The sequence below is a fragment of the Ostrinia nubilalis genome, chromosome 9, assembly GCF_963855985.1.
Source record: "Ostrinia nubilalis chromosome 9, ilOstNubi1.1, whole genome shotgun sequence".
NCBI lineage: Eukaryota > Metazoa > Arthropoda > Insecta > Lepidoptera > Crambidae > Ostrinia > Ostrinia nubilalis.
In genome coordinates this window covers 5,079,274-5,223,452 of record NC_087096.1, presented here as the reverse complement: position 1 = coordinate 5,223,452, position 144,179 = coordinate 5,079,274, and the positions used below count along the sequence as shown (strand labels likewise).

At 36.6% G+C, this 144,179-nt stretch overlaps 4 protein-coding genes and 2 non-coding genes across 9 annotated transcripts; 3 read left to right on the top strand and 3 right to left on the bottom strand.

Moving 5' to 3' along the window:
• Window positions 1–21,833: 21,833 nt before the first annotated feature.
• Window positions 21,834–21,905, bottom strand: Trnam-cau (transfer RNA methionine (anticodon CAU)). The gene has a single exon. It is a non-coding gene; the product is annotated as a tRNA-Met (tRNA).
• A 3,106-nt stretch (window positions 21,906–25,011) lies between these two features.
• Window positions 25,012–25,083, top strand: Trnam-cau (transfer RNA methionine (anticodon CAU)). The gene has a single exon. It is a non-coding gene; the product is annotated as a tRNA-Met (tRNA).
• A 677-nt stretch (window positions 25,084–25,760) lies between these two features.
• On the bottom strand, window positions 25,761–33,504 carry LOC135074452 (uncharacterized). The gene is made up of 2 exons (XM_063968747.1): window positions 33,411–33,504; window positions 25,761–26,295 (listed from the first exon to the last, which is right to left on the bottom strand). Exons 1-2 carry the CDS (start codon window positions 33,417–33,419, stop codon window positions 25,846–25,848), a joined length of 459 nt encoding a protein of 152 aa, XP_063824817.1. The 5' UTR covers window positions 33,420–33,504; the 3' UTR covers window positions 25,761–25,845.
• Window positions 27,021–31,346, top strand: LOC135074939 (uncharacterized). 2 transcript variants are annotated; one of them, XM_063969304.1, is made up of 5 exons: window positions 27,024–27,435; window positions 27,518–27,696; window positions 27,788–27,886; window positions 28,831–28,990; window positions 31,088–31,271. In XM_063969304.1, exons 1-5 carry the CDS (start codon window positions 27,367–27,369, stop codon window positions 31,184–31,186), a joined length of 606 nt encoding a protein of 201 aa, XP_063825374.1. In that variant the 5' UTR covers window positions 27,024–27,366; the 3' UTR covers window positions 31,187–31,271. The 2 variants fall into 2 exon arrangements, with proteins under 2 accessions (XP_063825372.1, XP_063825374.1); XM_063969302.1 differs by lacking the exon at window positions 28,831–28,990 and having other exon boundaries at window positions 27,021–27,435; window positions 31,088–31,346.
• A 14,207-nt stretch (window positions 33,505–47,711) lies between the features above and the next one.
• Window positions 47,712–134,638, top strand: LOC135074454 (uncharacterized). The gene is made up of 9 exons (XM_063968749.1): window positions 47,712–47,908; window positions 61,761–61,929; window positions 94,710–94,927; window positions 100,592–100,730; window positions 102,291–102,440; window positions 117,530–117,673; window positions 125,718–125,810; window positions 131,728–131,892; window positions 132,783–134,638. Exons 2-9 carry the CDS (start codon window positions 61,860–61,862, stop codon window positions 133,298–133,300), a joined length of 1,497 nt encoding a protein of 498 aa, XP_063824819.1. The 5' UTR covers window positions 47,712–47,908; window positions 61,761–61,859; the 3' UTR covers window positions 133,301–134,638.
• On the bottom strand, window positions 83,346–88,552 carry LOC135074938 (uncharacterized). 3 transcript variants are annotated; one of them, XR_010257922.1, is made up of 2 exons: window positions 87,619–87,817; window positions 83,346–83,688 (listed from the first exon to the last, which is right to left on the bottom strand). XR_010257922.1 is itself a non-coding variant. In XM_063969301.1 (2 exons), the coding sequence occupies exons 1-2, from the start codon at window positions 88,496–88,498 to the stop codon at window positions 83,600–83,602; spliced, it is 444 nt and encodes a 147-aa protein (XP_063825371.1). In that variant the 5' UTR covers window positions 88,499–88,552; the 3' UTR covers window positions 83,346–83,599. The 3 variants fall into 3 exon arrangements, 1 of the variants encoding a protein (XP_063825371.1); XR_010257923.1 differs by lacking the exon at window positions 87,619–87,817 and adding an exon at window positions 84,372–85,073; XM_063969301.1 differs by lacking the exon at window positions 87,619–87,817 and adding an exon at window positions 88,144–88,552.
• Window positions 134,639–144,179: the final 9,541 nt, after the last annotated feature.

Sequence of the window (144,179 nt, the reverse complement as noted above, 5' to 3'; positions counted from 1 at the left end):
TTAGTATGGAGGCTGAAAACATTGAATTTTCGGATAGATCCAGTTAATTCTGTAACCTATTATTGATACCGTTAGAAAGAGCTCGTGAAGCTCTTTCAGGATCAGTAACAAGTTTTTTGATATCTTGTGTAGTCTAGAAATAATCGAATGAGATCACTTATCGTTTCCACCCTGTATAGTGTAGGTACTAGGTAATATTATTATAATTATTTTCTGTACACATCTAACTACACTAAAATATTTATTTACTGAGAAGAACCTAACCCTGCAAATTCTACAGCATGTTCTAAGCACCATCATCATTATTCACCTTAATGACAGCTATTGCATTAAAATTACAACTAGCAAGTTCCTTCATCAGAGCCTAATCGCGTCGATTAGACAGCCGTCTGCGGCTGTGGCAGGTTCGACTAAATTAACCCATAAATTTAAGCCGCTACGGACAGAAGTAGTGGCGTGGATTGATATACAACAAACGCTGAAATGCACGGGTCGGATTTATTGCCTTTATAAAATGAATAACCTTGCTCATCCCTGAGGACCTTGCTCTGTTTGGGAGTAGGGTACCGTGTCATGAATGTAAAACCATAAGGATATCGGTCACATTGACCGTGGTAAGGTTTTTATAAGACGTCATCATCATCATCCACTGCTGAACATAAGCATCCTCCAATGATTTGATTAGCCGTTTGGTAGCGGTCTGCATCCAGCGCCTTTTTGCTACTTTTACTAGGTCATCCGTCCACCTTGTGATACAGTGTATTGGAGCTTTCATAAATAGTTAATAATAATTGTGTTGAGTGGCTAGATTTAAGCTTTGGGCTGTCATGGGCTGAAATGTAACCATCTGAAAAAAAAAGAATAAATTTAACTAAACGGAACCCGGCGGATTTCAATCGCAGACATCGCAATAAAATTGGCCAACAACAATAATAATTTTAAACGAGTCTCTTGCTATATCAATGTATACTTAAATAATTAATAGCGAGATTACTAACGCGTAGAAAATCATCAAAAAATTTATGACTTATTTTTCTTTTCCGGGTCAAAAAGTATAAAAAAGTCCTCTTAAATTCTCGTGGCGTGATAAAAACCGTTTTGATTATCTTTTAGTTTGAAACCAACAGCGAATTTGGCTAAAGCATTCCATTTAAATGACGCCATAAAACGGAATTACATAAAATCTTTTATAAGCGCTCTCACTTCGGTTTTGGGAAATCGTAAATTCATAATGGATTTTCGTTGTCTAGTCCCATGCAAGGGGATCGTGTCGGGCATGTAAAGGCGGGTGTACATTCTAGTGTTCGCTTGTAACGTTACATTGTTGGGAAAAGTTTGATTCAAACGTTGAGTTGGACGCGACGGTTGTTCGATAAAATGACGATGGAGCTGATTTATAATTAACCGACTTCAACAAAAGGAGGAGGTTCTCCATTCGTTTAATCTTTGTACTCACTCTTGCATGATAGTATGAGACGACATGGTATATTTATCCTGGCATTACTTGAGTTTATTCGACATAACTGTGAACTGTATGTGCTAAGTTAAGATAACATAAGTAGGTAATTATTTTATCTTAAATTTATAACACATTCGAGCTATTGCCCATTGTATGTACCTACCTACCTCATTCTACCAGCCATGGTACCTTATAACATGTCAAAATGCTTACCGAACATAAAAAATATTTTATTTTATTATTTAGGTAGGTACTAAGCTGGCGTTTTCGTTAGAAAACAAACAGTTATTTCATCATGCTTTTGTTTTCACCTAAGCACCTTGGTAGGTACATGATTCTTAGCGTATCGATCACGATCTCGTATTGAAACGTAGTCTACCTACCTACAGGTATAGCATACGAGTGTGTTCACAGCCTAACGTAGCACCACACTGTTCTATCTTAGCAAGAACCTAAATTGTTATAACCAGACGTCTCTAAAAAGGCTTTCTCATATCCTGTGCAATATGCACCCAAGAAAGGGGTTAAAAATTTCATCCCATAAAAGTTAAGTACAGAACTTTCCGCCAAAAGCTCGCGTTTGCGAGCTTTGCGCTATCATTAAAACGCTCTGATTTTCATATCCAATCATTTTTAAATTAGACGCACAAGTTTACGACATCTAAAATCTTTTCTAGAAATCTTTTATCTCTGAAAAATAAAAAGAGCAATTTATTATTTTATTGTCTATGTTAAAATGAAGTCAAATTGAAGTAAAATACGAAACCATGATGAAAATAAAACGGTCCATTGTTATTTATTCATCTGCGTGGGTCTAGGCCACTATTACTTTTAATTTAATTTGAGAACTTGGATTCTTCTTTGAAATGTTTTAAGGATTTAGTCAAAATATTTGTTTAAGTCAATGTCCTATGAATAAAATTTTTTAGATAGTTTAATGTCTCAAGCAGGTTCTACGCCATTCATGAATAGGTACGTTATTATTTATTGTCGTGATTATAAGAAACACAACTTCTTTAACAAAGTGTGTTTATATTACTCGTATATTACCTACCTATCATTATATAAAAGAAATACAAAACCAACACAACCACAACAATATTATTGGAATTTCATTTTAATTGTTTGCCATTGCCTTCTCAGTGTGCCAGTGTGTTCTCACGATTATTGTCTTCACTGACAATGTCAGTTCACTGTCTTACGCCCGTATTCACAAACGATACTTGCTTAAGTGAAGCAGCAAACCGAACGCACAGCGTTGAACAGAGTTCTGTGATTGGTTCGTATGTTACCCTGTACATCCACGCGCACTGTGAGACCTCATAGTAATGTTTATGAATACGGGGGTTAAAAAAGATTCAAACATATTTTATCGTATAGTTATTGTAGTAGCATGTAAGTACTCACTGGTACTCATCATGGATTGGAAAATGCGACGTGTTAATGAAATGCAGTTCATTAGATTAAATCCCACACGAAATGAACATGTTAAATTAACTAACTTGAATTTTTAGCTTAAAATAACCAATTTGCTAACCTTAATTTGTGTTCCGCCTGAATAGTGGATGTGTTGAATCCCTTGTGCTGGACCCTCGTCAGGTTGCGAACATGAAATATAAATTATAAATCTAATACTACATTACAAAAATAACCCCACCTCGTATCATTCATGAGAAAATGGCATTAATTATGTAAACTTTGGTTAGTGGGTGATTTTGTGCCTTATTATTACAAAAAAGTTTAACCCGCGATTAAGACTGGTTTTCAATGAAACTTTTATTTTTATACTAAATGTAATTTTTTTATGCTTATCAAGGCAGGTATTTGACCATAATCGCACCTCATGTCAAGTAGAGTGCAGTCTATTGATGCTTTAAACTATTCATCAAGGCCTTAAACTTTCTGTAATAAGGGGGATATCTTACTAATATCTTACTAATATTATAAATGCGAAAGTTTGGATGTCTGGATGTTTGTTGCTCTTTCACGCAAAAACTACTGAACGGATTTTGATGTAACTTTACAGTATTATTGTTTATAACCCTGAATAACATATAGGCTATAATTTATGACGATCTGTGACAAACTAAATTTCACGCGGGTGAAGCCGCGGGCAAAAGCTAGTAGTTTTATACGTTTTTTTAATAAACTTATCTTTTTGCTACTTTACGGAGCCACCATCAGACCATGGTAGTGATACATAGCAGTGTATTTGCATTCTACTTAGATGTTTTTTACTGAAAGTCTTTCTATATGTTTGCCAAAACTCATTTAAATCGTCACAGTAGTTTAGGCTTAAAATTGTAAGATTTTTATTATATAAACAATGAACATAATTACTTCAGAGATAAACTTGCACATCTAATCGTTAATGTTCCTGCTCCAACATAATATAGGTACAAAGGTAATTCCTCAAATTCCATTTTTATACTCCTTTTCTTATCTCTCCTTTCGGGATCTAAAAAAAGAATATAAATTAGCTCAGTAACATGTACACCCGTTCTCATCATGTTACTAAATTCAACGGATTAAGCTAATGATATATCGTCAGTTGCAGGTTCACTTGGGGTAACTGACAAAATACGGTTTTTGAGTTAAATATACAGTTTTTCTTAGTTTTTTCTGCTCTTTCGAATGGTATACGTAAAAAAATTCTAGCTTTAAAAAAATTACAATTATACGGACATTTTCAGGTGTGAACTTTTCAGATTTCCTTCACAATTTTGGTGTAACTGACATTGTAATAATTTTACCAGGTTGAATTGGTGTATCTGTAATAATGTAAAAATTTTGCTACAAAACTTTGCAATTACACTGATTTGCTAAGGTTTATAACATGAAATAAATAGGAATTTAGAAAGTTTTAAGGCATATTACATTATTATTATACCAGCAGTATCAGTTAAAGAAGTTAAAGTTAGCTCAACAAAAAAAATAACTGAAATTGAGCAACTATCCAGCCAACTAGGCGTCACTGCGCGTTGCTAACATTAACCTGTTGTTACTCTGTTACTTTTACTGTTGTAGTAGTACTCATGACCTTAATTCAACATTGCTATAAAGAGGTGGGAAATTAAATCCATTTTGTTTTCAGTTTAAGTTGCCCCGTAGAGCTAAATACGGTATTGGTAAGTCAAAGCTTAAAAAAATATTGAAATTACTTAGTTTCACAGTAATACTTTAGTTATTTCAATATTTCTGTCTTAAAAAACTTAAATACACATATTTTCTTGATTCCCATGGCTTTTTTAACATTTTTTAATGAATAAAATAAAAGTTACTTCTAATAAAATAAAAAAAAAACAAAGAAAACTACAAAATGTTATGTTTTTCATGAATTCTCTTATTTTTTAATAATTTTACATAAATTATACAGCAACTAAGTAAACAAAACCCAGCAAAAACATCAAATTATTTTAATTTGGGCAGTACTTACACCAATTTGACCTATGTTTTTTCCAAAAGTATGGTGTAATATTAGTGTAACTGTCAAAAGTACAAAAATACATTGGTGTAACTGCAATTTATTTCCTTAACTAAGACATATTAGATAATTCTTTTTATTTAAACTAAAACCGCGTAGAATTCTAAGCATTTCTGTAAAAACAGATCCAAAAAAGGTTAAATAGGAAAAAAGTTATGTCCGATTTAAGACGAAAAAAAACTTTTAACGGCTCTACTGAAAAACTGTATTTTGTCAGTTACCCCAAGTGAACCTGCAACTGACGATATGTGTTTTCGTAAAAACCCCATATACATATACCCCATGTCCTTGTCCAATGAGGAATAGGTATTTTTGCGGGATTATCCCTCTTTACCTCTTACGTCACGTATAATTTAACGTGCCACCTCTTGTCTACCCTCATCTGTGAAATTTTATGAATTAAGTGTACCAAGCTGTTACTCTTGTTGCGGACTTTTTTGTTTTTCTTAATTACAAAAAGAACAGGTACTTACTTACAGGTATGAGTTTTATTTTTAGAACTAAGCGTATTAATACTGAGCTGTTAGTGTTATTGCGGGTTTTTTTGTTTTCTTATTTGCAAAAATAATTAATCAGGTTTTTTTAAATAAAGTTTTTGCATAAATTGCTTTGTGCAGAAACCGCCAGAGTAAGCACATAAAATATGACATCTTTTAGTAATAAGTAAATACTTTTTTACTTTAGGTAGGTACTTTCAACAGAAGATTCATCTACGATTTCTTTTAACAAAATATTTTATGACTTGTGACTTTAAATCGCTTTGAGTATGTTTATTTACGTATTATTTTGTTGGTCTTTTCAGAAAATTAATAATAATAAATCTCGATAAAGAGAAAGAAAAGCTTCTATTAAAGTAGTAAGTCGAAAGTTTATTTCACATTAGAATATAAAGACTAAGCAGCTTAGGACCTAAGTGGTAATCATATTAAATAAAAACCTATCACTCGAATATCAAAGACTGAAGATTATTTTTACTTAGGGAAAATCTGTTATTTCAAGAAATGTGCGATAGATTGCTTTTATGTATGAAACGAAACCAATAAACTATTGACACATCGATTTGTTAGGTATTAAAACAAGCTCTGAAAACTTGAAAACAATGAGTCTCAAGTACCCATGAATAAACAACGAATTAAGATAAACGCAAAGCTAAATACCTAATGAGATATCGAATAAGATTGTTTAAGCTAAACCAACTCGTAAGCGCTCGAGCTGAGCTAATAAAACAAGATATCTGTGCGGAACTACGCGTTAGGCTTCCCTTCCACTGTAGCGCAGCGAAGGAGAGATGTGGAGCAGAGTTGCGGACTGTGTTTATGCAAAGACGCGGAATAGGTAGCGGAGGTACGCGGACAGTATGCGGAACGGGAGTTTCGGGATGTGTTTTTTTATGCGCAGAGCGCATGATTTTCCCGCTAAGCTTCGCGTCTCCACTTGGAGAAGAGACGATAATATAACATATTTGAATAACCAATCAGAGGTGGAATTGCGTAAAGCAATCGTTATCATTTGACAGTTCATAACGTACGATTATTCTGTCAAACGCTTTGTTTAACTGACTTTATCGTACGTTATGAACTGTCAAATGATTACGATTGCTTTACACAATTCCACTTTTGATTGATTATTCGATTCTCTCCTCTCCGCTTTAGTGGAAGAAGAGCCTAAAGCGAGATATTTGCACGTAATTGATACAAATGTGCGAGGTTAATGAGCGCTGCAGGTGCAACCGAGAGCGTTCTCATTTCGATTAAATACAGCGGGAAGATTTAATAATAATAATAAATGCTTTCCACTATATGTGGACCCATAACTTAGCTCCAACCAAGCAGTTTGTGTTAATGCGGCTGGATGGGAATAACTATACATAAAACATACACATTATGGGTAATGTGAGGAATATAAGAACACAAAGAGTGTCTACTCACGGACATTGCCCGCGGGCGGCGTGACCGGAGGGAGCGGCGAGCGTTCGGCGAACGAACGAGCAATGTTCGGTTCGCGAGCGAACATCGAAGAAGACGATTCTGACGCACTCTCTTCAACGACTTTGCACTAAACGGTCTCAATATCATTGTTAATTTATACCGAATAGACAATTAATTGTATACAGTCCACTCTTTCATTTAATTAACTTCCACTACACTCACTATCGAAGTAACATATTGGTCCTTCGAGCCGGATCAAGAGTCGTCTTCTTCGATGTTCGCTCGCGAACCGAACATTGCTCGTTCGTTCGCCGAACGCTCGCCGCTCCCTCCGGTCACGCCGCCCGCGGGCAATGTCCGTGAGTAGACAAAGAGATTAAATTAATGCTCTCGGCATATTAACATTCGGATTCAACCCTGCAACTAGTATTTTACCTTATGATCTGGTTCGCGTACCACGAAGCCACAAGAAAACAAACCTGGCTGCCTATGCAGAAGCTTTTATGGAAAAACTCAGAAATAGGCCAAAACAGTGTATTGCCTATAATATTGGTCAAGACAGTTTAGAGAGACAGTACAAGAATAAACTTCAATGTACACCAAAAACAATATCAATAAAAAAGTAAAAAACCATAAAGAATTATCGAAAAAAAAATTGCTTGCAAAACTGCCAGCAACAACACTAAAGCTGGTCAAAGTCTGACCCATCTGTGACCCCAGTTATCAAACCCGCAACACCGCGGAGGACTAACCACGTTGACTTATTATCTGACCCGGCGCTGCCAGGATTGATGGCTGGATGGGCTGATAAGATTAATTATTACGGAGCCATTACTCTACTTTCATTAGGGAACCTATAATTAAGGGGAACATAGATCAATGGGGTTGGCTGACCTTGACATTCTTTCCGAAACTAATTACACACTTGACCCCATATGTGGCAGCTATAGCAGGGATTTGTATTTAGTTTTCTATAGCTAGAAAAGATTGTTTAAAAACTTACTCAAAACTTGTTTAATGATGGACTTCATCACGAATTTCAACTAGCCATTTCATTCATTACCTCTGTAAGGTCAAATTACGATTCATTTTTCAGTATTCTTCTTTGGTGTTTAATTTCAGTAATTTAATTTGATTTATCTATAAAACAGTGTATTTATAAGGTAACTGCGACACAATACGTTGTACAGATGATATGAATTTTCTAAATTTGTTTGTGTGTATGTATCCTAAAAAGCTTTAAGTACCCAAAGTTTGATTTTATTTTTCGAACCTAAAAAAAGCGCAAAAATGATTGAACATAAATGAGTTATCATTCAATACAAAAGAAAGAAAGAAGTAAAGAACTATTATTATTAAGCTTTATTGACAGAGTAACCTTACCATAAATAAATTTTCGCTTTATCAAAGCTACTCGTGAAACCTCCAAGGAAATGTAATGTTGTGATGAATGAACCGGCAAAGAAGACTGCAAATCGTCTGCAAAATTGAAATCACATGCAATAACATAAATCGTATGTATATTTTACGTGCATTCTTGTAAAAGATTTGTATGGAAAGTTCAATTTAACACAGCGAAGAGCGGTCAGTTCGACCCCGGAATACAAAGTGTATGTAAATAAAATGGCCACTTTTTGGGATTCCTTAATACGGTGGTCTAAATTGATACTGGTACGTTGAAGTCTTAATGAATTGAATTGATAAGATAAGATTTGTGAGTTTGTTGAGAACTTCGATGAGTGTTGAGAGATAGGTACAACTACTTTTTTGCTTTCTTCATTCTTCATCAACATCACCCGTCTTTGTGAGTACACTGCTGTGACCGATTTTTTGGTAACCAAGCATTTTATAAAAAACGGCGGTGGTCGGAGTAAGTAGCTGTCTGCAATCTTCAGTATTATCTTAAGACTAAAGATTCGACTAAACAACGCGTGCAGAAATAAATATTTTGCATGTAAATAGATTTTCAACATTATTTTGATTTACTAGGATGCGCGCCACGATTCAATCTTTCATCAAAAATCGATAAAAAGTCTCGAAAAAAAAAAGTATCGTGGTTTAGGCTACCTGATCGCTTGGCTGTGTCTCTAAATAAAGTAAAAACAGTAAAGTATATTAAGGAAACTTTATTAAAGAGTATTCGGAAACAAATAGTTAATTGTCTACAGACCCATGGTATTAAGACTTATTGTTTAATTTACCCTTCTTACTATGGTAAAACTGCCTGACCTATTACTAAGGCGGCCCTACAGGGACACCCCGAAACAAAACTACAAAGGAAGTTACATTTAGGTATATTTAGGGAACAATTTACACCCTTTAATTACGTGGGATGTTGTCTTAGTAATTTATTTAATGGATAGAATACCCGTAGATAGTTGTAGTACGTACAGCAAAATTCAGACTTATTTTGCGAAGAAAATTGTTGTTGTATTTTAGATAATTAACTTAATTCTTTAACATGCGATACGAAGTTTTATTTATTATTTACTAAATGACTAGTGCGTTTACTGACGATTATTTCAATATTTTTTTTAAATCAAGTTTTTTAAAACATTTACTTTTAAAATCAAGTTTTACATGTAGGTACGGCATAGTACTTAGTTACATAAATATATTACATAAACATGATAAGATAAAATATGAAAGTCACAAGGCACATGATAAGACATAAACATCTTTAAAATACCTAAAAGTCGATAAAATACTTGAGCAAAAATCCTCACACAGAAATTAATATTCTTTTGTTGACGTCAACTTAAATAGTGATGAATAGAATGTTTTCTCAACAATCACCCTTGACATTTAAAAATTGTTAATGTCGAAGTACCTAAATCATATTGTCTGCAACTTCAAATATCTCAATCGAATCAGTTCTGGAACCGTTGGAAGTCGGAGACATTTTTATTCGATATTCCGATGCAATGGAGACAAGACTTTGAGATCGCAAATGCAGTTCCATTTTCAACTTTGATTTTTGAGTCTAAAAATCTGGTTGATATTAACAAATGTTTTATTTGATTTGTTAAGGTATTCTATAGTCGGTGGCCTTTGAAGAGTAATAAAGTTTTAGTAAAGGTTTAATAAAACTTGTGCCATTAAATTGGCATTGTATTAGCATTATATTTCTAAAAAAATGCTAAATTTCAGAGAATGTGTAAGCTTGTCCTTGCATTGCCCTCATATTTAGTTAAAACCAGCATTCATCGCGCGTTTCAAATTTTGGTAGGAAAGGGGACAACTCATCCGCGGATGAGATGTCAAGTTTAAGAAAAAAAAGAAATCATATGGCCCAATCGGAACGACGGCTCCTTAAAAAAAAAGCCAAAGCAGTAAAGCTACAAATCAAAAAATCCACTTAAATAAATAGTACATATTAGTACAACGAGTAAGTTTTCACAAGGAAAATCAGTCGGTAAGTAGGTAAATTTATGTATGATCACCGCACGTCCTTCTCCCCGTTATTACCTTGATTCACTGTATATCCCGTAAATGTATTTGTAATAGATCCGTGCAGCATTGTACCCGCGTCAATGTCAATGATAACTGATACGAGAACAACCCTTTTGTTCCATAAAACACAAGAAAAACATGGCGCGGTGTCAGGATTGCATTAGCCTGAGGTTTCTTTAGAAAAGCCTTTAAATAGCGTATGTTGAGTATAAAGTAATGTGATACTTATTAAGATACTATTTTGCCCGCGGCTTCACCCGCGTGAAATTTAATTTGTCATAAATCGTCATAAATTATAGCCTATATGTTATTCTGGGTTAAAAACAATAATACTGTTAAGTTTCATCAAAATCCTTTCTGTAGTTTTTGCGTGAAAGAGTAATAAACATCCAGACATCATGACATCCAGACATCCAAACTTTCGCATTTATAATATTAGTAGGAAGTAGGATAGGTGATAGAACAAGTTGGATGAAAATTTATTAGGAAAAGATGGTAGGTAAACTACTTTTTTGTGTACTCCTAACATTATACTTTGAATATTATTTTATGACTAACTGAATCAAAATCTACTGGCAACATAAAACTCACAGAATTCGAATTATTTCAAATCGTCAGCTTATCTGCCCAACATTATTAATTAATCCACAAGCGATTTGTCTGAATTATTCTCCTCCCCATACTACTTGATACGTAGTTTCCAATTTAGAAATTTTTTAAACTTTAATAACCTATTAATTTAAAGATTTTTAGCATATTATTTTCATTAATTTGTTTGAAATTTTTCTAGTGAACATTAAATTGCTGCCAACAAAATGGTATAAAAACTAAGCGACTAGTTTTACTTAAAATCGCTTTTAGAAAGACTGGGGTGTTACCATCCAGATATAAATTGAAACTGGAGCAGTTCTTGCTAGAGCCGGTAAATTACCGATTTCGATTAGCCGCAGAGATTAGTTGTTTGAAAAACTTCTGGATTCTTGTGGGACTTTGGTATAGAATAAGCCGCATTCTCTTTTAATTGAAAAAAGTCTTTTATGTAAGGTCTCCTTGTTTGACAATCACCTTATATGGACGATGAGAGAAGACTTTGACAATTGCGTCAAAAATCTGTCGTACTTAGGTACTCCATAAAAAAACACCGTCTATTGTTAAAGTTACGGCCAAACTTAGGTGGTGCAACTCAACCTTAGTAGGTATGTGGGCATTAGCTCAGCATCAAATAAAAGGATGACCTCATTAAGATTGGTGTGACGTGGAGGTTATCTTGAAGTCATTATAAGAATCTTGAAGACTTTATTTAAAGACTACTGCGTAAGTGAAATTGTTTATACCTGATTCTATCTTGTTACACTATTCACAAACGATGCTTGCTTAAGTGAAGCAGCAAATCGAACGCACAGCGTTGAATAGAGCTCTGTGATTGGTTAGTGTGTCACCCTGTGCGTCCACGCGCACTGTACGACCTCATAGTAATGTTTGTGAATACGGGCGTTAGTGTAATGAGGGCTATCGTTTTTGCGCTCACCAGTTAGCGCCACTGTAGAGTAAGGTCCTGTCAATCGCCAGGGGTGCCAACTGTTAAGTATAAAAACGATAGCCCTCATTAACGCAGTATAATATGAACTACCCGATAGACGGATGACCTCATCATGATTGGTGTGACGTGGAGGTTATCTTGAAGTCATTACGATTAAAAAAGACTTTATTTAAAGACTACTGCATAGGTAAGTGAAATTGTTTATACCTACCTAAATCTACAATCTACACTTACCGGTGATTGATATAACCAATAATCGTTTTTGTAAGCTGAAGGGTGCGCTTTAATCATGGAAAAGAATCGCTACAAAAAGGCAAACTCTTCTTTGACTTAAAATGACGTCACAGAGTGCTTCACGCTAACAAAAAGCTCCTCTCAGATTCAATTGCAGTTAAAGAGCTCCAAATAGATTACAATCCAGAAGTCTTAAGCCGCAAATTAACGAGCGCGATCAGCCGCGGCTATTAGTTGTTTTAAAGATCTTTCGAGAACTAAGAACTTTGTAGCACTTGTACAGTCCGCTAAAAGAATTTAGCTTTGTTAAGAAAAACCTTGTCAACTTAGTGCTACTTCTTAATACAAACTGATTTTACTCTTTAAAAGAACATGTTAATCAAAAATGTTACAGCTATACATTTCTATCCACCTATCTAAAGCACTGATGTACATTCACCTACTTATGTTTTGCGGTTGGGATTGTTTGTAAATTACTTGCTGTATGACAAGGATATAAAAAAGTATATTAAATCGGGGAACGTCACATAACATTTTTATTTTTTATTTTTGGGAAGTTTTTGAAGAAGTTTTGTTTAATTTTGAATGAGTGCAAATTATTGTGCAGTATAAACACATTACTAATTGAATAAAATATTATTAGAACTTTATATTTATTGTAAAAAAAATCTACAATAACCCTGTGTGTACTTACTCCTTATCTCAGCAACATAACTACATAGTCCAACTTTGTTGTTAAGTGCACTCATATAATTTTTGTAGTTCTACTCTACCGCAAGAAGGGTTTTATACTTCTTTGAACATAAACTGCAATTAAATTCAACTACAAAGACCCGGAACTTAATGTTCCATTAATACCAAATAAGAAGCCGAATCCAGCTCACTCGTAGTTAGAGCTCATAAAAATAGTTTCGTTTTTTGATTAAAAAAATATAAGTGTAAAATATCATTAGTATTTTGAGAAACAATTTGATCAGCCAATTTCTGAACCAGAAAAGTCTCAATAACCAAGCCATCTTTCACCAGGCATTCAAACATCCAGTCCACTAGTATTAGCCTAGGCGCAGACCACCGACTTTTATTTGGCCGATAGTTGAGCCAGATTCCAATTTGTATGAAGAATCGGCCGATTCCAAATTGGTGTAATGTGCGCACTTTCATACATGCCCATACTGATTAACAGCCCGACCCAACTATCGGCCAACTAAAAATCGATGGCCTGCGCCTGGGCTTGGTCAATAAAGTTACCCAGCTGTTATATAATTAGACCTTGTTACAATACCTACTTGGCCTACCCAAAACTTAGTACTAATAGTTTACAGGTAACGCTATCCGAACAGTGGAAGACGAAACCGGCCCTAATTTTACTTCATCCAAGTTTAACTGCCAAAGTTAAATGGCTGGTAATGGAGGCGTTTTGGAAATGAAATTCTCGACGCCCCAGCACTTTGGCGAGAGCACTCACTGTGTTTTTGATTCGGAATATCTGTGGGATTCGTTTCGCTTTTGTATTCGTCTTGTTATTTTGAATAGAAAGATACTTAAATAACTAATTTCTTACGATTCTTGAAAAATAGCTTAGGCATTTATATAAAAACAAATAAGTAAGAATGCAATTAGTGCGTTCAGTGTGTGCTCAAGTGAGTGTTAGTTTTCAAAATAACAACCATCATCTATTTCACTACGTATGGGAACACTTACTATCTTTACGCCCGCGGCTTCGCCTGCCTGGAATTTTGTCTGTCACAGAAAAACTTAATCGCGCGCGTCCCTGTTTCAAAAACCGGGATAAAAAGTATCCTATGCCCTTTCCCGGGACTCAAACTATCTCTTTGTCAAATTTAATAAAATCGGTTCAGTGATTTAGGCGTGAAAGCAAGACAGACAGACAGACAGAGTTACTTTCGCATTTAAAATAATTAGTATAGATTAAAAAAAACGACAACAATAAGTATTTTGCGTCACTACTTCTACACTTAGTTAAATGCAAGCTGTTTCTTAAAAAAATACAGTTCCTTTTTTACGCCACTCGTAATCGTAGCAGGTGTGAGACACAACCCATATTGGGATTCAGTCTCAAGATTCATGTTACATGTAAGATCATAAATCACTCTAAATTCCCCCGAACCGCTGAAAACCTGAAGGATGACTGTAATTCACGCCCACGTCGGAACTGTAAAAAATCTTAACAATCCGAGCCATGTCACAGGTGTTTTAAGTCATTAGTGCAAAGTTAAAAATTCCCGAGTCCACTTTATATATGGCCCTCATACTGAAGCTCGTCACTTCAGTCAGCTGCGAATGGTTTATTACACTCGTTCCACTCCGCTCCGTCTCCCTTCTTAATTATTTCTTTTCATTCTGTCAGAAAAAAGACCACGCCGAGTTTAGCATCAGATTTTGTTATATTTAGACTCCCCTCGAAATCTTTTTTACTCACATTCCCGATTATAATTAAAACTGTCTTTTTTGGTGCAGTTTTTAGTTTCAGGTCGCTCGTGTTGTGGATAAACGTCACTATTCAGGCTAAGCCCCGATTTCAGGCGGAAACAATTTTTTCGTCCCATAATTTAATCTTGCTGAAAATGCGACAATAGAAACTTATTTGCTCGTATGCTGACATTTGGAATTGGAGAGCTTAGGGTCTACTCGTTACTTTATTTAATCTGGGATAAGCCTCACTCTGGATTTGAGCACTATTGTCTCTTAGGTTATGACTAAATTGATTATTTTAAAAGACTGTTTTATTTTAATATTTTACATGGCTGAAATATGTATAGAAATAATAAAAATAAACATATTCACTTTAACGTTTTGAGTGTTTCTAGACTAGATGATATAATAAAAAATATGAAATCAAAATACTTTATCTAACTAAATAAGTAGGTACCAACATTATTAGAAATATGCATTGAGTTCAAACATGGCTACAGAGAGCTTTAATTTACAAAATAAAATACACTATCTCAAAATTTTAGGTTTATCAACCTATTTCAATAAAAATACTTCGATAAATGTAAAAAGAAACCATAATCACCAACATCGCGTAATACGAGTATATACCATTGTAAAATCGGGATAACCTTCCAGCGATCCGTATTAACAACACCTGGGGCGGCCAATAACAGGCGGTAGGTGTCGCTGGGCGGCGCCCAGTTATTGGCGCGTTGAGTTATTGGCGCCGCTAGTGGGTTACACTATGAATAGTTATATAGTAGCTAGTTCTATCTGACTTATTAAAGTTCTTTTGAGATATTGCAAAATGTGTTAGCGAATCTTCCAGTGGACCTTTTACGTAGGGGATTTTTAAAACGTTTCAATCCAAGTGATGTTTTAAAGATGAACAGAAAATGTCAGATTTCGTTATAATAAAACACCTGGGGCCGCCAATAACGTTCATTTAGAGGTTCTGAGTACAAGTACGCTGTGAGGTATGGCACTGGGATGCGAAAGCTTTGCCCCATTTAAATATTTACACATTTCAAACGTGTAGTTAATATTCGGGTTACAGCAATCTAGGGCTTTATAGTATTGTGTGAATGTTTGGGGAGTGGGGCATGAGTACAATCGCTAGTTCTACAGAATAATATTTACCTACTTAGTGGAAAATATCACCTACTAGCTTTTGCCCGCGGTTTCACCCGCGTGAAATTTAGTTTGTCACAGTTCGTCATAAATTATAGCCTATAGGTTATTATGGGTTATAAACAATAATACAGTAAAGTTTTATCAAAATCCGTTCAGTAGTTTTTGCGTGAAAGAGTAACAAACATCCAGACATCTAGACATCCAGGCATCCAAACTTTTGCATTTATAATATTACTAGCGGCCGCCCGCGACTTCGTACGCGTGGATCCCGTTTTACCCCCTTCATTTATCTTACGCGGTTTATATTTTTTCATAAAAATGTTTTTTCCCGCTAACTCCCGTTCCCATGGGAATTTTGCAACATCCTGTTGTAACTAAGCTTTGAGTTTACTAAGGTACCCGCATGCCAAATTTCAAGCGTCTAACTTAAGCGGTTTAGATTTTTCATACAAATGTTTTTTCCCGCTAACTCCCGTTCCCGTGGGAATTTTGCAATATCCTGTTGTAACTAAGCTTTAAGTTTACTAAGGTACCTGCATGCCAAATTTCAAGCGTCTAACTTAAGCAGTTTAGATTTTTCATACAAAAGGATTTTCCCGCTAATTCCCGTGCCCGTGGGAATTCCTAAGTATCCTATAACCTGCCCAGGAGAACGAAGAATAATTGTACCAAGTTTCGTTAAAATCCGTCAAGTAGTTTTTGTTTCTATAAGGAACATACAGACAGACAGACAGACAGACAGACAGACAGACAGACAAAAATTTTACTGATTGCATTTTTGGCATCAGTATCGATCACTAATCACCCCCTGATAGTTATTTTGAAAATATATTTCATGTTCAGAATTGACCTCTCTACAGATTTATTATAAGTATAGATTAAGTAGGAAGTAGGATTTCAATGACATAAAATGTCACAGTCAATGCTTTTTTATGTCATGTTAGGTACCTACAGCTTACCTACATTTTAATTACTTTCTCCAAATTCTTTGAAAATAATGTTAAAGATTTACGTGGAGACACAAATAATGTGTAAATCAAGTAGATTTCTGTGTTAAATAAGATTAACATTCCAGCGGTCCGTATTAACAACACCTGGGGCGGATAATAGCAACCGTTAGGCGTCGCTGGGCGGCGCCCTGTTATTGGCTCTACAACTGCTAACACTAATGAATGAAAACTTTGTACTTTCTCTTACTTTCTAATTGCTTTATGTTTTTCCCGAGATGTAAACCTAGACAAGTGTTAAGGTTAACTTAAAACAAGTTGATAGCGTAGCTTTAAAATGTTTTGAGAAGAAATTAGCTTACTTACATACAGCGTACATATTTTTACATATTTTATTTTTAGGTTTTCTTATTGTCATAACGAGTCATGCTACTGTGATAAATTGATTGAAAATAGTCGTGAAATAAATTAATTTCAAACAATTTTGATAAGTTTAACTCTACATGCAAACTACTTACGGCAAGACCTGCTTGATAAACAAATTCTCCAACCACTCATAAGTTACATGTCCAAAATCATCCTTCAAACTTTCCCTCAAACACAGCACTGTTCCCGTGTAATCATTATTTCAACATAAAGCACAACCTTTGGGGAAAGACTAATCCACATCGAGCTTAATTTACGCAAAACCAAGGGCCCTCGACTTGAAGCGCCAACTGCTTCTACTTCAGTTGATTAAAAATGAAATTGTAGACTAATTCATTCCGATGCGAAGAAAATTCCGGGCACGACTCCCTATTTAGGGGCCACACCTCGCAAAATTCCCCAATATTGCTAAAAGAATGGATGGTCATTACTTTCCCTTTGTTTTATGCCCGTAGATATTATTTCTGGTCATGCCATCGCGCTGAATTATTATTATTTTATCGCACCAATAAAATTAATAGGAAGTAACACCGCATTACCTCCAATTTGATCACCCGCTGCTCCGAATTCGCTATTAGCTAGTAAATTGCGGCGATTTAGATTAAAACGGTAATTTTGGCGAAAATTTTGTAATGGTTTACGAAAAAGGCAGTTAACGCCATTCGCCACGTGGCAGAGTCATTTTGAAATTTTGTATCATTTGAGCTATATCAAATCTGTTGTCAGACTATAAAACGCCATTCCTGGGCGTCTGGAATGACATAACCGCACCTTCACCTTCCTTAAATGCATTGTTGATTTTACAATTAAGTACATGGTTACATGAAACCTGTAATCCTAAAACCTGAAAAATTAATTTGCCATACTTTATGTGCACGTACCGTGCTCATAGGTCCATTACCTGTTTTGTGTAAAATGAGTAAGATTTCCTAAAAGGTACAACAAAAACTCTTGCAACTCTTTAATAAGTACTTACTTTGTCACTCGGGTCAAAAGAATTCCCATCCTGCTCGGACTGCGTTCTTAATCTTAGATAGAGACGTTGTTCAGTAATTACCTATAAATTCTTGTCTTTTACAGTCGAGAAAAGAGCATTCCACTCTTTCACTATGCACTTGTTAGACGTTAAAGTTACACTATTCGAAATTTATCCTGTACTAGCTTTTGCCTATGGCTTTGCTTGCAAGTTATACGGTTCTGCATAATTAAATTTACTAGCTTTTGCCTGCGTCGCTCTCGTTTTTGATCTGTCACAGAAAGATTATTGTGCGCGTGTTCCTCTCAAAAATCGAGTTAAAAACTATTCAATGTTTTTTCTGGGTCTAAAACTATACCCATTTAAATTGGTTTCAGGGTGTAAAGGTAACAAACAGACTTTCGCATATAATATTACGGATATACCTATCTTCCAAGCCACGTAGAGCTCATAGGAGAATTCCAAATCTTCGAGGCGAAATCCAATTACCATTCCAAGTTAGGAGAATATGTATTCCTGTTATTAAGCAAGTACAAGTTTGGTTTTACGCTTCAATGTTCGTTATATTGATTTGATGTTCATTTAGAACCAAACTTCGCGGTCATAGATTATTATAATTACAGACGATTTAGTCGTTGCAAACAGAGAATAATGTTGATGAACGGGTGACAGATCCACTTGGGAATCGACCCTAAACCTAATCGCCCTTACACTTTGTACTTAGTATTCTAGGTCTTAATATCAATTCGATGAAAAAGTGTTTATTTTCTTTGTCTTTCTATCTTTCGTAGACTGTATTTGGATTTCCAGTCAAGTCTAACCCTCTTCATTCATGGATCATTAGATTCGTCGCTTGTCCTAATCCAGTCGTGGTCAAGCTAAAAGCCGAAACTATTGACAGAATGCTGTCCAACATTTTCCATGTTACGGATTATTTCAACAAAACAAAATGAAAAATCAGAGGCAGCAGAATCTATTTATAGTATACAGTAATACATACAAGAATATAATTTTGATTACAAGTTCATAATTTTGTACAATGTAGTAATAAGAATCATAACAACAATGTTAACGGCAACTACTTACCTGCAACTGGAGGTAAGATAGTTATAATTCTTTGTGGTTTAATGATTTCGGATGAAGCTTGCATCCACTTTTAGCTTGATCATCACCAGATGAGATGCAGACCAAGAGCTTCCCTTGTTGTTGATAAAAAAGTGAAATTTAGGCAACATTTCTAATGACGCCTAATTTAAAACACAGCGACGTCTCTGTGCCTATTTGCTCTATCCTAAATTACGCGTGTACCCATGCTCCAAAATTCGGATTTGGCGTGTATTGAGCAAGCACGACTTTAAATTCAATTTGCTAACTTGATGTGCGTCTAGTTCAAGGTATGTTTATTCGCACTGTGTTCAGAGTTTTAGCCTGAACTTTGCCTTGATAAATATCGTATTGCCGTATTGTCGTATTTAACTAAATTATTTTGTGGGTTTCGGTCATTGAGCAAACAGTTTTCGGTTGGAACTTTATACATGGTATTTGGTACAATTTGGGTGGGTGATATTCGACAATAATTTAGGTTTAAATGGGAAAATAAACCACAGTGAAATGTAGTTGTAAGAGTACATACATCAGTCTGTGTTTGAACTGTTTATACATTAATCAAGATAATTCGTATAATCTATCTGGATCTAAATATTTTGATGGCCAATCCAACGTGAGTTTGTACAGAGACAGTAATATATTTATGTATTGTTCTAATAAGTGCGATTATCATCATCATTTCAGCCATAGGACGTCCACTGCTGAACATAGGCCTCCCCCAATGACTTCCACATCGCACGGTTGGTAGCGGCCTGCATCCAGCGCCTTCCTGCTACCTTTATCAGGTCGTCGGTCCACCTTGTGGGTGGACGTCCAACGCTGCGTTTTCCGGTACGCGGCCTCCATTCCAGAACCTTGCTGCCCAATCGGCCGTCAGTTCTGCGTACTATGTGCCCTGCCCACTGCCACTTCAGCTTGCTAATCCGTCGGGCTATGTCAGCGACTTTAGTTCGTTTACGGTAAGTGCGATCATGTACCAAAAATGAATGATCTAACTAACTTACTTAGTATGTACTACTTTAACTAATCCTACATTTTTTTAATGAAACAAAAAATACCGAAAATGTATAAAAATCTCACGGGCTTTACACGGGAAAGTCTCAGCAAATTGAGATCGTGTAATAATTATGTAAAAGTAAAGTTTATGAAAGACTCTCACCCTCCTCAATTGTGCCCAAAATACTTTCCCCCGAAGTTTCTGCCGCTTCTTAATGAAATTCAAAATATTCTTTATTTTGATTACTTACTTGAAAGCACAATAGAAGTTTTATGAATGGCGTAATGTTTGTTTAGGTTCTCAACTTTTACTCTTAGATATTAAAGAAATTAAGTAACTATTTTTTTGGTTCTATAATAGATTTTAAAAAACAGGAGCTCACAAGTTTTCAACCGACTTCAAAAAAAAGGAGGAGGTTCTCAATTCAACCCGTATGATTTTTTTTTTTTTTCTATGTTTGTTACGCGATAACTCCGCCAATTATGAACCGATTTGAACAAATCTTTTTTCGGCGTATAGGTAATACCTCAAGGGTGGTCCCATTTAAATTTAATAATAGAAAAAACAACCCCCAAGGGTGGAAAATTGGGGATGAACTTTTTTATACGCAATATCTCCGCCGATTATAAATCAATTTGAACGATTATTTTTTTGTTGAATAGGTATTATCAAAAGGGTGGTTTCATGCGAATTTTAAGAAAATATTTCACCCCCAAGGGTGGAAAATTGGGGATGAACTTTTTTATACGCAATTTTTAGTTTTTTTTTGTGTTCACGCATTTGAAGTCGGTTTTATTTTTTTAAAAAGTTAATTATATTGTATAGGTACGTGTGTCGCAGTCGATTACTAACAAGATTTAAAAGAAAGCTATGTTTTAACTTGATTATTATTACTCTTAATTTAATTAATTTCGAAAATAGTGCAAGGAAAAACTTCCTTCTAATTAATTACAGGACTCTAATGAAACCGTTATTATCAGTGTCCTACTTTGAATATACACGAGCCAACGCGGTCCATTCCACAGAAGTGCACTATTTTCTTGTATTTTTTCAATAATTTCTTCACTAATTGAATGAACAAGGAAGCGCCGAAGACAAACGGCTCCGCGCCACGCTTCGCGCCAGTTAATTCCTGTAGTGGCTATAAATTGGTGTTGGGGGAGCCAAAGGAACTGCATCAATCATTGGAGGTGTGGCTCGTAGTGGTTTACATTTTATTCAGTGTGAAGTGTAGCGGCTTTTTAACGCAGGGCAACATTTTTGCGGCCGATCATACTGGCGCGTGGTTCACATACCATTTTTTGTACCATTAACCCCTCGTGGTCAGCTAAATATGCTTGTGTTACGAGTGAATTCACCACAATTTAATAGTCCAGTGGCAGCACGGCTTAAACTTATTTTATTTACTGTATTTGACCAGTGCCACCAGTGGTCAATATTGAATAAAATATTTTTGATTTGATTAGAAACCCGCATTCCTCGGATGTCGATTCGGACACCATTGGACTATTTAACTATCGCTTCATTATTTCGGTGTCCTAAAGAAAAACCTCATTGCCAAAGAAACCATTTCTAAGATTTTATTGACGGTCTAAAGTTAAAGGCAAGGAAAAACTTTTCGCTACGAAAACAACATATTCCAAATCAAAATTAATATTTAGGAGAAATCATCGTTACGGCAAAATATTTGACATTAGCAGAGCGTGGTTTCGATCCACGGACCTCTGGGTTATGGGCCCAGCACGCTTCCACTGCGCCACTCTGCTTGTGGTAGATAAGCTAAATTTTTAGGCCGCGTTCAAACAAAGGCGTCAAAGATGACTGACGACCGTATTCACAAACGATGCTTGCTTAAGTGAAGCAACAAATCCAATGCACAGCGTTGAATAGAGCTCTGTGATTGGTTCGTGTGGCACCCTGTGCGTCCACGCGCACTGTGAGACCTGATAGTAATGTTTGTGAATACGGGCGTGAAATTCTGCCACTTCCCAGCACCAGCCGATATGTTGGTCCGTAGTGGTAACAGAGAAAGTTGTACTGGGACATGTATAAGTGCCCTGAAAAGAGCTTACTTACTAATATAGAATTTGAATTTAAAAACGCTAGACAACACAAAAATCAATAAGTGGATTGTTACATATTTTTTTATTTAATGTTCAGATGACGCCTTTAAGTATAAATCACAAACTAACTTCTACTCCCAGCAGGGTCAGCAGTATTTGAACCTGCAACGCAGCTTGAGATCTTTTACCTTCAAAGTACTTTCACTTGCTTTTTGCGTCAAAGCCAAATTCTCCAATTCTCTCTCGAAGGTTTGGTATTGATATTGAAAATAACATTGTATTTATTAATATTAAAAATCGCTCAGCAACAGATGCCAATAAATACATGAAAGGAGCCAATAAAATAGTTATTTCTTTTGTATTACACAAAAACATCTTCCTGCGATATTTGGGATATGAACATACAGAGATACAAATTTGATTCCATTGTGTTATTCATGAAGTACTCATATCCATCCTGCAATTAAGTCCGATTCTTGAAACGCACGAAACATTTTTGACATTCGGTAAAAGGTTTCGCTACTTACCTGTTCGAGTTTTGATATTGAAAGAAATATTAGCATAGGAAATTCTACGAAAATCTTTCGTTTGTTCCGTTCCACTTCTGCTTGATCATACACAATTGATACGCTTACGATGAGTTGCTGTGTTTGTGAGAAATTCTTAGAAAACGAAATCACTCAATATTTTCGTATGATTTAAGGATAAAACTGTATGTACACTTAGTATCAATGTATTCGATTGCAAGCCAGAATCTTTCTGAATATCACAATATTGTAGACATAAGAAACAGATGTTGTATGAATGAGCTTCATTTTAGTCCAATGCTGAATACAATGCATGTTATAAAATGATGACCAGATTATTGTATTGCTGGAAAGGTTTCTTGTGGAAATATACCTTTTGAAGCAGCATATTCATGATTGAAATTCTTTTGAAAGGGTAAAACTTCATTAAAATTATTTCTGAATAAATAACTCTTTCTCGAAAAAATTAAATGATTTTATGTAGAGTTCGTCCTGTTATTACTTCGACTTGGTAAATAAATGAACATTTTTATTTAAGCCTTTAAAAAATGAAGAGAATAGGTATTCTTCTTTGTTGAGGTTTATTTAAATACGGGAATATTCCCACCTCTCTTCCCCACCGCTGCAATTTTATCTTAGTTTTAGTTTATCCAAATGGACTAACTTCTCATAATAATATATTGTGTATAATGAGGGCTATCGTTTTTATACTTAACAGTTGGCACCCCTGGCGATTGACAGGACCTTACTCTACAGTGGCGCCATCTTGATGAGTGCAAATGCGATAGTCCTCCTACCACTTTAGCGCTCACCAGTTGGTGCCACTGTCTTCGCTACTAGCAAGTGACAGGACCTTACTCTACAGTGGCGCCAACTGGTGAGCGCTAAAACGATAGCCCTCATTATGTGCTCACAGTCTCGGAAAAATATGTCTTCCAACCCAGAATATGTAAGTAGTATGATTTTGTAGAAATCCTGTTGCTCGTACCAAAATAAATGTTATTCCAAAGGATGACTGGTAAATAGCCGACCTATTTACAAGCCTGAAGTTTTTGTCCCATATCCTATTTTATTCATTTTCATCTCGCTTCTAGCTTCGTACAGTTTTCAACAGAGCACCATCTTATAATGAGCTCTATGTCCAACATCATTAGGTGGGTTTAGGGTGTTATGCTACTGAAAATTCGATGTGGTTATTAGGTGTAGAAGGTCCGCTAATGGACTTGCCGCGTAGAGATTATGTGCCCCTGGTGAAAAACGCGGCACAAACAGAAACTAAAGAATGCATTTACACCAAAGTGTAACAGAGTTTTAAACCTGTGACATGCGAAGTAATTAACGTCAAAGTCTGGAGAAATCTATCAGAAAAAATATCTGAAATGGCGCAATCAGAGTGATCAACGCAGAATTAGATTTGATTTCGAATAATCAAAATTGATTTAAGCTTGCAGTACCAAATAGTAAGAAAAATTAATTAAAATATTGCTCAATTTGTATGTTATAACAATGTGCATCAGATCAGAAAAAACCTGATAGGTGCAATAAAGATAGAACTCTACCTACATAAGTCTTATATTTCTATGATGTATGTAGAGGAAGGATCCTAGGATAGATGTAAAATAATTTGATTTTCTTATACCTATTGAACGAACATACATGGATTAATTTATCACGATTGTGTCCATATTTTTATCGATAAAAATAATCTGTTTCTATTCAATCCCAGCCATAAACGAAGCTATAAAATCCTGTAACGTTACGAAAAACTGTTAAGCCAGCTTATAAAGATGTATGAGAGTGATTACTCCGAGTTGAATTGCGTTCTATGCAATTTCATTGCTTGTATTAGTTTGATAAACGTGGGTAGATTAGTAATACCGTCAGTAATAAATTGTTACCTACATAATATGGACACTAATCTTATCATGAAAGGGCATCGAACTCGATTACTATTAAATCGACTCAAATTGTAATTTTCTTGTTATTTAGGAAAAATTATATATAAGATCAGCAAAATCCCAAAATGTTTTCATTTTTCATGTTTTAATCTGTCCACTACACTATATTGTAAAGTGAAAAATGAAAAAGAATCAAGAACCTAAAATGTTAAATTAACTGAATGCTTTCAGTGCCTACAAAATTATGTATGTATGTATGTATCTCACAGTCATAAAATATGGAAATCCTCTTGAAAATATTAAGCAGAGGGCTAGTGCATGAAAGTTTATACGATAATTCCTAAAATTCTTTCACATGAGCATGATTCGGCGTTACTTAACACAAGCAGAGTGGCGCAGTGGAAGCGTGCTGGGCCCATAACCCAGAGGTCCGTGGATCGAAACCACGCTCTGCTATGATCTTTTTTATTTCAGTAAACTTTGACTATATTTTTCTTATTAGTCTTTATCTCTTTTAACTCAAAAAACAGACCTCAAAGTCTTGTACTTTGAAATCATGATCAGATACAAAGTTCCTGCTCACAAAATCACTTTCAGAAATTGGTGATTTAAATTTAATAAGTTCCTAATAAAGTTACACACAGACGCGGCGGCGTCGCGTCAGTGTAAAGGCAGCCATATTTAATTTTCAAACTAAAATGTTAAGTTGTATTACACTAATGCACTTCAGAGAGTTAGTTTTCATTGCTTTATAATGAAGTTCTTGATGTTTAAGCTTACCGTCATGTTTATTACTTTCAGTAACTTACATATTTTGATCGAGTTGTGTCAAAATCAATATTTTTATGTACAGCGGCTTTGAAATTGCAACTGTTTAATGCTTTTCATTCAAAAGTCAATTCAATGTTTACCAAGATTTTTTGTCGACGGACCATTATTGTTTTCTTTGTTTTAGCTTGGTTATTTCCGATTTGCTACTCAGTTTCAGCATATAATTAAACAGATGAACATCAAAACACAAAAACAAAAAAGGATAATTTATTAAATTAGAACGTTTAATATTTTTTAGTAATTTAAGCATTAATCGTACAAAAAAAGATTAGTCGTAATTATATTCGTCGTATTTATATATTTTACTGAATTCGAAGAGACTAATGATGAAGCACTAATAAGTGTTATTTTAGTTGGAACTCTTTTGAAACTTGATACGTTTGTTGATTACAGCACGGTTCTAAGAATAGGCGCTTTATTTTCAAAAGCTCTGCCTTCGCTGGCGAAATTCAGAGCTTTTTCTATTTGCCATTCCCTCAGAGTTTTCACTTGCGTTCCAGGTACCACATTAGTGTCGACATATTTTGCTTTATAAAGTTCGCTTCGGAATATCTTCAGCTGCTCTTTTATGTAGTTTACTGGTACTTTTGAAATTGCTAATAGTCGTGGACTGTACTTGCCTCGGTCTGGAATGTTTTTTGCTTCGTACAGTTCGTATATTAGGTATTTGTCGTGAGGGTTTGGCAGTTTTAGGAAGACTGCGTAGTCGTTGCCAACGTGAAGGAACCCTCGGAGTTTGTGGTTGGATTTGAAGCCGTCTAGGTATTGGAATAGTTTGTGGAGACGAACGGCGTTGATCGGGATGAAGATTGATGACAGCAGAATGATGAACTGGCTCTGGAACAACGTTGGTAAAGTCTTAATCTCTAAGGCTGGGTTGCACCATCTTACTTTAACTTTGACAAACGTCAAAAATCTGTCAAACTCCATACAAAATGCACCGGATATCGTCATAGTTACCGTTAAAGTTAGGTGGTGCAACTAAGCCTAAAACATTAACTTATAAGCGCGAAACTGGGAAACAATTACAAACTTCTGAATAACTGATGGATACAATAAAATAAAATTATTATTTGAAAGAAAGAAAGAATGATTTATTTGGCACACAAAAAAGAAACAATAAATCAGGACATTAATATGGAAATAAAAATAAAAAAAATTACAATAACAATAATAATACTTATAAATGTCTATAAAGGCGATGTGCCAAAAAGGACGCCCACTCAGTATATCCAACCAGCTAAATGCATGGCTGGACACTGATTTTCAGTGGACGCCTTGGGCGTATGGGCATGCTGTGTTATAAAACTAATCAATAGAACGAAAAAAATAAAAAAAAATAAAAAATAAAATAAAACAATAATAATAATGAGCTCCAAAGCGTACAACATAATAAACAATAAAGATTCAATGTCAGTGTAACAAACAAAAAAAAGAAATAATAATAAAAAATTAAATCAATTTAAATTAAAACAATATTAATTAATAATAATGAAAAAATTTGAAATTAAATGTCAAAATTAATAAATTAATAAAATAAAAACGGAACATAACCTTAAAGTAAAACATACAAACAAATAGTTGCATCTATAGCCATTGCATTATCAGCTGTGCACAGAATTCTTCCATTTGGTCTGTGACATTTACATTTTTATTTCCGGGTAACTATCTGTCAAGTTACAATACGACGCTCTGCCATTCGCTCATCGCTCCCCCGTCATCTATTCATCACGTCCGTCTTTGAGAAACGTTATTTCCACGTGTTGCCACGTACCTAGTGAGAACAAGACGCATAATGACCCGCCACTCTCCACGCACCAAGAACCTGTGAGACTGACATGCCTTCTACACGGCTGTCGCGAGTTACGTATTCCGCCATGGCGGCGACAGCACAAACGAGGGCACAGCATGAGTTTTGGAAACTCCACGGACTGGCCGGCGCATCAATCCACCCTCAGCTGCCCACAGTTCCGGAAGGTAAATAAAATAAAATACGTCCCTGTCTCTTTGCCATGTTAACCACTGTCACTTGAACCTTAAGCGTGTTTGTAACTTTCAGTGCACTAAACGGTGGGGCAAGCAACGAATAGCCGTGAATTTGATCGAGCCACCCCCGTGTGCTTACAGGCAGCATATGGGAAAGAAGGAATCCGCAGACACGGAAAAAGAAAAAGAGCACGAATCCAGAGGCGGGCCAGTACATCTATGCCCCCCTCAGGCGCCGCGCAGATCCGAGAGGTAAGTGATGATATGTCTGCCCCTCATCGGCCTTTTGTAATGATAATAAATGACTCTTTACTTTAACCTTAAATGTATTTTTAACTTTCAGTGCGCGCAGCGGCGGGGGCAAGTCATTCCAGCAGCGAGAAGCGGCGAATTTGAACGACCCGCGAAAGGCAGACGTCCGATGTCTAGGAGTTAGAAAGATGTTAGTGCAAGAACGCTTCTTATGACCGCAACGCTCCTGAGACCTCATGAGCCTGTCTGATAGATACCCAGGCCGTGAGGCTGTGATAATTCCGAAGAGCATGGTTGCCAGGTGCAGCCTACGGCGCGCTGCCATCTTTAACTGATTGGCTGCATTCAGGAATGGGGTCACGTGTGACCTAGGTGGGATATGGAAACAGAAGCGCGCGCATGCATTCTGCACCCTTTGCAAGAGCCTGGATGATCTACCCAGTAGACAAGGGCCATAAACTGTGTCACAATAATTAAGTTTTGATAGGATAAGTGATTCACATAATGTCTGCCTGAGTTCTATGCTTAAGTATGGTCTTACTCTGTACAACAGTTTCAGTCTGTAGAAACAGTTTTTGACACATTCAATGATATGGCTCTCGAATCTTAATTTGCTATCGAACACTAAACCCAGGTTTCTGACCTCTGTGACTCTCTCTATTATTTCGCCATTCAGTTCCACTCCCAGTGTGACATTATCCAATTTAGAAATATTTTTAGGAGTACCTATCAGCATCAGTTTAGACTTTTTGGGATTCAGAACAAGACAATTATCCGTACACCAGTCAGACACACCCTTCAGCTCCATGTTAAGCATGTTAATAGCACATGCGTGGTCGTCTGGCCGAAACGAAAGGAACAGTTGCAGGTCATCTGCATACAACTGATATTGGCAATGTGCAATATGTTCCGTGATGTCGGCACTGTACAAAATGTACAAAATAGGGCCTAATATAGATCCCTGGGGTACCCCTCTTGTGACTGACCTCGGACTTGACTGCAACACTGACCCGTCCCTCAGCTTCAGTTCGACATATTGTTTCCTATTGGTCAGGTAGCTGTGGAACCACCTCACAGCTCCGGCCTCGAGGCCGTAATAGCTGAGTTTTGACAATAGCAATGGTATGTTTATAGAATCGAAAGCGCGAGAGAAATCAAGCAATATGAGGGCGGACACCATGCCCCGGTCCTGAGAAGCAAGCAGTCCATCCACCACATCCGCCAGAGCAGTTGCCGTGCTGTGACCCTTACGAAAACCAGATTGCAGAGCAGGGAGCATATTGTGTTTTTCAAGGTAATCAGTCAATTGGTTGCACACTATCCTCTCCAAGACCTTGGACAAACATGGAAGGAGACTGACAGGTCGTAACTCCTGCATTGATGCTGGCTGGCCGGTCTTAGGCAGGGGCTTAACCACTGCTGTCTTCCAATCGTCAGGGAACACACCTTCAAGTAATGAGCGGTTTATTATTGCCGTGATGGCCTCCAGTGATTGCGGCAGTGTCAGCCGCAATACGTCCAAAGACATGCCGTCGCAACCCATTGCGTTTGAACGCAGGCCTTTGATGGTATTCATTACCACTTCCCTGCTCACCGTACCTAATGTAAATGATGCCGACATATTAAGCCTATTATGTTCAAAGAAAGTGAGCTGCGAAATACTTGACTCATCCTGCCCAGGGACGTTCAAAAAATGAACATTCAATTTGTCAGGGTCATTAAATGCGGGAGGCAGCTCATTTGAGTCCCTTTTGTTTGGCAATATGGTGCTCTTAAGATTTTTCCACAACTTCTTTGAGTCCCTGTAATTGTTGTTTATGTGTCTGTCAAAGTAACTTTTTTTTTCTTGTTCAATTGCTGCAATGACTATATGCCTCATCTCCTTGTAAGCTTGCCTAATAGTTGCTGTCCCGTGCTTCTTAAATTTTCTATGGTAGTTATCCCTAATGCGCATCATAGACTTAACGGTGTCAGTTATCCAAGGGTGAGGAGGGTGCCTAAATTTCTTAGTTTTAGTTGGCGCATGTAGGTCCATTAGTCCCAGAATACAACTCGAGAACCCCCTAACCATGTGATTCACATCATTGAGACTTCCAATATTATTCCAATTAATTAGCCCCAGATCTTTATCCAGTTGCTCCAACACAATACTTTTTAGTGGCCTGTACGTCACCCACCTAGGACACGGCTTTTCCACCTCCACCTTGACCTCCGCTAGTAGCATCGCATGCCCCCCACGATCAGGTGAATGGCTCACCGTCACCTGTCCCGCCCGCATGTCAGTGCACATCACATCGATCAGTGTGGCACTGTGATCAGTGAAATGTGTCGGCTCACCAATTAGTTGAGAGACACTCAGGCTTTGTGTGAAATCAGTGAAAGCCTTACATTTAGCACTACCACTATCAAGCAGATCAATATTAAAATCACCAGTCAGGAACACTCCGTCCACCCCGGAGAAAGAGGTAATTGATTCTGTTATAGCCTCAAGGAATACGGACACGTCCTGCCACGGAGGTCGGTAGGCGGTGCCCACCACTATCCTCTGACCGGGCAGCCGTACATTCAGCCACATCTGCTCCACAGTTGCCGTTCCAATGGGATGCTGGCTAATCTTGAAATTCAGACCCCTACGTATATAAAAACCGACCCCGCCACCCCGGCCCCCCCTGACATGGCCAGGTCTCGGAGCGTGTCTGAATTGGTACCCCACCAGTTTGGGAGCTCTGTCATCCTCTCCCGGTCCCAGCCACGTTTCGTTTATTGCCAATATATCCGGTGCCAATTCCTCCACCCCAACAATAAATTCTTCCTGTTTTGTGCACAGAGAGCCTGCGTTGTAAAGGCCAATTAATAATTTTTTTAGCCCCAGGCCTGTGCGTTTGATAAGTTACTAACGTACCATAGTGCCGTGGTCACAGATGTCATTACCCTGGACTCAGTATAAATTAATTTATATAGCATTAAGAATTTGTTTCTAATGTCATTATAGTTTATAATTTTATGGAAATGTATATGAATGATATAGTTTGACTGGTGTACACACCTGATAGTACAATGACCATCCGATACAGTGCAATAACATAGCCGCAGAAAGATTAAAAAAATGTATTGACTCTGTCTGTATTCAGAGCAACATTTGTACTGTAACATGAAATCAAAATTGTCTACATTGCATACAAGAAGTTGTGGAATGATGAGAATATCTGACAATACAACCAACACAACAATAATTGATCTATTGTGTGTATGATTTATCCTATGACTTACAATTACTAACACCTTACAACAATAATAACTACAATAAGGCGGCCCAGGTAATAAAGTTTTAAAGTATGACAAATTTATTTTTAAGTTGTAGAATGTGTGACTAATGAAACTGTTCTTACAGGTTGTTCCGAGTCATATCGCGGGTGCGCCGAATACTCTCTCCACGTCGCCGAGCGAGCGGAACTGCCGAACCTCAGCACCATCACTCCTACGAGCGTAAATGCGACCACGCCTCGTCCAGGAGTATTTCCATTGAAGCCTACGACACTCATCCCGCACCCGGTGGAAGAGTTGGCGGTTCGGCCGGGTCAAGCGCTCATTAATGAAGACCCGCGTGCCGCCCTCACCGACCAGGCCCCGACGCACGCGCGCGGCCTGCAGCAGCTCGTCGCGCAGGCGGCGCCGCGCCAGCCGCACCACCACGCGCCGCGCGCGCCCGCCCGTCTCGGCCGGCGGCGCGCCCACGCGCTCCGCGAACACCACGTCCCGCTCGTCCAGCGCCACGCCCAGCCGGCTGGCCAGCACCGCGACGCTGTGCCCGACGCTCTCCCCCTTCTCCTCCGGGAGGTGGCCGATCTCGAGGTCCGCGAGCAGGGCCTCCTGGTCCCGCTCGTTGAGCTCGAGCCTGAGCTCGGCCACGGTGCGCTCCAGCTGCGCGCTCGCCCCCGGCCCGGGCGCCGCCCCGGCCTCCAGCCGCTGCTCGAGCGCGTCCATCCGCGCCGTCCCGGCCGTGGCGCCGCTCTGCACGGCGAGGTTGATGGCGTGCAGGCGCTGCTCGACGGCTCCGACCCTGTCCTCGCAGCGGGTCACCCGGCCCGTCAGCTTCCGCACCTCGTCGCACACGGCATCGGTCCGGGCGCACACAGCCCTCAGCTCCTCACGCACCTCCTCGCGGAGCTGCCTCATCTCCTCCCGCACCTCCTCGCGGAACTGCCTCAACTCGAGGACCAGCGCGTGGAAGTCCGGCAACTCCACGGTCAAGTTGTGCGCGGTGTCGTCCAGTGGCGGCCGCTCCAGCATGGACACGTCCAGGCTGACGGGGCTCACTGTGTTGGCGCCCCTCCTCACCGTGACGCCGTCGACGGCGGCCCGGACCGGCGTGTTTGTGTTGTCGCGCTTAGGCTGCGCGCTGACGCAGGCGACGCACCGCCACCGGTCCCTGTGCTCGCCGACAAGCGTCCCGTGGAACCGCTGTTCACTGACACCGGCGCACACCAGGTCGTAATGTTTCTTACACGCCATGCACATCAAGCATCTACGTTTGTCCTCTATTTTTTGTAAACAACCACCGCAAAATTTATTTTTGGGAGACATTTTATAGTGATTATCACAATAGTAAATAAAAACGAATTCAAAGGTCACTGGTTTACGATAAGTCAAAGTCACTTAATTTGTGTTTCCTGTTTTTTACACTAAGAAGTCACTTAGGAGCTTGCCAACAATGTCACATAGAGTACACCGTTAGAAATACAAGATAAACTCGAAATACACTTAGAAAAATCGTTCAGACTATATTTATTTACAAAATACACGGAGCTCAATCCAATATCAATCAATATTTCCAACAAACTCCCTACTCGTAGTAATTATGTTTGATTTTGGGAATGTGCTGAGTATTATCAATAAAATATTAAAACCCCGAATTGTGGGATTCCAAAACAATTGCATTTTCAATCAAAAACGGGACCAGCTGGCCACTTGTAAATATTTCATGTATTTTGTGAACACTCATTGTGTCACCAATAAATTTTACATTCCAATGAAAGATTAACTAGCCCAATAATATTGCATCTGAATAACCATAGACAACTTTGTCCATAAACTCACTTCGATGGGTGAATACGGAAAGTAGGTATGTAAAGCCTGGACTATAAACTGAGTCTTAACTCTATTACTTGATCTTTGCGTACATAAAATATTACATTATACAGTGTGTTTGGTTACCGATGTCTGACCCGTTAAGGGTGCGTTCTACTCATGAAACTGAACAACTTTTCCCAATAAATATAATTATGTCGAAATACGAAAAAAAAAATGTTGGTCTCCCATAAGAAATGAAATATTAGCCGATACATTTTGTATGGGATACCGAACTTTTTTTTGTAGTTCGACAATTAATGTTTATTGGGAAAAGTTGTTCAGTTTCATAAGTAGAACGCAACCTTAACAGGTCGGACATCGGTAACCAAACACACTGTATACCAAATCTGAAAAGTTTGTTTTCCCTTTCCTTAATGTTATCTTTCAGCTAAAAGACGTCCACTGCTGAACATAGTCCTCAATGATTTCCATATCTCAAACAAAGGTTAAACAAAGATTTTGAGGTTTGGTTTTGGAATTTTTCATTGTAATTATTATTTAGCATTAAATATCCAGAGTATCTTTCGTAAGAAGTAAAAAAAAGAAGCGTCTATCTCACAAAGTTGTCTACGGATATAACATACCATGTCCATTTTGTGTAAGTCTAAATTTTAGCGTTGCGTATGAAAAATATCAGCCGATATGAAACGACCTTTCAATACTGAAAATTTAACTACGAGAGCGAAATAAAAACCGCGCATATTTTATGGGCTCCTAAAATTTATTCGTTTCAATATTTTATTTCGGCGGCGCATTCAATTCGCGTTTCTAGCATTGACATAATATTTAAAATTCCATACATTACCTATGTGAGTTTGGAGTTGGAGGATTAATTTCGAAGCTTGTCGGTTCATTCATCACTGTCTTTGAGTCTTATTAGAAATAGATTAGACTTTACGCCAAGTGTATGCGATTTTTAATTTTGATACTTTTGACACAAGTTGCGTTGTTTTTTGTTGAACTTTGGCAACACTAATATTTGGAAGTTTCTGTTAAAAAGGGTAGTTAAACTTGGAGTTCAATTATTATTGATCATTAGTATTGATATTTGTCACCGTAAAATTATGAATTCTGTCACATTAGAATCTGACGTAGATCTCTCTACGTCAGATTCTAATGTGACCGAGATTACAATCTAACCTAACGTAACGTTGGGAGATGAATGTCAACGTGAGTTTACAATTTCACGCCCAAGGAAAAATTGGCACCTTTTAATTATTACGAGTAGGTACCACTTTCAAATTCGTAGCTCTCAAGATTTCCAAGGTATTGTCCAGATTAAAGCATTGTTTTCATTCGCAAAAACAAAATAAAAACACCCGAAGCCTCTCTAGCCAACAAAGGGCGGATTCTAAACGTTTTATTGCCTTTGTATCAAAAAGAAATTCGATAATAAACAGGTTGAATGTCAGTAAAACGATACGGTTCGTTTAGATCTTGGTGTTGGAATACGTTTTATTGCTTCCAAAGGTTTTGATATTGAAGTAAAAGATTAATTGAATACTACAAACAATAGGTACGCCTCTTTCTTTATTTTTAAAGATTATTAGTAATTTGTATTGCTCAAATACTTATAGTTAACCCCTCGTGTTAAGCTAAGTGGGCTCACTATAATAGTGAAGCGGCGGCAGGATTCGAACCCGCGTTCCTCGGATCTCGAGTCGGCCAGTCCGACCCCTTCACCGTTCGGCTATCGTGGCTTAATAAAATTAAACTTAATCTTTGTGATTAAACTATATACTAACGTTGTCGTCTTGATCCTGAGTTTATCTTAGGGCCCTTCCCAATGCAGCAATGGCATCCTGTATTACTGGATCCCGCAAAACTGACTGTCATGTGAACACACGTGTGTGTTTGTGAATTCCAATTTCGAACAGTTTGGTTTTTTGCGGGACAGCAAACGGGATGTTCTTAGGAATGTTAGTATTAAAACCTGTATTAAAACACGTATACTACTAAACGGGATCCTGCAAAAAACCGTGGGAAAGAGTCTTTAGTTAAGACACACTAGTCACTACCAAGTGGTTAGACAGCAGATTTCAAAGTTAAAGTGCTCAATTCATTTTCAATCTATTGAGATTAATTTTCAGGTTTCTCACACTATCGCGTTTACTGAATCAATATCTACTCAACTGAGTGATCTTTATATTTGCTTAGTTCTTTGGCTTCAATAATTATACTTAGTTACTGCATATTTAATTACGAGAGAGAATTTCTGTTAAACTAACTATATTAAATGAGTACTAACTTAACTTTACGACTTCGTAGCACCAAGTGATGCTTATTTATACGCTTATGCCCTCACATGCATTTTGCACAGTGGTGCAGCATCCATCTCACGGGAAACTTTAAGTTACGCAAAGTTCAAACCTCTCTGCAAACAAGGATATTTATTCCTGTCTGCGCGTTTAGACACACCAATTAAACATTGCCAAGAAAATTTATATCATAGATCACAAGCTGTTCTTGCAATACCAACGTATTACTGATGGTATGTACTATGAAATTATACTTGAGTACTCTTAAGATGAGAATCAAGCCTACAATATTGAAAATGATTGCATGCTAGGTACTATTGAATTTTATTTACATTTAAGACACAACAAGCATTTCAGATCGGTATTGTATTTAACCGCCTCTGTGGTCTTGTGGTAAGACCACCTGCTTCAGACGCAGAGGTCCCGGGTTCCCTGTGGGGGCAGATTTTTCTGTTCGGTTTGGTTGGTGGTAGGGCTTGTTCTAAGTCCGCCTGGCTAGCTACCACCATCTTACCTAAGTCTGTCGCCATAACAACAATGTTAACAGCATTGTTGTGTTCCGGCAGTTAGAGGTAAGACAGCCAGTTCCTCCGTGGTTGAGGATTCCGGGTGAACGCTTCCACCTTCGGCCTGATCGTCACTTACCATCAGATGAGATACAGGCCAAGAGCTTCCTCGTTGTGGGTGGATAAAAAATAAAAGAGGCGTACAGTAAAAAAGAAATGTAGGTAGTAAAATGAGACATCAGAAAAATTATTAATAATTATTATTGAGGCGTAAAACAGAATGAAAATCTGAAAATCAGTTCCGCATTTTGTTTATGGTCTTGTTTCTGCTTGTTTGTGCCCACTGTGCATGTTTTTCTTTTGTTTTTTAACAATTTGCTGATTTTATTTTAACGAAAAGACCAAGAGCTTTAAAATACAGCTAATGAAAATGCGAACCAATAATACTGAGAATTGAGATGAAAGAACTGCAGGATGATTATTAAATGCTTTCTTTGATAGAACAATTCGATTAAATCATTTAAACCATTAGTTTTTCTAAAGGACTTAATAAAAAGGAATTTCAATCAGTGAAATTGGTGATCACGTTTTTCTTGTTCTGATGCTGAAAACATTAAGCTAACAAGAGAATATTTCGTGAATATGATTTCAATTTTGTCTTTAAAACTGCATTCAATTTCATTGTGTACGCACAGAATCTTGCCTATTTATTTTTTGGTGGTCTTAATATGACTCTTTATACCGATGAGTCAACTTTGACTGTGCGTGTATTGTGTATTATATCGTAACTCTTTATATTACATTTTTAACATAAAGCTATTTACACTTTTATGTAAAGTCTATTGAAATATGCTACAGCCACCTGCCACCGCATAACTCGAACACGATGTACTCGAAAAAGCACACAAGTGCGTTTTTTTTCAAAAGAACATGAGTCGAGGTTTTCAGTTTTACAGATGATATCGACGGTCGGAAAGGGGACTGAAAAAGCATCAATGCCTTTCATTCACGCCTACGGGTGTGTGTGTGCAATCAAACATTCGGTGCGTGTGATCGATTACTTTAATTGAGAGAATATTTTGAAAGGAAAACACTTGCCGGTCGTGGAATATGTTCTTCTTTTGTTTTTGTAAAACATAAAGTTTGCATGAACATGACGTTTAATTGAGAGAACATTTCAAAAGAAAACACTTGACGGTCGCGGAATATGTTACTTCTTTTGTTTTTCGTAGAACATTTAACGTTTTAAACACATTTCAGTTATTTCATCTGTGTGGTGCTTTATATTGTATGTGAAGCTTTTGCTATACGACTTTCAAAGGAGTGTTTTCTTTTTCGAACACAACGTCTTATTCTTTTGATATAAATATTTATTAGATTCGACTTGATTGTGAAAGTTAAATAGGGTGCCTATATTTTGACGAAAATAGAAGCGAACACAATTCAAACTATTTCGTCTGATGTTTGCACTTACTAAGGCCCAGTTTTTTGATTCATAGTTAAAATAACAAATTGTTAAATTTTGCTACTAATGGTTAAATATTAACAAAATGTTAACTAATAGTTAAAAAATGTACTAAAAGTCAAGCTAACCATTGTTCGAAAAACATTTTTTTCTGAAATTTAACCACTTGTCACTTGACATCTGTCAAATTTGACTATTGGTTATTTTAACTACGAATCAAAAAACTGGGCCTAACAAAACACTGAATTAACCTTTAAGGTGTTGTAATATTTATTTAAACATTCTTATAATTTTTTCAAAGTATTTACTTTATTCCTTATTTCCTCGTAAAATACATTCGGTGTCAACGAAAAACCGTATGAGTGATTCGAATCAGTTAGAAAACGAGCCGAGTCGTAAACCAGAGGTTGGTAGGTCGATAGATACTGCTTATCAATTTCCACTCGGCCAGCCAGCCCCGCGATATCCGATGGACTCGCCGCTGATTTCTTCACGATTGATGTCTTTTCCAGCAGCAAGCCTTCTGATTTATGTGGGTGAACGTCAGTTTTGATGGGGATCGTTTTTAACACTATTTTTAGTTGTAAATATATTATCTTCATTGCATGTTAGTTGATTGCAGAGAGTTGATAAGTGGTCTAGCAAATACAACGCGACGCTGTGTGAATAATTCAAAATGTAAAAAAGTCAATTCTAGAGGGTCAACTAGATTTTGAAATAAACTATTTTAGAATTACTGAAAAGCGAATCGAGACACATAAGAAATCAATTGTTACTAGTATGGTCTCATGCGAGCGCTTAAGGTTCCACAGATTAAAAGGTATATTAATAAAATAAAATAATTGAACTAATCGAACTGCCTAAGGCGAGAATCGAACCCACGACCTTTTACTTGCTTGCCGGGCGACTGCTCTTCGAACTAAGCTACTTAGACACTGGATGAACCCGTCGAAATTTTCTAGTGTTATTACGCTGTTATGGCCGCGTTTTATTTCATCAATGTTGGGTAGTACTACCCTTAAAACGTATATAACTTAAACCGGCCTAAAATCACATTCAATTCTGCAAGTGATCATTATGTTTATAATGTCACTCTATAAAAATATTACCAACATTATGATTACATAAGTAAAACCAATGAACACGTCCATAGCAAAATTGTTACCCCTATTCTACATTCACTGTGCACCTAAAATGGTTAATAGCGCCCATGACTTACGTTCAACTGTGAAATGGATCCGTTACCGTATAATTGATTAACTTACTTAATTAAAAACTCAAACAGTGCTGAATTTTAAACGTGTGTCGCTCCAGTAAATGAGTGATATTAATTTCCTGCCCTCCAATCGAAAAGCCCTTACTATTTGTTTTGAACAACTGATCGAGTTCATGAAAACTTACTAGCCTAGTATTAATAATAAAGAATTTATAAACACTGGATGCGGTCTGCGGTCAGATCAAATGAACGCAGCCCGCACCTATCAGGTGGTGTTCTTTGCTCGTGATCGCACTGTCAGATCGCATAAATACGAAATGTATAAGATTCACAATGCTGTGTGAGTGGTTGCCCCACAATATTTCAGCAGTTGATGATCACTAGAAGACACTGCCACCATTGGCCTTATTTACATGTAATTTTTGCAACTTAGTCGTCTAAAAAGTCTTAATAGGTAATACGATTAATGGAATTACTCATGATCAGTCAGTATTATCGCCAATGTGTGTCCTCAAAAATCTTGCAATTTCTCACTTATAACACAGAATAATAATAAGTACTATAAGTCAAGATCGGCGACTCTCGATGTATCGTTATACCTACATCCGTAGCAATGTAGAAATACCTTATGTATGCTGAGCTTGCGCCACAAAACAACTAAAGATCTTTTGACCAACGACAATCGTTGCTAATGTAAAAAGCAACTTAAAGACAAAATAGTTTCTAAAACTATTTTCAAACTATTGCTAAGAGATCAACTAGTAGGGTCTATGGTTTAATTTTCAAGAGCCAGTATGTCCGGGCTCAAACGAGCCGATGACAGTTTGGGAGCGTATTACTAAAGGGAATTATTAGGTAATAGGTTCCTGTGTTTAGTTATAACAAACAACATTTAATTAATAATTACTGCAATGTGTGGTTTGGAGTCTGTAGGTAAAGTAGGCAATTTGCATATAATTTTATGCATATTGAAATATCTGTGAGTGATTAAATTATAAACTAAATATAATATTATTATAACCATACTGGTAATTAATTACTTATTTTACACTAGCTTTCCGCCCGCGGCTTCGCCGGCGTTAAATTTAGTTACTCACCTATCTGGTTAATCCTACATACATAAAAGCGAAATACCACTCACGCACACTCAAAAATACTCTTACACATACAAACTTGAAATTTGCCAGGTCCCTTATAGGGTGTGGAAATCCTTTAAGAATGGATTTTACAAAATTCCACCTCTAAGGGGGTGAAACGGGGTCCACGCGTACGAAGTCGCGGGCGGCCGCTAGTACCATGATGAAGGTAGACAGAGACAAGGAAACTATTAAAGGAATTTACACTAACTAGTCCTAGAGTTCCAGACAGTTTAAAAGTCCTGACTATTCCAGAGTTTTGTATTCAGAACATTATTTATAGTTAGATTGTTTTGTGGAAACTTTCCAAGCGATCTATGTTAAAACTAGCAAAGCGAAATTAAACTTTTGAGATGTATTTGTCATAGTTTTGTCCGCTTTAAATGTTTTGCGTGCGTTGTGTCACAAAGTTGGATAGTTGGTTATAATATTTTAATCGACATTAGAAAGGCTACACTACGTTTTCCGGTTCGTGGTCGCCTTGAGAAGTTTTCTGCATCAACGGCCATCAGTTCTACGAGCTATTCTATGGACCAACGATCTGGTGAAGGTTACGGGAAGCACTTGAATGTGGGCAAGGCAGGTCCAATTGTAGTGGAAAACCTTGAGGGAGGCCTTTGTCCAGCTGTGGACGTCTATGGCTAAAATGAAAAAACTTATGTTTAATATGAGTTAGTAGGACAAGACAGTAGTCTTAATTACGTCTTAGTAAGCGTAGAATCGTAAGCTTTAGAGCTTTTTCTTTCTTGTAGAATGACGTCAACTAGAAAATAAATGACAGTGTTTTTTTATCCACAACGAGGAAGCTCTTGGTCTGTATCTCACCTGATGGTAAGTGACGATCAGGCCGAAGGTGGAAGCGAGCTTCACCCGGAATCCTCAACCACGGAGGAACTGGTTATCTTACCTCTAACTGCCGCAACACAACAATGCTGTTAACATTGTTGTTATGGCGACAGACTTAGGTAAGATGGTGGTAGCTAGCCAGGCGGACTTAAAACAAGCCCTACCACCAACCAAACCGAACAGAAAAATCTGCCCCCACTGGGAATCGAACCCGGGACCTCTGCGTCTGAAGCAGGTGGTCTTACCACTAGACCACAGAGGCGGTGTCTTAGTAAAGATGAAGAATTATGATCATTGATGCTCTATGCTCTCTAGTAGAATGCTATCAGTTAGTGATGACGACTGTGACCTAAATAAACAGAATTAGGTATAGGACCGTTATCTTTGAATGACAAAAGGCCGAGTTAACTCGACGATCCATGACGTCATATTATAGTAAGAGCCAATAGATTTCAACTCCTGTCCACTACAGGTCGTAAAGTATAAGCTAACCCAATTGAAATATACGAGTAAGTTACGACCTTTTGCTACGGAGTAGGTTGTAAGATAAGCAGTATAATTTTATGAGCTTACATTTATGGTCTTCAACACTCAATTAGAACGATGACTTAAGTAGTTAGGCTATTTCTAGAGAAAGGTTTTTTAATTTAAAAATAAACTTACTTCGGTCCGTTACTTTCATGGGCCGTCGTGCACTTCATCATCGTGGGTCACAAAAATGCTAAGTAAGGTGGCACTGTTCTTACACAATTTTTGTCTTGTTTGTGTTTTCTGTTGCTACTTACGTCATTTGTTTATTAAGTTACTTTTTTGTATTTTTGCTGCCTCAATGTAGACATGCGACTTGATATTTCGTATTACTGTACCTAATATGTTTGAGTTACAATTTAATTATATTCATCCTGGCAAAATTTTGAGCTGGCGGTACTAAATTAGGCGTGACAAGTACTAGCCGTCAACGGAACTCTATAGCCCGTCGGTCTGGCCCGTCTAATCTTATTACTAGGCTATAGCGATAGGGTAGTTCATTCAGCTGGGCAATATGGGATCACACAGTCCGGTTTGATTGGCGAGGTATGGGATAAGTTGTATTAAAGAATATGACGCTTATTAGGTTTCATGCCGTATCAACCAAGGGTTCGTTCGTTCGGAAAGGTACAGTGCGAAAATACAAGGAACTATAGTGATAGGTCTTAAAAATTGAGCTACAAGTGTGGTGTAGGGTGACTAACTCAATATACGGATGCTTCAAGGCTTGGTATTTCTGCTAAAGTAGGTATTTCGCGCTGTCAAAATCTGCGCGCGCAATACTTCGCCGAAGACAGCGCGCCAAAGAGCTCTCGCGGCTACACAGTATAGAAATACGCAGTTTGGAAATACGCAGTTGGTTAGGTTAGGTTGACTTCCTTCCGTTCAAGCGTCACACTCACAGCACTTTCTAATACAAATCATATCCAAGTGATACAAATTAAAACAACTTTCAAAATTTTTGGGAATATATTTTAGAATCGAATAAATATTATAGAATATAACTGCCAAAGTAAACACGGTTCAAAGAGGCGTGGCGTCACCCGACCTTCCGGAAGTTCCGCGCCGGCTAAAAGAATTTCAAGATTACGTCACCCGACCTATCGGTAGATCCTCGGGAGCTTGAGCGATTGGAAAAACATTTTATGATCAGTTACTCGTAGTAGCGATTATTTAGAGCTTGGATAATAAATTATAGTTGTTGCAATTCACAAAGCTTTGCATGTGGTTAATTACATTAATCAGTACACGCATCAATTTTGTTCAGTCTTTTTGTTTATTAATAAATAAAAATATCATACTAAAATTGCATACATATTTGTTTGTATTGGTCTGGGTGTTTTCTTTCCATAATTTATGTATAACGTATGTACGGGGCTCTGTATCGAAAATCACTATGAGCAATAAGCATCACACCTGGAGTGCATTACCGCAGCAAAGAGCTTGCCATCTTAAATTAACAGTATAATATCGAGGTTTCGTCAGTACAGTTGCGAACAAAGGTGTTTGTGTAGTATAGTTGAGTTGAGAGGTCAGATTATTGAAATAATAAAACGAACATTTTATTTTTTAAATACATTTTAAAAATAATTTACATTACAGATAACAATGAGAGGATGACATTGCAAGGTGGTGCCAGTAGTCCAGTCTTAAATCCGTTGAGATATGCTGCATCTGCCATGTTTGTGGCTAAAATATTCTTCTATCTTGCAGTTTAGACTTTTATTACAGACCTCAGACAGTATTTTTGGAAAACTTTTACGCATGGTGGAGGAAGGGACGCTCTAGACTCTAGAGACTCAAGTCTAGAAGGAGTCACATGAACTCCAAGTTTTAAATCCGTTGACATCTGCTGCATCTGCCATGTTTTTGGCTATAAGATTCTTCTATCTTACGGCTTAGACCTTTAGCTACAGACCTTAGACAGTATTTTTGTGAAAATTCTTACGCATGGTGGAGGAAGGGACGCTCTAGACACTCAAGTTTACAAGGAGTCACATCAACTCCAGTTTTAAATCCGTTGACATCTGCTGCATCTGCCATCTTTTTGGTTAGAAGATTCTTCCATCTTGCAGCGTAGACCTTTAGCTACAGACCTTAGACAGTATTTTTGTGAAAATTCTTACGCATGGTGGAGGAAGGGACGCTCTAGACACTCAAGTCTACAAGGAGTCATATTTTTTTTTAATTTTTTTATATATAACAAGGCAGGTATTTGACCACAATCGCACCTGATGTTAAGTGGGATGCAGTCTAGGATGGTACATATCTGCCCTGTAAGTGCTTATTCACTCTCGCCTTGAAGAGGCCCGGATTATAGTTTTCGGGAAAGACAGCAGCAGGCAACGAATTCCAGTCCCTAGCTGTTCGCATTATAAAAGAGTCATCGAAACGCTTAGTGCGAGCTGGTGGAATGTCAACAATATAGGGATGGTACGCTAACCTGCGTCTGGTTCCCCGATGATGGAAGGGGGCTGGTGGAATTAATTCGTGTAATTCTTTCGCACATTCTCCGAAGTGTAGCCTGTAGAAAACCGATAGGGATGCTACCTTACGGCGATTGTCAAGTTCCTGGAGCGCCGCTTCAACAAGGGTAGGGCTGTCGATAAGTCTTCTGGCACGCCTTTCCACCGAATCCAAAGCAGCCATATTAACTCCAGTTTTAAATCCGTTGACATATGCTGCATCTGCCATCTTTTTGGCTAGAAGATTCTTCTATCTTACAGCTTAGACCTTTAGCTACAGACCTTAGACAGTATTTTTTATTATTTATTTGTGTCAGTGTGCTCTTCTAAAGAGTGTAAGACGATTGTATGTAGGTACTATTAAAATGTAATTTTAACTCATTGGTTTTGTCTCATATTTGAGGAATGTACTATGTATCATGAGTAGAGTCTTCGTTTAAAAGAATGCGAACGATTTAAATTTCAATAGGTAGACAAAATTGATAATTTTAAATTATCAAAAATTTAATCTTTCTCCAGTAACACTGATATTATTATACTGTGACTCATCAAAGTCATCATTGTCAAAAATATTGACAAATCGCGAACTGTCACGGCCAAAAAACTGACACGCGTCCGTCCTCCGTAAGCGCCACCGCGCGACTGATTGAGAGTGTCCAAGCCGTCATGGACGATTTTTTCCACATTTTTTAACATAGTAACTAAATAAGACGCAATATAAAAATTTCATCCGTTAAAAGCCCTCGAGTTATTTCTGAACTTTAGTTTAGTAAAAGATTTAGAATCTCAAATCGCTTATTTTAAAAATAAAACCATAAATAGAAAACGAATAGAGGTAACTTTGGGAATTTATTCTATCGAGTCAACTTCATCAAATCGTGTTTCCATCCGTTAATAGCCCTAAAAAAAATATCCTCAACTATGCCCAATAAAAATCTTAGCCTTTAATTTTACTGTTTAGTACCTCAAAAATGAAAAATGAAAACCTCATTTTCGCCATTTTCTCTGCTACCCGGCCTTAACATTAGAGGGATTGTTCTAAACGCAGATCATTATGGCTTATGCGTAGCTCTTGATTAAGGGATCTTTATTTAGAAATAATAAAGTTGAAAGTACAACAAGTTGTAATCGGAAGTATTATTGACATCAATGCTTGTGCAACTTATTTGTATAAGTTGCAAAGTTTCTTTGACTCATGATTTGCTAACGCGAACATTAATTAATCCATACGATTTTATACTGATCGAAAATTACTAACAGAACGCAAGTACAAGTACACAATTAAAACCAATTATTTTCTCTGATAACATAGGTACTCGTAATATCACCCTAGATTATCCTGTGATTGTTACAATGGCGGTTTTAAAGGATAACCCAACCGTGCAGAATGTAGATCCGGATGCACAAGGCCGAGAGAAAATTGATTTACGGCATATAAAGGCTGACTGTGAGGTGCTCTCGTAAGGCTACCAGATAATATTGATGGGTCCAAATAGGTTTTGGTTTTTGAAAATGATGTGATGATAATATTTGAAATTAGTTTGGTAGGTACTAAAATAATTTACTGAATATTCAATCATTGATTGCAATCATAGTGTACAGTCGAACGTAAGCACATAAAACTATTTATTTTAATTTACTGTCCTATGTACCATCGGCAACAGTGTTAACTGTGAATTTTGTTTTCATGAGGGTCACTTAAAAATTCAAAATAAGGTTGAATACGAAACACAGGTTTCTTTGCGTTTGTAGTTGACTTGTTAAACTTAAACTTCTTTGTCTGTGTACAAACTCTACTTCCATTTCAGTTAAGTTCAACCTGTAATTATTTCTTGCATCTAACGTTTAACGTTAACCTTCAATAGATATTGATTTATGATAATTAGGTTGGCAGATGTCCAAAGATTCACTTAAGGATAAAGTGACTCAAATAATATAGTTTTCAATATATTTTTTCAACTTAAAAAGGTTTCCGAAGTTATTCGCTCCAACTGAATCTGCCCGTTAAAATAACAAGTATGGTAATCGCCTCAACGCCATTTCGTGATAAAAAGTAAAATATTTCCCTTTTTTACATAAAAATTCAATGCAAAAAGAGACGTGTGTTCCACGTTTTTGTTGCATTAATATGCAAGCTTTGCGTTGGTATTTTGCATTTCATGCTATTAATTAACAGGACTTATGTTTTCTTGCATATTTCAAGTGTCAAGTATTAAAGTTATTTGCTTGTCGTGAAAGAACTGGGGCGATGTTTCGCGTGCAATTTGATAAATTGTAGAAGAAAAAAATTTGCTTAGGTGGCATTTAATAAAACGCGTTCTTTCTAGATAGGAAGGAATATTATAATAGTGTTTTGAGCTAAAAGTGAATACCTACATCTTAAGGATCGCAATTTTTGGTTGGCACTGATAAACAAGAAGAATAATAACGTTTTAATTTCGAATTTCGTCTGACAGATTATACTGTCAATAAGAAAATAAGTAACGTTTCTTCAACTTGAAACCAAAAAACCTAATAACCTAGGTTTATACGGCAAGAAAAGCTATCCTTTCATCCCATTTACTTGCACATTGAAATATTAAATACTGTGATCACACGTCTGGCATATTATACTGTTAAACAAGACAGTAAGAGACATTACTTTAATTCGTTATCGACTAAATGAAATGCGAGAACGCAAGTAAAACCAAAAAACCTAATAACCAAAGTTTATACGGCAAGAAAAGCAATCCTTTCATCCAATTTACGCTCACATCGAAATGTTAGAACACTGTGATCACACGTCTGGCAGATTATGTAAATGGACCGTTCGGGACACTCATTTAAATTAATCACGCTGGAGGCATCGTCGGCATCGACCGAGCCCGCACGAAGCCCTAAGGCTTCTTACACGCTAAGAAATTTCATCTATTGTCTGCCGCAGACAAGACAAAAATTTCGTCGGACCTAGCTACCTAGTCACACAGTTCGCGTCCGTCGCGTGTCGTAGCCTTGATCGGATTCAGATCAGATCAAGCGCCGCAAGTGGAAATGGATTGGCCACACTCTCCGAAGGGATCCCGATCACATCCCTAAGCAGGCTTTGGATTGGAACCCCAAAGGAAAACGCAAACGTGGTCGCCCCAAAAAACTTGGCGGCGCACTGTAGCAGACGAAGCGAAGAAAATCGGCAAGACCTGGAGCGAGATCAAGCGCGAAGCTCAAGACCGAACGCGATGGAGGACTGTTGAGGACGCCCTCTGCCCCATCTAGGGGACATCTTAAGTCAAGCGTGTCGTAGCCTAGGTGCAGACCACCGATTTTTAGCTGGCCGATAGTTGGGTCGGGCTGTTAATCAGTATGAGATGTATGAAAGTGCGCACACTACACCGATTTGTTATCGGCCGATTCTTCACACAAATTAGAATTGGGCCCAACTATCGGCCATCTAAAGGTCGGTGGTTTACACCTTGTCTAACGCAGACAATTATTTCTTGATCTACGCCGGATCAATCTACATGGTTCATGTGTAAAATTGGCATGAATTCAAAATATGTACAGACGACGGCACGTCAAGGTAACCACTGCCGGTTCTTGTGTAGTTGTAGTAGGGGCGAGTGTGCAACAAAAACGGGTAGCCTGATAAGCTGTCGTGTGTACATGTGGCCTAAGATATTCCGCGACGTATCTCATGATAGAGAATTTAATTTAATACGGGATTATTTATAGAATCTACCAGATGAACGCTCGCGGTTTGGTGGTAAAATCTAGACTAGTTTAATGCTGTGGTGAGGATAAGATGTTCTTAGATTGATGAGTTCAACTACTATACATTTAGTTAATAAAATATCACTTACTTAGATATTGCAGTGTTGAACTGCTTTTTAAGTTAGAGCGTCAATGGTTTTAATGGCGTCATTCTGAGTGCGCCATTTCAAACACTTATCTTCTTTCACTAGGGTTGTGAACTCAGTCATTGCAAACTACACGATAGAAGAAATATTTTAACCATATAACAATGATTTTCCGAAGTCCCTGGGCCTATCAGCTATTTATTTATTTTATACTTATATTACTATTCTCTCATTCGCACCGTATAGGATATGAAGTTGTTGTAGAGGAACGTTATAGTCGTTATAGGTCATGGAAAACCTGATTTATTGTATGTAAATTAGTGTATTCAGTAGCCAAATAAATTATTGAAATCAGAATATAAATATTTTTTATTTTAAAACTTTATCTCTGACTTCATAAGTAGCTATATTTATTCGAATATTTCCTTTTCTATCTTACAAACTATTTCGTAAATACCCGTACCACCCAACGTCTTCAAGCTAACAACCGCGGAATTAAACGTAACACCATTAGCTTACACTTTCTTAGCGATAAATCAGCTTTTGTTTACGTTTATCGTTACGTGGTAGCCGCCCTGCGCAGTTTGGGCGAGATTCTGGGCGATTCAGAATCTTCAGTCGGCTGAGCGCAACCGCCCGCGCACCACGCGCCGTCGTCCCATTCGAATTTCGAACTTCGAAGTTCGCGCATCTGTGCAACTTGTGTTCGTGATTTCAGTAAAACAGTTCGTTTAATGCCGTGAACGTGTTAATGGAAGTTTGATTTGAATTTTGGATTGCGTGGAATGATTTTGTTAAAGTGCACGCTTTGAGGATTTGGTTCGGACATGTAAGTTGGTTTTAAGTGTATTAAGTGTTTTAGATACCTAACTGGTGATAATAGACGGATCATAACTCAAAATTAGCCCAATTTAGTATGGAACTTAACTCACTGAAGATTTATTGCACACAAGCTAATTTAATTAAGCGTTTAGTCAAATCCACGAGAATCCATGACTGTGATTGCACAGAATTAGTTCAACGAAATGTGAATTTACTAAATGATTTTCAATCCTTTGTCTTTTATAATGAAATCAGTGAAACCAAAAACGTATAAAGTACAAAATTAACATTTGAAATATGATTAGGGTCAAATTATTTTAATAATTATAATTTAATGTTGAAAATAAATATTTTAATTTTAAGCTCAGGTACTAAGTAAGTTTAAAATTATGATAATATAATTAGATACTAAAATAATTAATTACCTTTACCACCCCCAAAATTTTAGTAACTGAATGGTTGATTAGGAGAAAAGCTCCTACTTAGGCGTAAAAATGACCAATCCTATATTATTGTATAACATTTAGACAATTTTTGCATTATAGGTAAAATAATTAGAATTAAAATATGCAAATAGAAATATTTACTCATTAATTAATGTTTCAATTAATTTTAAATTTGTAAGACGACGAATTTAAATTCACACAGCATTAGGCCTATATTTCTCAATGTAAAAGCTATGACATGGAAATTGTAGGCAAAATGTCTTTTTCGGAGAATTTCTACGTTTCCCAGAACTCTGGTATCGTTCAAGCTCTTACATTAATACAAAGTCAAGTTTTAACGAGAAACAACCATTATGAGTTTTGGAAATATTATTGGTTAAGACGTCATCACTTTTTAATGCTGAATTTGGAAAATATCTAGGATTATGAGAAGCACTTGTCAGATTTTAATGAAAATATTTTTTTATGAAAAATACACAATTAATTTGATTTTAATGAAAAATAAACAATTTAAGTAGGTGTGTACTTATTGATTATAATTAACTATTCAAATAGGACATTTAGATCTCTATATACATAAATAGTCTTTAGGCTATCGGTCGGATCGAGCCATGGCAAATGATTTTGGCAACTTATATTAAACTTTTGACTCAGATTTTTTGTCCGCATAAACCAGGACACCGTAATTTGAATAATTAACTCAATAAATAAATTAAAGCCTAGCCTTTAGAATACACAGTTTCTATTGGCGCGTTGTATGGAATTATACCCTAGTATCCTCGTTTAAGTATGCAGGATTAGGTATCTGAGAATTTAACTTTGTTGGGCGTTCATGCATACACATCAGATTTCACTATAATACTCGTATTAGTGTGTCCATAGAAACTTAACTTAGTTCAGTGCGTTTTCACGCGGATATTTCGTGAAAGGACATTGGGAACTTTAATATGAGAAAATGCCCCACGGCGGACAAAGATGAAACGTATTTTATTTCAAAGCTTTATACTTGTAAGTATATTCACTTAAAGCGCTATGTTGTGAGATATGGGAATTCTGAGATATGACGAGTCTAAGTTGAAAATATATTTGCCTAAAATGATTTGATATTTTTACATGTTATGTTGTTTGGCATTGCAGAGTAACCAATAAAAGTAAATAAAATAATATAAATAAATAAAAAATATAAATAAAATAATGTAAATAAATAAAATATTATAAATACTTAAATTAATATTAGACAACATCTCATATATTACTCCAACCCAAAATAAGTAGCTAAGGCATTTGTGTTATGGAAATCGGGAACGACGAACCACAACACACCCAAACCAGAGACAATGTGAAAAGATCGTTTTCTATATTGTCCCGACCGGGAGTCGAACCCGGGACCTCAGGATTGGCCCGGCACACCTTGAAAACCGGTGTGTGCGCCTCTCCGCCACGGAGGTCATCAAAAATATTACCTAAATGTAAAATAAAATAAAATATTAAAACTTAATTTTCTCAATATTCCCATATAAGAGAGAAAAAAAATGCACGGAAATTCATTGGATATTAGTATGTATCATCTGTGATAGGTTTCGTTTGTGTCCGCTACTTTTCGAAAAGTGGGGCAAAAAGTTCCCAATGTCATTTTGCGATAACTCCGTGGAGCAGCGTGCATTGGGATACGTGCTTGAGCATGTATGGATTTTCTAAATGTATTTATTAATTTTGTGTAGACTACTCACTACTCTCCCACTACCCTGATGACCTAATGGATGATCCTTGCTACCTGACTACTCGTCTGGCCAGCGTGGGGTGTGTAATCCAGATTCTCCTTTGCCTATAGAGGATTAGAGTCGGCATGCTCCTGCAGTCAAATCTATAGAGAGTACGAAACTCATCATCATCAGGTGATGATGATGAGTTTCGTACTTGTTCATTTAATATCACACCTATTTATGAACTATTCTTAATAAATTCTGAAAGGTAGGTATTACTAATAGTCATCAAAAAAAGAAAAGCTTAGCCACAGTTTCTTTGCCATCAAAGCCATCTTTGCTTGAATGAAAAACGGCTGCGGAGAGCTTATTTATTTAACCTAGTCCTTAATACCTAAACATTTAAACAGAATAAATTACCATAACATTTATTCATATAAATCAGTGCAGATTCTTTCGAATGACGATTGAGCTTGTATATATATGACGTAATAATTATAATAATTTAGATAGTAGATGGCCCAAAATACTTTGCAAACGTTCATACTTGAAAGTCCTAAGGGTTGTGTAAGTTTGGGTACTCACGTAGGCAGGGTCCATTACTCTGCCTGGCTCTGCATACTAAAATGATACCTGGAAAAGGAAAAAGGACTTTTAATAATAATATCTTGATTATAATGTAGACATGCCAATCTTATAAGGGTTTCTTCAGTAACTGTAGGTAGGTACTATTTTGTTTTTTTTTTGGTAGATAATTTATCTTATGGCTTATACAGATGACAGCGATATTTTAACTCATAGTAGGCTTGCTTTGCTTAGAACTAGATGGCAGAGTTTTAAGAATTAGAACAAAGGATATTTTATACAGGTTGTTCCAAAAATCGGGACAAGTCCAGAAATTTTTGTAGATTTTAAATGTGATTAATTTTTTGCTTGATGTTACTTTTAGGGATCGCCTTATTAAATACGAAGTTACACTCAATTTATTTTTAAAAAATACATTATTTTGTCTGATCTTTTATCAGAAAAAGGGGTTACCGGTTTATGAACAACCCCATCTTTTTTGAGGCAGCGCTATAAAAGTAATAGCGCAATAATTCCACAGCGCGAGCTTCGTTAAAATAAGGTTAATGCTTGGAGCAGGACAGGTTTATAAGGAGACGGCATGGAACGCTTAACCCTTGCCAAAACATGTGACCATATGACCTGGAAACTGTCGAGTATGAATGTGTTGGTATTTTATGTGTCTACATTGAATTGGTGGTTCTGCATTTTACATTTCGTACGTTCGGTTCAGCTAAAGGACGTCCACTGCTTGGACTGCCTGGACTGGACAAAGGCCTCCCCCAAGGATTTCCATAACGAGCGGTCCTGCCCTGCTCGCATCCAGGTACTTTCCGCGACCTTCACCAGATCGTCGGTCCACCTAGTGGGGGGCCTATCCGCACATTTTGCATTTACAAATTTAAAGCCGGTTGCAGTTTCAAGACGCAGCAATTAGTCGGTCATACTATCCCACCCTAGAGCGTGTCTTTTCTTAAAATTATTGTGCCCTCAGCCGGGCTAGGATGCGCACCGTGATTAAATCGTATCGAAGATTTTAGACGACAAATGTATGGGTTTGTCACGTAAAATCGATAAAAAGACACGTTATAAGCTTATCGTGGTTTAGAGCATCGTAGTCCTACTGGCTGGGTCTGCACCATTGTAACAATGTCAAAACTCTGCTCGATCTCTCCTACAGTCTTCCAATTAACAGTTGAGTTTGTTATTAAAATAAAAAAATAATGTAAACAAAAAAGTGTTTCTAGTATAAAAATAACCAAGCAAATATCGTATAGGTACCATAACAGCAATTTTAGTTATAAGCGTTCCATTCCACTTTCTATTCCCCATGTAACTTCAATTTATTTTTGATGAAACGTTCCTGATGAAACCATATATTTTTTATTACCTTTTACTTTGAAGGTTCGCAATATGGAATTTCCTGTATATAAAAGGGGAAACAACATGAATAGTTTAGTTTTATTCGCAAATATGGAATCACGTGTGTCTTTCAAATAATGTTTTTTGTTGTGTTTAGGATAGGTATACCTACTTGGAACATAAAAAAGGCTATTGTGGTATCAGTTAGTATAGATACCACAATGGCTTAACCTCGTAAGCCCGGATGTGCCTCAGAAGGAACTGAAACTTTGTAGTCAGTAACGCCGAGACATTTTCGGAGGTGACTTCGAAGTATCGCCGGATGTGCCATCAGAGGAACTAAAACTTTAGCGGTAAATTAAAGTTCAAAAATTCGCGCCTATCGAAAGAAAACAGTGATAGTCTATGGCTTAAAGTATTCAAAATCAGGTATCCGAACTTATTAATATAAAAAAAACAAAATGTCACTGTCAAATTATCATTTTTCTTTAACAAGGTGGTTCGTCCAAGAAGACATGATGTGCGATTAATTTTTTTTCTTCACGTAAACGTAGTTTAATTGCAAAACTGACCAGTATAATTTAAGTTAAAATACTGCTTGTTTAAGCAAAAAAATTATTTTTCCCAATTTGAAGTAGTTTTGTAAGATTTTTTTTAGTTTAAAAATAAAAGTTCTTTGCAAGGAACATTCGGTCTTGATGGTGAAAGTTTTATTTTTGTATATTTTTTCTATTGAGATGGGATTGAGTATGGGACTTTTAAAATTATGATATGATTGAGAAAATTTACCATGATAACGTTCTGATTTTTAGTTTAGTAAATATTATAATTAACATGAATATTCACTTTATTTCTTGTACATTTTAACCTATTATTAGTGTATGTTATAAAACCGATAGTACTTTTAAAAGTACTAATTATGAAACATTAAATAAAATTAGAACCGTTGTTCCTTTTCAGTTGCATTTATTAATATCGTTATTGTATCTTTATGTAGTATTAATTTATTAAGAAGGTTACATTTATGTTTTACTTTAAAGTATAAAATACAATTTATTTACTTTTCCTTTTTAAAGTCTGTAATACCGAATGTTCTTTTAAGAGAAAACATTTTTTTATTATTTTTCACCTAAAATAAGCTCTATGCACTATTATATAGGGCCCCTGAAAATATGAATGCAAAAGAAAATCTCTAACATAGATTTTTTTTTACTCGAAGTGCTCGGCGTTTACTACTTCAAATTATTCGTTCTTCTGAAAGCACATTCGGCGATACTTAGAAGTCGACACAATTTACTCTTCGGTCTTACGAGGTTAACGTGTGCCTTTCGTACTATAAATAGATAATAGGTATTCACAAAATAAACAATTCTGTTTACATTACTGAGGAATCATACTCGATGTTTTCTTAAATAATGGGTTTCATATGCAAGTTTAAGTTATAGGAAGATAAATAGCTTGATTTGATATGATAGTGCTGGACGCAGGCCGCTACCAACCGGCCTACATGGAAAGCATTGGTTCAGCAGTGGACGTCCTATAGCTGAGATGATGATGATGATGAAAAAGCTTGAACTTTAAATAATTTCCTGAAAAATAAACTTCTTTTGGTAACAACATAAGGGTCATACATATTTTAATTCATCAGGATCTTACCAAATTCATTTCTCGATATTTCCCAAGGCCCAAAAAGAAGGCTAGTAAGGTACATTACCCGCATTTCCTCCATAAATACGCTTATTAAAATATGCGCTCCATCATGATATATTTTGACCTCATCTAAAAGGGTTGATGTATAATTTCTCTAATTGCAGCCGTTGCTCTTGATTTATCGTTTTGTTATGAATCACGCCACTTTCTCATTACATTTACAGCTCCGACAGTAAAATTTTCTTCCATCAAGCCACTTACACGCGATTCAAGTAACGTCTGTATTCAGAAAAAAGCCTTTAGAGAGTTGGATACTTACTACATTTATTAGAAAAAATATGAAAACGTTCTATTGTCTTGCTGAAACCAGAGATACGCGTAGGTTGTATTCAATATGAAAATTCTACTTATTAATTTACAGATAAAAAGTTTATAGGAAAAATGTGTAGTGAATGAGGCTCGTGACGACTCAATGATTAAAGAAGTTTTATTTCCAAATCATATCTTAATCTTTGCTTAGTGTTGTAATAAACTCTGCGTTCTTTATCGACAAGAAAAAAGCTTTTTTATTTTTGAACAATTTTATTACTTTGCCCTCACAGTCAAGTCAGAAATGACACACAAAAATAGATTCGACTAAAACGCGTCACTGCACTTATCTCGATTAAAAAACGAACTCAAGAAAAAGCAGATGAGACGACAGTATACAAACCGGTTTTTGTGACAAAACAGATAAAAGATGTGCGGGGATAAGACGAAACAGCCCGCAACGATGCTAAATGGAGGGGGAGTCTAAAAAAGGACAGAGTGCCGAAAGAACGCGCGGCCACCTGTTCTGTCCCTTTCAGGGGGTGTAATATATCAAAATCATAATAGGCAGGCCCAATTTCCCTGGCCCGCTGTGTATTTGTCACACTGTTAATTGCTTTATAACTGTAACTGAGTCCTTTTTGTTGTACTGCAAATTTTTCTTCCATCTTGTCGCTGTTTGTGATTGAGTATAATTTTTGTCGTTGATATATAATGAGTACGTCGTTATTTAACGCTCATTGTAGAGTGTTCATCTATTAAGTACATCATTTTGCTAGATGCGATTGCATATACTATTGATATTTACTTACAAATCTGGGGGCACGGCAGTGCCCCCACCAAGTCGAGCAAAAAAGCGGCACGGCCGTACCATCCTTTTCTCGAAGCAATTCAGGCCATTTTCTACTGCCTGTAACTTCGTTGTGGATAAAACTAGAAGGCTGAATTTTCATTAGCTATGCAGGCATTGTAAAGACACGGTATATTTAAAATTTCATTCAATTTGAACCAGTAGTTTAGGAATTATAACGGGTCAAAGTTACTTAATTTTGTCACTCACTGACTGACTCACTGACTCACCGATCATCAAAATTCTAAGGCACTTCTAGCAGACCTAGAAGTTTCAAATTTGGAATATAAGTAGTGTTTGGTGTATGAATCAAGGAAAAACTAAAATATTTGGGGGCACGGTAGTGCAACCGCCAAGTCGAGTAAAATTTTTCAATTTCGGTCCAGTTTTCTAGATACATAACTGCTGTCTACAAAATACAAAAAGAAATGAGATTTGGGGGCACGGTAGTGCAACCGCCAAGTCGAGTAAAATTTTTCAATTTCGGTCCAGTTTTCTAGATACATAACTGCTGTCTACAAAATACAAAAAGAAATGAGATCCCATCAAAAACAATACTTGTCAAAAAAACCAAGTCTCGCAACTCAGTTGTTCTACGGTAAAAAGTTGTGAGATCCATGTAATACCAAGTCCAGGCCAGGAAATCTTTAACGTTTTACATAAATATAATGACTTGGCCATCGCATGAAAACATTATTTAGTGCGATGGCCAAGTCAATATATTTATGTAAAACGTTAAAGATTTCCTGGCCTGGACTTGGTATTACATGGATCTCACAACTTTTTACCGTAGAACAACTGAGTTGCGAGACTTGGTTTTTTTGACAAGTATTGTTTTTGATGGGATAATAACTTACTGGATATTATGAAAAGTACGCCATTAGTGGAGATCAAAAATTTATAAATACAAAACAAGTGCTATTTCCAGAAATATGGAAAATACATTTTGAATTAAATCATTATGATTTGAATGGAATAATTGAAATGAACAATGATTTTAATAATTCACTGTGTTTTGTGTTTTAATCATTATTGCTACCTCAACATAATAATTGTTTGGATGATGATTTGGAATTGATGATGAATATTACTTCTTTTATACTTAGAAGCAATATTAGGTAATATTTAAAACAATATTTTTACCCACATATTTATGAAAGCTCAATCAAAGACATAAGAAAAACTTAATATTTTGTACCTACGTTATTCTAAAACCAAAAGCCCTTCCAACCTATTCCTTACTTTGTTTTGTGTAAGTAGGACAGACTTTAAAATGTACAAGGGTTAAAATACCTTCTATAATTAAAGGTTCCGAACACAAGTCTTGTATTACAGTATACGACTGTCTCTAGGGCCATAAACTGCGCGTCTAGTCGGATGTAAAGGGTTCCTTAGGAGTAGGGTTACCATACAGTAATAATATTTTGTCAAAAAGTGTCTGACAGGATTCAAAAAAATAATACGCGAGAGTAATTAAATTTTTTCACGTTCAGTTTTTAAGCCAAAAGCCTTCGTGATTTTATGTTTCGAAAAAATTATACCAAAACCATAAAATACCAAACGAATGTCTGGCTGAAAAAATAATTTAATATTTAACCCCGAAATAAATATTATTTTTTGTTGTTTAGTTTGTTGATAATCTGTTGATTTGTTTGATGAACCTACAACTTCAAACGAGTCTAGAAGCGCCGTAATCTGACTTCAGGAATGTTTTGCCAACCCACGTATGATTGAAAAAGATTGATTAAAATCTCAGTCATTATGTGCAGCCCGTTATTTAACATTCAGGTTTTTTAATAAAAAAGTTAAAATCCGGAAATGTCCGAGAAAATCGCAATAGATGGCAGCCCTATCGAGCCAGCCATTATGTAGTTGAAGATGCCATAGCTTAAGAGTTTGAGTTAAAACATAGCAGACCATTTGCAGTTTATGGGGTACTAGCGCGAGTAGTGACCTGAAACATGGTGTTTACAGCGCCGCTTCTTGTAAATTATGTTTGTGACATTTTCCTCGTATGAAAAATGATGACTTGCTGTAATAACTACATAGATAATATTATAACGTGTGTCTTCTTCTTAACTAACGTGTGTTCTATAGCAATTGGGTTTATTACAATGTCAGACTTTTTGATTCACTTAAGTGACCGACATCCACAAGGTGGACCCACGACCTCATAAATGTAGCAGGAAGGGTTAGATGCAGGCCGTTACCAACCGCTCATTATGGAAATCATTGGGCAGGTCTATATTCAGCAGTGAACGTCCTATGGCTGAAATGATGATGATGAAGTGTCCGACATGACACCCACCGAAGTACAGAATACTTTAGGTCTTTTAGACAGATTGGTTCAAGCCAAATCAAGGCAGGAATGCTATAAATGGGGATTCAAACACAAGGGGTATTCTAGATTGAACTAGAATTCAAACCAGACCCCTTTATAGATCATAAATTAATATAATAAACTAAAAATGATGTAACTTTTCTATCAAAATTAAAACATAGAAGTCTATTACGCATACCTCACATCATGACGTATCGCAACGTATAGTGTAGTTAGGTTTCTACCTATTTCTCTAGTTGAAAATTACTTTGAATTGTTGCCTAAATTAGGCGACCAAATTCGGAATGGAATGTAAATCCCGAACTGCGAAACCAATTCAAATCTGCATACCGATGTCAATGAAAATATCAGGAACTTACTGAACTAAGCTAGTGTTGTAAGCAGAAATATTACCTGGTAACAGAACTATTCACTCCTCATCCTCATTTCATTAAGGTACTTTTAATATGTGCTTTGAATTTATGAATGGGTAGTTTTACAACAGTTTGTGGTAATTTATTAAAGAATTTAATACATTTTCCCATAAATGAATTACCAATCTTATGCAATCTGAAATTTGGAGAAGTGCTACACTTTCCTGCAACTAGGATATCTTTTTTATCCGCAACAAGGAAGCTCTTGGCTTGCATCTCACTTGATGAACAGTGATGATCATGCCGGAGGTGGATGCGAGCTTCACCCAGAATCCTCAACCACAGAGGAACTGGCCATCTTACCTCTAACTGCCGGAACATAACAATGCTGTTAACATTGTGGTTAAGGCGACAGACTTTGGTAAGATGCTCGTACGCAGCCAGGCGTACTTAGAACAAGCTCTAGCCTGACATCATCGAGTTCGAGCTCGAACAGAGCCAATAAACGTGTTAATATTTCACTGACTCTTATTTGTACTCCACATAAGATGAACAGTCGTTTGTACCCTACCCTTAAGCCACCAACCAGTCCGAATACAAAAATATGCACCCATTGGGAATCGAACCCGGGACCACTTATCTCTGGGTCTGAAGCAGGTGGTCCTTCCATACCACAGAGGCGGTTACAACTCAACCAGCGACAAAAAATCAACGTTTTTTCGTAGTGTCCTCCAATATTTCCACTCAAGGGAAATCTATCTATCTATCTATAGCAGCCTTTGGGTTCGCCTTCGAACATAGGCCTCCTCTTCAACCCTCCACTGACTTCTGTCCCTGGCCATACGCATCCAGTTCACTCCATCCTGTTGCCGGATGTCGTCTGTCCACCGTTTAGGCGGTCTTCCCCTGCCGCGGGTGTTGTTGCGGGGTCTCCACTCCAGGGTCTTTCTGGCCCAGCGATCCTGGTTCATCCGTGCAATGTGCCCTGCCCATCTCCATTTACGGCTCTCAATCACTTCTACCACGTCGCTAACCCCCGTCTTTTCTCTGATCCACTCAACTCACTCAAGGAAAATATTCCGGCAATATCACCTACTTGGAAGTTCTCAGGAACGGTGCATTTCTAGTTGTAACAATTAGAATTCATGAAGTGATACGAACTTTATCCAGGGTAATATAATAACTGTGACAGTGAACTTACCTGGCGTGGTGCCAGCAGCAAAGTTAGATTATACTAAATACTTACGGCGGTTTTGATTGCTTCCAAATGTATTGTTAGTTTTATTAAGAGAATAACTTTTAAAGAACGATCTAGCTTTTTTAGTAAGTGTTTTAAGAACTTATCTCTAAAAGGCTGAGTTGCACCACCTAACTTTGACCGTAACTATGACAATAAGCGGTGTTTTTTGTATAGAGTTTGACAGATTTTTGACGTTTGTCAAAGTTAAAGTAAGATGGTACAATCCAGCTTAGTAGTCGGTCGGTTAAGTAACCGTCTCTAGTAAAGTGGTAAACCTGAAAAGTATTATAAACGTAGCAACTTTAAAGTATAATAAACGCCCTGAAATACGGTTAGGTAGGTATCGTGGAATTCAAAGTTAAATTCAAATTTCTTCAAAGCGAATTCAAAGTTGAATTCAAAGTTAAATAGTTGATTCAATCTAAAAAGAGTTGTATTTAAAGATGTTTGGGAGAACAAAGCCAAAGATATAGCAAAAGCCTGCATTTCATAATAAGTAGATAGATATGAAAAATAAAATCAGCTGTCTGTGACGTGTGTTTTAAAATTTGGATATCATTTTCATCCAAAAATTTTACAAATTCTATCCACCATTTTCATGCCCTTGCCAACTAACGATATTCCATTTCCATTTACAAAAATAATACGCTTTTAAAGCCATTACGCCAAAACGTAGCGCCTAAACGAAACGTGTCCGAAAGAACAAAACAATAAACTTGTTTTAATTGTTCCCAAATGCTGCGTTGTTTTTGATTTCGGACGAAACTTTTTTGGGAGCGATCAGTAAATATGATTAACGATTGTGTACGATTCGATTGTAATCGTTATTGGACGACGATTTGGTATTATTCTCTTGTATATTGCCTTGTTTATGTGAGATAGACTAAGTTTTGATAGTCTTTGGTTTCAACAATTACTTTTGGAAGAGCGTTATCGTTTTTTCTCCTTTTTATTTTGTCAGGGTGTTTCAAAGCGAGTTATAAAGTTTTAATTGCCTATAAGGTTTGTTTATTTTAAAAGGTGTCAAGCTTGTGCAAAGTGATAGGTGAGTACCTAAACATTTATCCATCGATTAAGCTCCCAGTCAACAACACTTTTTCGTTACAGTAAATCTCACATGAAGATGCCACAAAACTAAATAGAATATGTAGTGGTATTTCAATTGCGTGGCTTAATGACTTAGTCAGGTACTATAAGAAACTACAAAGTCCTCCCACAAGGTAGACTGACCATATTGTTAAGGTAGCAAGAAGGCGCTGGACGCAGGCCGCTACCAACCGGTCAACAAGGAAAGCATTGGGGGAGGCCTATGTTCAGTAATAGACGTCCCGTGGCTGAGATGATGATGATGATAAGAAACTATAAAGTTATAATTTGTTTTGGGAACGTGAATTTGTTTTATGATACTCACCTATCACTACCGGTTTGTCACTTCAGAAGAAACATATATTATTACGCATAGGGCGTAAGAAACAACAAAGATAAAAGCCCGTCTTACAACTATAAAAGATACATGAGTTATTCTAACGTATTTCCCAAATAAGTCCTTTTTGTTACACAGGCGCTGCTATACAGACAGACGGCCAGATCAAAGGATCGCAAATTTAATTCATGGCCATTGTTTTCGTCCCCTATCGGTAGGCGTGGGAGATATCAAAAGATTTACAATCCAAATATCCGTCTTTGGAACAAGTCGAATTTGTTCACGAAATGCTCGGAGAATAACGGTTGTTTTTGCAATTTAATTTTATTTATGTTTTAGTGATAGTTAATAGAGAAGTAGGATAATGGATCGTTGTAGATACTATTTTATGGTGAAACATTTATTTTTTTACTGCAGTAAAATAGTTTATTACACATCGTTCTTCGCTTTTATTTTGGTGCTACGTCTACAGGTGTGGAAATACAAATCACTTTTAACTTAATTAGTGCCCTTCATCATCTTAATCAGGTCTTTTAGTCTTCACTGCAGGAGCACCATGCACCACTAAATTTTCCTTCACTACACTTTCCATGCTGATTGTCAGGTTGGGATGCCATATTTTTCTGAGCACTTGCTGCGCTTGAGCAAATGCTGGTAGAGCGAATCTAAACAAATAAAGATCCGGTTTTGGTTTTGAAAGATTTGATTTATCACTCATGAGAGATAGAGAGGCGATATTTTAATTTCTTTTCCTCAAAAATCAATCTATGATGTGCTATTTTATCAAGTTATGAAGGGTTAAAGGTCAATAAGTATGTGACCTTGTACTCAAATCTACTCAAGATAACCTTAAACCGCGTAACAAAAGGCTTACTTCAACCACTTATTTGTAGTCCTTTTAACCACTTATATGTAGCCTAAGTTCTCTAATCCTGGTTTGTGTTCTCGGTCGGCTCACAGCACCGATCTCTATCTCGTGGCTCTTGTTTTGAGATATCTGCAATAATATACGGTCTTGTTTATTAAGCTCTTGACCCGGCTAAATAGGGCGTACTTAGGCTGAGTTGCACCACCAAACTTTGACCGTAACTATAACGATAACCGGTGAATTTTGTATGGAGTTGGACAGATTTTTGACGTTTGTTTAAGTTAAAGTAAGATGGTGCAACCCAGCCTTAGTGATGGGAGATTGCGAACTACTCGAGTATTTATTGCCGGTACTTTTTGGGGTGTTTATTTAGTGGAAACGAAACAAATGGGTGAAAGAAGTGTAAACATGGCTTATAAGAACGTTTGCCAGATTTTTCCCATTTTGTAAATCATCCGGGCTAGGATGCGTGCCGTGATTTTTTTTTCTTATTTTTTTTTAATTATACTATAACTCTCTAGGGCTTTAATAATTATTTAGTTCTTATCTTCGTTTGTAAAGCGGAATAATGTTGAGATCATCATGAAAGTTCAGTGTTTGCTTTAGTTAATTTTATCATAAAATCATTGATAGCCTGTTGGTGCGGACTCTACAGCTACAAATTGTAAAAATAAATCCATCTGAACAAATCCATTCCATTCTCCCCATTTCCCCAGAAACGTTGACACAGAAATGTCCCTATTGTTGCAGATCGGGTTCCCTCCGTGCGTGAACACCGGAGGGACATGGTCGTTAACACGTTCGCGTCTCGGACGTGCGGCGACGTGGGCGCATGACGGCTGACGCAAGATGGCGCGCGCGAGCTTGATGGTGGTGCTATGCGCTGCAATGTTTCCCGTGCACCGGGCAGATAACCTTGGTGAGTGTGTCATTTTTGCCGACTTTGGAAATATCGTCACCGTTTTTGTGATTTTATTTGTCTGACGGGATGATAAACTAGAGGGTTATGACGTGTCGTGTCGTGTACTAAGGCTGACTAAAACTTTGTCAAATGTCAGGTGATCCGTCTGCTCGTTTGCCTCCTGTCACATAAAAAAATTCTGTCAAAAATCTGTCAAACTCCATACAAAAAAACACCGGTTACCTTTAAAGTTACGGTCAAAGTTAGGTGGTGCAACTCAGCCTAATGTTTCATACATTAGATTCCGTTCTGATGCTTCACGATACAACACTTCAGATAAACATAAATCCGGCTTAAATTCTAAATCTTTAGCGTTAGATTAAAATTATGTGATGTAAATAAATCTGTAGAGCGGAATTGTCACAAATTACTAGTACACTGTTATACCTTCGGACTGGTCATCAATTTTCAACAGATGAGATGCAGACCAACATCTTCCCTGTACCGGTTAAAATAGTGTAACTGCTTTCTCTTTATACACTAGCTTATTATAATTATTTCTGTAACTACTAACCGACTATGGAAAGAAATGTCTGCAATAAAAATTTATTATTATTAGTTAAACCATTTAACCAGATTAGATTACCCATAAGAATGGATCCCATTGTTATGTCAGCTACCTAACAAGGATATGAACTGTGAAACCTTGACATAATACATTAATGGGTATTTGATTTGGTTTGACTAAAGATTGGGGCCGAAGAACCAAGTAAATACGAGTCGTTACCCTGCCTTAAATTTCAAAGGAGCCCGATCGGAACTAGGTAATTTACTTTTGTCCCAATTATTTGAGTTGCTCGTACGAGCAAAAGGACTTCTAGCTAAACCATTTGAGAATTTTTAAGTTACATCGACGGTTTCCCAAGTTTACGTTGGAACTAGGTCAGATGTTTCAATCAATAAAAAGTTTCTTCTCCTATTCAGTATGTTTGTATTATGGAAACTTTATATCAGTTCTGTATGATTGAAAAGGTATTTCTTCCAGTGATTTCTTGCAGTTTATTCAATTATAAAAACAATGTCATAAAATCTCTACATCTCTCAAATAATGTGCAGACCATTTTCTTCTCAGAAATGAAGTATCTAAGATTGTGGTTTACGTAAGAAAATAGAAGAAGACATATAAAATAGACAATTATTTGTCATCATTTCAACCAAAAGGCGTCCACTGCTAGACAAAAACTCCACCGATGATCTCCACAATGACCGATTATGAATACTGTATACAAGTGTTTCCCGCGACCTTAACTGGATCATCGCTCCACTGAGTGGGATACCTGCCCACACCGAGTCTTCCGGTCCGTGGTTGCACTCGAGAACTTTTCTGCTTAAACGACCATCAGTTCTACAAGATACCTAAGTATGTACAATCTGTGAAAAAATCTTTACCTACATAGATACGAATAGCAAAACCAATTCATCGTTGTAACACTTCACCATTAAATTAATATAAAATTTTATGTCTACAAGCGTACATAAACAACTGTAACGTACCTACTTCCGAACGCGCGGGCGCCTAGTCATACGATTGTTATTCTATATGTATACTGAAGCTTTAGTAACACAACCATAGACCAAGTAAAACGATCAGTTCAATTAGCATACTTTTGAAGAATTTCCGTATAAATAATATTCTCATTTTCGGGAAAAGATGATAGGTAACGATGTGTTTTTTATTTATGTCTTTGTTTGTTTGCGTATTCCTTAAAATTTTCCTCCACGACTGAATCCTTAGAAGGAGGAAGTAATCTTTATTCTGAGGAAATTCGGGTTTTAAGTCGTTTGCATTCAACAAATCCAACAGGAAACCAAGGTGTTTTTTTAACTAATTGAATCGAGTCCAATTCAAATAATAACTCAGAAAGCTACTTGGAGATAAAACAAAAATAATCCTTTAATAAGTATTACTTTGAGCACTAGTCTGGAGTGTTAATAAATAACCCATTTATTGGGCGTAAGAACTATAAAAATACCTGTTTGTAATAATATAATAATGAACTGTGGTTTTCTGAATAAAGAAAAATTAATAAATTTCCAAACGAGTGCTAGCTTTCGGTGTGAGTATTTAAGTGAACCTATGTGGAATATGTATAACACAACCACAGAATAAGAAAAACAGCCAGTCACACAGTTTCGATGGTCTTTGTTAGATACTGTCATCAGCTTTAAGATTTACCGGATATTCATCATTTCAGACACAGGACGTCCACTGCTAAACATAGGCCTCCCCCAATGACTTCCACATCGCACGGTTGGTACCGGATATTATTAGTTATTAATATGTGGAATACAAAATACGAGTTAGTAATCCTTATAAAACCTAAAAAAAATATAGGATTATCAATTTAATGCCAGCTGCTTTTTCATACTTAGGTACTGCTGTTCTCATGTCATGTAAAAGTCATGCTGTTCTCCTTTTTCTGTGGTTCAATGCCGAATTTCATTCCAGACAATAATAAAAGAAGATATTTTGGGATAATATCGTGTAATTGCGGTACGATTACTTTAGTAGGGACTAGGGACACGTGGAGCCTTCATGTTTTATATTTTTCGTAAGTCTTCAAAAGAATTATTGTTATTTCTATTACAATTACTTGGTATTTTATTTTCGCCAAAAGTTATGATTGTCAGTTAAGACAACAGCTTTATTACAATTTCATGTAGGTACTTACTTATAGGATTGAATTTTATTTACTGTATATTTTTAATCTGCTCGTTAAGTAGGATAGAAGAGGCTTTCTTTTTCATTCAATTTTAAAAGTTTTACAGACTTGTTATTAGACGGCACTTTGTTTTTGTTTTCATTTACTCCCATACTTATTCATAAAAATACAAACGTCTGCTAAATCTATTTTAGTTAAAATATTATTAGTTTTTGTCTTGTTCTCAATGTTAAAAAGAATGACAGGGATACAAGATGTTTTAACTAAAATAGTTTTAGCAAATGTTAGTACTTTTTATGAATATGAGAATGCATCTCTATGATGCATATTTTGCACAAAAATAGACTATAGGTATATTTTTGTGCAAAATATGCATCATAGAGATGCTCGTGCTAATTTGGGGCTACTTGATTAGTATGACAGTTGGATAAATTTATTATTACATAAATTACACTAGCAATTATATTCGTAACAATATTATCTGGTCGTTGCAACAATAATCTAGTCAAATTGATTGGTGAGTGAACAATAGCGGTAATAATCATTTGCAGTAATTACAACGCAGTTACACTGATTGTTATTGGTATAACAGTGGTATTTGCAACATCCCATTTCAATTGTTGTTATGAATTATGACTAACATGTCGTGGTGGATGAATTGAGCTACCTCAGCACTCGGCTTGCAATGTGAGATTTACAGGAGCCTGAAAAGACTATTTTTTGTTTATTTAAAAAGTTATCAATCAGCCTCTCTTAATTTCGCTCGGGTTGAACCTTGACAATCTCACTAAATTCTTACTTTAGTTGTTTAACTTATATTATGACTTAATATAATATCTTGGATTTTTAATTGTATTTAAAATTCTGATAACCAAACTCTGCACCAATTAGAAAATTTTGATGTTAAATATAATATACTGACAGTTTTGTTATCAAATATGCACCACTCATATGATTTCTTATAACATATTCCTCTGATGAAAATTGGGGTATCCTGGTTCATATTCAGAAGTAAAACATAACTTTATTAAACCTAAAAGCTTTTACTTTTATTAACCAGTCAAAAATCTGACACGAAAAGTCTGAAAATCACGAATTCCATTAGCTACCTTCCCACTAGTGTTGATTAGTCCGAAAACGTCACAATTCGTTTCCCCAAAGAACCCCAACTACACAAATCTTTGGTTCCGTGACGTTTCTATTAACCGATGGTGAAACTTACCAAATTATACCACGGTAGAAGGAAAGACGTGACTGAGTGGATTCTACTAACACGTGCCCCGAGCACAATGGGTCATATCGCAGGAAGAAAAGCCTGTCCATTAGTGTAATGGTGGCGTTAAAAATACACAGTCATTGATTTTGGAACGGCTTTACCCGTCGGGCTGGAAAACGTAGCATGGACAGGCCGCCTACTAGGTGGACCGACGATCTGGTGAAGGTCGCGGGGAGAAACTGGATGCGGGCAGAGCAGGACCTGTCGTTATGCAAAGTTTTGGGGGGAGGCCTTTGTCCAGCAGTGGGCATCATTTGGCTGAATCGAACGAAAGGTCGATAAAAAAGACATGTCACACACAAGTAACGCTTTGACTGAAATACGTACTCCCACATTTTTGTTTTGAAAATGCAAATGTCACGTCTCTATATTTCGCATCAAAACAGCTTCAGAAAAGAGTATGAAAACTTATAATCGTCATCTGATTGATATCCTAAATTTAATTAATTTTCTAATCTATATATATAAAAATGAAACCCGTTTTCCGTTGTCACGACATAACATGAAAACGGCTTGACCGATTTGGCTGATTTTTTTTTTGTAGTTATCTAATACTCTGTACAAGGTTTTTACGGAAAAAAATATAAAGAAAATCTCTACGCTAAGGCGGTACGAAGTTCGCCGGGTCAGCTAGTCTATATATATAAAAATGAAACCCGTTTTCCGTTGTCACGACATAACATGAAAACGGCTTGACCGATTTGGCTGATTTTTTTTTGTAGTTATCTAATACTCTGTACAAGGTTTTTACGGAAAAAAATATAAAGAAAATCTCTACGCTAAGGCGGTACGAAGTTCGCCGGGTCAGCTAGTAAGTATATAAAATTCAACACGAGTTCTTATACCCTTTTATTTCAGTGTAGAGTTTTCTCATTGTGGCAGATAAGTATGTTAAAGGATTCGCTAATTTACTAAATGACTGCCTAATATTTTATTTACTTTACAAGCTGTAAACATTTACATACAATTACAGTTGCCATATAATTATAATAATTTGGGCTGTGACGACGGTGTTAATCCCCCATAATGAGCAAGGGAGCCGTGTTTACATGATTTTGTAATGATGTTTGTATTACACTAAGATGAGCAGCCTTTGATGACTAAAATAGTACGAATGTAATTAGATATAACATACATTACGTTATTATGGTTACGATTATGTGGGATAATTAGACGGTGAAATTTTATAGCACTGTTGGGAAAATGATAAGTACTTATCAATAAACATTCCTCGTAGAAATGGATCCAGAGATTTAAAAAGGATCACAAAAGAATGTTTTTTGTTAAAAATTCGTCAACTTTAGCTAATAACAGACAAAGTAAACAGTAATATAATAATCTCATAATATTTATTCTGTAGTTTGTTAGGTTCGGTTTAGTAACCTAATATTACTTAATTGCGCAATGATAACATGAATGTATGGCATTAACTGCTAATAAAAGCCTCAAGTTTCCCGGATTTTTCTTATTACTTTATTTAAAGCGAATGTTCCTTAGTAAATATAAGATAACTAGTTTCAGTACGTATTTAATAACACTCTTTAAAGTAGGTCCTCCACAAAATAAACAATATTAATGACCGACCATTGAGTCTGATATTATAACGAGTAAGAATCTGGCGTCCATTTGTTTTGTTTAAACTCATCAAAATGAGAAGTAACTCCATTTCAGGTATTCCACCAACAATTTACTAATGGAGACGTCAAAAATAAAAGCACTGTGACGCCGAAATAATATTCCTGAGTAACTTTTGGCTCGAGTGCTGTTCTACCCACGTCAAGTGTCGAAGGCATGCTTTATTTTTTCGCATCTGTCAGTTGCAACCCCTTTTTTGTGAAGTTATGATATTTTTGTCCTCTTTATTGCTTTTAAATGTACCTTCTGCTCGTGATAAGGATCCGTTTAGTCAAAAATGATGGGTGTTGTAAATGTGAGTGAATTTTGAAATACTTTCAGTCTGAAAGATTTTGAACTTTAAAATGTATAGTTAAATTCGTTTATCACTTGTATTTTTGAAATGAAGACTCATAAATCTACTGTTTCTTTAGTTATACGTGTACCAAGTGATGTTGTATCTTTCTGCATTAAATCTGAACAAAAATTTGCTCTCAGGTTGATACTACAATTCACTTATACCCATTAGAAAACTACACGTCATGTCACAAATATTTGCCTATATGTAGAATAACACAAAATTCACATTACTTAAACCATAATAATGTTGTTTAAAATTCATAACGCAAAAACGAACGGGCCATCAAAGGTTCTTAACTTTAGTAAATATTGTACGCACTTTTTGCTGCGCTAACACCGCGTATTAAAATATCAGGATCGTGACGTTACCGACTATACATTTGTATTGCAAAATCGCCCTTATTTCAGCTATATAAGATCCCACACTTTAGCTTGATATGCTGTCGTCTGTACGAAAGCTTTTAACCCGTTACCGCAATTTAATGCTTAACACGAGCTTTTGAGCGAGCTTTAAAGTCAACGGTATGCTAAAAACGTTAGTATCGACATAACGACCTTTACTATCTTTTTTATTATGTTAGTAAATCTTTTATTATCTTTTTTGCATGTTAGAATAACAGTTAAAGTGAAAGAGGGAGATACAGAACAATCAAGAAATGGTATTGACAAAGTAGGACCTCAAGTGACACTAGTAAAGTTGAATTTTATGCTGAACGATGGGAAAAACGTGATTAAGTAGGTACTAGAACTAGGCGTCGAAAAGAAAATTAAAAAGATCTGTCGTTAAATCTATAGTAATAATTATAAATAGGCAAAAGTTGTGAGGCTATAATGGAAGGATGTTCGCTAAGTACTTCCTCACACAAAAAGTAATGGACGGATTTTTATAGACTTATCAATGTTGTAGCTTAAATTATCATCAGTTAGGCTAATTATTAGAGAAATATCAAAAAGCTAGTATTGTGTTTAAAAATTAAAACCCATGTTGTAAGTAATTACATTATTAGAGTCAATGTAAATTTTTATTAAGTGTTGTCTCATTTCAAAGCATATGCGTGCTAAACATCAGAAATGAGAAAGACCATTTATTTAACTGCACTGTTTCTCCAGGCATGCCAATTACTCTAATTAGACCCAACCACTCCAACGCCATGGGACGTACTATTTGAGATAGTATATTCTTGGAATTAATTCTTATCCAGTTTCCAAGCAAAAACTTAGACAGAACCGTCCCCTGTCGACTAATTTAACAAATAACTGTAGTACAACTCAACAAACACTGTTGAAATAAATGAGAAGCGTTCATTGAGCCTCTTATAACTTGATTCTGTAGTTCAATGGAGAGTAGTTAAGGCCGCAGTAGACGTGCTACTTTTTTAGTAACGATTTTTAGAGGATTTGAATTTTAACGAAAAATTCGCGTAAAAGTTCTAAAAATATTTTTTTTAAAGGCATTCCGTGAATGGAGCTGGTAGTAATGGACTAAAAGACGCTGATGATATAATCACAGACTTATAATAATTTCTGATCTATAATGCAAAAAAGCTTAAAATTTTCACGTTCCGTTCTACGAAGTCTTTACAAGGTGATATTTAATATCATTAGGTATTTTATCATCATATTAATATTTTTAAACTTGTACATTTGAATAATAACACTGATTTTAAGTCCTAGTGCACATAATAGTAATGAAATCGACAGCAGAATTTTTACAGATTTCATTCTTCACAAATACGAGTACATTTATGTTTCAACTAACTTACATATTACGTTTTCGCAAACTCGGTACCAAATGTTACTCTAATAGGCAAGATTGGACGGATAGACACCCTGATCAAACGTAGTGACTCGCCAAAACGTGATGCAGCATTGATGCTATCGCTAAACCCGCGATTTCAAATCGAGATGCAGTCGCAATATCGCTATTGGCAACGTTAGTCGCACGTCTGCTACGGCCTTAAGTTTCGCAAACATTAGTATGAAAGTTTGAGTTAAAAGTGTTGTATTAACTAGTTAACATTTAGGCTGGATTGCACCATTTTACTTTAACTTTGACAAACGTCAAAAAATACCGGTTATTGTTATTAGTTAAAGTTTAAAGTTAGGTGGTGCAACTCAGCCTCAGTGTCTGAAACCGTTATATTTATTTTATTAGTAGTCTCAATTTAATCATTTATGTAAATAGGAAAAGCTAGCTGAATTATAACATTCACTAACTTATTTATCTCGTTTACCATAAATTGAGTAATTTACACGAATTTTCACTAACACCGTTGTGACTATTAACAAGTTAAACGATAATTTTCTCTAATCGCCCAAAGCACTCGGCCATCGCCGTAAAATGTGGGAATTTAAACTAACCACTTTATCGGGGCTATCTGGAAGTCCATATTTCGTAATGCAGAGAGTGGCGCCACTATCGAGCGGCGCCGGAACGAATGCGATATATCTCTCGTACGAATCCAAACGGACAAATACTGAGTCAGTGCTGCCTACAATGGCTTTGATAAACTTTATACGGACTGGAATTGATTAAAAGCGTTATAAAACGTGTGTATTCCAGTTAGACGGAAAACGAAAAATATGATCATTGGGATAGAGCTATAACGTCATCAGATTTTTCACGAATCTTTATAAGAACGCGTGGATCCCGTTTTATCCCCTTAGGGGTTGATTTTGCAAAATCCCGTCTTAGTGAGCACCTACGTTCTAAAAGGAACCCCCATGTAGAGACTCCTAGTATTTTCTGAGATTTCGTGATGAATGAATGAGTCAGTCAGTCAATCAGTCTTTTCTCAACCTTTCGCTTTTATAAACATTGGAGAGGAAACCAAGGATAGAAATGTCTTATTCGGCAAAATAAGATTTGTTATTTGACAAAAAATTACAATTAAATAATATAAGAATTGCTTAACTTTGCCACTAGTCAAAGTAAGTAAGAGTAACCAAACTTGACGTCCCCTAAATACTAACCTTAGTCAAACCTTATCTAATTTCTTTAACATTTAAATCCTATAAAATACTTATTCACCATAACAGCACGCACGTTTATTCTCCACCCCAGTACTTAGTGGTTTTGCTAAGCAAGTAAGTAGGGGGTGCAAGAAGGTAAAGGTCAACGTAGTTTGCACGTGCTTTTAAGCTTTAGTGGGCTTGTTTATGTTGCACGTTAATGGAAATGAGAATTAACGGAACTTATCTTTTTTTATTATTTTAATGCTTTAGGTGAGAAAACCTATAGCCTGAATTTATTTAAAACTTTTATGCACGTAAACCACGGTATATTATTATGTACAAGGCGACCTTAATGCCAATCGGCATTCTCTTTCAGTATTATTTTCATTCTTTAAATTATTTCATTTTTCAAATAAATTTTATTCCAGTCAAATTAGCGATCAACCTCGGAATGTAAATGTTAACTGAAATTTCGAATAAACCTAAATAACTTTTAATAATATTATTTTGGCGTTCTGAAAGATTAGCAAAAGATTCTTACCAAATACAATATTGTGTTTTTAAATAATACGGTTTTCTATTGCTTACAAGCCCGTTTGCCTTTCTCTTAAAAAAGGTGGAATGCGAATGAAACTTACACAGGACATAAAACACCAGAGGGTCCAGAGAGTAGTAAATAGTGATAGAACGCTGTAGTTTCAGATAAACATTTTCAGCAAATAGTGTTCAGCTAAATACCGTGTTTGACTTGACGTAGTTACCGACTGCACCATTGATTTAAACTAGTAACGGGCACTAACGAGGTAACTTGCCCATGATAGTGTTGAGCTTGACAACTTTGCGACTAGTCGCAACAAGTCGAGTGACCTACCTACGGGTTGAATAACTTGTTCGAATATTGGCACTAGTAAATTGATGCTCAGATTTGTAAAACAACTAGATTCGTAATACAAAATGTATGGTATCGATAACAAGGTATCTTATTGTCTGCATTATCATTTCATTCGTGGTGTCAAATCAATAACATTGTTTTTCGATGTCTGCATTTCCGCAAGTCTTTGTTTGCTTACTTTAATGTACTTAGTTTCTAAACTATTTGGTTTCGAGAAAATTGTATTAGTTAGTTTAAACTTGTGTTTTTCGTAGCCTAAGTGGCTCTCTCGTGAAATGTGTAAATCTCTTGAAACACAAGGAATAACGGGAAATCAAATAACATCTGCGATCTCGTCAACTACTCCAAGTAAAAGGGCGAAGAGCAATAGAAAGTTGCGGCGCAAAAGAAATATTATTGCGCGTGTTTTATTTCAAAGACGAATACGGAGCTGGGGAAGTAATGAAGAAAAATGGATCCGTGTTCTGACTAGTTGTATCGGTAGACTTAGGATCTTTTTCTGATGTACTTGTTTGAGGACACTTGAAAAACATAAGCCTCCTTCTGGAGCACTTGGATAATAAAAACAGCTTGAGTTGACGCAGAAGGTCTTTTGTATTTAATTAACTGCTCTTTAATACATCTTACTTGACTGGTGTAGATTCGATGTATGATACAAAATTCCTGTCTAAAATATACCACCTAAAAAGAATATGCGGATTCAATGAAAAAAGCTGTTCAGTACAAATTCAAACAGACGAAATGTCTACGATTTCACCGACCATCTTCTAATATTACATTTCTTTGTGTTTATAGAAAAAAATGGGTAAATGGGGATTATTGTGGTGAAACTTTCCCCTAAGGAGTATCATAATATAATACAATAACCTTGAACCATTATCTATTTGTCTGTTTACACCCTGACATTATTCAATGCCTCCAAGGGCACGATAATGTGATACGCTTCAATTCACATTCCAGTCAAAAATATGAACATTTGGGTTGTGGAAAGGACTTTTCGTATGACGACCACACCTCGGCCAATTTTCTTTTGTGCTCTATTCAACAGAAATAGAATCTGTTTTTGAATGACAATACATTTAGTTGTCCCTTGAGGTGTATGTTGGATAGCCATTTTCCTTTTCTCTCGCTTCATGAACATTCAATTTTTACATATGTGCTCATCGGCTTACCCGGGATTTTGTTACGTAGACGATATTATTATTTCCTTTGGAGTCGCTACACGCTGTTACACTGAAACATTTATTTTGTGGATGCGAAATTAGATGGGCCCAAGGCGGTTATCTGATTGATGGTGTGCGATAACTGAATAGAAAAGACGAAATTTTGGGGAAAATTCGGTGCTTTTCTTCTTGTGGATGTTAGTTCTTGTAGCTCTTTGAGATTCTGCTTCTGAAATTAAATTGCTGTTTTACTTTCTAGTACAAAGAGATAGTCATGTTAATAGGTATGTGAGTGTTTTGAGATCTCTAAAACTTATAAAATCATGTACCTACTAAATGAGAAACTACTTTGCTTAGCAAAGTATTTTTTACAATTTGGTCTTACCATAAAATTAATTATAATTCAGAGAATGGATCCATTTTCCAGTTAGATTCTCAGATGCGAGGACATACGTGATATAATCATTTTGAGAGATTTTGTTCCTAGATTTATTATGATAAAGATTGGTAATATGATAGCAAACTCGTGTCGTTGTTCGAAAAGAAATATTAGGATTCTGCACCTACTACGGAACGTCAAGCTGTCAGTCCGATTGAACCATATTAGGAGCCTGTAGTCCTATACTTAGGTATAGGTATATACAACCCTAGGGTTGTGTTTGTAGCCTTTACTTGAAAACTTATGTATGATAGAAGGAAAGGAAATACTGTTAACAAAGATTCATCATCATTTCAGCCATAGGACGTCCACTACCGAACATAGGCCTCCCCCGATGATTTCCATGTTGATCGATTGGTAGCGGTCCAGCGCCTTTCTGTGCTACCTTTATGATGTTCTCGGTCCACCTTGTGGATGAAGGTCCTACGCTGCACTTTCCGGTACGCGGCCTCCACTCCAGAACCTTGCTGCCCCATCGGCCGTCAGTTCCTATATGCACTTCAGCTTGCTAATCCGTTGGGATATGTAAGCGACTTTGGTTCGCTTACGGATCTTCTCATTTCTGATTCGATCTCGTAAAGAAACACCTAACAAAGATTGGTAACGTGCAATCACATTACAAACATAAAATAGCTGTAGAACAACTTTACAGTCTTAATCCCCATAACACTGTAAAAGGACCACCAGAATCCGTAAACATCGTTAGGATGATACCATTAGCATTCCAAGAGTTGCTGCGTAAATGTCAAGCGCCCCATTTGCCACAAATATGTCTGCAGCTGTACTTCTTTATGTTTTTCAACGGAACCATTCTGAGCACTCGTTTCTACGATTGACCATGTAGTGTACAGATAGAGACATAAGTGTTTCGTTGTTTTGTTTAATTATTACATTTAAAGACCGTCGAAAACTTATATTTTTTGTTACCAACTGAGCAATAAGTAAAAGCATAAATAAATACGTGATATGTGCCCTGAGTGCCCGAGCATCTGTACGAAGGAGGATTTAATGAATGCTACTGACAATGCCATTCTTGTAGCGGAGTTTTGGGCTGAAATACTGTGTAGGTTTGTTGTCGACACGACAAGAAGAAGAAGAAATGCAGAAAATTTTGACGCTTTATTTATGTTATACTATAGTTTTAAGATTTCAGATCCTATGTTTACCCATGATTGTGCAAATAAAAAAAATAATTTGATAATTACAGTAACTTACTAAGTACCTCCATTAAATAAGGCTCATTCATTTTGGAAAGGCGTTAAATTCATAGACTCAAAGGATAGGTTTAATTTCAATAATTAAGCTAATCACAGGCTTGAGTCTACTCAACAGCGTAGATCATGCAATGTTTCATAATTATGTGCTACAAATTGCAGTATTTGCCATACTCAACCTCGTAATTTATCCTTTAGGTAAGTATTTTTCATCGCATTACCCAAACTCACTTTTCTTCCGTAGACTTATCGCTTTTGCCCCCGACTATACTTTTCCTTATATTAGACTATAAAATCGTTTAATGCCGTCAGCCATGAGTTCTCTGGGCATTAATGTCAGCCATCCCTCGTGCGATGTCAAACTTTTTTTGTCCGTAAAACGACCTCTTTGAATGATTCTCCGAACATAAATAATTCTACAAGGGGTTACTTCAAAAGAACATTGTTGCAAACAGTTGGTTAAATAGTGTCTTTGAAGTCGAGTGTTAATGGTTGTTTTGATATTACATTAATTTAATGCTTAGTTTGAAGCAATTAAGCAATTGGGTTTTATAGGATTTTACTTAATCGGTCCATTTGAGTGCACGCAACTTTTTTTGGTAAAAATTGTATCGAATTCCACAAAATAATGTTGGCAGTAAAAATTCACATAATCTTTTTTGTTATAAATGGATTTACAAAGAAATTTCGGTTGAAATATTTTTATTTCATGAAAATAAAAACGGCCGGATGAGTTTTCGAGGGCAGTGAACTGAAATGTATGATGAATACTATTTACTAGGATTTACTTTCTCGAGTCTTCTTCTGGATTGAATTCCAAGTTGACTGATATTACTACCTATAATTTATTTAATAGAATAGTATATAAAATAGATTAAAAATTACTTATTATGGTTAGGACGGTAATAATCTTGTCGGTCCAATTCAAGCATTATCATGGCGGCTCCTTTTGTTTTATACCAGAGTTGTGACCGAGTTATTACAACCCACTTAATACAAAGTAAGAATGCTTCAAATTAAATTACGTCACCATGTTTTTACCCCCAAAAATGTAAATAAATGACGACAAACAACAGCTCTCATTTTCATTACGCGTACATATTGAATTCATCAAAAGGTAAGGCGGAGTCCGTTTTCGTTTCGGGTACCGGTTTCATTTTTTCCCCATCCCATCCCCTTTGTGGAATTGAAGCTTGCTCCAAAGGTTTTTCGGCAATTCAGAATTAATTAGTCGTCAAATCCAAAGTTTAATCTTCCCTCGTTTTTTTTTATAAAAATATTTACATTCTTTATGGACTTTCATTGGTTTGCAAATTAATTTATGCGAAAATCAAGTATCCCGTTTATGGTCTCTCAATGTTAGGATTTGAGTCGCTAATTACTTGGTATTGTGCTTAGATGAAAAAAAAACCTTTTAATTACATTTGGATTAGCTCTGGGTCTATAGAAGGTCCAAGGTATGATGATGGGGTCTATTTAAAAAACGAGTAAGTAAGTTTCACGAAACAAATATTTGTTTTGGTCACATTTTGAGCCAGTTTCTTCTTAAAAATTTTGGATTTCCATTAGATTGTTGAAAGCGATTTATAATTTTTTGATTCTATGAGAACATGATATGACATGGCACACTGTCTTTGACTTGAAAGAAGTTAAATAAAGACTGAATTCAGAAATATCGCCATTTTTATAAATTGACCCACTAAACTTCGACGACCGTCATTTTTCTTACGAAGTTACGGAACACTCAAATCTTGTCTATGGACAGCAAAGAACGTGCGACGACTCAGAAAGTACGACCTTAGAACACTTAACAAGGTTATCGACAAAATAGTAGCGAATAAAAGGCCTGAAACAAAAAGAAAGAGGAAAATGCATTGATTGATTGGTGGCCCAGCGAGTGCGGGCTTATTACGTAAAGACATGGCAAATGCAGTTGTAATCAAGTTATCATTGATATCATGAACTATGTCAGTTGCTAAGATGTTTAGGCAGACGTTTGATTAATTAAAAGTAGGTACTTAGTGTTTCAGTAGCCTTATTTAGGTACCTAACAAAACTTCAACTACAACAAAACACTGAGTTGCGATCCTATCGAGTAATCGTTCTAACAAAATGTTAAATGACCCATGTGAATGAATACGGATTTAGAACTGTTTTTCAATGGGACGATTTCTGATGCAGCAGCTGCTGCTGCAGTCAAATTTTGAGTAAGACAAAAACAGGCAGCGAATTCCAGTCTGTACCCAAATAAAAAAGATTTCTGGTAAAAGTACATCTAGCCTCGCTGTAAACAATTTTAATTAAGTTTCTTTCAATTGTTTTTTTCGCTCTCTATACCTAATTAACCCCTCAGTCTTGTGTTCCAAGCCTCCCGTGACTCCGCAATATTTAGTCCCAATTCCATCTGGCGGAGAGGCTTTCGCTATGTTTTCTTTCAATCAAATACGATTGATCAAGAAATACCTAATAAACATGCGTAATCCGAAGCTTTGTTTGGTTGTTCGTTGATTAGTAAGCCGTATTTAGCTCCTACTTTTCTCTATTGAATTAGTTTAAATATTTTTCAAGGTGTAAGAATATTATCCCAATGTTGCCATGAAAGTAGATGACCAAAATAATGACTAACCTAAGACGTAAGTAATATGCCACACACGTGATAAGTAAGTATTAAAGTAACCGGCAAGATTCAAAGGATCTACTCGTTACAGAAAAAAACATATTATTATGTAAATTCGTCACACTTAGGCTGAGTTGCACCACCTAACTTTGACCGTAACATTGACGGTAACCGGTGCTTTTTGTAAGGATTATGACAGATTTTTGACGTTTGTCAAAGTTAAAGTAAGATGGTGCAACTCAGCCTTAAAATACCTCGTTACAAATTCCCGTTAATGACGATAATTCTGACAAAAAAGCGCCGAATCTTATTTGTGGCAAATTGACAATAACCCATTGAAGGTATAGGATGATTATGTAAAAAGGAGGAGGAAAAATTCAAAGGATGTATGTACTTCAGTTCCACTGTCGGACAAAGGCTTCACTATTAATTAAGAATTAATTACGTACTTCGTGGAGTAGCATGTATCAGTCTAACCCTAATTGGATCATCATGTCAGTGTATTGCAAATCCATCACTAAATACATGTTATTGTTATGAAGCCCTTACACGTAGATTACGTACAGCTATAAAGCTGTGTTCACAACACAGAAGGTAACTTGAAATTATTTTAACATTTTGATTTGCCCATCGCAGAGTACAAAAAAAATGACACAGTTGACAGCAAATCAGAATATACCAGTACATTTCTATTGCAAAATAGCCTGTATACTACGAGATAATACGCCACTGTATTTACACGTACCTTGTCATGCCGTTATCGGTACAAAATAATAGTTGTATCAGAACTCATCGAATCGGAACTTTGATAACAAATACTACATTGTGTCTGTGAAGTAAGTACGTCAATAGGCTTCGGTAATGTAATGAAATAAGCAAGAAAACTTGAGCGAACTGTCACAATGATCTCAATATTTATTTACTTGCAATCAAAGATAGGTCTTATGACTAGGGCCATAGAAAGCCTATTGGAGTGAATTCTACTCAAGACGAGAGCAGAAGGTAGGCAGAAAAACGGCAACGGTAGCAAAACAGGCGTCAAAAAAGTACTTGGGTCGACCACTTGTGATCGTTGCGTATTTTTTGTTCTCACTGTGACACTCTTGAGTCGTTTTTGACATTTTGATGTCCTTTTACTACGCGGATTGTATTGTCAGTGTCACCACAGAATACATAATAGTAGCGACCGTGAATTTATTACTTTTAAGTTCACGAAACTTGCTAAATTGCATTTGAATTTTTTTTAAGTCGTGTTGTTTGATTCTTTGTGTGATTTTATGTTTGCGAATAGGACATTTAAGGGTAGCGTTTGCATTGGTACTGCTTAAATAACTAGTTTTACGTCTAACTTTCGTATAGAAGCAGTAAATTTGTGCTAGTACAACAAAAACATCTTAAAATTAAATATTTATTTTTATAAAAATGCACCCGATGAAATTTCGTAAAATGAAGTTTCGTGAAAGATACTATGGAATACTAAGCGAAATATGATTTTTCCGGGCAACTGTTATAGATAGGGTGGTAAATTAGAGAATTCAACCTCGAAATTGAATCTAGTTGTGCTTCTCTAGTGTACCTCAACCCTTACATTAGGGTTGCTGATTAGTGATTATCCGCTACACTATCAAATTACGTTACATGTTTTGATACAAGACGTTAGATGTCGTGTGTGGGGGCTTACTGAATTATAGCGAGAACCCTTATCCTCGCATACGAAACCACAAAGGGGTTTAGATATTCTAGCATTATTGGTTCTATCTAGCTCTCGTATGTAGGGTAGGTGAACGTTGAATAAGGTAATATTGGTTGCTTGTGACCTCATAGCAGGTCAGATTTAAATTTAAATTGTCTTATTAGAATAAATAGTCTACGACCTTAGTACGCTACGACCATCCACAATCACACACAATCTAAAAAAAACTGAATAAGTACATCTTCGTCTCAGTTTTATGTCTTTGTCTTTGACATTGAAAAATCTTATTCAATAAAACAATAGGATTTTAATGAATTTAATGGTATTCTTCGTTACAACTGCCGAGCTGTCCAAATATTCTAAAAATATAGTAGGTACTTATACTATATTTTTAGAATATTTGGACAGCAAAGACCCAGAAAGTACAAGTGATAGCTTTCTATATTATAAATATCATAACACTACCTTTTGCCCGCGGCTTCACCCGCGTGATTCAATTGAGTTTGTGACAGATCGTCATAAATTATAGCCTATATGTTATTCTCGGTTATAAACAATAATACTGTAAAGTTTCATCAACTACACATGTTATCCTCAAGTGTTGTACCTACTCGTGTCTCTCGACAGTCGCGGCCCTTAATACATAAAGGGCGTATCTCACAGCCGCAACTAAAAATAGGTCGTAACTCATATTCGATGAGACGTGGACACGACACGCTGTCACAGTGCCACTTAATCATGACGACGCAGAACATGAGCCGCGTCAGACGCATGAGACCGTCTTTTTAGGGTTATGAGGCTGAAAAAGATCTTGGTTGTAACAAGGCGTTAAAAAGGTCGTACGAAACAAACGCGTTAAAATAACTATGACTCATTTGACTTGTGCTCATTCAAATAATAATATTTATGTATCTTCTGTGTTAGTCGGATGATTACTAAAAACTAACCCAGGTGTGAAAATTCATAAGCTCTCGTGCATTGGCATCTGAAATGGCTTAAGTGGACCGTGAAGGAGGACATTGCCTTTAAAGCACAGAAAAAAAATGTTTTTGATCAAAAAGTCGAGCTATTATTATGAGTATGTTATCTAATTTATGAATGCTCCTCACTAAATGGCCGTCACAAGTTTTATTACTTCTGTCTTATGATTTCAGTTTTCTTTACACCAAACCCCATTTTAGGATTTCCCAAATATACAAACAAAAATAACTTCCAAAGTAAAATGAAAACAAAGACAAACAATAGTCTGGAAAAGTGGGATACAAAATAAATTTATCCATTTTTCCACATTTTTCCTGTTCCATTGGTTTTCTTCGCTTTGAAGCCGCCGGATATGGAATCTGACAAGTAATTTCCACAGTCACTGTGTTTGTTTACATATTCACAAGGACTTTGCCATAAAAAATGCAAAAGAGTTGTCTTTAAACCTTTTTGAGGTGTTCCATTCTTTTTACTGCGGATTAACCTGTCACAAAAAGGCGCTGTCGCACGTCTCGGATTCAAAAATACTTTAGACCGCAAGCATAAAATAATGTGAATTTTCATAATATTCCTAACAAGGCAAAATTAAATGATAGATTCATAATACAGATTATTTATTACAGTTTTTTATTTCAACTAAGTATTGGTAGCATAAGTAGGTAGTTGATTCATCAGTTCAGGGACTTAAATTACTTTAGAAACAAAAAAGTTACCTACACCTTTCTTAATATTGTAACTTATTAGTAACTTTTAGATATTAACGACCAATCACAGAGCTCTATTCAACGCTGTGTGTTCGATTTGCTGCTTCACATAAGCAAGCATCGTTTGTGAATACGGGCGTAGGCAAGTACTTAGGTAGAATTTGCCTAAATAAAGTGTTTGCAAAATCGTTCCCACTTTTACAAGGCCTGCTTTTTATCTAAAAGCTATTTATTGAAGTGTAAAAGTATCGTTCTTTGACAAGAAAACTTTTTGGCGGCGGTCGCCTTTTAGACGGCACCTAATGGCGCGGCAATAACGGGAAGTATTTGAGTGAGAAATTAATTTCAATAATGCGAGTCTCTCAAAACAGCTGAGCAGTGTTTTGATATCAACAATTCTAAACAGCATCAAATCAAAATCAAAAATATTTATTCAGTTTAAACCACAAGTGGCACTTATGAACGTCAAAATATAGTAAATAATAAAAAAAGAAAAGGTAGCCCTTATGGGGCACTTTAATGTCTCCTTATCTTTTGGGCCCTACCAGCGCTTCGAGACAAACATATGGCAAGTGCTGGGAAAAACGCCGGAACAAAGTCAGTATTAGTATTATGGTACTTATTTATTTAAACCGTGTTCGCCTGCCTTTTACAATTTTCAAACAAGCGGCTCTCTCGCCTGGTTGTGGGATTATGAAAGTTCAAAGGGCCTTGTAGACCTAGTGCCAGATTTAATGACCCGCAATAGACATGACATGACATAATTCTGACCGACGGCATAACCTACTCTATTTTGAAGGACGTTGTCATAATTTTTTTGGAATATTAATGGCTAGAATTGATATGGGTATGAAAATATACAAAGTGATTTTACGCTGTAGAAGCCATTTTGAAACATAACGGTACGGTCTAATGTCACAATAAGGTAAGTAACCACGGAAGCGTTAAACTTTAAAAAGGTCTCCAAATTGCCCGTGTCTGTAATTGATTTATGATTCATGTCAGTTAACAGACTCATCAAAGCTACGTTCCGAGATTTCACTTGATTTCACTCAGCGGGCCATTGTGATTTATTTAAGACAAACATCTGCTGCCCTCAAGGGCCCCAACAAGGGGTCATTAAGGGTGTGCTATAAATAGGCGGGGAATGCTCTCGTATTTCATACTCGGCGAGGTATAATACGCCGCACGTGGCCGGTGGCTGCGGTGTGGTGTTGTCTCAGTTGAGAGCGTGAGCGGACTTAGAGCGTATGTTGACGAGCTCGTTTTTATCCGGTTTTTCTATCGAAGCCGGATCGTCTGCATACGCCCTTACTGCTACCTAAATACAATAGGAAAAAAGCTTTGGTTATCCTACTACATAGATAATCTAAGCTTTTTCTTTAAAGTACCAAGGAAAAACGAGCTTGGGTAGCTTAAAGAACATGATATAATCTTAACGAGGCATTATACATACATATAGATTTGAGACGATATTATATTGTCACCATCGTAGGTATAATCGTGTCACCAAGTGGCACTTGTTCATGAGCTTTTTAGACTGATATCCAAAATCATTTGAGCCCATAGTGTGAACTGCTTACACGCTCGGTGTTTTATATTATTGAAAAATATTTTTTTAGTAGGTTCTATAATCAGAGTACACGTCCTAAATAGGTTTCCATCCCATCAGGATTACAAATCAGTTAATGTGTGACCTTCAAGTCTTTATACAGAATGTGTACGCAGCTGCTGTTTGTCCTTAAGTAAATTGACAAACTGCTAGAAATAAAACAAAACATTTATATCCTACTGCATTTAACCACAACAGCAATCCTCCCAAAACGTCCTAACAAAACTGTCAACTGTATTTAACATTAACCTCAAGGAACTAATAAAAAGGTGACTTTGATGAAGACGCACTTTTAAAGGCTCATCCATCAATGTCACAGTTTGAATGACATTAGTTTGAGACGAAAATGCATACCGTGTGGGACATACCACATCTCGGTTTATTAGGAAACATGGGAATAGGAAACGGGAATCCGAATGAATTTACTTTGTAATAAAATACTTGATGATTTAGGATTTTTTTAATTTATTTGATCGTGGAATTTATGTTGATTTTGTAAAGGTTTTTAAATAAACACGCGTAGGCGTTTGTGTGGATTTTGTTTGTTTCATGTCTGGCAATTTGGTTGTTTACACACAATTAGATGTTTAGTACGTAATCAAATGATTGTAATTAATATTTCCGAGTGAATAAATAAAGCCCGTTGATTAATGTACTGACGATACCATTTTGTTGCAAAATCGACTCTATTTCTAAGTACATAAGACGGTGGTTCTGTTTATCGTCTATACTCTGGCCGCATTGGTGTGGTCATACAACCAATTGTAAATAAGTTGATATATTTTTAATGAAACGTAAAAGCGTTCTATAAACCCTATGTGCAGAGAATAAATTCCCTTCATGATTTGCATAGTTTTTGAACTTGCACCACATTATTGGATCCTTACTGATCCATTAACACTGGCGCTAAATCCACATTGGTGATCAACGTAACTGTTGTATAACTTTGTCATATAAACTAGGCTATTTAAAAACTTTAAGTACCCATATTTATTTAGACTCTACCATTCGATTTTAGATTTACAGAATCACACTGAAATATAGCTCTCAGTGTACATCTGTAGCTCATAATACAGGATACATATTTCCGGGGCGATAATGTTTATCAAACTACAATGCTGTTACGCAGATAGAAAACAGATTTATTTATTTATTTATTGGTTTACCAACAACTTATGCACTTAACGGCATTTCTGTACCGTCATCATTAGGCGGGTCCATCTTGCGTGGGTATTTGGGCGGGTAAGATCAAAAATAAAGCCGGAATATGATTCTCACACACTTGTTTAATCAATCGGAACCAATTAACACTTAATTATAAGTAATTTGACGCAGATTAAAGGCGATTCGTCGATGACGTGCAACCTCCGTCGCGCTCGAATAAAAAGTGAGCTGCAAGATGGTTGCCCGTTTGACGTTCCGCCAGAATGACAGTATTTAATCTGTCATTCTCGTCTAGAAATTGAAGGTGGCGCTACCGTCGCGCCGTCACGGCCATTCTGACAGTCGCCCGTCCTCGGGCGCATGGGCATTTCTGTAACAAGTATTCACATTAAAGTTCCGCCTACACTGCTCGCCCATCCTGATCATAACTTCTCAATATTGCCCTACTAAAATGCTATGACCGAACACAACTACAATCTTCCTCTGCGAAGGAAATCTGCAAGGCATGAGACCAACATCTCTCTCATCGCATTCACAACAGCATATTTCTAGACCGACCGATGCGTCCCTTCGACCAGTCACAAGGACATGGACCGGACAGCAATTTCTTTACGAATATGCACGACTTCCAATACTGGACCGGACAAATGCGTCCTCACGACCAGCCACAGAGGGCATGGACCGGACAACACCGTCCCTACGACCAGTTCCACAAACTCTTATACTGGACCGGACAAGTACGTCCTTTCGACCAGCCCGCGAGGGCATGGACCGGACAACACCGTCCCTGCGACCAGTTCCACAAACTCTTATACCTCCTGGACCGGACAAGTATGTCCCTTCGACCAGTCCTTGAAAACATGGACCGGACAATACCGTCCTTACGACCAGCTCCACAAAATCTTATACTGGACCGGACAAATGCGTCCCTTCGACCAGCCCATGAGGGCGTGGACCGGACAACATCGTCCTTTCGACCAGACTCACAACGCAAAACGTCATCATTCACCATCTTAACGACCGTCTAAGAATACAAGGTAAAATTTAACTAACCATGTTTTATTCCCTATGAACTTCGACCTCAACTTCAAATCTCATGCTATTATTAAAATCTTCAGAGTCAGCAGTTAAAGTTTCAGACCCAATAGATATAGTGTCATAGCCATTCATGTCATTGTGGAAAGGTGTTATATCGGTATCATCGTGGTTTTCTCCATTTTCCGCCGTCACCGCTTCATCCTCTTCCGAAATGTACGTTGATATTTCAATTAAACCCTCATTACCCCCGGGCACTAAACGCAAGTTCTCGTGAGCATACTTAAAAATGCGATTTGTTCCATCAAGACTTTTTAACTCGTAACGATCGTTATCAAGAACATTTATGATTACGTAGGGCCCTTTGAATTTCCTACTCAATTTGGTTTGATTACGCTCTGAACTCTTAATAAAGACAAAATCACCTTTTGTGTATGGTTTAACTGCAGCCCGACCTCTGTTAAAACGTACCGATTCAGAACTTGCAGCCTTTTCTATATTTTCAGATGCCTCATTCCGAATAGTTTCGAGATTTAACTGATTCTCACTTTGGGTATTTGGAGATATTTTAGCTAACCCTAAAGACAGTGATCTTATTCCGAACATGAGCTCGGTTGGAGTATATTTTGTTACAGTGGATCTAGTGCTGTTCAGTGCCAGCTGGATATTGCCTAGTTCATCACGCCATGTTTTATTTGGGTCGTTTTCGACAATGGTAAGCAGAGCTTTTAGGGTTTTCATAGCGCGCTCCACTTGGCCATTGGCTCTGCTTGAGCCGGTGGCTATAAAGTGAAGCTCAATATTATGATCTGAACAAAAACTTTTAAATTCAGAGCTGGCATAGCATCGGCCCTGATCTGCTATAATCCGTTTTGGAGCACCGAATAAGAAAACTGCTTTCTTAAGGGCATTCACTGCACTGGATGCATTAAGTGACGTTGTATGCTCCAGTAGAACATATTTTGTGAATCCGTCAATGATGACGGAGCAATATTCTTTTTGATCACTCTTTCCACTCAATTTTCCCGTGAAATCGATATGGAGAGTATGCCACGGTGCTGACACTTTAGGTATAGGGTGAAGGCGGATTGGCTGGGCACCAGAAGGCCCTTTTGATGCCTTGCACACTATACAGGAATCTACGAACCGACGTACATGCTTGGCCATATCTGGGAACCAATATTGCTCATAGATTTTATCAAGCGTTTTATCACTCCACAGATGCTGAATTTCTGAGTGAACGTGGTTAATAAGTGTCCACACTAAGGAACGAGGCACAATGGGAAGCCAGGATGTAACTTTATTTCGGCTTATTTTCCTGTAAAGAATCCCATTCCTTACGTCATAAGTCCCTGCGACAGCTTCCGGAAGCTCAGAGTTCAGACATTTAGCTACGAGATCTTTAATTTCGCCATCCCGTTTTTGCTCCACAGAAAGCCAACCTTCGTGAAGTTCTACGAAATTAACAGTTTTGGGGGCATTGGACTTAAATTTTGGGAAGTCTGAATCTTTAGTTGGAGGATTTCGCGAGAGATAATCAGCGTGCTCCATCACTCGACCTTCTCGATATATGATATCGAAATCATATGCCTGTAGAATTGCCCACCAACGGTGAACACGAGGAGTCAGATCACATTTCGACTTTGACGCCTTTAATGAGTTGCAGTCTGTGAAGACAGTAAATTTACGGCCATACAAGTAATGGCGAAAGTGCTCGACTGCACGGACCACGGCCAGAGTTTCAAGCTCGTACGAATGATATCGAGACTCGGTTTCAGTCGTACAACGACTATAATAAGCTACGACGTGCGGCATGGAATTGTCCCTTTGGATAAGAATTGCTCCATAGCCTTCAGAGCTAGCATCACAATGAAGTTCAACAGGCAATTCGGGATTAAAATAAATAAAGTCAATACCGGTTCTGATGTAAGAATACCAATAATGGTTTGACGAATCTTCTCGTGAAATGCGGTCCATTGGATGCTTCCTTTGAATTTCGTAAGTGGGTACAACGGTCCAACTATTTTCGTGAAATTCGGTATAAACTTTCGAAAATACGAAGCTAGGCCAAGGAACTGTCGCACCTGAGTTGCGGTTCTAGGTGAGGGGGCAGTTGCTAGTGCTTCAATTTTAAGGGAATTCGGTCTAACCTCACCTGCCTCAATTTCGTAGCCTAAATAATGTACTTTACGCTTCATGAATTTGCATTTTTGTAATTTAAATGAAAAGCCTGCTTGAGAAAGGGCTTCAAGAACTTCCTCCAAACGCCTTAAGCCCTCATTGATGTCAGATGAGTAACAAAGGACATCATCCATGTAAACAAGCGGTTTGTGCTCAAGGTCTTTTAGAGCTGTATTGATGCACCTTTGGTAGACAGACGGCGCATTGCGTAACCCGAAAGGCATAGTGAGATACTCATATTGCCCCTCGGGTGTCACAAAGGCCGTCTTCTCAACTGAATCAGGGTGGAGTAAAATCTGATGGAAGCCTGCTGCCATATCCAAAGATGAAAAGTAATGAGCTCCCGCCAGCTGATCTACCTGCTCATCAATTAATGGCAGGGGGTAATGTTCGGCGCGGGTGTTCGAGTTGAGTTCCCGGTAATCAACACACATACGATCTGTGTTATCCTTTTTCTTAATTAACAAGATTGGGCTCGCGAATGGTGAGGAACTTTCCCGAATAACACCCGCGTCCAACAACTCCTGAACTTTATCTCGCACTATCTCTTTTTCGGCGGGTGCTAATCTATAAGGCGTTCTTTGAACAAGCTTATGAGGATCTATCAAATTAATTTTCATTTGCCCCGTTTTGACTCGTTGTGTAGGTATACCGCTTATAAAATGAGTTGCATATTTATTAAGAATTCGTAGAAGTGCGAGTCTATGTTCGCCTGTTAAATCAGTATCAACCGTGATATCATCGAGAAATGACTGTTTTTCACAAACATCTACCGTCCTAGAACTGGTTATATTTAGTCCATTATCATCAATCGTCACGCGGCCACCGTTTTCTATAATATCTCTGCCTATTAAAAACGGGTCGGATATACAGTCATCCGGAACGACATGAAACGAGAGGGTAGTCGAATAATCTCCTATTTTGACCGTGCTAGAAATCTGAGAAGTGCATTTTATTTCCCCGTTTCCTATCCCTTTCAAATACACGAGATCAGAACATGCAGTACCCGGAAAGTTTAAAGAAGTACTTAATTTTATCAACGAGCAATTCGACCCACTATCGAAAAGAAATGGAATTGTCTCACCCGATGATGTCAGCAGAGTCCCTCTCGACGTGTCTCGCTCGCATAAGTTGACTTCTTTCGTTGTCCCGCCGTCCATCTTCCTGTCTGGGCACGTCGTCGCAATATGGCCGGGTTTTCCGCAGACGTAGCAGTTCACGTTGGACTTCACCACAGATGACGTTCGCACAGATGGTTCAACTTTGCTCGTACTACCGGTATCTTCACGACGTCGAAGACAGTCTGCTTGTCTATGTCCAGGTATACCACAAAAGTGACATCTACCGGGAAATCGTCCGTCAGCTAATCGGGGTCTCTTTAGTTCATAGTCTTGTGTATCACAGCTCTCTGCTCGACGCTTTAAAGAAATACCTCCAAGAGCCCTAAATAGCTGGGCCCTGTTCGTTATAACTTGATAACTTAATTCACGACGGATCAGTCCATCTTTTTGGCACAATACCGAAATGACGAATCCAGTAACAGCTTCTTCAGACATTTCCACCTACGGTATTCTTTCGATTAAATCCCACAAACGCATAGCTGACTCACCGGCAGTTTCCTTAACACCGATTTGAAAACGCATAATTTCGTCGAAATAATCTTGTATCAATTTTGGCTTGGCAAACTTGGCACATAAGGTTTGTTTCACTAATTCCCACGAAAGTTCATTCAATGGCAGCTTGGTAAGACAGGCAGCGGCTCTTCCTTTTAGAGAGGTGGTTAAGGCCATTAACAACGCGACACCTTCCAATTTCTTGCTCTGTATAATCATTTCAGACACGCGACACCAGCCCTCCACATCAGCATCGGCGTCATCAGGATTAAAATGAATTAACTGCACTGCATTCATGCCCGTTGCAATAGGTTGCTGCGCTGCCACTATGCGAGACAGTAAAATCTCCATGTTGCTCAAAATACTACTCGCATTTTCTTTGTCGGGTGGCCTTTTTTCTTCACTTTTTTCTTCACTTGACTGCCCTTGCAATCCCACTTCTGATAACGGCATTTCTGTACCGTCATCATTAGGCGGGTCCATCTTGCGTGGGTATTTGGGCGGGTAAGATCAAAAATAAAGCCGGAATATGATTCTCACACACTTGTTTAATCAATCGGAACCAATTAACACTTAATTATAAGTAATTTGACGCAGATTAAAGGCGATTCGTCGATGACGTGCAACCTCCGTCGCGCTCGAATAAAAAGTGAGCTGCAAGATGGTTGCCCGTTTGACGTTCCGCCAGAATGACAGTATTTAATCTGTCATTCTCGTCTAGAAATTGAAGGTGGCGCTACCGTCGCGCCGTCACACTTTTGAAATATGACGAACATCTATAACTTAAGACAATGCGTCACAAAACGTAAATGTTATAAAACATTGACCTATAAACTAGACGAATTGTAAACTCTGTGTTTAGATCGCATTCAGGATGACAATTGTGTAGGAAAATCAATCACAATAATGCAGCTATATCAACTGCAATGCTATACAGGGTGGAAACATTTCTAATGTTGTTTGAAGCTAGAAACATTGAATTTCCGGATAGAAAAAGTTTATTTGTAACCTATTTATTGATACCGTTTGGAGCTCGTGAAGCACTTTCAGGATCAGTAAACAGATTTTCAAGATATCTTGTATAGTTAAGAAATAATTGAATGAGATGACTTATAGTTTTCAGCCCGTATAAAGTAAGGAAATAGACACATCACAAGATGTATTTGGAATAAAGGGAGACAACTAAACCAGGAGTATCTAAAACACGTTCATATTCCAAACTTGTACCATGTTATTGGAAGAGTTAGGCTGAGTTGCACCACCTTGCTTTAACCGTAACTATAAACGTCAACGGGTGATTTTTGTATGAAGTTTGACAGATTATTGACGTTTGTTAAAGTAAAAGTAAGATGGTGCAACCCAGCCTTAGAGTGAGGTTAGCGTACCGTGTGCGGTGCTCAGCAGTAATGAGAGGTGACTTGATGAACACGCGTCTTGGGAGCGATCTGTCCTTGTCAGTCCGACCGGCTGTTGGCGATAACGAGTTGATCTGCCGATTTGACAATAACCCTAAGGCTGAGTTGCACCACCTAACTTTGACCGTAACTATAACGATAAAATCGGTGTTTTTTGTATGGAGTTTGACAGATTTTTGACATTTGTCAAAGTTAAAGTAAGATAATGCAACCCACCCTAACTTTGTCGGATCTGGTTAAGTAACGCTCAAGTTTTTTACTAAAACTGGGTAGTTATGAGATAGTTAACTGAACATTATAGCGATGTCCAATTAAGGCAAGTACCTAAGTAGTAAAAATACATTGTGTGATGATTTTGTCATTTCGCTAGAACAGCCTTTAAGTTTTTATCTTCGTTATTAATTAAAACAGCTTCCTAACTGTGTAATATACATGCAATTTTTAAATTTAACAAGTCATTAAATTATATGCTGTCATGCACTACGCTTAAGAATAGAATTAGTGAAATTCATAAAATATGACGTCTCTACATTATTATTCGGAGGACAATAGAGACTATCAATATTAATATCCCCTCCCCAGTATTCCACTACAGCAAATACAGTTGAAATAAGTAAAGACACGTGGTTGCTTAAAATACAAAATGCTGTATAAGTGTACCTATACTCATCTGCTAATAGTGCTAGTAGAGTGATCAAAGTTGCCAAGCGTGGTAACCACATGAGTCGGAAAATTAATAATGAGTTCACCTCAAGCTGAAGTTTGGAGGTGGCTTGATGAGCACGCGTCGTGGATAATCCATCACTTGTCGCAGTAATGCCACTCCAGTGGTAATGAGGTGACAAGACTGTTGACGTCTTAGTTTTAAGCTTTAACCATGTGTGGAACGATGTGAGTTCGAGGCTAGCTTTTATAATGTACGGTCAACACATAAAACACATTTTTGTTCTAAAATAATAACTCTTACAGCTCTTAAAGATGCTAGTTTTTTAGTTATCTGTAAAATGTAATTTCTGCCGATTGATTTAGTATTTTTGCCAGATTTAATTAATTAAGTTACAATCTTCATACTGATATTTTTGAGTTTCTCCATTGTAAATCACGGGGTGTAAGATGTTAATCAGTTTGGTTCTTGTAGTAAGGTAGGCATTTTTTTATAAGATACGTTTGCACCAAGTCCTGTGTAATCCAGTTAACCGTAAAATATAGTAAACAAACTAAACAACCAAAGACTTGTAGTATTACTTACTACTACTATCAAACTACGTTATACCCAAGTGGATATCCTAAGGTATTCGAAAGTTTTCTAAAGAGGCAGGCACTTGTCTGCCATTGAGATGTTGAACTATAAATAACTAATGAATGAAGACATAACTTGAAAACCGAGACATCTTGAAGAGATGCTCGAAACAGTTATTTATGGTTTGTTGGTATTTAATAATCCTTCGTCCCCGTAGGTAGAGACTCCTTTTCTGTATTTTTCCTTTTTCATTGATAATTTGGTAAAGATAATAAAGAAAGTTTTTGTGTATAATTTTTCCAGGAGATAATATATTTTATGAAGCATTCAAACACAAAATCATGTACCCTATTCGCGACCAAATTATGGATTACTCTTTGAAAAAATAACGATCTAATGTTACTAATTAATTATTAGATCGTTATTTTTTCCAAACCAAAGCAATAGAACAATCATATTTTATTTCTTGTAAAAATATACTTAGGGTTTTATTTATGAAATATATTTTTTTATGTATCAAAAATAAAAACATTTTTTTACGGAAAAATTGTGACATACTTTATCTCTCATTTTTAACGTTAACACGTGGTGTGAATGTATGGCCTCACACGCGGAGCCGGCTGTAAAGTTTATAGTATAAACAAAAGTTTTATTAGCTAAGTTTTAAAGTTTTATGGTTCTATACTAATTAATACGGCACTCACCATAAAAGCCCAGCGATTGTTATGAAAAAGCTTTAGTAAGCTATAAAAATTGCTTCACAGCGTTTTAAACACTTATCTTGGTAATAGTGAAGCTTATGAGATTTTTATTGCTATAGATTATATTAGATAAACTTAATGAGGATCAAATAGTTAATAGTTAGTGCAAGTGTTTGCATTTATGTTTTGCAATTATAGGTCGCTCGACGAAAGTTGAGGCAAAATTATGTACATACACACACTGATGTAATTTATTGCACTGAACACAAACAATACATTACACATTAAATAAGTTGTTCAGTTAAATATCTGCAAGTGAGACAGAAAGCACTTGTCAGCCCGACTACGTAAGACGTCAGGGCAGACAGCGTATACAGATATAAATCTTTGCTTGTGTTGATGGTCTCAAGTCTCGTTGCGTGACCTATACTAAAACTGACGAAGTGACCGAACTGAACTTGACTAATTGTCAAATACAAAAATGTTTTATAACCCTTAAAGTTTATGAAATATTCACCCGCATCTAAACATAGAGACCAAATTTTCCATGCAGTTTGATCCACAACAGTATCGAAATAATTTCCAAATACCTAATGGAAATTTTGCAGTTCCAACAAATGGAATCCAGAACGTCTATTGCGGTCTTTGTGGTTAGGATTAGTGGTTACTGACATTTATAATTGATAGATCGACCACCGAGTCCCGATAGGCGCAATGTATCAATATGCCTGTTTTTTGTAGAACTTAATTAGTCTCTTGGGGTATAAAACGGCGATTGTTCATTTTTAAGTCGAGAAAAAAGCGACAAGTCTACGTGTGGAGACTTGAAAGTAATCGATTATGTTTTGTTTTGTTCTGTTCTATCGTTATTCTTTTGTTTAGTTTGTAATAGGTAAAATAACATTTTGCTCGTCTTGGCGGGAAAGTTAAACAAAATATGCGGGAGATTTGTTTTTCTTAAAATTGGGTTTATTTAGCCGACTATGTTAATCTACACTAATTTATAAATTTTAAAGAAGAATGATTTGATTGTTTTTGTAATGAATTGGCTCCAAAACTGCTGGACAGAATTGAAAAATTCTTTCAGCATTAGAATACATTATTTCTAATGAACATAGGCGGTACTACCTAAGTTCGCGTGTCAACTAGCCATAATAATAAAATTCGTTGAGGTTGGCAGGCATTTCAATATCATTGTTTACTTGAAACTGGCTATGTGCAAATCCCATGTAGTCTTGTGAATGATTTTTTCCCATAATATAAAATATGTAAACAAAATCTTTCAAATTAGATATTCGTATCTTTGGTAAACATTTCACAAGAAAAAATAACAGGAAAAACACACTTTAGGTACCAAGATCAATACATTATCCCGCAAATATTGAGCAAGGTCAATGCTTTCCACTCACTGTCATCGGTGACGTTAACGTGTGACGTCACTTGACATAATGTGTCAACAACACGTTTTGTTTGACCTATTCTTGGGTGTTATCATGGCGTAATGTACACAAAGGCGTCGTGAAAGGGTTATGTTATGATAGTGTCAAATAAAAGTCGGGAAGACTCACTAACTCTTCGTTATTACACATATTATTATTATTTAGGATAGTTGTTGCAATTCACGAAGGAGAGTGAGCTTTACATGTGTGGTGGCTCGCTACTGTTCGTTTTTAAAAAGTTCTGATAGTATCTATCATTGTCCATGTATATGTACACACACAAGTAAAGCTCACTCGCCTTCGTGAGGTGCAAGAACTGTGTACGTACCATGAGTTTACGTTAGGTGTGCTCGCTAGCGATTACGTCAAAATTCTCTATGAAGATTTTGTTTCTTGAAAGTAGCCTCTAGGGGCGCTACACAATATGTCACACTAATTAATGTCATTTTTTTACGCAGTCGCTAGCGAGCACACCTAACGTAAACTCATGGTAGGCACACTGTACTGTTATAAAACGTTTATAACCTTTGATTGACTTTTAGTTGTAAAAGGGTACTGAAAAGTCCAATAGTTACAAAGGTATGAAATTAGATTTAGTGTTACCTAAATTGTTCTAGAGTCAGGTTTTGAATTCAAAAAGTTTTTGAGCTCATATTAAAATGATAATAAATGGTTGAAAGGTTGCTCAGAATTTAAATAAGTTTGAGACGCTGTAAAGTTTTCACCACACGTTTCTAGTTGAAATTGATTCACTTTATTGCGTTTTTTCTTGGAAAATCGCAGAGCGATAAGTGGCCTCTATTAAGGCTGAGTTGCACTACCTAACTTTGACAGTAACTATGACGATAACCGGTGCTTTTTGTATGGAGTTTGACAGATTTTTGACGTTTGTCAAAGTTAAAGTAAGATGGTGCAACCCAGCCTTAATCTTAATTTAGAAATCTTTGCACTATTTTTGGACTTTTGACGTTTGTTGATAGGTATTTCTTCCTTTGTCAACGGTCTAAGGCATTGTTGTAACAGTGTGCTTACCATGAGTTTACGTTAGGTGTGCTCGCTAGCGACTGCGTAAAAAAATGACATTAATTGTATGACATATCGTGCAGCGCCCCTAGCGGCTACTTTCAAGAAACAAAATCTTCATAGAGATTTTTGACGTACTCGCTAGCGAGCTCACCTAACGTAAACTCATGGTAAGCACACAGATCTGATACGGATAAACTATTGTACTATGTCCGCTGTGAGACAGATTGATTCAAAAATTTGTCTGATACTATGTCGCAGAATGTAGATTTATAGGTTTAGCGCCTAACTCAGTCATTGCTTGAGCTAACAGAGCGACACGGGAGGATTTTTGTGAGCCGTCAAACGTCAGTGAGACTTCAGATTATGCTTCAGATTTGTATGCTCTGTCGCGTCATAATGTCAATGTCACCCCTCCCATGCTGCTCCCATACCTCTGGCACTGTCTGAGTTATGCACTAGAACTATAAAAGGTGTTGTTTAAGTGAAATAGTACTCCTCGATTGGGAGCGACCGACAGTGCCGAAGCCCACACTCGGCCTCGTCGGCACGCGCACCGACGATCGCCAAACGGCCAGAGTACCTTCTGTACTAGCCACTCTGCCCGGTGAAGCTGGAAAAGTTCCTCAAGCAACAAACGCGCGTCCCTTCAAAAAAAAAAATAGTACTCCTCATTAGATGTTACTTATACAGTCCTAGAATATGGTTTTGTCTTCCCATATCAACATTTTCTTTCTTCCACAGAACTCCTTCTCGGCACCCTCCGCACGCACCAAAAGGCTGCCTGCGACGAGGAGATGGTGACCCTCATCTGCCCTCGAGGGACCACCATCAGCATCCAAGTGGCGCAGTACGGCGCGTCTGCCTCCCAGAGTTCCTGTGCATCAGAGCTGGCTGAGTACCAGCCGGTGGCTGTCGAAGTGGTGGGAGACACGTCGTGTGCGTGGCCTAGCGCTTTGCAGGTTAGTTTGTTTCTTATGCCCGTATTCACTCCATTCTCTGATGAATGATTCTCCATGATCTGGTGAAGGTCGCGGGAGGCGCCTGGATGCGAGCGGCGCAGGACCGGACTTTGTGGAAATCCTTGGGGAAGGCCTTACAGCAGTGGACGTCTTTCAGCTGAAACGAACGAACGAACGATTCACTCTATTACTATGAGGTCTCACAGTGCGCGTGCGCGCACAGGGTTAAACACGAACCAATCACAGAGCTCTATTCAACTCTGTACGTTCAATTTGCTGCTTCATTTAAGCAAGCATCGTTTGTGAATACGGGCGTTAAATTACAGTCCAAGTCAAGTTTTGATAATTATTAAGATATTGTCACCATGCGGGAGAACCACCTTATAGTAGAGGTAAATAGATGATAGAGTCTACATTGCCTACTGGTTTAGGGAGATTTAGATGTTATTTATAAAGTGTGTAGTGACACACTTTATAAATAACATCTAAATTATATTATTAAAATATATTTATCATATTTAGCATATTTTTATTTGAGGTACCGTTTGAGATACTATTTTCGCTTTCCTAAAAATGTTATATTTTCATATTCCAAAGCCAAAATATAGGCGTACGTATTAGGCGTAAATATGTAGTACGAAAGTATGTAGTAGATATGGAAGAAAACATTATTGCGGAGCCCTCTTCATCTTTGAAGTTGGGTTGACAGTTTGGCACCATAGGTTTTACGTAGTCATATCAAAGCTCTACAATATTGTTTAATTCATGCTTGAAAAAACAGAGCAGGTTAGCAGGCATTTATAATCCGATTAAATAAGTACAGTTTCCCGAAAATGTATAAAACAATATTATAATGGAAATTCAGATAATATGAGTATTTAACGAAAGAAATGTAAACAAAAACATATAAAACACATTTGTGTTCACATTAAACGCAATAGATGCAATATTTTACAAAGTTATTGTGGTGGAGATATGATATAGGGTGGCAACAAATACTTTAAGCATACGCTACTCCAGATGCAAGCGATGGCGCAAGAACAGAGCAGTTATTTACTTAAATTAAGCAAATAACAATTGAATGTCGAGAAATTAAGATTAATATTTCATTCCAAAGCAGCATAAAAGGGATCTATTGTTTCTAATCCCAAGTTAAAGAAGAGTGCGTCCTATTGCTATGGCATAATATTTTTGATTGATGCTTTTCTTACAATCTTATAATTATAGGTAAAGCCAAAATCGCCTCAAATTACATACAATGCGATCTTATGTAGTTAAAAAGTGACGATTTTGCAACAAAAATGTACAGCTTGATGTGCTGTCGTCTGTACTCAATCCAGCTTCTGGTGTTTTGAAAACTGCTCATATGAAAAGAGTCAATTTGATATCCACCCTGTAAAACATACCTGGTGAAATATATCAAACGTAAATTGCTCACATAAAAACGAAATTGTTAAGGCAAAGGGAGCGTTTAAGAATAAAATAAGGCTTTAACTAAAATATGGAGATACAAACGTACGGACGATATTTTATGAAAGAAAAATTACGTCCAGAAGTTCTCAGGAGGTCTCTCATTTGAGATACAGCTCGAGCAGTTACAGAAAGTTGTCTGGAGTTGGCGAAATTAATTATTCTGAGGTACAATCGTACAATACAGGGTGAACGTGATAGAGAATGGCTTTAATTAGAGACTGAAGTTACTTTACTTAGACTTTATTCGTATCTTAATGTTACGTATTTGATCGTATAAGGTTTGAATTTTCTATTTTGATTATAAGTTTTGCGGTAACAATTTATAAGTAGTAGTAGTTAAACTGTACCATTACTATGAGGTCTCACAGTGCGCGTGGACGTACAGGGTGACACACGAACCAATCACAGAACTCTATTCAACGCTGTGCGTTCGATTTGCCGCTTCACTTAAGCAAGTATCGTTTGTGAATACGGGCGTAAATAAATAAGACCTGTGTGCCTACCATGAGTTTACGTTAGGTGAGCTCGCTAGCGAATACGTCAAAAAAATCTATGAAGATTTTATTTCTTGAAAGTAGCCGCTAGGGGCGCTGCACAATATGTCATACATTTAAATGTCATTTTTTTACGCAGTCGCTAGCGAGCACACCTAACGTAAACTCATGGTAGGCACACTGAAGTTGACAAGTTTACTAATGGAAGGTAATTGGCCCTCCATTGCGTCACGGAGTGGAGTGAAATAAAGCATTCTTACAGCCTATTTTATGCACTTTTTAATTCCCTCTACACGTAGCTTGGAGCTTACCAGTCAACTCATACGGCTTTCTGGAGATATAAGAGGGGTTTTGTCCTATTTCGCAAGATTACAAGCGAAATATGGTGCCTTATGATCGTAGTAACGTCAGCAAGACAAGTTTACATTTTGGACAGGGTCGTGTGTGGTGTTGCCAACTTTATTATGATAATTATAATGTATTTTAAACCTTAGTAACAGATAAGAAAGAGTACATGAAAAATACGGACCTGGAAAAAATTATAAAGGGCTTTTGCTATACTATACTCTTATTGCTTCTTTATTAAGATCTCAATAATAAAATAAGTGAATTTGCAAAGCACAAATTTTTGTAAAAAATAAACCTTATCCTCTACTTTTTTCGACTAATTCCATCACTGATAGTATTTGCCTATTTATAAGTAAAAGGCTTGTATTCATAATTATGAAAAACTGGCAATCTCTCTAATACACTCGACATCAAATAAATCGCACCTCACGCGACAAGCATTTTCAAACGTATGCATCCCCACTTCCCACCAATATTGGCACCATTAAAAAGCCTAGTTCTAACCTTCATTTCATTAAAGGAAAGGTTTTTACCCCAAAAATGTGTCTTTAGAAGGATCCAGAGTCACTTCTTCAAAAAAGAGGTAGTTACGCTAGAGCCAACTTTTATGGCTATAAAACTGTTAAGTTGGGATTAATCGCTATCCATCTGTTAAAGAGGACACGTGAGATCATTATTTGGTTTTATAACCATAAAAATTGGTCTCATTGATCCCATAGGTGGGCCCAAAGTGAGGTATTTTTTCAAGTCACATTTATGGTATATGTTAATCATTTATTAAGAAATTAAATGTGTTTTTCTTTAAGGATATTTATTGAGCTTTCAAATAACACCAATATTGTTGGGGCACCATGATTGTGTCAGAAGAAAATCATTAAAGTTCGCGTCGCGGAAGGTGCGGTTTATTTGATGTTGAGTATATGTACTTAGGTAATTTTAATTTCAAAATCTAAAAACCAGCAAAGCTAGAAGATGAAAAAAAGGAAGATGACGCCTGTTTATTATTTTGCACGACAGCCTGACGCTATCCCGAAATATTGCAACAAATCAAATTTTCGCCGCGCGGAGCTGTGTTTGAAATTCGTTCTATAAAAGCTCAGCAAATCTTGGTCCAATCTAATAACGCATTCTTGACAAAACGCCGTATTGACGCTTACATAATAAAACCATGCCCCACAAACATGCAATCTGTAAACTCATTCTTCATGTTTACGAAGATTAGAGGGGTGACATAAAGATCGACAGCCAGCTATAAAACTGGCTTGTTGCCTAAACATATCAGAAAATGAGTCGTGAGCAGTGTTGCTAGTACAGCAGGAAATGGGACAAAAAGTGCTGCGTTGTGTCGCTGTTAATAAGGCAAAAAATAAAGTGCGCGATTAGGGAAACGTCGACTGTTTGTCTACGCCTAATTGAGAGTTAATCTAAGATTAGGGGACAATAACACAGTGGTTTAAGCACCGGACAGCCGATTCAAGAGGACCTTCTATCCCTAGACTATAGTGGTTAACTCCTAACACATGCCGAATAAAGCAGTCGTAAACAGATTTTTATACCAAAAAGAAAACTGCAGGCATGTGTTAAACAACATAAAGTATACAATGATTATAAATTAATAATAAAATAAGGCAAAACTCTATTTGATATCAAAGCGAAATTTTGTCGAGATCCCAAAGCAATCCACGACCGTTTTAGTAAAATTAAATGACTTTCAGTATCAACAACATTTCCAAGTATTATTGGCGAAGACTGTACACAGTCCTGATTACTTGCAATCAGATTCCACAGACGAGAAAATGAAGAATATTATTAATATTCAGAAAATTGTTGAAAGGTACAAATTGCTGCTATCCTGCGGCCTTGAGTGAAGATCAAGATTTATCGTCTACGGCTGCCTAATTTATTCGTAGGTTTGTGGGGAAATTGTATTTTACTGGCACAGAAACTGTACAGAATAGACGCAGACACTCTCTACATTATGGAAAAGTGGCGTGATATTTTTGGCTCCATTCCTTATTATTACTCCAAACGAGTGATCATAAAACTGGGACGTCCCGTTTCGGTAGTACCTATCTGCCAACACTAGTCGTAAAACCAGCCCGAGAGAAGCGACTATAAACATCGAACATGTTCGATCTATGCTTGGGAACCTATTAAGTATTATTATTATTGTGTATTATAAGAACTAATGCCGCCACCATGAAATTATATGGGAGGTATAATAGGTTTTGTTGTCTGGTTCTTTGCCATCTTCATAATCTGATTGCTTTTGTGGGTAGGTCAAATACATTTAGACTCCTTTTCCAAACCGAGTAGGCGTAGGGAATGAAACCGTGATTTGGCGATGCCTATTATTATAGAATATAATTGAAGTAGGTAATTAGGTATATTAAAGAAAACATTGTCATAGGATTTTTTATGTTGTAAGGGAAGAGTAAGTAAGTTATATCATTCAATAAAGAACTCTATTTAATCGAACTTATAGGAATTTTATAAAAGTAGACAATACAAAAAGATTCTATTAGTGAAAACATATTATATTTATCACCGTAGGCTCTGGATATGCTTTTTAGTCAAGATGTAATATTGTATTTGAAAATGAAAAGGATCTTGTCTCTATCTACGATCTAATTCTGCTAGACCAGGATACAAATTGACATAGTTTATTAAAATTGTTGGGAAATATATATTTTCAACATAACTCAGTCAGTGCCTGAGGTACGGGAGGAGTGATTTTGACATTATTATGACGTGACGGAGCGTAAGGCTTCCACAGACCAAACGCGAGTCAAAGCAGTGCGGGTCAGTTGCAGCGCGGCTGAGGCACACTGAAAGCAGCGCAGTTTCAAAGCAGTTGCAAAGCGGGCGGCTGTCAAAAATTTCAATATTCGAAAACCGCTTTCAACGCGCTGCTACCGCCCTGCGTCCGGGGTGTCATGCTAATATTGCTAATATGACCGCCATAGTAATACAACAGCGCGGGCCCGCGCTCGCGCCGCTTCTGTCCCGCACCCGCGCCGCCTGGTTTGTCGTTCGGCAGTTGCAGTGCGGCGCGGTTGGAGCGCGGGCCCGCGTTCAAATTTGGTGTGACACACTTCAAAAAGTTTCTTGTATTACAACTTGCGCGGGCCCGCATTCAAACTGCGCTGCTACTGCCCCGCGTTTGGTCTGCCCAAGCCTTTACAAATTTGAAGTCTCGCTGACGTTTGACTTCTCAAAAACACCCTCCACGTGCCGCTCCCATACCCAGGCACTGACTGAGCTAAGCTAACCTATAGACCCAATATACCTTTAATTTATCTTTAGAGTTCAATCTTCCCTGAACAGACATACTAATTAAGATGTATAGTATTCCTTGTTGCAGACGGTGGTGGAAGCGTGTCAGAAGAAGCGGCAGTGCAAGTTTCATACAAGCCCCAAGGCGTTCGGGGTCGACCCCTGCCCCGGGTCGAGGAGGTTCGTGGAAGTCGCCTACAAATGCCGTCCTTGTAAGTATACCTAATACGTGTAATGTATTTTAAATTTAAGGTCTTAAGGATCAACACCGTATCGCCTATTGCCGCGGGTGTTTATGTTACGGTGCCGATAAGTTTGCGTTGCACTACGGAGTTTTATATTAACTACAAAAAATACTGACCGCCTCGAGTTGATACGGTTACGATCCGTTTCCGGGTTGATAGTGTACTTCGTCCTTAAGACAGTTTTAAGATGCTAACATTATTTTACACTACCTAATTCACTGTTTAAAATTCTGTAAATTCAAATAATATAAAATGTCTCATAACTTTACCATTCACATAATATTATGTACACGATGTGTCTAAATCTGTATGTACACTATTGTACACGTTTATACAATGTACCACGCCTCTTTGCAATTATTACTTCATTCATACGCATTATGCATTTTTTTTTTCAAAGATAGCACAACAAAGTTGAGGAGTTATGTCGCTACAGAATGCTTGAACAACTTTGCACATTAGTTCCTCTAGTTCTAGTTAGTTAGTTTCACTTTTGTGCATCTTCACAAGGATCTTGGCAAAAGTCTTGACTGGCATATAATATTATTTGTAAAAAAACATCTCTATTTAAAAAATTGAATACATTAGAAAACAAAAGACAAACGTCGATCGAATGAATTAAAAGCGCACGAAAAACAAATGAATGTCGATGTCAGATGAAAATTGAAACCTACGTTGTAGATGCATAGTTAAAAGAGACTCGATTTGTTCTCTCTAACACTAAATAAACAATCCACACATAAACCCTTATATTTTCGATAAGCACTTGAGCATCGCTGTGACTGCATAAAGCGTTAAATTTATTTATCCGAGCATTCTAAAATATGTGCAAACGCCAAGCCAAACTGCGTGTCACAAACAAAACCTCGTAAATATCCATACTGGTGAATGCACCAAAATATCTATATGGATTTCCAAATAAGTCCAACGCGACCAGTGGCTACAAAGTAAAATTTATTTTTTTGATAAAACCTTTTATTTCAACTATCTATTACTACGTACTTATTTTTATGGCTGGTAAAAATTAAAATGTGACATAAAAAACTAAAGTAGTTACCCGCTATTGTCAATTGTTTCTGCCAACCAATTGATCTATTAAATTAGAGAAAAAATAAGTGCGGCCTCACACGGCCGCCTCCTTGGCCGCGCGTCATTGGCCACCAAGAAAACTACGTTCTTTTCTCGATGACCTATATTCTTTTGTTTTTTCTCTCGCTGTTGACTCTAGATTTCTCACTTTAATTTTCACGACTCGAATTTGTAAATAATTAAATTATTTACGTTTTACCCGTATATCGAGTATTAATCATATCAAGACACCACGAAGCACACAGACACAAGATTTAATAATCCATATCGGGAAATAATAAGTAGGTATCCTAGTTAAGTAAAAAAATTCCATCTCACATTTTTACTATCTCAAGTACCTACTTAAATTCATTTTGATTTATATTCAACCTAACCACTGATAACTGTGTAGTTTTAGAGGTTAATCAGCTTCGTATTTACATGTTTTTTCTCCCACAGATGAATTCCGGAGTAAAGTCGGCTGTGAGAACGACGTCCTTCATCTCAGCTGTAACCCACACTCAAGAGTCGCCATCTACTCGGCGCAGTATGGGCGGACGGAGTATGACTCCATACAGTGCCCGCAGCCTAGAGGAATGATGGAAGAAAGTGAGTATTCATTTGAGATCTGAGGGCTTAGTGTGAGTTTAAGTCGAATAATATTGACACTGAAATGATTTTCTCTAGTTTTTTCAGTAGAAATTGCTTATTGTTATTACAGTAGTAATGGTGAGAAGCTACATATTTGTCGCATTCTATTGGGTAGCACAACTTAAAATAATCCAAAATCGAGTTATTGCGATCGCGTCTTAAAGTACGTGAACTACTTGCTGTTGCTGTAAAAGTAAGCTTTTTCAGTTATGCTACTTTTTAACTAGGTGTGCGAATGCATAGTTTGGTGAACCGAAACAAGGTATTGTATTGTTACAATACCTTGTGGATGACTAACAAATTATGTATAAAAAATACATCTTGTTGCACTGACGCCAAGTGTGTTATCAGAAGCTTAATATGTCATAGTTCATTCATAGTTCATATTCATAGTTAGTCATGAATCTGAAAAAAGGATAAAAGAAAGACAACAAGCTAATAAATAAACAATAGACGGTTGTGCCCTTGACAAAACAACAATATAGTTATACTAAGTAATGTTTACTTCTCTGATTGATTTATCGTATCTATAAAAGAACTAAGGGCATGGCAATAAAAACGAGTTCGCCCTACAGAAGGCATTAACAAAATTGTAACCAACGAAATACTTGGAAACAAGTTTCGTTGTAAAAATTAAGGGTTTTTACATTATATTGATGTTCTCCCCGACATCTAAAGAAGTATTTATAATAATCCTTTTAACATCTGTAAAATATTGATCGCTGTATTTTATTGGATTTTTTTAGTAACTTTAGTTGTTACAAATTTTAATTGGTGAATATTGTTGGTTTTGATTTTACACTAAAATGGCATATAACTTGCTACATACATAATAGGCTAAATGACAAAAGGACATTGTCAGAAATGGCCTCAAAAACCGCCAAAAAACATTAACCCATCATAATCATTTTCTTATTTTTTTAATACATTAAGCACCCTTTCATGTTAATGGACACTTGAGCATTAAAAAATTAAATAAATAAGTCTTTTAACGTTTACTCTATAATACTATTACAACTTCCGGACGTTTTGGTGCGTGGCATAGTCTAAAACCTATCAAGTTCCATAATTTTTGCCGATAAAATCTGTACGAGGCAATAACGTACTTTATTGCTGGGAGTCCATGTATAGTGATGTTCCTGCGGCCATCATAGACAATAATATATCGATTTTGAAAATAAAATAAATCGACTAAATTGCTTTGAAGACTAGATTTGCGTTAAAAGCTAAAAAGATATTGACACTACTACAAGAAGCTATCTAAAGTGTCCAACTGGTCGAAGGTCGTAAATAAAATAAAAAAAATTGGGACCATAAACTGACATTGACAATGAAAACATCATGGTACTCGTATCATAACTGTAAAAGTATCAGAATACGATGTTGAATCTAATGCCAGTTGAAGTGAGAGAAACGTCTGTTGTTACGTCAGTAAACTATAAATCAACCTAATATCGTTTCCAGTCTCTCGTAATCTATGCCAATTCATAGCACATATATAATAGACCAAGGAACTTTTATAGATTGTGAAAGAGAAGATAAAGATTTTATTATTTTATTAAAATCTTGCCACGAGTGAGTTTTTCAGTAGAAACCAGGATTGGATAATCGCTTTATTACATTACAATATTTTTAATCGATTATATTCTTGTGAATCGTTATCAAATTGTCATTTACTTTTTCAATCAAAACTTTTTCAATCCTTAATCATGTCAAACTGCCATAATGTCAAAAAATTATAAATGTCACGTCAGTTAACTCAATTTCAGTTTTCTGTGCGTATTATTGTATTTTTATTTCAATTAAATAGTGCTAAAGGGTTAGTACTAAAAGTGAAAGCCTTTTTTCAGAAAGAAAACCAATGTGGTGCCCTTATCTTACTGTTTGAAAGTTACAAGTCAGTTATACAGAGTTGCCGCCATTATAACTCCGTGATACCATACCAATGAAGAAGGTTTCCAAAACACTTGTGTTATTTTTAAATCTAATAAAATAAAAAGGATTAATTTTACTGCCCAAATGGAATAACTTATCCCAAGGGACCGAAGATAAATAAAAATCTCTCCATAGAAATTATCATCATCACGAGGATGTCATTTTTTTTAAGAATTTGATATTGGTCCTGTAAGAAAAGTTAGTTGTATTTCAGTAGTAGAATCAACCCTTCTTGTTTGATCAGCAAGAGTAACTATAAAAACGCCCTATAGGAATGCATTATTAAGCTGAAGAGTTTGTTTAGTGTCAAAGACTGTCACACAGTGTAACTTAAATTGGCATAATGATAATAATAAAGAAATATTCATGTTAATATTTTTTCTATTTATTTATTTTCCCAAAGCTTCACAGTGACAGCTGAAACAGCAATTCTGCTTTAAAACTAAACTTAGAACAAACTGTTACAAATATTTTACAAATTAAAATAAAACCGCATGTTGCTTTACTTTCTCGTATAGTTAATAATATGTTATTAATGGCTAGATTATTAATGTTATTTTGTTACCCTCAATAGTTAGGAGATCTTACAAAATGGTAACCCTGATTTTCATTGTCATTCAAGTGCTCTTTCTTCGCATAGGCTTCTGTGACTTGGCCAATGTCACAATATTTTTACTGTATATGGGCCACACACATTGCGATAACATTAGGGGACATTGATTTGACAGCAGCGGAGTGAAGTCTTGCGACTATGCAAAATTATACCTTATAATAGTAGCGCGTATAGACATATACGTTATTGCGATGCGTATTACTGTTACGGTAATTGTGATTTATAAATGTAAAAATTATGAATAATTACCGACAGTCGAGGTAAAAGTGATAAATTAATCACATTTATCAGTGATTATTTAATAATGTAACCTTAATACTAACAAATGTCATAAAAGAGAACACCGGCTCATGTACAGTGCTCCTGTATAGCCACACATTTTGAACGTTTTGATATCATATATTAATGTAATTTGGCAAAATGAGTTTGGACTGTTTCTTGCGTAACATTACTTTGCCGTATTGCACATAACATATTGTTTTGATTTAAATTGAAAAATAGGTTAAGGTGCGGCGGGGAAGGCCCTTGGGCCACCCCTAAGCCGCCTATTTAGTTTTATACACACCTAAATGATCTCATATTAATCACATTTACCAAATCATGAGGTAATTATTCATAATAACCGGCGATTATTCATAATTTTCACATTTATCACATTAGTCAGGACTAGTCGAATTAAAACCCCGGTTGAACGTGATATAGCCGCATTAGAATACGGTGCTTTTTGGCATAATCGCAAGACTTCGTTCCGGTGTCGACCAAATGTTATCACGATGTATGTGGCCCAGGGGTTACTGTAGCCGCTAAGGTTTGAAACTTCTTGCTTATAATATTGTAGTCTTTGGCATAGACTACGACGGTAGCCATGGAGATAGGAGTTTGTTATCTCATGTCAGATGTAAATAGTGAAAAGAAAACCCATGATTCGTGTTATTTTTATGCAATATTAATATGTAGTATTTTATAAAAGTGGAACCCCGAGTCATTTCCAAAATCCATTATATTATTATATACGATTTGGCTTCGATATCTACAATACAATAGGAGTTTATTTCATGAGTGTCAGATATCAAGGGTGGAAACAACCTATGATTCATGTTGTTTATTTACGTGCAATATGTGGGCATATTATAAAAGTGGAATGCCGAGTTGTATTTCTAAAACTTGTTCTATTATTTTATACTATTTGGCTGCGACTCGGCGTGACGACAATACAAAACATTTTTCGCGACTCGGTGTTCATACATTCACACAATACAATCAATGTGATTTAGACGTCATGTTGCCATAAAGGACATATTATAAAATCGCTGTGATTTGATATTCTTAATCATTAATTTTATGGCAAGTGTCCATCAGAAATCATTGTTCTTACACACAAAATCATATTATTTCGCTTTCGGGTAGTAATATGTCAAAATTGTTGGTTCTTAGGCGAACAATGTATGGAGAACGAACATTGTCCTTTCAATTATTTGTCCGTCAGACAGATAGGTAATTAGAAAATATTAGACTCATATTTTTATTTTCTTTCATAATTAAATAATAACAGTGCTACATCGAGTTGAAATGGCGCGATACGTCACGCTTGAGTAGAATTTTTACTCAAAAGTGACGTCACGCGACATTTCAACTCAATATAATACTGTAATTATTCGATTATGGAAAAAATTAAAAAATATCAGTCTAATATTTTCTTATTATCTGTCTGACGGACTAAATAGAATTTGGATTTCATTACCCAGTCATCATCCCTATTATTTTATACAATCAATAAACTGACTTTATTTTATCAAAATCCATAATAGAGATAATTAAACAAGAATTCTTCTTAACTATTTTATAAGTTTTACCTCAATTTAAAGAACTCCATAATTTCATAAACAGATGTCACTGTATGTAGGTACAATCATGTAACCTCCATTAAGTACCTAAGAAAAGCAGAACAGAAATACTTTTGTATTATCGGATTCAGAGCATTATCCCCAACATGTGTTATCGCTAATACCAGCATAACCCACATTTTAAATGGAGCTTGTAATGCGACAACAAAACTAATTATAGACACGTACAAAAACCGAAACCAATTTGATTTGCTTACAGATAGGGCCCAACTTCTTTTGGCCGTACAAAAGAAATAAATCCGTATTCCTTACGGATATTAGCGAGGCTTAATGAAATAACACGAACAAGTGAAATTACCTTCTCGTCGCCGACCCATTCTCGTGTTGACCGGTCTACATAACAATGTCGTGTTATGTCGTTAGTTGGAGCTAGAGTTGGCCCTTCGTCTGTGTAACGAGCAGAGCGTTGGCGAGAATCATGAAGTGTGAAGTGTGAACTCGTACCTACTTGAGATTTATAGGTTCTTAGTTACGGTTTCAAATCAAAGTAAATTTTGGAAATTTAATTGAGTAGCTTCTATGGATGACACCTGTATCTATGAAGTTGGTTTGCACAGGGATAAATAAGTAGGGTACAAGCAATTTTGAATATAATATTTTTCTGAGTGGTATTATGGTTCAATATTTGATTCTTGCTTCAAAAATACATATTTCTAAAATCTTGTTTACATTTTTTTAGCATGATTTCTTTATTATATAACTTTTCCCAATTGTTAATTAAAAACTGCTTTATTTGCCTATACTTTCTGCCCTACCAGCGCTTTGAGACCAACATTTGGCAAGCTGAGAAGAAGCAGTATAACAGTTCAAATCTATTATTTTCTGGTCTAAAACACAATATTATTCCTAACATACCTACACCTTATATGTCTTCAAAGTTAGCGTAACAGGAAACTCCGCGAAACTCCCACAATATGCATGAGGTTTCATTTCTGACCGAAATTGTTATAGCAACAGCACATCAGACTATAAATTATACATTTCGTTGGAAAATAGAACTTAATACAACTGCATAAGATGCCACAATATTAGCTTGATGTACTGTAGTCTGTATATCAAATACTACACCCAGCTTCCGACTTCGACTTCTAACATAAACTCAATTTTATACTAATTTTGCGTTATCAGAACAGCGGAACACCAAAATGTCAATATTTCAATTTGACGTGTTCATCTTTCACATATTATGTATTCACACACATTTACATTTTCGTGAATATATTACATAAGAGGCCACAGTAAGTAAATACTGATCCGTAATTTATTTTTAATTTACTATTGAATTGACTATTATCTGGTCATTCCCGTTCTCCTACTCATTGTTCTTATCTTATCAATAAACTTGTAAACTTCTCTCATTTCTTCTTCGATTCGATCGATGGTGGCACGTGTGGTCTCCAAAGTACGGAATAATTGATTTTTTCAGTTCATTCAGCAATCTCTACAATGTCCTCCTAACCCAATTGGGAATACACAAAGTGATTGTACATTAAGTGAGTTCCACTTGGGAATTCAACTCAGAACTACTTAGTAAAGTTCTCTAAACAGAACTACGGAAATGGTTTGATGTTTACCTGTCTTTTTTACCTCGCAAAGGTTATTCCTGCCCTATTTGTGTATTCTCTAATATTTTTTACCTGACGGTATCTGGGTATTTCTCATCGCCACGGTTCTCATCGTCACCTTCGTGGCAAATTTTATTTCTAACTTATTTCAACTTTTTGTAAATAAAAATTGTAGCGCTTGATGTGACGATTGTATTCTCAGTAAATCAGTCAAATAGTGAGTCTCGTTTGGAAGCTTTAACGTTTTGAATTTTTTGATGCCACGAAAGTGATTCTGTACTTCACAGCAATAATTTTTTCAAACTTTACTACTGTAAATGACTCTTAAGTGTTTATAAAACATATATTTTGTCTTATTTTCATAGATAAATAGCAATAACATAATATAAATAGGTACCTACTTAAATACAAGATAAAATTTTACCGATAACGTCACCTACTAAGTTACAAGATTCTACGCAATTGGTTTTAAGGGTGACACTGGTGGCATTCTGAAATGCTAAAGAAGCAAAAAAAGGATTATCAGTACCTCAATAAAAAAGAACTCTAACTGATTATCAGTCCCTCAATAAAAATATATTTTTTATTGAGGCCAGAGGGCCTCGTATTTTTGTTGTACAACTTTTAACTCAAACTTCAGATTAAATTTATCTTACAAACAGATACACAGTCACATATACAGACATACATACAGTCATACAGACAGACAGACAACAAAAATACGAGGCCCTTATTTTTTTATTGATGTACTGAACTCTATTTACCACGTTTAATTTATTAGTTATTAAAATATTGTAAAAACATAAACACCAGTCACTATATTTTAAAATAAACCAAAGCAAGAAATCACTTTCGTGGCCTAAAATCACCTTCGTGTATAAAACACCACGAAGGTGATGCCACGAAGGTGATGCCACGAAGGTGACGAAAATTTTAGTTTTTTATGAATTATCCTTAAATTTGAATTTAACGGTTCAAGTCAAATACTACACAAATAACTCTAACATGTTAAGTTTTCAATGGCCTAAGTTTCAATTAAATTGTTTAAATTTTAGAGGTAGAAAATATTGTTCAAGCTAGCGACGGTATGTCTATGGATAATCACAAAAAGTTACGTATTTTTTTCGCGGAGCGACGATTGACCTATCTCACCTCCCCAATGGTCGAAGCGCGACTGACGTTAACCGAATAGAACGCTGTGATTGGTTGCTGGTGTTCGGTTTAACGGCAATCTTGTATTATTACTCAAAATTTTAGGTACCTAAAATCGTGTGACCAACGTATTTCCCTTTCTCAATTCGAAATAATTATAAGAAGATATTTTTTTGACTATTGTGTGGAAAGTATATTTAATTACGATGATTTTAGTATATGCTACACACAAATTGAATGAAAATTGTGAATGCAGTAACCAAATGTTTCATTGCAACCGAAGGTGTGACACGATGAGAACGCGAATAATGACCCCGTTTTTTATCGTTTCATGTGATTTTTTCGTATTATTTTTGCTTCTATTACGATAAAATTTATTTTGTATGTAGCTAAATAGATATTTTATCATCTGATTTCAAAGTTATTGTTCTAACTTATACCGTTTATGAACTATTGTTGTGTGACCATAAAATTTGAGTGTAAATGAGAAGTACCCATCTACTTATTTTCATTGACAAATAAATAGAAAACAAGCGGATTCTTGAGGGAAATCTAACCCTAGAAGATTAGTGTAATACTTGCTAAGTAGACTTTACGTTACATACTTACCGTTCTGTCGTAGAAAACCCCGTTTATTTTGAAATATACAACAATATTCTATGCTTAACAAACATTTGCTTGTTATTTGTTTTGTCAGTTTATTTTTTATTTTTCATTAGCTAAGCAATAACATTCTGGATTATGTTAACAAAGGCCCGAAATAAGTCTTACCTACTCCGCTTCATTAAATATAGTAGACAAAGTCCGTTGTACTTTGATTTTTAAGAATATTGATTTGATTTCTATGAAGATTGGGCTACCTGTCGCTTTAACGATGACGTAGAAATAGTTCGTTGCATGAAATGTCAGCAATATGGTCATGTTGCGAAATTTTGCACGGAAAAATCTAGCTGTTGTGGGTATTGCGCCGAGGCCCACGATACGAAAGATTGTATTAAAAATACCGCCAAAGACTTTAAGCCAGTTTGCGCGGCATGTAAACGTTTTAAAAAATCAAACGACCATTTAAGCGGTTCGCCCGACTGTCCGAGTTATAAGGCAAAATTAGAACAACTAATATTAAATACTGTTTATGGCTAAAGTCTCCATAGGCCAATTAAACCTCCATAACGATAAAATTGCTACGTTGGAGTTGGACAGACTTATTGTAGAATACAACTTAGATCTCGTGTTAGTACAAGAACAATATCAGCGTGTCGGCGTGCGCTGCAAAACTATTCAAATTAATAACAGTGCACGCGCCGGTATCTATGTGTCATGCGCGTCTACACTCACAATAACGTCTATTGCCAACCTTTCTTCGTCGCATTGCGCTGTTGCGGAAGTATCCTCCCCATCCTTCTCCATATTTGTCGTGAGTTGTTACTTTCAATATTCTGACCCGGTTGGGCCTCATCTACACCACCTACGCTTTGTATTACAGTCCCTAACAGGGCGTAGGGTTATCATTGGAGTTGACGCGAACGCGTCATCTCCACTTTGGCACGGCAAGCTCCGCTCGACTGATGTGGAGCGTCGCTCAGCCGTGGAAGACTTCATAGCTGAAATGAACTTAGTTATTCACAACACCCCTAATGCACCACCAACCTACAGTAGCCCAACGGGCGAGTCTCATATTGACGTCACGCTTTCTAGCGCAGACGTCCAGCTGGATAGGTGGCGTGTCCTCCCCGACGCGTCTTGTAGTGATCATCGCTTGATAGTGTACGAGTTTAAACCAATGTCGCGACAAGACACAGTTCATGAGTGCAGCAACAACTATAGATATAAATGTCGTGGGGCCGACTGGGCTTTTTTCAGTACTCTTTTTGCGTCTCATGCCAAAGATTTTACTCGTGCCGACCTGAGCGCGACTGATAGTGCAGAAATTATGTCCGATACTTTTACGTATTGTGCAGATGTTGCGATTGGTCGCGCTCCAACTAGAGGTGTACGTAGATGTGATTGGTGGAATGAATCGCTGGTAGAAATTAGGAAAAAGTTTCGCCGGGCTCGCCGTAAGCTTAACACACTTCGAAAGGCAAATGTTACTGGGGATGCATATGAAAATGCTTTATGTTCTTTGAGGGTTGCCAGGTCCCATTATCGAGCTGCTGTAACTAAAGCCAAGGGCGTATTACTGCGGAAAACAGTCGAGAGATTAGAAAAAGAGGGTCCGTGGTCTCCGATATATCATGAATTCAAAGCTAACCGTAAATTAGATATTGCTTATATTTCTAACATAAAAATTAACAACACTCATACGGTGGGTGTAGAGGAAACAACAGGTGCTCTTCTTAACGCGCTTATACCCGACGATAGTGTGTCTGACGATAACGATTATCATCGGGACGTCAGAAATGCTATTGCGGTGCTGCCTGAGTCGCCTGTGTCTTCTATTCCTAGCCTTGATGAGTTTTACGATATAGTAAATAGTTTACCCTTAAACAAAGCATCGGGCGAAGATAAAATATCAAATAAAATGATTAAAGCAGCGTGTAAAACAGCCGGAACGGATATTCTTAATGTTTTCACTCGTTGTATCTCGGAGGGCGTGTTTCCGAGTATATGGCGTCGCGGATTTATTAAAATTATACCAAAGGGAGGTGACAAACCGCCCGAAGATCCTAAATCGTACCGACCTATTACATTACTTCCCTCATTAGGTAAACTGTTAGAGCGTTTAGTAGTGCCGCGTTTGCTACCGGGTGGTCCAATTTTTCACGAGCAGCAGTTTGGCTTCACCGCCGGGAAGTCTACTGCAGATGCAGTAATATCTGTTAGACAAAAAGTGACGTCCTCGGTGGCAAAGTACGTTGTAGGAATATTCCTCGATATTTCAGGTGCCTTCGACAATGCTTGGTGGCCGATCCTGCTCTTAAAACTGAAAGTTCGTGGATGCTATAGTAATATATATTCACTACTGCACTCGTACTTTTGTAACGGTACAACTAAATTAAAACTCGGCCATCATGCTGAATCAAAGGTGCTCACGCGCGGCTGTCCCCAAGGATCGGTCCTAGGGCCCTACCTTTGGAATTTGGGTTTCGATGATTTTCTAGCATTACCATTACCCGAAGGCTGTTCGTTAACCGGGTACGCTGATGACGGTCTCCTTTTAATAGAGGCTGACACTAGATCAAAGCTTGAAAATCTAGCGGATACATGCTTGAATTTAATATCTCAATGGGGAGACAGGAATCGTTTGCAGTTTGCCCCTCACAAAACTTATCAGCTTCTATTAAAAGGTAATCTTAAAGTTTTGCCTCGCATTAAATTCAATGAAATAACTGTTAAAAAACGGGAATCTGTTTGCTATCTCGGACTAATTTTAGAGAAAAACTTTAGTTTTGTCGAGCACATTAAACAGATCGGTGAAAAAGCTAAAAAGAACTTTTATGCCTTAAGTCACATTTCAACCTCGACGTGGGGTCTAACGTTTAAAATCCTCCGAGTAATATATTCGGCCACTTATTTAAGCTCCATTTGCTATGGTGCACCAGTTTGGGCTGACAGAGCTACTATAGGAGCCGCTCGACGGAAACTACTCCAAAGTCAACGCCTTGCATTGATTTTTCTTTGCAAAGCTTACAGAACTGTGAGCACGGAGGCTCTGCCAGTCCTGGCTGGTGTACTGCCGGTCGACTTAGAGGTGCAAAAGCGTGCGGCTATGTACTTCGCATCAAGGGAAAATATAACCTCCGATTTCTTAAATAGCCGCGATCGTTCTAAAATAAGTCGATTATTTGATTCCCGAGAAGTCGTTGAAGAAGATTTACTTAATGAATGGCAAAAAAGATGGGATACGTCAGTCAAAGGACGTCACTTATATAAATTCTTCCCGAATGTACGCGAACGTCTAACTAGGCGATGGTTAGAAATCGACCATTGCTCGTCGCAGTTCCTCACGGGACATGGCAACTTTAAACATAAACTTCACGAATTCAAACTAGTTCCGTCTCCTTTTTGCGAGTGTTCCACTGATGATGTCAGTCATGAGCAGTCTGCCCATCATATCTTGTGGGAGTGTGATCTTTGGAAACATGAACGTGATATAATGCTTAATTCAATACAACATACATCTGTTTCCGCAATTTATTACACCGATCTTGTCGCGACAAGGAAAAATTTCCGTGCTTTTAAGCGATTTTGTGAAAAATATTATTGGCAGGTAGTTGCTAATTGCTCATAAGATAGGCCCCCTTAATTTAATTTATTATCCGTGGTGCATAATATTTTTCTTAAAGGTTTTAAACCTTTGTTTGTCACCTGTCATCCGCTTTGCAATGGAGGGAAGTCGAACCTTAATTTCGAACTCCTCCTATGTTCTTCTGATTAATTTCGTTGCGGGTCCAATGACAGTTTAACTTTCCCCCGGGACAAACTTGACCTTCATTGGTTGGGTTTTTGTGGCGGTCAAGCTGTAGATCCTGGCTACACAGGAGTTGCAGTGGTGGGAACGAGAGGTGGGAATAGTCCCGTTCTATGAATAAGCCCTTAAAAGTATAATATTTTTTCCTGGTAAAGCTAACGAAAACATGTTTAATACAGATACCTTTTGTTCAGCGACCGGAGAGTAAACTCTAAAAATAAAATTTCTGCAAATTACAAAAACCGAGATATACTTGTTTTGCTGAGCGATTCGGAGGATTTATTAGGCATTTTCTTTAAAAGCCTCGCTACGAAATCTCCGACCCGCATTTTTCGGTGTGGGTCGTATGTCGTGTGTAATATCGTGTGATATGTCATACATTCGTACCGGGTACTTTGTATGCTGTTTGAGTTGAGTATCGCAGCTTGGGTCTATCACGCTTATGTGTTGTGCATTATATTTGGATGCTGCAATATTCAAGATGTCTTTCGAAATTGTATACTTTTTTGAAGTTGAGGACTACTGTACCAATAGCATTCCTCTATATTGTGCTCGATGAAATTCTAGATACCGAAACTCGGAGTTTACTTTCAATATTTAAGATGGTATTAATAAATGTGTAAGTAATAGGTATGTAATAGGCATAGCCACGATAGCCGAACGGTGAAGGGGTCGGACTGGCCGACTCGAGATCCGAGGAACGCGGGTATCCCACCGCTCGACTATTGTGATGAGCCCACTCGTAACACAAGCTTATTTAGCTTAACACGAGGGGCTAATGGGACTATTAGTAATTTGGGCAACAAATTGCTAATAATCTTTTGTTAAAAAAAATAAAATAGGTCCAGCTATTTTCGATACAAATCACATAAGTGTCTAATTTTTTCTCTATGTTAAAGTCATTTAAGTTCAATCTAAAATGATAACAATCTTTAGAGATTGTTCTATTGTACAATATCTAGAATACCTTCAAACTAACATGGCAAATATACCAGGCGGAATTCAACGCGGCCACAGAAGGGTCGGACTATTTATAATATTTGAAAGGCTATGGAGCACGTCACATTGAAATATCACTTTCGTATCGACCTTATTCTAAATATGAACCAGCAGGCTCATTCTAGGTTTGTAAAAAAACTTTATTCCAGACCAATTAAGTATATCATTTATTTTGTTAAATGCTTAGAGATGACGATGTACGCTTTTCTCCACAACTGAATATTATTATATCCGGTAGGAAACTTTAAATAATAGCGACGATTCGTGACTGTGAAATATACCAACTTTTAGTACAAGATCTGCTGAAAGATGGACTTTCTCAGAAAAAGTAAAATGCAACGCAAGTCTAGCTAAGTAAAAGGCACACAGTTACTCTGAAGTTCAAACAAGAAATAATTCTGTTCCTTCCTGTTTTGTACCCCACAGAACCCCGCCGGAATCCCCTTTGATTTATCCCGTTATGTGACCAAATTTCTGGCCCACGCTTTATGAGCACCAAACTATGTTTACACTGAACTTACTCGTACCATGAAGTCGGTGAGCCGGCGACTCGTGAGTTTGTGTTGTATAAAATTTAAATAGAACTTTGAGCTGTAAACTTTGTCTTACAAAATGTTAGTTGAGTCTTTGACATCAGTTATTTATGCTTTGACACGAAAATAATGCGGGGAAATGAAAATGATGAAGTTTTATGCAATGTCAATCATGTTGTTTGGAGATTTGGATTTATTTATGAATTTAATAGAAATCAATCCATGGACTGTATTGTCCTAGAGATGAAGATACCATTCAATAAGAGATGACCTCTTCAATATAATAACTTTAAAGATTATACATAATACATATAGTAACGTCGCAGAAATCAAATCAATGATGGATAATCTTTTAAAAAAAAATCCTACAGTCAAATGATACTGTTCTCAATTATTTCTTGTCCTTCTCTAAGACAACACTCTACAATTTATGTATGTACCAGGTCGAAAGATCCAGATTTTAACTCTCTCTTTCATTTTCTCTACACTCTACATTATTCACAAATATTATAATAGTTTTTTTTTAATAAAGCAGACCTACTTAAAAAGTTTAATTGGTTCACATCTCAAGTCAGTTCCAAGTATTGAAATCGCTTTGATGAAAATTCCATCACTCCATTACGTCACAAAGAGGCTCATTGTTGTGTCTGGAATATTAACCTTCCAACTGAGCTACTAATTTGGTATTGATATGCTAAACAGCCCATGCAGACTTCTATATCCAATTTGTCAAATGGATTCTGAATTTTATTACGTTTGCATTTAGTAATTGAAGTAAATGGCTGTTACTTAGTTCGACTTGTTTTAAATTTATTCCACGTTGAAATACTTCTTTAAAGATTTATAGGATTAGTTTCAATGTTTCTTTAAGAATAGAAGTAATGAGATTTATTAGTACATACTTCTCCTAAAATGAAGTATTATTCTTTATTGAATCCTATCAATCATCATTACTAATGTAATGTTCTAAATAACGAAGACATAGAATTGTGTGAGTGATATAATATCACTTACTTTTGCAAATTGAAAAAAGGTTTTTTTATATTCTGTTTTATCGTAGGTACACGTATACTCGTACGATTGCTTCTTTTTATAATAATGGCTCAGGGCCCAATCTTTTATCAATTGTTTTTTACTGTTATCTCGTTTGTGGACAGTCAATTGTTTAAAACTGCAAGAGTATTGCGAATTCATGACCACTGTAAAACCGTGCCGTACCCACACAGAATCCACAAAATTTAACCCAAAAATATTTTTGCACCGTTCCCGGTTCCTACCTCAGAGACACAGTACCTACCAATTTTAGTAGCGCGTTGCCGGAACCGTACTTACGCTCCGTTCGGTTTTGGGTACGCTTCAAAATATTGTTTTCGCATAGAAATGTACATTTACTAAGAAATACTCGTATAATTGTAAAGTTGAAAGTCACTTCGTGGAACTGATTCTCGGTTAAAGCGTAAATTGGGGATATTTGTATTTTAATACGTACTCGTACCTAGTTTTAAAAAGATATCTTAAATGAGTTAATATTATGATATGCACCCTACATCCTGCAATTCTGAGTAGTATTTCGTTCTGAAGTGTGTACATAGGAATAACTTCCGATTATTTATAAAATAATTTCATCTTACACCATACTTATTGTTATTCAGCATATTGCTGGAGATGATCGATTTTAATGGTTGAAAAATAAAAATCGTTCTTCAAATAAAAAAAAAATAGAATTTCTATGGGTAGGAGAACCACTTAAGCTTCGACCACACCAACGCGTGCAGATAGCCATCGCCGGCGCGTTCAAAGGCCAATGGCAGGTCGCGCGACCCATGACAGTTCACGCGACCTGTCATTTCAGTGTGGTTGAAGCTTTAATTCGGAATTGGATGACGCTGTTTAAAACATACGTCATGATTGATTGATTTATTTATTCGTCACCAGCATGCCTGGAGCCGTACGCCACGGAGACAGCGATGCGGGAGTGCCACGGAAAGAGGAGGTGCGTCCTCTCAGCAGACAGCAACATGTTCGGAAAGCCCTGCAGAGTCGGCAGCAGAACCTACCTAAAAGTCGTGTACACCTGTGGTAAGTTTAATACAGATTTAAAAGTCTATACACTGCGTTAAACAACAGCAGAGTAAATACAAATGAGTAGGTCATCTTCATAGATTGGCGCGCGCTCACATACAAACCGCGCTCGGTGCGTTTCTATGAAGATGACCTACTCATTTGTATTTACTCTGACAACAGCCAGATGACAATACGATACATTCCTTTAAAACTTGAAAAAAAAACCGACTTCCTCAGATGGGAGAGGACAGAGGATCATTATGATGGGACATACACAAAATTGCAAAGAAGCAAAAATCTATTAAAAATAACTTCAAGGTGACTAAACCTTTATGACCAATTTTTTCATAAGACTGAAAATTACTTTTCAAACTACGTGCCGGCTAAAAGTTTAAATAGAAACTTGTAGACCAATCGATAGTCAAGAATCCAGAAAATTCGTTTCAAAACTGCTTAATTCAAAACTTCTTCTATATCGCGTTAAAAGTTATTTGCTTTGAACTCCGTTCGAACTTAAAATCGTTTTATAAGAACTCTCCAAAGAAAAACTAAACGTTCCGCCATCTTGCCTTGTGTAGTCCGTTCCTTGTTTTTAAAACTTGTTTTTTGCCCACACTCGTAAAACAGTCGTAATTTTGTTTATTGGGTCGCTGATTTGCTAGAAGATAGAATATACCCCTCGACAATAAAACGGGGACTACACAAGTTTTACTTCATCCAAGGTCATGTGTTTTTATGGGGAAAATGATTTTATTAGATGGTAAGTTATGCGGGGTTATATTGACTAGAGATGATAAAGAGGAGTGGATATGGATTTATTAAATGTACCCTTGGAAACTGGGAATGAATTCGTTACATAGTTATAGCATGGGAACTTCTATAAGTTGTAATGCTCTAACAGGGAAACTTATGTTTGATTCTGAGCTAAACTTGCTTGCATCTACAGCACATCAGACTATATTGTTGTATTTATAGCTTTACATGCTGTCTATACAATTTCAATCCAACCATTTCATGACAATTTTCAAGGCTAAAATAAGCACACAAAACTCAAAGATAGGTCTAGTCTAGGTGGTAAGAAATTTATTCCATGCAAGTGGTTGCCGAATTTTACGCCTTGTGCTTTTATATCCAACACTTAAAAATATAAATGCACATTCACGCCCATATCTTAACCCCCTTATCTCTGGTCTAGACACACATTCTACTTACTGCTCCAAATATTTCATACTGTACGTACACCCGACACACCGTTCCGGGGCAACTCGTTGTCATTAATATTTATACCACCCGGCACCGGTCTCAAATCCGCATCCGATATTGCCCCAGCAAGATATTAAATGATTTGTAAGTAAATAACCCAATCCCGAATTTCATTATGACTTTTCAGCATTCCGCGTGATCCGAGTTTGAAACTGGGAGGCGAATAATAAATATTTCTAAACAAAGAGAAAATTCATGAAATTCACTATGGATACTGATCCTTTGAAGCAATTATTACGTCTATTTTGTTTGTAGATTCAGGCTTATGTAAAAAAAATTATAACTTGATCAAAATTAAAACAAAACGAGGTATTTTCGAAATGAGGATTGATTGTCGAATCTTGAGAGTAGAAAAGTACAGTTCTAAATACCGTGTGATGAGATAATTTTTATTAAAAGTTTTGTAATGACGTTGGTCCTGCACTTTTTCGAAGCGTCATTTCTAGCTATCACTAAACCAAAATCATAATCCTAATAAAATTCGGAAACCAATTTTCATCGATTATAATAACAAACATTTCAAAATCATCACTTTCAGAAATGATTTTCATACAGAACAGGTAAAATCTTCCCCTGATTCGCACTTGACAGCGTTTTTATGTCCTCAAATGTAGGGGAAAGAGCGAGTTTTCATTACCATTTCCTATTGGTGATGTCCCCTGCCAATCAGTCAAAAAGTTTACCCCACTTTTTTCTTGTTTTTTATTATTTTGTTTTCGCTAAGTCGCTCGCCATCGCCTAATTTATTAGAGGCCGCTCGTTCAAAAATATTTTCCCCAAACTCAAATTCTTATGTTTGCGGTTCTGCTGTCGTAATTGTAAACAGTATTTTGTTTCGTTTTCATTAAGCAACGGTTTGGATGGTATGTTTCTTAATCAAGACCGCGGGGTATTTTTGGCACGATTTTGATCGGTTTAGTTCTCGATAGAAATTCTAGCTCTTTTGCATTTTTCTTTAGCATAATCTTTATAACTTTTTTAATCAAGATGGATTCTGATTGATCAAGATGGATGTTTAATCAACTTCCAATGCATAGGATTTTGTCTATTAAGTAAGCAATTATCCCAATTTAAACTTAAATAAAATTCAACAAAAAGTATCTCAAAAGAGTTCTGAAAATAACCTTAAAAGAAGTCCCTCTACTTGTATCTGAATCAGAGATTTTACTTTTGATCTAAAGCCTGTCTCACATTCACAACTACAGTTTCAATTTAGTTAAAGGCATAGTCAACTCTACTGTAACTATACACCGTCCGGGTCAAGCCATTTGTACCAATAATTTGGACCCGACATTACCTTTACTACAGTAAATAGGCAGCAGGTCTGTAGATATTTTTCGTAATCCTGGTATTTTAATGTGAGTTGTGTTATTTTAACGATGAGAATATTATGACAAAAAACAAAATAGATGTGTAGTTTCTATTTTATGCTCGTCTAATAACTGTTTAATGTTAACAAAAGTAAAGCTGAAGCCTACTTATTTTGAGAGCAGAAAATTGCTATTAACTACACAAAACATATGAGTATACATTTATACATAACAATTGAAGGCAGGGACAAAAATATTGAAAGGTTTATTTAAATTTCAGATGAAAATCAATCAGAATAGAAGCAACCTTGCAAGTTCTTTGGTTTCACTTAAATTTAAAGACTTAAGTATTAAAAGCTCGGCATTCGAGACTTAAAGTTAAAGTATCTTTATCTCGTCTTAAGTCCTGTGGAATGTATATCAGCGGTAGAGCTTCTAGCCGACGTAGACAAATTAGATCAGCCACTTCATTGGTCATTATTTGCGAGTTGTAAAAGGCAGATGTTATAATCAAACGCTTGTGGGTAAAGTCATATTATCATCATAGCATTTCAAATTGTAAAGGTTTTAAAGGATCATATGCCTGTTAGCGTCCATAATCATATTATTTGCGTCCCTACAACGAAACTAGTCATGGACATTTGAACAAATTCCCTGTTAGCTTTTTTTTGTGAATGGAGTATGTAGTAAAGGCCAGAGATGCTTTAACAGGCGTAGGACGCATTTGTAGTGGCATTTTAATAAAAATCTCTGAATCCAAGTATCTTTTTATGTAATTAAATTATACCTAACTGTTCTATTAGGACTGTGGCTTGCCAACGAAGAAGTTTTAAAGTCGTCATGCCACTTGTGGTGCGTTATGTAATCACCTAGCTTGGATTCTGTAATACAGCCGACTTGTGTAAAATAGTACAATAGAAACTTTAAATGCTTTTATTCTATTTCTTTTTATTTAACTTAGCATATAATTTTCTTTTGTACTTTTATGTAGTTTTACACTTGCATTTTACGTAGTTTAAGATTTTGCTACTAAAATGATGAGGATTCCGTCAACTGGGACCGCAATTAACTGGGACCGCGGTCCCAGTCGCCGGATGCGTAAAAATTAAATAATTTTCTTCCGGCGACTGGGACCACTCATGGATTTTAGTACTGTACCAATTTTAGATTGAATAATATTTTCTTTCAAGTTATCTATGAGTGGTCCCAGTCGCCGGAAGAAAATTATTATTTTTTTATGGATCCGGCGACTGGGACCGCGGTCCTAGTTAATTGCGGTCCCAGTCGCCGGAAGCCTCAAATGATAATTATATGAACTTGATGACTTAATTTTTTTGATAGGTCTTTACTTCTTGCGGTTTTTTACCTACCTACAACTTTATATAAGTGACAATTTATTGATTTTACTCACTCAACTTTATGCGTTAGTACATAAACAGAAGCCCTACCCTTGAGAAGGCCAATACATAATAATTACCGAACAATATAGTCTGGAAATCGTAATATGAGTCAAATATCGCACGAGTTGATACGACCTTGTTTTCAGACGGTATCGTTATTATTTCTTTGTCAATCAATTCGGTAATTTTATTCGAAGGTAGATATTTCGGTATAGCAAGTATCAAAACCTTTTTCATGAACAACTACAAAGAATTTAGTCATTCAGCTTTTTTGGCAGGAAACAAACTATAAATAACTTGAAAAAAGTTTGAGATGCGAGTCTTAACGCTAAAAATTAAATAACTAGAAAAAACACTGTCTAATTCTTTTTATTATTCTGTAATATACAATGGTGATTATCACGGTGACCCACATACTTATTTGCCCGCAAAAGGATACTTGAAAAACTCCCCCTTCATACGATACTCTTCCAATAGGTACTATCGGGGACTCGAACGCCTTGACACCTTAAGGGCCTAAATTGTTTGCACACACACGCTCGATTATGCTCCGCCCCCGTTCATTCATGTTTCGGGTCTAAGCAGCGTCGGCGCACCACTGTAGATGTTTGCCATAGCAAACCAAGCTCTATGTAAAGCATTTAGGATTGAGTATTGCTTATTACCCGCATCCGTAGCGCTCGTTTGGCAACGTCGCATTTTAGTCAATTTGAAACCCAATAAAGAATCGCTACAAAATATATGAGGCTTCGTGTAAAATTTGAACTAGCGATTGCCCGCTCGGGTCACAAAATTGCTATCGCACATTCCGAGGTAACTATGCAATTTACCGAGAAAAAAGTAGCCTTTTCTACAATTATTGTTGATATTATGAGTGTAAATCTCATGATATTAGTTTAGCTAGTTAGGGCGAGAAATACAAAATCATACAGTTACTTTCGAATTTTACTTATTTAATAGGTATTTAATTTATTCGGAACTTATAATTTAAAACAATATGTTATTGAATTAATTAGTAAAGAGTTAAGGAATATTTGTGGCTTAAAAACAATTATTGTAAGATCTGGCTATAACTTTTTTAAATCCTTGAATGTAAATAAAAACTTATAATAGGTTTCTATTTATTTTTAATGCATATTTTGTTTTCCGTTTTAAAGAAACATTTATCTACGTTATTAAAATTTAATATAAATATTGCACTAGGTAGCAATGATCCAGGTAATTGATTATCGTAAATATTATAATATTAAGTTAGTTTTATTTCAAATTCAATTTTTTATTGCACATTAAGTGTCTTTACACAAGGTCTTAAATCAAAAACAATTAAACTTCAAACTAAATAATACTTAAACAGTTAACAATGTATAGATAAGTTTGTAAGTAAATATAAGAATTATTTTGAGAGGCATGGTTCAGTAATCGAGCGGAGGTCAATAAAAAGGCAATCAAACAGTCCAATTACTAGCACGGGTCAACACAAATCAATCGGTTATTGATCACGAAACTTCACAAAAAAACAAAGGAGAGAATATGTCGACAGATCGCCAAAGCAAAAAGCAGACAGACCTCGTATAAAAACACAATATTAAAAAAAATACATATCTATTTGTTTGTAACCAAATTCTATTATTAAAATTCTAAGGCTGAGTTGCACCATCTTACTTTAACTTTAACAAACGTCAAAATTCTGTCAAACTCCATACAAAAAGCACCGGTTACCGTTATAGTTACGGTCAAAGTTAGGTGGTGCAACTCAGCCTAAAACTAAGAAAGATTGAAGAAAAAGAAACATTTCGTTTTAAACCTTAACCGTATGACAATAAAGTGCACAATAGTATTTCGTATTGCAACCTAAGCCCTGATTGTCTCTTATTGGTCGTAGTAAAAATATAGTAAAATGCGTAACCAATTAGAGACGGGGTGAGCACGTGACCGGAGCGATGCGCTTACGCTAAAATTTCTACAAAGTGGTCAGGCGGAAGAGTCCCCGATAGTACCTAACCCCGCAGTTTGTTGCAATCGTTTCATATTTTGACGCTCCAGAGGACCGGCTGAATCGGCACAATTGCGAATATTGGAAAACTCGCCATTTGCATTGTTATACAATAGAATTCCATTCGTGTTCGCAAATAAAATGTTTGATTTACCTCTAGATTTACATCTAGCGCTGTTGTAGTTTTGAAATTTATGTTAATTTTGTATTTGTCTATTTGAGTGTATTTAACCGCTTTGAACCGCTCGTTTAAAGGAGAATGGGTAGGTAATTTTGTATACCTAGTTCAAGTTAAAAATTCAAATATTTTATTCTACTAGACCCCTTCCAGGGCACATATACACGTCCCAAATATAGCTTCCCCCACCACCACTTTGGGACAACATATGGGCTGGTGCTGAGAAAAGTGGCGGAAGAAACTCAGTCACCTTTGTCAGCTTCTTTTTCAATAAAATACAGTAATTTGTAGTTTACATGACACGCAATAAGTGCGAGACAATACGTTTGTATTCTGCAGTTTGGCGTGTTACTTTAAAACAAAAGTTCTCAGACTTATTTCAAACAAAGCCAACTGGCCAGTCTAGACAAGTTTATAGACGTATCAGATTAATTATCTACAGTTTGTGCTGCAGAGGACAACGGGACTAATGATGCACTTGTGAGAACTTCACTTAGGTACCTACCTAATGTATTTACACTAAACTCGTACAATACTGTACGTACGTACGGTACGCAGCTTAGAGAAACACAAAGTTACTACGGTCGATTTTCCATAACTTATTTAATTATTGCGAGTGAGTGAGAAAAGGTAACCAATTTTGGTGTAAGTATAAGGTAAAATATTATTTCTTCAAAATCAGTTCAGTAGTTTTTACTTGAGGAATAAAAAAACATCAAACCTTACAAACATTTACGTTAATAATATTATTAAGACTTAGCTTAAACTAAATAGGCTGATGAGATTCTATAATAATCATTCTAATTACTCAGGCCCTTAGTTAATTGCGTTTACTACGTATCTACCCTATAAAATATTTAACAAGCTCTCAAAATTAAATTATAACAACCTCACAATTTACAACACTCCAAATTAAAAAATCTGCATTGCTTCATAATTAAAATGTCTAAAGTAGAGAATAAAAAGTTTCAAAAATTATTACGCAAGTTTCAATGGTCATTTTAATTAAATTAAAATCTCCCTTCATGTTAGATGGCATGACAAGCACTTTCCAATTGAAAGTCTAGAATTTAGGAAAAGCTATACAGCGGGTTGACGAAAAAATTTCCAAGTTAAATTGGTTTTCAGTCCAGGCCCTTTGTGTGACCTGCGTATTGTGTCTAGACAAAGCATACATAGGAGCAATATAAATTAACTCAGTTTTTTAACATGTGATGTTCCAAACGAAAACTCCGTCAAAGTATGACCATCAAAAAAGATCAAATAAAGACCGGATTCTCATAGAAGATGATATCAATCTACTCGAATTGCAACTACAATTACTACTAAGCTGTTGTAAAAACTTGTGTAGGATGAGTTGCCTTGCCCGTTTGACATGGCATTACTGCATTATAGACTTATTGTGCTTTACTCATTTCGGTCGAAAATTACTTACGTAATGATTTAATACTTATATTATTTCATCTGGGATTCTCTTATCAAGCTGACATTGTTGAAACCAGATACAGTAGACACAAAGAGAAGATTTGAGTTTATTGCAGATTGCCTCTGGGCTCACAAAAACGAACCAAAAAGTCTGATTTCAAATCCAAATTTGCATATCAACAAAGAGATCGACGTTCATTTTATTGAAAGTCTCATAAAATATACAGATTGCGCTCTCAATCTAGAGTAAATCTATACAACAGATAACTTTATCAAAGAGCAAGTCACGTTTGGTTAAAACGAGCCCTTTGTCTAAAGCGTCTGCTCACTTGAAGTTATAAAAATACCCTCAACCAAAAGCACCCTAGATCTAAAATTAACATCCCTAAAGTGATCCCTTAATGAGCCGCAGTATTAAGTGTACTTGAAGGGGGTACCGTTGAAAAATAGCGTCTGTTGTTTGGTCGTTAAAGTGCTTTTTTTGTTGCAGTTCCCCGCACGGTCCTGAAGGAGAGATACGAAAGTGCTCCAGAGGAGGATGAGGTCGCCCATGACGTGTCTGATATTGAACACGAAGATGTCGGTGAGTTTTTTCTGCTAAGTAAGGAAGTCTGGCGGCTAAGTGGTTTGTTCGGCCATGTTTTTTTGCTTGAGTTTTTAATGATCGCGCTAGAACCGTTAGGAATTGAATTTATATTTTTGAATGTAAATAAAGCTGAGTTTTACATTTAAAAATATAAAACAACTCTTTCATGTGAAAGATGAATCTTTACAGTTTCGGTGAACATAATGAAGACTATCCTAAATACCTAATAGTGAACACTGAAAAGTGTTGTATTTGAGTTTATGTCATTTATTTAATGACACCGACAGATCTTGCGCCGTCTTAGCACATGTCATTTTTAACAAAAAAAAATTATATGTCGCTGTAAAGGAATGGTTTGTTAATTAATTCCTCACATTCGAAGTGATACTTTCAAAAGACTTATGTTGCCGTGTATTGAACAGCTGTTTCGAATAATCACCAAAGTCCTGATTTCAGTTACCTTACCTAAACGATAGAAGACACCAAGTTTCTGATGAGCTAAAACAAGTTCTGTTAACGACCAAACTAACAACTATAGACAGCAATTTACTAAAAGTAACAAGTCAAATTTATGGAAGCTGCGATGTTTAAGAACAACGATTTCGTTCATTAGTTCGGGCGAAGGTAAATGTTTCTTGGTAAATGGTGTTTTTGTAGTTACTGGAACTACTAAACAAAACAACTTGTAATTTATAGGCAATGTAAGATATTTATCTATCTCTATTGCTAAATAAATTGCGTATAAATTTATGATTAGAGTGATTAGATAAGTTTATATTATATTTAATTAATATAAAAATGGTAAGAGTAACACGAAAAAAGTAAAAACTGAAATTAGAGCAGAATATTAAACCATGTGAAAAAAAGTTAAGTCTTCCCGTTAAAGTTTACACACAGTTCTTGCAAAATATTAAATTCGCCATTAACACGAAAAGAAGACCCAGAACTTTTAATTTTGTAGAACAATTTTCACAAAATATTTCCTACAGGACTCGATTTTATTAAAAACACATGAAAATGTATAAATGTATAAGAGTAATTAGCATTGAAAATTAAGTCGAATAAACACGATAAAACGTTCCCCTGAGCAAATTACCGGGTCTACATCCGTACGCTAAAAATAGCTCGTTCCAAACAAGCTCCCGACTAAGCAGAGACAGGATTTACTCCAATAACATCTTATAGAACGGAATTAAAATTATCTCGAAGACAGTTTATCATCCTGCAATACGTCTCGAGGAGCGAAATTTGCTTAATCCCATCTTAATTTGGCCCAAGCAATCTAGAAGGATTTGTTTCGGGCGTGTCAGGGAGTTCTTTGCTTTGTCAGTGTAAAAAGGGATTACGGGGACTCCCCCAAGTAAAAACAGTTCGTGACGAACCATCTCATTCGGATAGTTAAATTTTATACGTTTTTCACTGGAATATTTGGTGCTCATTGCTGAAATGCAGTTCCGTTTTATCAACCGACTTCAAAAAAGGAGGAGGTTCTCAATTCGACCCGTATGTTTTTTTTTTTTTTTCTATGTTTGTTACGCGATAACTCCGCCAATTATGAACCGATTTGAACAAATCTTTTTTCGGCGTATAGGTAATACCTCAAGGGTGGTCCCATTTAAATTTAATAATAGAAAAAACAACCCCCAAGGGTGGAAAATTGGGGATGAACTTTTTTATACACAAGGCATTAAGTCCGCCTTATGTACACCGTTCTATGTGCATATAAGTTTTAAATAAATAAATAAATAAATATCTCCGCCGATTATAAATCAATTTGACTGATTATTTTTTTGTTGAATAGGTATTATCAAAAGGGTGGTTTCATGCGAATTTGAAGAAAATATTTCACCCCCAAGGGTGGAAAATTGGGGATGAACTTTTTTATACGCAATATTTTTAATTTTTAGTTTTTTTTTGTGTTCACGCATTTGAAGTCGGTTTTATTTTTTTTAAAAGTTAATTATGTCGGACTACTCGTTGGTTGCTGCAAAGTTTGTGGAGTAATATTTCTCTGTGGTTCTTCATGTTGACACATTAATTAAACTTAAGTATCTTTAGAAAAACTTATAAACGTGAAGTTGAAAAAAGGCGTCATATTTTTATTTTAAAATATAACCGGTGGGTCGCTAAATTTTATGTTTAAAAACTGTAGGAACTTATCTCCGTGTGTATAAGTATTGCCGCTGAAAACTGTCATTCAAAAATTGAAACTGCAAATGAGTGAACTCCACACGGATCAAAAACGGACTTGAACGAAATCCGCCTTATCATTACATTTTACTATGAAATACGTGAAATTATTAAGTGTAATACAGTGATATTTCCGTTCGATCATAAATTAGCCTTGAGCTTTCTACGAAACGTGCATTGAAACTAAGGATTCGTACTGCGAACTCAACTGTTCTGATCAACTCAACTGATCTAGTGGAAAACAAACACTTAGATACCTGGCACACATTCCTCGCATGCCTCTAACGCACACAACTAAGCTCACTCCGAGCTCGCCATTGCTTTGTCAACAAAGATCTCGTCCCACAAGCCATTCTGTACCTGAGCTTTGTTGAATAAAGCTGGGACAATGAATTAATCTTGTCCAGTGTTTAATTTGTACCTCCTTGTGGGTTGTTACAACTAATGTGAGGGCTCTGACTTCAGATTTTATGAGACGATTGTGTGACAAGGAAAATTCGGATGGTAGCTTAACATCAAGATCATCTCGAAATATGAATGCATTATTTCTTTTCGGGTAATTCAAGTCTACAATGTTCTAATCAAGTTTTAAGATATTTTTTAAACCAAGCTTTTTCTCAATTTGATCTAAATAAACCTTAAAATCTCCGGGTCGATAATATCTCTAACCTAAAGACAATTACAATAAAACTAAACTGAAAAACCCAGGCCGCTACCGGTTGGTTATTAAGGAAATCATTGGGAGAGGCCTATGTTCAGCAGTGGACGTCCTGTGACTGAAATGATGATGTTAATGACCATGAAATAGTCCATTGACAACAATCAATAAAATCATCAGAGATTACTCAACTATTGGGAATCGTTGAAAAATATAGCGCCAATCTACTTTCACAGTAATATCTGAATCTTGTTTTATTTTCACGCAAGGCATTGGTGTGAACGCACCCTTATGCTTTGATTATAGTATCTTTGTATAGCGATGCGTATAGTTTTGTTTGTTTGAATAGCATCAATATTTCGGATTGTTCAGGCAATGGCCCCGAAACTAATAGGCCGATATCCCTTTGTCTGTCTTTAGGTATACAATGATAATGTACACATTCATCTTTTATTTAAGAGTAATATGAGTCCTTGTTTGCTATGTTACATACACTAGCCTGAAGAAGAAAGCCATTGAAAAAGTTTTACCTAATCCCGAGATAGATTTGTGTTAGGTATTGCTAGAATTAAATGTGTCAAACATAATACTTTTTTTATTCCAAAAATCGAGCTTACGACGATGAACAAAAAATTTTAAATAATTGATTAAAAGTAATTTGTGGAAACATTTTACATTACTTACAATCGCTCGTTTTTAAGATCTATTACTTTACGAAATATTTTTATTAGTTATGATAAAAGTAAGTCGCTGTTTGTACTAATAAGTAGAAGAGTTATGTGTTCACAAACTACCGCGATTCATTGTCTCAGTACCACTAATCAAGACAATTATCATTGTTCAAATTTGAACAAAGATCTAACAATTCCCAGACAAACCTGAGAGGATATATTCCTGTATTTTGCGATTACTAGCGTTTAGAGACAAACACGGGTGAATCCTTCGTCCGTGTCCGTTCATATTTCGACTCCATTATGTACCTTTGTTTGAGGCAACGACCTCTGATCGCAAATCAGAACCTTTGTGATATTTTGAGAGTTCTTTTGAGAATTATTCATGCAAATATGATATTCATTCATTGTTTACGCTTCCGCAGTCGATTGATTAGAGGGTGGGCTTAAGCCCACTTCTGATCCGAGACAATTGTCTCGGATCAGAAGTTGTTGGCTCCATTCCCATAGAGAGAGGAAACTCATAGTGTTTTTATTCCTAGTTTATTTAAGATATGCTTACTGTAGAGGGCACCAGTGTGCTTATCATGAGTTTACGTTATGTGTGTTCGCTATCGAGTACGTCAAAAAAATCGATGAAGATTATTTTTATTGAAAGTAGCCGCCAGAGGCGCTGCACAATATGTCATACATTTAAATATCATTTTTTTCGCAGTCGCTAGCGAGCACACCTAACGTAAACTCATGGTACCTACGCATAAAGGTAGATCGATTTAACAATATCAGACGCTTTTATAAATTCTGACACCCGGACTCCGACCTTAGATAAGATTACTTCAATCAATATAATAGAAGATATTTCACTCCGTGTGAAGAGAAACAAATTTCCAAAGAAAAATATTTCTTACATCTTTTTTATTGCCTTCTTTGTTAAATCAAATCAATAGGTAGATAAGTAATTCAAGTAACTCACAAATAAATGCCTACTTGTATAAGTTTTCAATAGATTGTGCTATTCATTCTCCCTAAAGGCTTAGTTTGCTACAAATGTACTTCGTTTCTGCTGACTGCCTTCAATTTAATTCTTAAACAAGTTCGTGTTTCGCTGTGGTTGTCAAAGACTTGCTATAATGTATACAGGTTTACAGAAGTCTCATTTATTGCTAAAATGCTGACTAGCTTTGAATTCGATTTCGCGTGAATTTTTATCTGTCCTAGAAAAAATAATAGAAAAAATATAGCGCGCTCGTCCATGTTTCAAAAACCGGGATAAAAACTATCCTGTCCTTTCTCGGATCTCTTTTAAAAAGTATCTTATACTTAAATTAATGCAAAAAAGGTTTTAATATCAAAAATATTTTTTTAGCTAAAACTGAAATAAATATTTTTTTAAGTTAGGTGAGTCATTGTGGAAGGAACCTACTGTTTAGTACCCCATATTGTACACCCTGTTCCGATATTATTAAAACTGAAAGAATCCGAAGACAATCAGAGCGTGCTTTTCTTTCAAGTGACACTTTTTAATTGAAAGTTTTGTTTCTCTCGCATTTTCCATTTATTTTCTTTTTAATATCATTGTAAAGACCTCTCTCAAAGACCAATTTGTTTCTTTACAAACCATTGAGTAACAGGAATTCTGGTTAAAAACAATTGACCCGAACTTGTACAAATTGGATATTGTAGGGCGTCCTGAAACAAATAAGTTATCGAATTTTGGACTACAATTACAATACAATAAGAATACATTTAACCTGTAAACTTTTATGAAACAAAGCTATAGCTTAGAAGTAGAACCAATCTATTTAATGGATCAGAAATGAACCTTTTCAATGTGATTAATTTGTACCTAGTCTTTTTGTTATGACAGGCTTAAAATGAACAGTTGTAGGCGTTTAGACATAGTTTGATAGGTCAGTCGACCATTGACCTTTCTTTAATCTTTATTATCTGAGAAGTTTTTCATAATAAAAATAACGCTCCGATCATTAGATCACTTGAATTTTACTACCACGCGTTAACTTTGGACGTTTCATCCTTTTACGGGTGAATTTTAAATCCTTTGTTAGCGGATGCCTCGTAATAACTATCATCATCATCATCTGAGCCATAGGACGTTCACTGCTGAACATAGGCCTCCCCGAATGCTTTCCATGTTGCCCGGTTGGTAGCGGCCTGCGTCCAGCGCCTTTCTACTACCCTTATGATGTCGTTGGTCTACCTTGTAGGTGTCGGTCTACCGTCCCACGCCGCGTTTTCCAGTACGCGTTATCTATACGCATTCCAAATCTTAGCACAATTCATTCAGTGCTTTGAGCTGTGTCGATACACCAGTTAGTAACGGTTGCCTTTTTTATAATAGTACGACTTGACATTATATTAATGCCTTTTTTTTCAGATGATTCCGGTGACCGGTGGTGGGTGGAGTCAGCAGTGCCTCCAGCCCCAGCGGTAGCAGCTGTGCCTCCTCAGAGACCTTCGATGTCCACCAGCATCAACGCCACAAGCATCATCAGAAACTCTCCTTCAGCATCACCACCAAGACACCACCTCTCGAAAGATGGTAACAATCTTTGACATGCTGCACTTACGCCCGTATTCACAAACGATGCTTGCATAAGTGAAGCAGCAAATTGAACTCACAGCGTTGAATAGAGCTCTGTGATTGGTCCGTGTGTCACCCTGTGCGTCCACACACTGTGAGACCTCATAGTAATGTTTGTGAATACGGGCGTTAGTGTCCATTAAAATTCAATACATCTATCAATGAAATTCAGCTTTGCTTAAAACGGTTGAAAAACTAATTCTAGGTTCGAAATCCATAGCGTGAATAAGTGAGGACTATAAAAAAATCAATTGAATTCATTGACGTCCGAGAAAAGTGGCTAATTATCCAGTTATTTGATTGGTATATTTAATTATTTTAAAGTAAAGGGATCAAAGTTCTTCCAACAAGGGCAGATTAAAATTGGTCATACATTTTAATCTAGATGGTAAGTGTAAATTTAACATGACCAAGCTCGGTTAATTGTCCTCCAATTAATGCTGAATTTAGCAAGAATTCTTGATTATTTTGAGATGAAAGGGTAGATTAACTAGAAGATGAGCTGTGAATACAAAATATGTAAACAGTCTGACTTTTTGTTTTAAAATAAAGACTTAAACAAAGGCTTATGAACTTTATATTAATAATTACTGTACCATTTTCAAAGGCAATCTGTATTAAGTCTATCCGTTTTGCTCCAATTTTAACTTTCCGTCCTTCAATTACTTCAAAGTCATGAGGCTTACAGATACCAAATGAGATACTCGAAATCTCCTTTACGAAGGCATCAAGAATACTTAGTAAAAATAAAGTCGAAGTATCTTTCGATAATCACTTTGGAGTACTCAGGCGTATTATTCTTTCAACTTATTTCCAGGGTATATTAAAAATAAAGACTTCTTCCGCAGAACCGTTCGACATGATGTATGTCTACATCATAGCAGCTGTTGCCGTCTCGCTCCTCCTCTGCAGTATGGTAGGTGTAGTCCGATGTCTGGTACACAGGAGAAGCATAGAACAGCCTAAAGGCCCTGACGTCTCAGCCACCACAGAAATCCCCAACGGATTCAACGACAGCATATCAGAAGTTGACAATGACATCAACATCACCAGCTTATCAGGTCCAGTCGACACCGTCGACTCCGGTCTCAAACCTGAGATGCAGTTCACAAATGTCGCTCTCAGCCCCAAGATTAACAGATACGTCGGCAGACCAGTCCCCAACACGTACCCACACGTCAGTACCAACATGTACGGACAGGTCGCCGAATACCCTATAGAAATGCCACTCCGAACCATGCCCCATGGGACGTTGGGACGTGGAGTTGCCGTCAAAACCCTACCTAGAGTGCAAGTGCAAAACGAAACCGACCCTAACACCCGGAGTTTATATCGATATTCGAACGCGCAGTACTACTTCGGGTGACAACAAGACAATGCCCAGTGTTCGGACGTATCGAGGACTTACTGTTTCTAGTTCAGTCGTAGTGAAGTGTAAATAGACTAGACGTTTGTAATGTCCTACTTTTAATACGGAAACTGTGATATTAATTGAAACTTTCCTATTAACGGGCCGTTCGTGAAATATGGACACGGGAGGCGGTGCTACAGGCCGTGAATCAGTTACGTCTTGTCGTTAGTGAGGGGAAGCACTCGAGTCTTCTTAATTAATTCCTTGACTTTACTCTTAATTATTGAGTTTAGAAATCGTATTTTAATAATAAGAGAATTCCAATTCGAATACGAGTTATTTACCAATGTGTGCAATTTCGTATGCGAATCGCAGTTCCAATACTTCAAAAATATATCTTCAAGTCTTTCGTGACTGACAAATTACATCTTTTGTTTTTGGTTTAACTTCTTCTGATAATTTAAGACTCATTTCAGTAATTCAGTGAACATAAAACTGTTTATCGATAATGGCATAAATACTCGAGTGCGTCCCAACACTACTTGTCGACCTTTGTCTAGAAGTTACACCTCTAATGACCGTAGTTAAAAAAGTTCTCCGGGAAGTTGAATCGGGGTATATTCTCCTTTTGTGAAGTAAAAACTGCGGGTAGTCGGAAGTTAGCGTTTCGACTCCAATTTTAAATGGTATTTTACGTTAACCTCTTCACTCTCGTTAGCTTTTCATGAAATATATTTCATTGTTGGTTTGTTATTAAATAACAGATTGTTAAATTATTTCAAAACCCTTTTGTGTAAGTAAAAAAATTACGTAAGTTGACGTTACATTGTGTAAAATGAAAGTTACGTTACTTAAAATTAACGTTAGATTTTCTTAAATGATTTGAAAAGCGACTTCTTGTGTCCATGGTTTCAAAATACTATAAGAGTTGAGATGTTGTGAAAATAATTTATGATTGGTTAAAATTTAGTGTTATAGTTTAAACTAAGTTTAAATAGTGGTTTTATGCAAACGTGTTGTATGAATAAATAAGACAGCAATAAGTTTGTCTGAAACCAAATCAATTATTACTAAAGATGCCTAAATTTTAAATTGTTTGGTAACGATAGCGAATTTAAATAAGTTTACGTTGGTTTTTATAAAACTGTAAAATTTTGTTTATAAAGCATTTGTTTAGAATCATTTTACAAAAATGACGGTATGTTTGAACATAATAATAAAATGTTTTCTAAATGACTGACTATATGCCTATCCAAATCACGTTAGTTGGTATTTTTAAGTATGAAAATAATCTGTGTACAGATAAATTTTTATGTGGTACATTGATTTAATAAAGTTAATGCACAAAATGTATTGTTTATGTATTTATTATTTAGTCTCAAGTTTCATCCGAATATTGACAAGTGAAAAGAGACTCTCTCTCTCTCTTTCATTATACGAGTAAGGTCTGCATCTACAGCTGTTTCTACAAAGATTTAAGCTAGCTGTGTGGATCGAACCCAATACCTCTACTTTAGACAGTTTAGCTCTTGAACCACTACTCTACATAAACACTGAAAAAGTTTTCATAAACCTTCGCAAATACGTTTACGAGCTTTTATGCACATCTTTTGACAAACAATCACTTTGAAATAGGTATAACAAACAAAACTAAACTGAAAATGTTTATAATTCCCATAAAATACACCACAGTGTATTTCCAACGATCCATTTTTTTTTCTCTAAACAGAGGCATTGGGCACCAGCAATCAAGTTATCAAACTATAGCGCTGCGCACATAAAACACGGACGCAATGCGACAGACGGTAATGCCGATGTATTTTTTATAGTTGCGGCACATTTGGACGATTTTATGTGCTGAATGCGCTTGGAAGAAACAAAAGACTGCAAAAAAATATGGCAACATTTTTTGGAATTTTTCTACTTTCACACTTGACTTCAAACAAAACAAAGCTTGTATTGTCGATCAGATGAGTCTTCCAGTGACTTGGCCCACTTTTAGCTTGGTCTATGGGCCAAGTCGGTGGATTGAATTTTAAATAAGTTTTTTTTTTCCAGCAACTGGGCCCACTCTAAGGCTGAGTTGCACCACCTAACTTTGACCGTAACTATAATGATAACGGGTATTTTTGAATGGAGTTTGACAGATTTTGATAAAAATATTGAATCGAAGTGACTGGCAGGCTCGATCAGACTACATGGTTCAAAATATTATTAAAGTTTTTTCTTCTTCTTTAGGGCTCTCATGAATTGCGTTCAGCCACGAAAGAGTTACATTATAGATGTACGGTGTACCGTCATTGGTACAATTGTTAAATAGAGATGAAAACCAGTTCTTATAATCCTATATCTGTCTTTTTAATTTCTTTCCAATAACTACGTCCTTTTCTTTGAATAAGTTAGGTTTGAGTTCATGACAATAACACTTGACGCCGAGGAGATTCGATCCTACAACAATACCTGGAATTCTAGATTCGAACTATTTAGCTAAGCAGTTTACACCTTTGTAGAGCTACACTGGAACTATTAGCTTGATTAATTCCGAGAATGTAGAATATGTATTAGGTATTCGAGATGCTGTGACGTCTCAATATACTGACGGAAGCGGAGCCACGGGTGAAGGTATGTATTCGCAAGTACAACAAATACTGCCGTACTTATATAAAATATATGAAATACCAGGGATCTCGAATGCCGACAGCAGGTAGCTCGCATTTCACAGAATACATTATTTTCTTCTCAGCCCTATACAGGTTGTCCCAAAAATGTCTCTAGCGAAAGCCCTAGAGGTAGGTCACAGCCAAATCACTCCGATTTAGTATGTATTGTAAGTGATTCTTTCCACATGTAATTTAAGATCGCCAATGCGCCAAGCATTCATCATCATCATCATTTCAGCCATAGGACGTCCACTGCTGAAAATAGGCCTCCCCCAATGACTTCCACATCGCACGGTTGGTAGCGGCCTGCATCCAGTGCCTTCCTGCTACCTTTATCAGATTGTCGGTCCACCTTGTGGGTGGACGTCTCACGCTGCGGTTTCCGGTACGCGGCCTCCATTCCAGAACCTTGCTGCCCCATCGGCCGTCAGATTACCAAGCATTAGCAACCTACAAATGAAACTTGCATGTAATAAAAAAAGTTCTTATTATTTATTATCTCAGTAACTAAACTCTTGATTAGAAGAAACCTTCATGAGAAAACTAAAAAAAAGAAACTAGTTTTGAGACACCCTGTATGTTCGTAATAATAAAAAGCGCAAAGAACACGAGATTCTAATAAACAGATATGGACAGAGATACGAAAAACCTTTCCGGCCGAGTTCCGGCAGCTAATTATTCTCAATAATTATTGTCCGTATTAAGCATAGGAACACACACCATCCATCATAAGCCCGTACAGTTTCCCAAAATATTTAAGCAAGAGCTGATTTTGCTCGGAAAAATGACATATTTTCAACGTTCTGTAAAGTAACGGAAAATCCTAAACTTTGAAACCTTCTACTCAGAACTCGATTAAAACTTTAGCTCATAGTGCTACTACATACTTCTTATGTGTTACTAAAAAGGATGTGTTGAACTGAGATTATTAATATTCAGTACATAGTGGTTTTGATGAGAAAACTTTTTTTATGTTGTTTATAACTTTTTGCTTAAAAGAGCACTGTGACAATGGTGAAAGGTTTGAAAATTGAAAGAAAAAATTAAAGGTGTTGGGCTCCTTCGATATTGGACAGAAAAAAATGTGTGTGTGTAATTAAGACAGTGGCTGCTCACTTGGGCGTTCACTGAAGATGTGAAGATCGTCGGTGTTCGCTCTCGAACTTTGCTCGCGTATGTTCTCCGATCGTTCTCCTTCATCACATGCCATCTCCGTGTCGTCTCCTCTGAGGTTCGATGATCGATTTAAAGGTAAGTAGGTACTGTTTAATTTAACACCCAAAGGACATTGTCAGAAACGGCCTCAGATTCCTGGGCACAGCAGTAAAGTATCAAAATTGATCTCTTACTTTTTGAATACATAAATATTAATTAGATTGTAATGGACACTTGAGGATTAGAAAATGAAATAATAAAAGTCTTTTATATGTATTCCATAATACTATGACGACATCCGGACATTTTAGGGCGTGGCCTGCTCCATATCCTATGAAGTTCCATAATTTGTGTCGATAAAATCTATGTAAAATCGGCACAAGGCAATGCCGTACTTCATTGTTAGGAATCCACGTAATAGTGATGTTGATTGCGGTCATCATAGACAATAAGATACCGATCTTGTAAATAAAATAAATCGTCCAAATTGCTACAGTATGACTAGATTTTAATTAAAAGTTAAAAATAACTATATTGCACGATACTACAAGAAGCTATCTAATGTGTCCAACTGGTCTAAAAGGTCATGAATAAAATAAAAAGAATTGTGATCATAATACTGATATTGACAATGACATAAATATGGGATCATCTTTAATATATCTGTAACAGTTTCAAAATCCGATGAAAAATCCAATGCCGCTTAAAGTGAGAGAAATGTCTAAAGTTCTAATAGAATTGAAAGTTTTATTCACTCAAAATGCTTATAACAATAATTGGTAATACATTTCAAATATTAAGTAAATACCTTTATAATGTATCGATACAGAGGCGGCGTAAGGCGTAGGCGACGTGGGCCACCGCCTACGGCCTCGCGGTACAAGGGGCCTCGCGCATCAAAAATTTTGAAAAAATGTATACAAGGTGGAGATGACAATATCACAATACGAACATTAACTATTAAATATAAATTCTTGATAGCTAAACAATGTAGTTAAAAATAAAAATATATTTTTTTCCAAACAAATTCAGCCATAATCAGACACAAAATTAAGCAACAACACGGTTTTAAGTGACGAACATTATTCTTTGGCGCAATATTCCTTTATAAATAATCACTGAATCAAGAAATCAGAAACTGTCAATGTATAGACCATTGACCCTTTTTTTTTATTATTTCATAAAATCCGTCTTCAGGTCGCCCGCCACAGAACAAGGCCTCGCGAAATCTGTCTTGCCCACATCAAATTTAAGTCTTGCCCCGCCTCTGTATCGATAGAACCAAAATGATGTCCTCTCAGTTTGGAAAGGGAAAACCCAGGATTGGGGGAGCGCTCCAGGCAATTTTCAGAACATTTCATAGGTGGTAGTAAATAATATTTATTTTATTATTAAAATTGAATATTTTGATATTGATAAAATTGAATATACCTTTCGATTCAAATACCGAATATTTTTCAATCGATAAAAATTATCGAGAATTGTAAATAATATTCAATTAAAAGTTGTTCAATCCCTAGTCATGCATAGACTAAGACGGTAACCATGGAGATAGTTAGTTTGGTAAGTCACGTGTTAAATGTCAAGAGTGGAAAGTAAACATAGGATTCATGTTATTTATTTACGTGCAAAATGTAAGTAAGTAAATGATAAAAGTGGAACGCCGAGCTATTTCCAAAACCCGTCCAATATTATAATACAATTTGGCTGCGACAACTACAATACAGAACATCTCCCAAATCGATGTGCATACAATATTATAATACAATACTAGTAAGTAAGAGGTTATGATAACAATATTGCTATCAATAAGTTTATAGAATTGGTCCGCCAGGAATAATTGTTCTTACATAAAGATTTGTGTCATTTAGAACCTAGAAAGTATTTTTTCGGCACTGTTGATCTAACGGCGAACAATGTATGAAGAACGAACATTGTCCTTTAATTACAAACTTTTTTTTTTTTTCAATTTTTTACAAATGCATAGCACGTGTATACTAAAACACCACTCCCGCTTGGCTGTTTTTGGTGTTTACATTTCATTAAGCCCTCACACCGACAGAGTTCCGAATAACATGACAAAAGGGTGTTTTCATTTAAATATGTAGATGTGGAAAGACAGTGTAACTAACGAAGTTGAAAAATTCATAAACTTTTTTTTGTATATTTATTCGTGCCACCATTGCGTGTTAGGCGTTTTAATGATACAATTTTTGCCCTTTTTGCGAATGTATGGGATATGGTGACATTACATTAAACCTTTTTTATACAGAGAAGTGGTTTTGGCGGTTAATTAATAACACGCCTGACTTAAACAATTGGGTATCCTAAAATTAAACGAATGTGTATATGGCACGGGCTGAAAGACAGCGCTGAAAGAACCTTGTGTGCTCCTTACTGCATATTTTATTACCTACAGCGTAAGATTCCCTTAATACCTACATGTTACAGGTGTAATGGCTCTGAAAGCAGGTATATTGTTTTTTTTTACATAACTATTTGCTTGCTGTAACAATTGATACAAATTTTAGTATATTCAGGGAGTATACATTATGTACATTTTTCTGTAAATAAAAATATTTCTGTCGATAAATGAATTGAAATAAGAATAAATGTTTTACACAAATTACATTCAGACCAATATAATTGTAAAACTTTATATTGAAGTCGATAAATTGGCCAATTCGCTTGGAAATAATTCGATAACTTCCAGCCAATCACTTTGAACGTTCAACATTTTTGCGGTAGAGTCAAAACCGCATTCAATTGCGGTGTTCGTGGTTTTTCCAATCAATAAATTTATTACAATTTTAACACTTAAAACTAAATGATAATTAATAAATAAGTAACTAAAACATTTATAACAGTAACTGTAGCGTAAGGCATTTACTCCGGGCACTTTTAAGAAACGCCATCTTGTGTAGGTGCTGTTTCAGTCAAATGACGTCCACAGGTGGACAAATGTGTAGAATAGTAATAATACCAAGTTATGAAAGAATCAACATCACACCTCACGAAAAAGTTCTTTAGAATTATTGCACATTTTATTTACCTAGTATTTTAAATTAAAATTCTTCGTAGTAGCAATTCAGAGGTGGAATTGTGTAAAGCAATCGTACGTTATGAACTGTCAAATGATAACGATTGCTTTACACAATTCCACCTCTGATTTAAATCAAGCACAAAACTCTCTTATTACAGAATAATTATGATCTTTGGTCCCTAGTTTTGTTGTAGTAATTCAGAAGTGAGTTTAGACTTTACGAAACCTACTTACTAGGAACACTTTATGTCTTTAGATATTATAACACGGGGACCATTTAATATTTACAACCAAAGCAAACATCACCTGCTTATCGAAAATGCAAAACCGACCACTGCGTCTACCCTCACGTTTTACGTCCGCATTATAGTTGCGGCCCTGCCCGTGGCATATTGCGGGCTGGCCCAGGTAGAAATTTAATGATTTTTATTGGGATTCCCTTCCTGAGGTGGGACACGAAAATTTACCTGGCTTTCAGGAAAATTCAGGATCTTGAACCCTGTTCAGGGAATTTAGACGAACAATAAAAAGATTTGATTTTAGAATAATAGGTTTATGGATTTACCAAGTTTGAATATAAATACAATGAAATCAAGTTAATAGTTCGGGAGGCGAAAGAGGTATGTCGTTGGAGTGCGAATTTGACAGCTCGGCGCGGGAGCGCCCACGTTACGCGCTGTGATTGGTCCATAGATCAGCAGCGACATTATGGCGTAGACATCTTGCCGGCCCTTGGAAGCTCTAGCTAAATAGAGCTTTCAAAACTGGTTCTCTGATGTTGGTAGAAGGCAGAGGCGATTGAGTGCTCTCCTGATCGTTCCTTGCGAAGTGGTGACGTCAGCGACGCGAGGCACGCAGTCGGTTCCAGGATATATCTTGGCAATTCTGCCTAATCGCCAGCATAGGGGTGGGGTGCTGTCATCCTTGACGAGCACTAGATCATCTAGTTTCAAGTTAGTACAATTGGTTCGCCATTTTGTGCGTTGCTGTAGCTCAGCAACATATTCGGTGGCCCACCGCTTCCAGAAGTGTTGTCTGTGTTGTTCGAGGCGTTTGAAGCGGTCGAGGCGATTGCTGTTGTGGTCCATGAGGCTCGGCGACGGCAGCGATGTCAGCGACCTACCGATCAAAAAGTGAGCCGGGGTAAGGGACTGATAGTCATTAGGTGAGGAGCTGAGGGGACAAAGGGGGCGGCTGTTGAGGATTGCTTCAACTTGTGCAAATAGAGAACTGAGTTCCTCGAATGTCAAGTGAGTGTGTCCGAGAACTCTAGAAATGTGATGTTTAGCTGATTTGACCCCCGCCTCAGCCAGACCATTGAAATGAGGAGCGTATGCCGGAGAAAATTTAAATTCGATGCCCCGACGAGCTCCAAAGTCTAAAATAGTGTCTTTATTGGACTCTACAAAATTAAAAATTTCTTTGGCTGCGGCAACAAAATTTCTACCGTTGTCACAATATACAATTTTTGGCATACCTCTACGTGCAATGAATCTATTTAAAGTTAAAATAAATGCATCCTTACTAAGTTCACTTACTGCTTCTAAATGAACACATTTGTACCGAAAACACACAAAAATACATAAGTAACATTTTGTGATTTTGCAGCCTCTCCCCTTTCTATCTGTAATGTAAAATGGTCCAGCAAAGTCAGTGGCCACTGTGTTAAATGGATAGTCAGGCTCAACGCGTTCATTGGGTAGATTTCCCATGATATTAGACATGGTCTTGCCCGTGAAGCGTCGACATACATGACAATTACGAACTGTTTTTCGTGCCAAGTTACGACCACCTATAGGCCAATACTGATCCCTTATAGAGGCTAACAAATGCTGGGGACCGCAGTGTAGGAGTCGCAGGTGTTCCTGTTGAAACATCATTTTTGTTAGAGGATGGTTTGCATTTAAAACTACAGGATGCCGTTTTTCATAGGCATAATTTGAGTTGTCTATGCGACCTCCCACACGCAGGGTTCCAGTTTGATCTAAAAATGGATTGAGGGATGAGAGATGCCTTTTGGGTGAAAGAGACTTATCTAATTTGAGACGATTTATTTCGTCATGAAAGCATTCGTTTTGAGCTATAATTATTAGCATTTCTTTTGATTTAGTTAATTCATTTACTTGGAGTTCTTTAACAAATTTATTTTTAGGATTTTTGCAATTGTGAATGAATCTGAATACCCAAGCATAGACTCTTTGTAGAGTAGAGAGTTTGGAGAATCTATTAAAATCGACCACCTGTTCCACAGGTGTCACTTCCGCCGCCAGAACGGTAACGGGAACAGTAAATGTAGGCCAGGAAGATTCTGGCTGAAGAAGGAATGTAGGCCCGTGCCACCATAAAGAACAATCTTTTAGGTTTTGAGGATCTATGCCTCTAGATGCCAGGTCTGCTGGATTGTCGGCAGTGGGTACGTGTCGCCACATAGAGACATCGGTGAGTTCTCCTATAATAGCTACTCTGTTAGCTACAAAGGTTTTTGCTTTACCTTCGGACTTGAGCCAACCTAGGGCAATACTAGAGTCAGTCCAGTAGAACTGCCTATCGATTTTGCACCTTAAGGCCTTTGTTACTGACGAGCTAAGCTGTGCACCTAGGAGACAAGCACACAGTTCCAATTTTGGGATAGTGATGGTCTTTATGGGAGCGACGCGCGCCTTGGCGGTAAGCAAATGAACTTGACTGTTACCTGATGTGTTGGTTGATTTTAAATAGACACACGCGCCATACGCTTGTTCTGAAGCATCACAGAAGCAATGCAGCTCGATTGTCGATCGATCTTGCATTAGAACAAGCCTGGGAACATTTAAAGCTGAAATGTAATGTACATTTTGAGCAAACTTTAACCAAGTTGTTTGAATGTCATCAGGGACAGGTTCATCCCAATCTAATTTTAGAGACCACAGTTTTTGCAATATTATCTTGGGTTTTATAGTGCATAATGAGAGCAATCCCAGTGGGTCGAATATTTTAAAGGTAGCGGAGAGAATAGATCGTTTAGAGATCTTTTCGATGGGATGAACTTCTATTTCGAAGTTAATTTTGTCTAAACTAGGCGACCAGCCGATACCTAATGTACTAGTGGCATGACTGATTATTAGGTTATCTGTTTCAGTTTGCAATTCATTTGCAGGGAATAAATCAGGAAGGTTAGATCTGTATTTCCTGAGGTTAAAACAGCCTTTGGATAGTTCATCTGACACTGAGCGCTGAATATGACGAAGTTCTGAAGCCGAATCGCTTCCTGTAAGCAAATCATCACAATAGAAATCTCTTTGGATAATAGTTTTAACATTTGGATCGTCACATTCCTCCCCCAATTGCCAGATACACCTTGTAGAAAGAAAACTTGCACTCGAGAACCCGTAGGTTACTGTATTTAATTGAAATGTTTTTAAGGCCGGGTAGCAGAGAAAATGGCGAAAATGAGGTTTTCATTTTTCATTTTTGAGGTACTAAACAGTAAAATTAAAGGCTAAGATTTTTATTGGGCATAGTTGAGGATATTTTCTAGGGCTATTAACGGATGGAAACACGATTTGACGAAGTTGACTCGATAGAATAAATTCCCAAAGTTACCTCTATTCGTTTTCTATTTATGGTTTTATTTTTAAAATAAGCGATTTGAGATTCTAAATCTTTTACTAAACTAAAGTTCAGAAATAACTTGAGGGCTATTAACGGATGAATTTTTTATATTGCGTCTTATTTAGGTACTATGTTAAAAAATGTGGAAAAAATCGTCCATGACGGCTTGGACAATCTCAATCAGTCGCGCGGTGGCGCTTACGGAGGACGGACGCGTGTCAGTTTTTTGGCCGTGACAGTTCGCGATTTGTCAATATTTTTGACAATGATGACTTTGATGAGCCACAGTATAAATATATCAGTGCTACTGGAGAAAGCTAAAATTTTTGATAATTAAGAATTATCAATTTTGTCTACCTATTGAAATTTAAATCGTTCGCATCCTTTTAAACGAAGACTCTACTCATGATACATAGTACATTGCTCAAATATGAGACAAAACCAA

Excerpts from the sequence above, each read along its gene's own strand:
- LOC135074939 (XM_063969304.1), top strand. The coding sequence starts at position 27,367 with ATGAGTTTTGGAAACTCCACGGACTGGCCGGCGCATCAATCCACCCTC. Across the intron at positions 27,436-27,517 it reads GCTGCCCACAGTTCCGGAAG|TGCACTAAACGGTGGGGCAA; the intron begins GTAAATAAAATA and ends TGTAACTTTCAG. Across the intron at positions 28,991-31,087 it reads AGCATATTGTGTTTTTCAAG|GTTGTTCCGAGTCATATCGC; the intron begins GTAATCAGTCAA and ends CTGTTCTTACAG.
- LOC135074454 (XM_063968749.1), top strand. The coding sequence starts at position 61,860 with ATGGCGCGCGCGAGCTTGATGGTGGTGCTATGCGCTGCAATGTTTCCC. Across the intron at positions 100,731-102,290 it reads CGCCTACAAATGCCGTCCTT|ATGAATTCCGGAGTAAAGTC; the intron begins GTAAGTATACCT and ends TTTCTCCCACAG. Across the intron at positions 125,811-131,727 it reads TATTGAACACGAAGATGTCG|ATGATTCCGGTGACCGGTGG; the intron begins GTGAGTTTTTTC and ends CTTTTTTTTCAG.
- LOC135074938 (XM_063969301.1), bottom strand. The coding sequence starts at position 88,498 with ATGGAGATTTTACTGTCTCGCATAGTGGCAGCGCAGCAACCTATTGCA. Across the intron at positions 83,689-88,143 it reads CGGTGTTAAGGAAACTGCCG|AAATGCCCATGCGCCCGAGG; the intron begins GTGAGTCAGCTA and ends TACTTGTTACAG.